The following is a 105,918-nucleotide window of genomic DNA, read 5'->3' on the forward strand; positions in this document are numbered from 1 at the left end:
GGAGCGAGGTTCGTTTAATAGACGGGAGAAGCCACCTCCAGTGATTATTCCCAGTGGTGAAAGGCCCTTGGGAGACTTGTTGATAAAACAAAAATGCAGTATGAAAATGGGAGCAGGCTGGGGAGCGGTGGCTCACGCCTGTAATCCCAGCACTTTGGGAGGCCAAGGTGGGTGGATCACCTGAGGTCAGGAGTTTGAGATCAGCCTGACCAACATGGTGAAATCCCGTCTGTACTAAATCTACAAAAATTAGCCAGGCGTGGTGGTGCACGCCTGTAATCCCAGCTACTCAGGAGGCTGAGGCAGGAGAATCGCTTGAACCCGGGAGGCAGAGGTTGCAGTGAGCAGAGGTCGAACCACTGCACTCCAGCCTGGGTGACAAGAGCGAAACTCTGTCTCAAAAAAAAAAAAGAAAGAAAGAAAAAAGAAAAAGAAAGAAAGAAAGAAAGAAAATGGGAACAAATCTGCCATTAAAAATGATTAATTAGAGCTCTGCTCATCGGTCTATGAGGAACAATACTGTTAATATTCATGACTCTTAAACATTCTCCATGCGCAGCCACTTACTCTTTATTTCTGTACTTGCTACTGTGTGGGCTCACCCCTTACCCTTAAGCTCTCCGAAGCATGAATTCTTCCCCAGAATGATTCCCTCTGGAGGGCACTGGGCCAGAGTTTCTGCCACTCACTTGCCTAAGGACTGTTACCATTGTTTACCCGCTCCCCAGACACCTGCACTGGGCAGCTCAGAAAGTGCTTCCCCTCCCACCCCAGCCAGGTAGCAGGCAGAATGAGCCTTTTTTACGGTGTTATTTTGCAGCTGAACGCCACGGTGGTTTCTGGGAAGAGGGGGACAATGCCTGACCCCACGGGAGAGGGCTTAGCTTTCCCTAATAAGATGGCAGCAAAGAGATGACACAGAGAGAATGAAGGGACCGCTTCAATAGGGCAGCTGAAAGGAAACCATTCACGAGGGAAGGCAGAGTGAGAAGCCCGCAGGGGCAGGCGCCCCAGGAGCCCGTCAGCTCCACCGCAGCTCCAGCTGGGGAACATGCCAACCGCAACCTGGGAAAGCGCCAATTAAAAATATTAACCCCTGTGCAGGGCTCCGGACGCGGGCGCTGGTCATGGCGGAGCAGCCGCTCTGTGCTTTGAGGAAGATGTGTAGGAGAAGCAAGTGCAGAGAACCCAGTCGGGCTCATTGTTTTGCCTGTCCTGGTGGGAGCCAAAATCACTCCCTAGCACTTTGTGCCTGTGGCATCTTTGCTCTCCATCTGCCTCTTAGGAAGGGCCTCCTGTCTGCAGTGCCATCAACCCTTGTGAGGGCTCCATGAGGGTGAAGACCGCGTCCACTTGCTTGCTGGGGCCCAGCACACAGCAGGAGCTCAATAAATGCTCGATGAAGGATAATTTGGTTATTTAGCCCTATTTAATTATAAGCAACACTCAATTGTCTTTAAAAATGATCAGGAGGGGACGAGAACATTCAAACATGTCTATTTGTCTTGGGAGTGGGGTTCTTGGGCTGGTATTTCATAATACATGTGATTACATCAGGTATTTTGCAGGAACTTTCTTCTCCAGGTCTGAGATGTGTTAAATAACTTTTCTTCTTTAAATGTAATTGACATTCACCGGGTGCTGCATATGCACTGGACCTGATCTGAGGGCTTCATCCTCACATGCTCCGGGTTGGAAGTGTAATAGTAGCTGCACTTCCCAGCACTAAGAGCATGACTTAATCAGGTATGTCCCAAATAATAGCCAACCACACATACCACACACACACACACCACACACACCACACACACCACACACACACCACACACCACACACACACCACACACACCACACACACACCACACACCACACACACACCACACACACGCATACCACACACACCACACACCACACCCACACACCACACACACACCACACACACGCATACCACACACACCACACACCACACACACACCACACACACACCCCACACACACCCCACACACACCCCCCACACACACACCACACACACGCATACCACACACACCACACACACCACACACACACCACACACACGCATACCACACACCACACAGACCACACACACACACCACACACACACATACCACACACACCACACACCGCACACACCACACACACACCACACACACCACACACACCACACACACGCGCACACACACACCACACACACGCATACCACACACACACCGCACACACACCACACACACCACACACACGCGCACACACACACCACACACACGCGCGCACACACACCACACACACACCACACACACACCACACACACACACCACGCACACCACACACACACTACGCACACCACACACACACCACACACACGCACAAACACACCACACACACCACACACACACCACACACACCACACACACACCACACACACACACCACGCACACCACACACACACTACGCACACCACACACACGCACAAACACACCACACACACCACACACACACCACACACACCACACACACACCACACACACACCACGCACACCACACACACCACACACACGCACAAACACACACCACACACACACCACACACACCACACACACACCACACACACGCACACACACGCACACACACGCACACCACACACACCACACACACACCACACACACACACCACACACACCACACACGCGCACACACACACCACACACATCACACACATGCACACCACACACACAACCACACACCACACACACACCACACACACGTGCACACACACACCACACACACACCACACACACCACACACACACTACACACACACACCACACACACACCACACACACGCATACCACACACCACACACCACACACCACACCCACACACCACACACACACACCACACACACACCACACACACGCATACCACACACACCACACACCACACACACACCACACACACACACACCACACACGCATACCACACACACCACACACCACACACACACCACACACCGCACACACCACACACACCACACACACACCACACACGCATACCACACACACCACACACCGCACACACCACACACACACCACACACACACACCACACACACCACACGCGCACACACACACCACACACACGCATACCACACACACACCGCACACACACACCACACACACGCACAAACACACCACACACACCACACACACACCACGCACACCACACACACACCACACACACCACACACACTCACACACACGCACACCACACACACCACACACACGCACACACACACCACACACGCCACACACATCACACACACGCACACCACACACACAACCACACACACACCACACACACCACACACACACCACACACATCACACACACGCGCACACACACACCACACACACCACACACACACCACACACATCACACACACGCACACCACACACACAACCACACACACCACACACATCACACACACACACCACACACACCACACACACACACCACACACACCACACACACACGCACACACACGCACACCACACACACCACACACCACACATGCGCACACACACACCACACACATCACACACACGCACACCACACACACAACCACACACACACCACACACATACCACACACACACACCACACACACCACACACGCACACCACACACCACACACGCACACCACATACACACCACACACACACCACACACACACACTACACACACAACACACACACAACACACACACAGAGCTTCATGGCCATGTTTAGTGATTAGCTAATATAAAAAAGTTTGTACAAAGCTGACTTTACCCAGCAGGTACATTCTTTGCCTTGTGATCTTGATGGGGAAACTGAGGCTCAGAGAAGTGAAGCAACTTCCTAGGTTCACACAGCTAGAGACTGGCAGACTATAGGATATGATGTTTGTGTAAATGCAAATGTATTTGAAACCTTTTGATTCTGAGGCCAGAATTTCATTCAAGAGGATCCCGCTATCTTCTGCTGCACATAAACGGGATCTCCCGCTTTGCTCTTACGTGACCGTGACTGGCTTCGACCCCTGTCGTGGAAGCAAGCTGATGCTCCCTGCACCGCCCTTGCCTGGGGCAGCTACAGCTCAGCCTGGCTCGGCACTCCCCTCTTGCCAGATTGCCCCAGTCCCTCTAGACAATCAGGCTGGTCTTCCCCAGCCTCCCAGCTCTGTCTTCAGTGCCCTTTAATTAAACAGCAACTCTCCGCGGAAAGCAATTGAATTATCTAATTATGCCCTCCTAACCCGATTGCCGTCGTTAACACCAGTGACTTGGCAAAGCAGGTGTCTATGGGGCTCAATGGGAACCAGCAGTGACCCCCAAGCCACTCCTCTCTCCCACCCCACGCAACCCCAGACCTTGTCCTAAATAATGAACAGCCCAGAACCTGATGGCTGTGCTGGCCGGGACCTCAGCTGGCAGGAGCTTCAGCTGCCCTTAAATGCTCCTGAGTGGCTGCAAAGGACAGGGAGGGTAGAACATCCATCTGAGAGACCTCCTCCTGCCCTGGCTGGGCCCCTGGACCGCTCTGTGGCATCCAAAGCATCTGGCTCCATATCCACTGGTTTGTTTTGTGTAATCATCCTGCAGCTCCCAAGCGGACATCTCCTGTGTGAGGCTGGGCATCAGAGATGAAGTCTTACTGTCACCTGGCTATAGTCTCAGGACATGGCCTTCACCCTGACTGAAGCTGGGGCTGGCTGACTCACCCCTGCCTTTTCTGGGGCCTCCAGCTCAGAGCCCCTCTTGGAGAAGGATTCAAGGCATATTTGAATAATAACTATTAAGATAAAATTCTAATATTGTGTGCATAATATTCAATGTTCTTCCTACATAGCAAGCACCAGGTTCTTTTAATTTAAACGTAATTCTAACTTTTTTTTTTTTTTTTTTTGAGATGGAGTTTCACTCTTGTTGCCCAGGCTGGAGTGCAATGGCATGATCTTGCCTCATTGCAACCTCCGCCTTCCGGGTTCAAGTGATTCTCCTGCCTCAGCCTCCTGAATAGCTGGGATTACAGGTGCCCACCACCATGCCCAGCTAATTTTTGCGTTTTTAGTAGAGATGGTGTTTCACCATGTTGGCCAGGCTGGTCTCAAACTCATGACCTCAGGTGATTTTCCCACCTCAGCTTCCCAAAGTGCTGGGATTACAGGTGTGAGCCACCATGCCTGGCCTTACTTTGTAATTTGAAAAAATGTCAAACCTATGCAAGTATGGCAAAATTAATTCCTGTGTACCTTTCCCTCGATTCCCAGTTTGTGAGCATCTTGCCACATTGCTGTCTCTCTCCACACATAGTCTATACTGTTTTAGTTTTGTTGACTCCTTCTAGAGTTAGTTGCAGACATCATGCCCCTTCACCACGAATTACTTGCAGCTTGTGTCATCTAAGAACGGGACACTCACAGCCTCAGGACAATGATCAGATTCAGGAAATTTAATACTGATAGCATACTACTGCCCTATGTGGGAGATGGTCCCTGTGAATGTTTTGCTAATTTTCCCAGTACTCCTCTTTTCAGTAATTTTATATTTTCCCTTGACCCAGGGTCCCGTCCAAGACCCCACATTACATTGGGTTGTGCCTCTTTGGCCCCTGTAGTCTAGACCAGCTCCTCAGCCCATATATATATATATATATATATATATATACACACACACACACATACATATATATACATATATGTGTACCATATATATGTGTGTGTGTATATATGTATTTTTTTTTAATTTTGGAAAAATTTTAGATTTACAGAAAATTTCCAAAGATAGAACAGAGAGTTCTCCATAACCCTTCATCCAGTTCCCCCAATGTTATCATCTGACGTAACTACAGTACACCTGTCAAAAGTGAGAAAAGAGCATTGTTACTGCACTACAGACCAAACTCCAGACTTTGGATTTCATTTGTTTTTCCACAAATGTCCTTTTTCTGTTCCAGGATCTCACTTTGCACTCAGCAGCAGCTGTTGATCTTTCAAGGGACTGATGGACGTTAGGTTCTTTCCAAACTTGTGTCATTTTAACTTCCTCAACAACCCTGCAAAGACAGTGTGTTATCGAAGAAACTGAGATGAGAGGAGGTGAAATGACTCACCGAAGGTCACATGGCTAGTAAGTGGAAAAGGCTGACTCAAGCCCTCAGCCTGGCTCCAAAGCTAGCTCTAACTTCATCTGCATCATGAATCTCTTTCTCTGTCTCTCGCTCTTATGCATACATCACACTCACACAGAGGTGCACACACAGCGTTTTACCCGTATTTAGCAATTGGCTAACATAAACAATTTTAACAATGTTTCAAATATTAAAAGAATCCCTCAGTTTATCCAACAGGTATATTCCCAAAAAGTTGACTGTAGTTCTGTAGAAGAGCTCACTAGAAAGTAGCCATGTATCGGCCGGGCATGGTGGCTCACGCCTGTAATCCCAGCACTTTGGGAGGCCGAGGCAGGTGGATTACCTGAGGTCAGGAATTCAAGACCAGCCTGGCCAACATGGTGAAACCCCATCTCAACTAAAAACACAAAAATTAACCGGGCATGGTGGCGCATGCCTGTAGTCCCAGCTACTCCAGAGGCTGAGGCAGGAGAATCACTTGACCCCAGGAGGCGAAGGTTGCAGTGAGCCAAGGTCACACCACTGCACTCCAGCCTGGGCAATAGACGGAGACTCCATCAAAAAAAAAAGAAAAAAAAAATAACCATGTATATCCCTTGCCCGCTATGGGCTCAATGCTTTGCATGTATTTCTTCATTTGATCAGTACACAACTGTTGATGGGCTGTGCTGTCACGCCCATTTTAGAGATATGAAAACGGAGTCACAGACATGAGAACTGACTCATTCTAGGTGGAACGGCCAGTTACTAGCCGAGCGGGGATTAGAACTCAGTTCCCTTTGTCCCCAGTGCCTCGTCCTTAACCACCAGGTTCAACTCACTCCCAGATGAAAGGGTTCCCACTGTCCTTGTGCGTCCTAGTGCAGTGGCAGTGGAGAACGCTGGACAGAATGGCTGGGGAGGCTCTGGGGTAGGCCCGACACCGCTCATGATTCCCAGGGACTCCTGTGCCTTGGGCAGCCGGTGCCACCCTGTCACTCACAGGGACGAGGCTGATCCAAGGGCTGCACTTTAATAACGGGTCCAGCTGGTGCCAGCTTTTATTTTAGCGACGTGTGAATGCTGTTGCCATGGAATGCAGCCTTATACCCAGGGTACAGGAATTACCGAGAGGAGAAGCTGCTCTGGGCTGTGTTTTTCCCTCTATCCAAATTTCATTTCCCTCTGTGGGTTCCACCACTGATTATCTTTTTAGTCTGCACAGAAAACTGGCACACGGAGGACAATTTGAGTCAAGGCGCTCTGTGCTTTATCGTCCCCAGTCCCCATGTGTTTACAAGCCACCACTTCTGAGAAGGGAGGCCTACGAAATTGTTATTTTCCCACTGTGTGTGAAAATAGCATCTGAGTACAGCGTGGGGCAGGATTGGTCCAACATGCCAAACAGCAGCTCTTCCTTCTCAGTAGGACAGCAGTCCCCAAACTGCTCCTCAGACACCCTTCACTCCTGTTAAAACTTGGCTTAAAAAGTCGCTTTTTGAAAAGAGGGGCTTGGGACTCCCAGGAGTCTTTAGCTGGGCATGTACACAAACCAGCTGCCCTCTTGGCTGTGCGGTGTGTGGAGGTTGTGTGAGCCCTGGCTTCCGCGTCAGCAGACCTGGACTTAGCTTCCAATGAGCTGGGTGACCTTGGGCCAGTGACTTAACTACTCTGGCCCTCCTCAATTGCCTCATTTGTTTTTTGTTTTTTTCTTCGAGACGAAGTTTTGCTCTTGTTGCGTAGGCTGGAGTGAAATGGCGTGATCTCAGCTCACTGCAGCCTCCACCTACTGGGTTCAAGTGATTCTCCTGCCTCAGCCTCCCAAGTAGCTGGGATTACAGGCACCCGCCACCACGCCTGACTAATTTTTTGTATTTTTAGTAGAGACAGGATTTCACCATATTGGCCAGGCTGGTCTTGAACTCCTGACCTCAGGTGATCCACCGGCCTCAGCCTCCCAAAGTGCTGGGATTACAGGCGTGAGCACTGTGCCTGGCCAGCTTCCTCATCTGTAAACAAGGGAAACAACTGGTTATAGCTCAGAGCTGGGGGATAAAGAAAAAGGCTGTAAAGCCCAGAGTCCGGCACAAACTAACTGCGCGGTGATGGGAGTTGGCAGTGGTATTGCTTTTTCTTCCCATGACCGTTCCCTACTTCCTTCTTTCCTTCCTTCCCCTCTTCCTGCTTCCTGGACAAAGGGACAGGGCATGAGGTTGGGGAAGTGGTGAAGGGGTGGGTAAAAGGCTAAATGGGTGCTTTTAGCCTAGTAGAGGGCACAACACATATTTCCAAATAGCTGCAATGCCCATGAGACTGTACTCACGGCCCGTGGTCACTGAGCGCAACCTCCACCTCCCACGTTCAAGACCACGCACTTCTGGTACATGTGGCTTTAAGTGCACTTTGTGCATGATCTTTCTTTTCTTTTCTTTCTTTTTTTTTTTTTTTTTTTGAGTCTCACTCTGTTGCCCAGGCTGGAGTTAAGTGGCGCAATCACGGTTCACGGTGGCCTCTATCTCCCCGAGCTCAGGTGATCCTTCCACCTCAGCCTCCTGAGTAACTGGGACCACAGGTGTGCACCACCATGCCTCACTAATTTTTGTATTTTTTTTATAGAGACGGGGTTTCACCATGTTGCCCAGGTTGGTCTCAAACTCCTGGGCTCAAGTGATCCTCCCACCTCGGCCTCCCAAAGTGTTGGATACAGGCGTGAGCCACCTCACCCAGCCTATGATATCTCTTCTAATCCTCAAAACAATCCCATGGGGGAGGGGCTATTCTTATTCCCATTTTGCAGATGGGAAGACTGAGATTCAAAGAGATTCACTAATACATCGAAGTCACACGTCTACGGGAGGGTGGGGGCTGGGGTTTCAAGCTGGTTGTCTGCAGAGTTGTAAGCTTTGTCACTACCACGCCCTTCCCACAAGAGCAGTCCAGGGCCTCAGGGTCAGGGGCTGGCGTTAGCTCTTCCAGGTGGGAGAGCCAGGGACGGCTCCTCAGAGGAGGAGCAGCGGGGTCGGCCCCTGAAGCCCCGCAGGATGTCCTGGAGACCTGTGGCGACTGCAGGCCTGGGTTGGGGGCCAGAATCCATCATTTTCAGTTCCCACTATTTTGTTCCCAAGGAAGAAACGTCCAGGCCAGGAGCTTCGCAGGTGTGTATGGGAAACAGCCTGGACCCCTGGATTGCAGCATGGAAGACAGGAGGGAGGAACACGAAGGGGATGATGGGGGAAGCTGGGCTAGCGTCACTTTAGGGCCACTTGCAAACCTCATTCTCTAGGCAATGAGAAACGGAGGGTGGCCAGGGAATGGAATGAATGGGGGAGAAAGGGTGTGAGGCTCAGAGGATGGCATCGAAGGTACAAGTCAGGAACTGGACTGTCTGCTGAGGGGCGTTCATGATCATCCATTTACTCATCTGTTATGTCCTTGAACTGTTACATTCTTCCCAACTAACATACAAGCTCGCTGAGGTCAAGTGGAGGAGCGTATGTTGTGGGTGCTCAGGGGGCCGTGGGGAGTTTCGGCGATTAGGGGTGGCTCGCTGCTGTCAGCACCGTCTACCCCCTCCCCCCAACCTGGCCCCTTGTCTCCAGTTGCCATGGTTTTTTCTTCTTCTTCCTCCTCTAGGGCAGGTAAAACCCCAAGGAATACCTGGAAGTGGGAGAAGTGGAAAGCGGGTGGTGAGGGGGGCACCCTGCGGGCTGTCCAGTCAGGCAGGGGGTTCTCAGTGCCCCTCCATCCGCTGTGGGAACTCCAGGCGGCTCGGAAGAACTTGGACAGACTGTTTTCATTAGGAGTCATAGCCACTAACCCACACACAGACCTCCACAACTCTCATCTGAACACGGAGAATGTATTTCAGAGCTATGATTGTCTCACTATGTGTGTGAGGGGGAAAGGCTGACAGGTAAGACAATCCTATTCAGGAGACAGACAGAGAGAGAGGAGAGAGAGAGAGGAGTGTGCAATAGCAAGAACTAGAAGGAAATGCACTTTTATTACTATTTTTTTTAAGACAGTCTCGCTCTGTCACCCAGGCTGGAGTGCAATGGTGCAATTATGGCTCACTAGGTAGCCTCGAATCCCTGGGCTCAAGTGATCCTCCCACCTCAGCCTCTTGAGTAGCTGGAACCACAGGCGCATGTCACCATGCCCAGCTAATTTATTTTTATTTTTATTTTTTGTAGAGATGAGGTTTTGCTACATTGCCCAAGGCTGGCTGCAAACTCCTGGCCTCAAGCCATCCTCCCGCCCTGGCCTCCCAAAGTTCTGGGATTACAGGTGCAAGCCACTTTGTCTGGCCAAATTTGATTTTAAATATGCCAATTAGCATCTATGCTGATCCTATTAATCCACTAATTACTTAGCTTTACCTGAGCACACAGGAGTCATTTAATATAAACTGCACATACCCCTCTTCTTACTCATTGCTTGTCGGGTCATTAAGCTAGCACACATGTATTGAGTGTCTACTGTGGGCAAGGCACAGGAGGTCTTCACTGACCTCCTTCACTGAGCCAGCCAGGCAAAGCCTTCCCATGTGCAGCTTGCAGTCTGGTGGAGGTGTGAGGAGGGGGCCCCAGTAACCAGAAAGTCACAGCATGGTGTGGGCAGGGCTCTGTATTAAGGGAAACATCAGATCAGGTGGGAGCTGCAGAGTCCTGGGCGCCCCCAGCATAGGCTCCCTCTGACCCTTTGACTGTCTGCCTCCCGACCCAGCTGGGTTTCAGGAGGGTAGAACTATATCAGTCTTGCTCTCTGTCATTCTTCTGGATAAGGCACGTGGAACAGCCCTTGTGGGTACTTATTAGATGAATAGACATCACTTTTTAACACCTAATCAGGCACAGCCCTTGGCATGACCAGCCTGTTTCATGCTGCATAATTGCTGTCTCTATTTCCTTTTTGTAGATAAGGAGACTTGGAGAGGTGAGATTGCTCGCATCGGGTTATATGGTGACAGAGTGGTAGAGTGGGGATTGGAACTACTTCTTTCCCAAGATCTCATTCCCCCCATTCCCCCCTTTTCCCAAAGCCAGACCTGCTTCCATCAGCACCTGCCACCTTCTCAACAGCCTGCGCCAGGTAGAGATGAGGGAAGGAAGGGCAGGTGGGAAGGAGGGTGGAAGGAGAGGGCAGTCTGGAGTCAGGAATATCCGCGGCGCCCAGTCTCAGAGTCTTGTGATGCTGAAACTCAAGAGCCCCCTGACTCAGCAGGATATTAATAACCCTGGCCGGTCCTGGGAGGGCACTTCTGCCAGGGAGGAGAACAGCATGGCTGTGCGCCCTCTCCGCTGCCGGTGGTTCACACTCCACTGTGCTCACCTTGTCTGGCTCCCCACACAGGGAGCTCCCTGGAAGCTCCTTGGAGCAGATGCTGGTCTGTATCTCCAGACCCTGACACAGAGCTTGGTGCACTGAAGGCACTCAATAAATAACTGTGGAGAGAATGAATGAATGGATGGACGGATACATAAACGAAGCTTCAAATTTCCCAGAAACATCCTTCCCAGTTCCTCTCCCTATGTTATCATCTAGTTGCACATAATATGTGCTCCATGAACACAGGTTGGCCAGGCGCGGTGGCTCATACCTGTAATTCCAGCACTTTGGGAGGCTGAGGTGGGAGGATCACTTGAGCCCAGGAGTTTGAGACCAGCCTGGGCAACACAGTGAGACCCCTGTCTCTACAAAAAATTTAAAAAAAGTTAGCCTGGCATAGTGGCTTACACTTGTAGTCCCAGCTATGTGGAAGGCTGAGGTGGGAGAATTGCCTGAACCTGGGAGGTAGAGGCATGTCCTCACCACTGCACTCTGGCCTGGGCAACAGAGTGAGATCCTGTCTCAAATAGTAATAGTAATAATAATAATAATAATAATACACACAGGTTGCTTGGTTCATGTTTAACATTGCCCTCAATTGAATGCATTTCTCAAGCACTGTGTGTGTCTGGTGTGGCCCTGGGCTGTCTATAGGGTGGGTAGAGACTCATCCTCATCCTCTAGAACAGGGAGAACGTGGAGTCCAATGTGCCTCTCCCCCATCCCAGACAGACATGACAAATCCATCGCCAGTCAGCCATGACTAGTCAATCACAGCACTCTGTCCTGATAACCTGGGGTCCAGCTCAACACAGCCCCGGGTCAACACTGATACTTGCAATTTTCCCCCTCTTCACCCTCTCTGCCTGCTGCACTTCTCCATCTGAGTCTGAGAGACCATAGACAAGGGCAGCCAGAGAAGAGTCCCCTCTTCCAGAAGCAGAAGCTACTCTCCTCTCTGGTTATAAAATGCAGACTGGTGGGTGGGCTTAGCTGGGGGAAGCTTTCTGGGGACAGTAAAGCATAGGCTCTATAGGACCAGAAGTTGCCTTCTTGTTCTGCTGTGGGAGGACCCCAAGATGGCCCAACCCCAGTGACCTGGGCCCTGAGGGGGTTGCTTGGGAGCAGGGTCTTCCTGAAAACACCCTAGGGAATCCCATAGGACAGCAGAGAACCACATCACCCCAAACTCTGGGCTGCGGGCAAGTGCACATGTATGTTTGAGGTCAGCAGTGATTATCAGGATACCCAGCAGGCCATGGGTGCTGCCCAAGGGGACAGGCAGGTACCAGGTGAGCACAGGAGTGCTCTAGGTCCTGCTGCTGTGCCAGGCACTAGTCCAGGTAGCTGCTGGGTTTGGGAGAGGTCTAGCTATCTAGAGGTTTCCAAGGAAGGGTGCTGAGTGGCCTGGGAAGTGGGATGGGGAGACCCTCCAGGGGCCCAGAATAGTGGCTCTTTGCCAACAGTAAATGCATGAAGCATTTCAATGTTTCAACAAGTGGGAGCGGTGGCCCTCGTGCAGACCAGCCGGACAGCAGCAGCCCTGCGTGTGCATGCCTCATGCCAAGAGGTTCTTTCTGGAAACTGCCTGGTCATACCTGGTTAAGAGGTTCCAGCCTCACCCTTGGGCTCCGAAGGCCCTGCAGACACAGAGCGGTTGCTCGGTACATGTTTGGCCATTTAGCTTCAAAAGGAGAGTTTTTCCCAGTGTACCGTAAGGCATTTCTGGAGCTCACATTGACAAAAATTAAAAATCAAAGTGCAGACCAGAAGCTCAGGCCCGTCTACCCGGCCCGCTGCCTCTGCGTTCCCCAGTGGCCGCGCCGCTGGCTGCCCAGGGCATCACCTGTGCTGTGTGTGTGGTGTGTTAATGTCAGGCTTCTAACAATCCTGTTCTTGACACATGTCTCTCCTCTCCTTAGGGAGTTGTCATTGTGTTGATCGTTCAGGGAAACATTTGTACTGGGTGAGCTGAGTCTCCTGTGTCAGGAGAGGACCTGGGAGGCCAGCAGCTTATCTGAAAATGTTAGCACTGGAAGAACCCTCAGGTGCCACCAGCTCAAACTCCTCCCTTGATGGATGAAGATCCTGAAGCCCAGAAATGGAGTCAGGGACTCAGCTACGGTCCCAAAGCTTTCAGGGGACAGAATTTGGGCAAGAAATTCTGAGAAATGTGGGAGGGGGTCAAGGCACTGGCCATGGGGTCATAGGCATGTGTTTGGATCCTGGTATAGGACTCTGATCAAGTTGTTTCACCTTTCAGAGCCTCAGTTTCCCTATCTGCAAGGTGGGGACAAGGAAGAGCCCCCGCTTCCAGGTCTGGCACATGTTCTGTTATGTGGGGCACGAGTAGGGGTTTGGAAGAGAGAGGTGGTGCTTTTGGCTTCACGGTGGATGGATATTGTAAGCTGACCTCAGAGAATGAGTTCATTTGAATAGGAGTTCAGGGATATGTCCCTCTATTTGACAGGAAAGCATATTTTCTTTGCCTTCCAATGTCGCCCTAGTTCACTGTCTTATGAATTCAAAGCCAAAGGTGGCCTTTCCCCCTTTGAGGTGGGGTGAGCACTCCCTGTTGCTAGAGGCCCAAAGGCTGTGCTAGGTAAGGGGAGGCCCTTCTGCTCAGGCTGGGGACACTTTCCAGGGTCAAGGGTTCACCTGCTGCCGGCAGGCTGATCCCCTGCGGGGCTCCTACACCCCTCTGAGCACTCTGCAGTCATGATTGCATTCTTAACTTCTCACGACAACCCTGAGAGGTGGTGCTGCTGTGCCCATTGTACAGATGGAAAACTGAGGTGAGAAGGCGTGCCTAAGGACATAAGTGGCAGCACAGGGACTCTCAGCCTGGGCTGTCAGGTTCTGAGGCCAGGCTCATAAATGTCAGGCTTACCGCAAATGTGGCCAAAGACCATCATACAGGCCACTGGAGGACCATCCTGGGGCCGTCTCAGCGTCCCCAGGTGACCACGCCACACGTGCTTGGCTCAGAGCCCCATAGGCCTCAAGGTGAACTCCAAAAGCAGTGAAAGAAGCTGGGGTCATCAGAGCTACAGAGAGGGGTCCCGGAGGAGCCCCTGGGCAGGGCAGGGAGTGGGCCAGATAACCACAGAACTGCATCGTGCAGCCAAGTGGACTCCAGAACCCGCAGGACCAAGAAGACAGGAAGTCTGGCACAGAACTTTTGTTTTCCCAGATTCAACAGAAAAATCTCATGGGAGTCCTTTTGAATGTGAGAAGCCATGTCCCTCCAACTCCCAGGTGACGCAAAAAGCAAAGCATGTGGCCAAGTGACCCTGGCTTCTTCTCCCTCCCAGCCTGCACGTCTGTGTTTACTCCACCAGTAGAAGAAAAATGAACTCAGTGAAAAAGGAGTGAAGGGTAGGGATGGGAGGCAGAAGAGCCTGCGAGGAATCTCCAGGGGGGACAACTCACCAGGACCCCCAGGAGGGGAAGGAGTCCCACCCCCAGAAATGGGAGCAGCATGGGCTAAGTGTGGACATCCTAGAGGTCGCGGGCAATGGCCAGCCAAGTCCACGGAGCGACAGACCAGTGGCAGCTGGAGCTGTCTCCATCCATGAGGTTGAGTGTCATGAAACAAGAAATCCAAGCTGGTTCCCAAGATCAGAAGTTGACTTTGTGAGCGATGGTACCTGCCACCTTCTAGGGAGCCCTGATCCCAAGGCCTTCCTTTGAATAGAAAAGATCGACCAAGAGTGAGGCAGGATGAGGAAGAGAGAGGGACCCTGTCTCACCGTGTCTTACAGCCTGGACTGCTGGAAAGCACAGACGTGGGGGTGTTTGGGGAAACATCACTGTGTTTCCTTTTGGCAGGATTCAGAACAAGGGACAGGGCCAAGGCCATAGGACTCAGAATTCAGTGCTTTGATGGACCAAGAGTTTGTATGCCAATGGTGACAACTTAAAGAGGAAATGGTTGCACACAACACAGCGGGTGTGAATGTGCACATGAGATCAGGAAGGAGGCAGCCAGGGAATACCCTTCTGCTGATCAGTTTCTCTTGCCGTGGGTCATCTTTCAGAATTTTCAGCTGCCTTTCGTTACAAAGATTGCTGCGCCCAGCTTGCCTACAGCTGTCGTTCATCTGTGCAGGACTTTGCATGGTTGCAAATGGGTGCTTTTGGGGTGGGGCCTACTTGGGGCTCTTTTTGATCTACGACAATGATCGAGGGAGCAGGGGGTGGGGGTGCAGCGCTCTGAAGGCCGCTGCAGGGTTCGTGAGCTCCCCGGGGCAGTGGGAGGCCCAGGTCTGAGGTGCAGAGCAGGTAGTTCTATAAGTGGGTCAATTATTTAGTGATCAGCACATGTCTGAGAGGAAGGCCACATCTGCTTTGCTGTCCTGGAGGCCCAGATCCCCTGCCCAGTAAGGAAGAAAGATGTTCTCCTCTAGGGGAGGAGTCGCCGGGTGGGAGGGGAGGTAGCTTCCTCCTGCTGATAATGCATTTTCCCTTCTGATTGCAGCCTTTCCTCAGCTCCTGCTCTCCTTGCTGGTGCAAACCTCTTCCCAATCACCTCCACACACCCCTGCTGCCCCGAGTGGGAGGCTGTGAGAAGCCTGCACACCTGGCGAGAGGATGAGGCGGACCCAGGAGAAAGATTCCATGACTCGGCCAGCTGTGGCTCCTTCCACAACTTCTCCTGCTCCCCACATTGGGAGTCGGGAGAAACTGTCCCAAAAGCAGGAGAGGAATGGGTGGGGTGAGGATGGAAATTCAGATTCAGATCCAAGGGCGGATTCTGAATTGTTTATGTGTGAAAAGAGACACTGTGGCTGGGAGGAGAGCTGGGGCTGGTGTTCCCATTTATTTCCCAGGCTTGATGGCCAGGTGACACTGGTTAGTCTAACCCCATTGCTCTTCTGACAGTGTTCCCCTGGACTCCGCATCATCATGGAACAGAGGAGAGACTCGGCCAATGAAGACTAATCAGAGCCGACATTTCTTGAGCACCTACTACCTGAAATAATTCCTACGCATTTTCTCAGTGAATCCGTCCAACAGTCCCAGGAGGTAGGTGCCATGACTATCACCACTTGACAGATGAGGAAGCTGAGGCCCAGAGAGGTGGGAGTGGAGGTCTGGGTTCCCACCAAGCCTGGGGATTGCTCTTGGCGCTCCTAGTTTGAGATTTCCTTGTCTCCTATACTGAGAGGTAGGACTGGCCTCCACCATTGACTTTGTGTTGTCTAGTGTTTTTGGCAACACTGCCAGGCCAGAGCGCTCACACTCTGCCTGCATGCACGTGTGTGTGCATAAGCATACACATACCCACTCACACTTCCTCAGACTGCACCGCCTCCCTGGTTTGGCCTGTGTCTGGCACATAGTAGGTGCTTAGACAACCTTTGTGAGGTGCACAGGCAGCCTGGTCCATGCGATGTGAATAATCCCACTAGACTTGCTGCACCCCAAAGGCAGGACCCAGTGGATCTGTCACCATGGGCATCCCCAGGGCTGGGGGGTGCTGGCACACAGTAGGTACTCAGTGGGTAGGCCACAATTGCCCAGAAGATGCCCTCTGAGCTCGAAACTGGCAGGGCTGGGCAGTTACCTGCTCTCACTGAGAAAGGAGTGCCAATGCTCCTTTGCATCCTGTCTCCTGAGCCTGAGGAGTCCTCAGGGACTCCAGAATTTATGGCAGTGAGCAGCGATGGGTCCTGCCCCTGGGGCTTCCAGATGAGAGACCGGTTGCCTGCAAACCCTGGCTCTCTGCTGCTCCATGGAGTGTGGAGGGGGTGGGCTTCCTTCTCACTGCAGCCACCCCTCGCCAGGGAGCTGAGCAGCTTTGCCTGGAGGAGCCTGGGCTCTTCCAGGCTGAGCTTTGCTGCTTTCCTCTCCCTGTCATGCTGCTGGAACTCAGGAAAGAGACATTTCCATGGGAACTCACGGATTGGAGGGATCCCAGCCAGCCTTCTGGTGGAAGAAACTTTGCAGACAAAGGCACAGTGGCTCAGTAGTATTTCCACCCAGTCCACAGGGGCTGTTCTTACCTGCCCAGGGCTCACATGCCATGAGCCCTGGAGAAGGCACCAACTCACTCCCAGCTCTCAGTCCCTGTATCTTTTTTTTTTTTTTTTTTTTTTTTTTGGCTCTGTCACCCAGGCTGGAGTGCAGTGGTGCAATTCAATCTCATGTCACTGCAACCTCCACCTCCCAGGTTCAAGCGATTCTCATGCCTCAGCCTCCCAAGTAGCTGGGATTACAGGCACGCACCACCACGCCTGGCTAATTTTTGTATTTTTAGTAGAGACAGGCTTTCACCACGTTGGCCAGGCTGGTCTCAAGCTCCTGACCTCAAGCGATCCACCTGCCTCAGCCTCCCAACGTGCTGGGATTACAGGCGTGAGCCACCGCGCCCAGCTAGTCCCTGTATCTTTTGCTGGCAAGTGGAGACTGCAATGCCGGTTCCCTCCCAGGGCTGTTGGGAAGAAACAATCTTGGAATGATAAGCTTGGGACTGAGACCATATATCAGCGAGCCCAGCCGTGAGGCCTGGATTCAAATAGGAGCCCTGCCTTCCCGGAATAACCTAGGACACATCCTTCAACCTCGGTATTCTCTGCTGAAGAATGGCCAGGATGAGTCTCTTTCACAGAGTGGTGGTGAAAGCAGAAATTGGAGATCGTCAGTAAACTGCTGTGCTTGGTGCCTGAGTGTGTAATACCAGAGCCACCTTGTGTTAAGCACTTTCTAGAAGCCAAATCGATCTCAAGCATTAGTTCACTAAATCCTTAGACCAAGCCTAGGTATTGGAGACCATTCTAACCTCCATTTTCCAGGTGAAACAACTGGGCCTTGGCAAGGTGAGTCACACAGCCGGGAATGGGACCCCAGGGCTGCTTGACTCTGAAGCCCCAAATTTCAACTGTGACTGTATTAAGTGCTCATTTAAGATCTGGAAGGACCAACAAGGTTCAGCCACCATCCCATTTCACAGCTGAGAAAATTGAGACCCAGAGCAGGGAAGAGCGCGGTCAAGTCACAGAGCTGCTGGTGCTGGAACCAGGCCTAAGTTTCCACAATTGCTGCTCACATTTATCGAGCACTTACTGTATGCCACGTTCGAACTGCTTTCTGTCCATCATTGTATTTGATCTTTACCATAACTCTAGGAAGACGGAGACTATTACAATCCCATTTTTCATTTGGGTAAAGTAAGGCAGAGAGGGAAGTAACTTACTCAAGGTTGCACAGCTAATTAGCAGGAAAGGCACGACTCATACCCAGAGAGTCAGGCTCTAGGGCCCTCATCCAAGCCGCTTTGTGGCACTGCCTCCCAGCCAGGGCAGGCTGGCCTTGCCCGGCAGCCTGGGGCCTAGGTCGACTTGCCTGCCAAGGGGGTGGAGTCTGCACGACTCTTACGGTGTGGCCGCCACCGGGCAAGGCAGGGTGCCGCTGAGCTGCAGTACTCAGGGAGATGGGCACGGAGATGGGACTAGCAAGCTCAGTGTGCTTGAAGGCCATTAGCCCCCTGCGTCTCTGAAGAGAAGTTTATCCAACAAAATGCAGGCAAGCAAAGAACACGTTCCGCTTTATGTGTCTCTTGTTGTAGGCAGTGCACATCTTGGGAGATGTGTGGATGAAAGGCGCCATATAAAATGCAATCAATTATGAATCACCATTACTGAATTAATCACATGTATGATTAATACGGTAATAATAATTAATGGGAGTATGGTCTAGAGATTAGAGCTGACGACTGATAGGGAGGGGTCAGAGTGCTTCCAGTAGCCTCTGCCACTGCCTAGAGGTGTCACCTTGGGGAAGGCGGGTTCCCCCTGCCCCTATCTTGGCAGTAGAAGGGGCCCCAGGATGTCTTGAATACCCCTAGATGGTCCTGGGCACAGGATCTTACCACCTCCTTAACAGCTGCATCTCAACTGCTCAAGGTCAAGGGGACAAAGAGTTTGTCGAAGAATCAAAATCTTGGCCTGGCATAAGTGAACAGAGTGAGCAAGGAGAGGGGTGAGAACTTGGTGGGGGGTGTCCTTTGAGCTTGCACTTGACTTAAATCAGCAATGTGAGCTCATTTCTTCTGTCTGTCAGTCTGCATCAGGACTTGCCTTCTCTTGGAAGTCCCCAGAGGGCCTGGACCTCATCTGTTACCTCTCATTACAAAGCTAATAGATTATTTTTGCTTGTGACTTTATAATTTCCTGTTACTCATCTATACCATGCAAATTTCCTCATTGTAAAGGAGTCAAGCAACCCAGAGAGGGTATCTACAATAAAGCACATCGGTCCTCCCTCATCTCCCCTGTTCATACTTTGGTGTATATCTTCATTGTCCACATATATAATGGATGTGTCCATATATATAGTGGACTTGTATACAATCATATGTATATAATCATATATATGTATGGTTATCTACAAATCCTTTTTGAAAATATAGATAGAATAAAATTAAATGCATTGTTCTGCAGATGCTTTTTGATAGCAAATTCCACATACACAATTCAAATTAAAACTGTGCATTGGAGCCAAAATCCCACCAGTGAAGAGGATGATTAGGCTGCTGGTGAGAGGGGAGCCAGCGGTTATTTTCAGGGAGATTCATTAACACTTTCCTGCCCCTGGTGCTGAGCTTCTTTTCCTTGCCAGAAAAAGGTCATTTGTCAAAAGGTACCTTAATGAAGTTTAAAAATGAACGTCCCTCAACCACCTGGTCCCCGCAAGGCTGAAATCCTATTTGTTCCCTATCTTGGAAAATAAGTGCTTTATGGTTCACTTGAAAGGAACATCGTCTCCTGGAGGCTGCTGTGGAGTGCGGTCAACTCAGGATCATAGCAGAGGGACCACCCTCCTGGACAAATCCCCTCATCGTACAGATGGGGAAACTGAAGCCAAGAGCAGGGAAGGGATCTCCCCCAGCCACACAGTGTGGTAAGGGCTGAGCCAAGAAAAGCCCATTATCCCAACTCTCAGTGCGGTGCTGTTTCCATTATCCTGGGGTCTGGAAATGAGGAGACCAGAAGACAGCTTCTGGCATAGGTCCCTGAAAAAAGTCTGTTGGCATCAGCTTGTTGCAGAGGCAGGGAGTATTGGGGAGGTGGGGGCTGGCGGGGAGGCATGTTAAAAATTGTTTCTAGTGGCACATATCTTTGCATATGGGTCACTGAAACCATCCTGGCAGTGCTAGGGAGGAGGCACCCCTGGTCCCTCCACTGTGTTTAGATGAATTACAAGTGAGAAGCAGCCCCTCCTTCTCTTCGGCCATGCCTGACAGCATCCAGTCCACAGTGATGATGGAGGAGCAGGGCGGTTCCCAGGGATAGATGACCCTGCCCGGGGTGACAGCAGGCTGAGGGCTGACCCTGGTCATCACTCACCCTGTGCAGGAGCCCCACATCCTGCCCTTCACTGCTGCCTGCAGGCTGAATGCTTAAAAATCAACCACTAAGATCTGTTCTCTTCTCCTGAGGAGCTTCCTCCTGCATAGAACAGGTAACCAGGGGCAGGCCCATGTCTGCCTTCCTGGGCTGCTTGGTGAGACAGGCCCATCTCCAGTGGTAGTCTGAGAGCATGTGCAGGTAGAGGCACACAATCGCCCTGTTTTGACCCCTCTTTGAAAAAAGGATTTACCATTCATATCTCACATATGGGGAAACTGAGCCCCAAAGCAATCTGGGCCATGTTCCAAGTTCACCAGCTAGCCAGGCCAGTGACAGAGCATCACCCAGGAACCCAAGAGCCCTGCCTCCCCAGCCACAGTCCTTAGCTATGTGACCTTGGGCAAGTTACTTAACATCTCTAACTTGAGGCTTTGCTACTAGCAGTGAAGTCACCGGGCTTTGGTGAAGATTCAGTGAATAATGCACACAAACTGGTTTGCATGGAGTCTGGCATAAAACAGGTGTTCGATAAATATATTATTATTATTATTACAGCAGATGACAGTCTTTAATTCCGCATCCTCTTCCTGTTTTGTCACAAGATTCCAAATATTATTCAGCAGTATAACTCCCTCTCCAGTTTTCAGGGCAGCCGAGAACAGGGAAGGGTTAAGGTGGAGGTGAAGGGTGGCAGCAGGGCGGGGCACTGAGGTGCCATGTCTTGCTCCATTCCCAACACCCTCTGTGACCTTGGGCTGGTCTCTCTCTCTCTGCCTCTCATTCTGTCTGTCCTCAGGCCCTTTGTTCTTGATGCATCCAAATGACCGTGCTGGCTGCTCAAGGCTGCAGTGAGCCCACCCCAGGAGGCCAGGAGTGTTCGAAAACCACATGTGCTTCTGGAAGATGTGGAAACTCTCCCAGAAGCCCTGGGAGGCAGGCTGGCAGGAAACCTCCCGGGGGTCAGAGAGCCCAGGGCTGCCGGATGTGATGTTGCCAACTCGGGTGGCCTCTGCCCGGGGCTGCTGCTACGGGAGCCCTCCCACACCTGCCTCCCATGCTTGCAGGGGAGGGAGACAGAGAACCCCTCAGCCAGGTCCCTCCTGCCCCACTACTCTGCACTCCCTGCAGAGCTGGCTTGGCTTCGTCAAAAGCAGGGCCCATCAGGGTGGAGGCGGCGATGTGTCAGCTGGTATTCAGGCTCTGGTTGTGCGCTCAGATCGCTCCCCCTCCCCATCTCCCCAAATCCACCCACCCACCCCGGTACCCACTGCTTGGGGCCTTCTGGGTGGCAGCACTTCACAGAGAGAGACCGAGGAGCAGCCCTGAGCCCTTGGCTGTGGGGGGTGGGGGAACTGACTCAATTGGCCCCCCTCCCTCGTGCCGATGGGGCAGCCCCCACACCCATGGGCGCTGGCACCCCGGCAGGCCCCCGGGTTTTGGAAAAGGAAGCTGCAGCCCGGCTGCGCCTGACCGGAGCCGGCTAAGGATGCGCTCTGGGCGCAGGGACCCGCTGGCCCCCGGGCCGGGAGGCGATGTTTAGGCAGCGACCCCCCAGAGGCTGCCGGGGCCACCCTGGCCGCGGGCCCGCCGGGACGCCCCTGCTCGCCGCGCCCCTCCCCGGGCCGTGGCGCGTCCCCCGAGCCGCGCAGTATTTCCTTCCTGCACCTTTAAGAAGACCGTTGCTCCGTGGTGGGATGGTGTGTTAAAGCCACACAGAGGAAGTTACGCAGCCCGGATCAGACCGAGAGATAAAAGCCCCGATGGTGATCGTGAGTGATGGCAAGAGGATTTAGCCTCGGCATTAACTTGGAGCGGAGTGCAGCGGGGCAGTGAAGCGCCCGCCATCTGGCCCACGCCGCGCCGGGGGGATGCCCCGGCTCCCCGACGAGCCGCTGCGAAGCCCACCCGGGCCGGGGGCTGCCCGGCGCCCGAGCGCGGGTCCTCCCCGGGCCGCCCAGGGGGGCCAAAAAGTTTGCACTTGTTAGCGGCGACCTCCCGCTCGGCCCGGGCGGGCGATGCTGGCGGCGCGGGCGGCCCCCTCCCCCGGCCCGCGTCTCCGGGACGGCTGCGGGCGGACCCCCCGGCGGCCGGAGGGCTCCCCGGCCCCGATCTGACGGCGGCGGCGGCGGCGGCCACAGCGGCGGGAGCGGCGCGGGGAAGGAGCAGCGGCTCGCAGCCCTTGGCCCGCGCCCCCACCCAGCGCCAGCCCGAGGGGGGAGGCTCAGCGCCGGAGGGTGGCGGTCCTTGGCCCTCCCGGGTCTCCGCGCCGGGAAGCCGCTCCGAGCCGGGGTAAGGCGGGCGGGGAGAGCCCGGGAGGCGGGCGGGGGGAGAGGCTGCAGCTTGGCCAGGCTGGTTTCATTTTTAAAGGGCTTCGGTGACCATGCAGGCTTGCCCGGGCCCGGGAGCCACTTACAGCGGCCCGGCAAAGGCTTGGATGCAAAAGTTGTTTGGTGGCGGCTGCTACGAGCTGAGGACTGGAGTCGCCCCAGAGGGGTGTGTGAGGGTGCGTTCTTAGCAGCATCTTAAAGGGGTAGCTTGTCTTTCTGGCCGGCTTGCCCCGGGTCCTTTCCGTCGTGTGTGTGAGTGTGTGTGTGTGAGTGTGTGTGTGTGTGTGTGTGTGTGTGTGTGTCGGGGAGGGATGTTGCAAGGATGCTCGGATGTGTCTCGGAAAAGGAAACTAATCCTGCTCCCTCGCCTCTCCCCCACCCCAATTCCACCGCCACCGCTTAGAGCCACCCCCATCCCGTGCCCTCCCATCTCTCTGCAAACTGGGAGCCCGTGAGTTGCACAGAGAAACTCCCGGCCAGCCCGGCCGCGGCTGGAAACTTCTCCCGGCGCCAGGAGGGGGTCAGGAGGTGAGGGGGCCCAGGCACTGGTTTGGGGCCGGCGTGGAGTCGAACCTGGAACTGAGCGGCGCGCAGGTGGGGGGAGCAGAGGCGGCGGGAAGGCGGGAAGAGACGACCGCGGGCTCGCGGGGTCCGCCCTCTCCGGAGTAAGTTGTCCGTCTGGGCTGGGGGCGGCGGCGGCCGGGTCGCCGCAGGCGGCAGCTTCGGGGCAAAGGATCCAACCAGTTTCTGGGCGCCCTGCTCTGTGTCTTTTAATTAAGGGAGGCAGTGCCGAAAAAGGGGGCACCTCAGTCCCGGCCGGGCCTTTATTACAGGCTTAATTATTAATTGCTCCGGTGGCTTGCACGCAACTTTGGGAAGACGAAAAGCAGCTGCGGGGCTGCCGGGTCGTCCGTGTCCCAGGCACCGGGCTCGCAGCAGGCCCAAAGCACTGACTCGACCCTGGCCCCGGCCTCGACCCCGCCCGCCGCCCGCCGGGACCCACCCGGGGCCTGCTGCTCGCGCCCCGCCTCCCGCGCCCAACTTTCCAGGGCTCCCGCGGGCGGGGACCCAGGGGCCGGATAAAGGGCCCGCTCCGGAGCAGGGGGACACCGGGGCCGCCGGAATTAGGACGCCCGCCGAGGCTGCAGTGAGCGCGGGGCGCCCGCTGGACCCCGCCCGGGGCAGAGGACGGGAAGGTGACCCCGCCGGCCAAGCTCCCTTTCCCTCCCGGCAACCCCCACCCTCCCCTGAAAGCAGATTTCACCCCCCTCTGCCGCCCCTGCCGAGGAGGGAGAGGGAACCCCGGGGTGGTCTGAGTCCCCCCTAGCCCCAGGAGCCCCCAGCGCCCTCCCTCCCGTGCCCCCAGGGGCCCCGCGCCTGCCGCGGCAAGTTTCCCACACGGCGAGGGCGCAGCCGGCAACTCCAAGAGGAACCTGCTGGCGAGCCCAGCCAGCTCGGGAGGCGCTAATTCAATAAGACAGAGAAATCTCAGTTCAGAAATCCTGATAAAATCTAATTTTCGGGTTTTAATACCCTGGCTATCAGCCCCCCTCGGTTCCTGAGGACTCTTAAAAGAAAATAAAGCACATTGATTCTATTTGTTTCTGGGAGCTGCAGTTTCTTAATAATATCAGGTGAAGATAAATTTTCCACGGAGAAAACGATCCGCCGGGATGCAGCCTCTTACTCTGAAAATTTCCCTGCCGACTCTTCACTCTCTGCGCTCCTCCTTGTTATCCGGGGACTCCTGCCTCTCTTCCCCCTTCTCTTTTTTCTTTTTGGCAGAACCCGCCTGTAATATTCGTGTGCTAAGCTCATAATTCCCCCTGCGATGCCAGCAACGCCCAATTGATTGACTAGTTGTAAACACATTTTTCCCCTGGCAGATTTTGTTGTTGTTAGGGTTTTTAAAATTTATTTATTTTCCAGGGAATGCGTGGCATTTAAACCAACAGGACTGCAATTAATAGATTTGCGAGTTGCGCCGCGCGCCCCGCTCGCCCCAGCCTCCCGGCCTCCGGGCCTCGCTGCCTCCCCGCGCCCGGCGGCATCCAGCGCCCTGCAAGCCCCGAGCAGCCGCGGGTCCTGCAGCTGAAGGAAGGTTGCAGCTGCGCCCTCCTTGCAAGCCGCAGCCCGGCGTCCTGGTTGTCCCAGCAGCCAGGAGCTCCCTACCTGTTAGTGAACAGTTGGGAGTCGACTGCTGGAAGAATTAATTAGGAACGTGCTGTGCTCTGGGCAGCGCGAGCTCTGGTAGAGGCATCCAAACCTTTGCCGGCCGCGCTATTTTATTTTTACCACATTTTCTCAGGTTGCAAAAATAGACACCGGGCACGTTCTTTCTTAGAGTTTTCTAGCAAGGAGCGCCTTCAAGGCCAGGCAAGCTCTGTAACAGGTTCCCCTTTAAGCAGCCAGAGATGAGACGGGGAAAATGGTCCTGGCTGAGTTCTCATTCATCTCCATCAGCAGCCCTTCACCCAGAGAGAGGGGCAGGGGTCGCCCTAACTCAGATGAATGAGTCCCATGCCTGGAGCCCTGGGGCCCTGGCTGGGGGCTGCTCCCAGCCTGAGGTGCTCAGGGCAGCAAGTGTTCGCCACTTCGGTTTGTCATTTTTGGCAGGAGCGTTTTTCTGTCTGGGTGGAGAATGGAGTTTCATGGAAACACAGTTAACTCTTCAGGGGCCTTGCATGTACAGGAGGTGAAGAGGATATCAGGGGAGAGCCAGGTCCAGAATGGACATTTAGGGCGGTTTGGGAAGTCAAATGCAATCATCAGAGACATATTAACCAGAATAATTAATCATGCAGGCACTTCTGCTGTAACTTATTGCAATAACCTTTGCCCTATTGGCCAATATTTTTGGCCAGAATCCCATGCTGGCTGGACTTGGATTCTCTGGGTGACGTATCCAGTGTCTGGAACACACCACAGTACTGCAGTCGTGTTATTTCCCAATGTAACATTCATGTAACTGGTATCTATTTTGATATAATATATTAATTATATCTATTTTGATTTTAAATAATTAACAGAAGCTTAAAATAGCACAGCAATAATTGTAATAGTAACCCATTTATAGACATACCCGCTAAGAATGATTTGCAAAATGCTGCCCTTGATCAGAAAAATCTGAACTCACAAAGCATTGTCACCTCTTTGGCAGTCTGCAATATCCCTAGTTTCTTATAGTTAAAAAAAAATTAAATTTGCCATTTCAGATTGTGCCTATGATTGGGGAGCTGTTTCTCAGTGCCTGGCTCTTCATGGTTGGCCAGCACGTGGAGCACTCTGTTCATCTGTACATATAGGTATGGGCTCATCTGCACCTATAGTTACATTCTCATCTTTGCCTTTAACAACTTCGACATTCTGACTTGACAGTCATGGTATTTTAAAGCAACCATTAAATCTTGGCTCCTGGGGATGCTTTCGAAAGTCTCTGACTCCCAAGCAGGGGCACTTCTGCTGAACTAACACTCCCATAAATGAGAGAAAAATGCATCACCTTTTAAATAACATGCCCGATCTCCAAATGTGCAACTCTGATATTAATAAAAATAACCCAGTTTTCTCGGGAGACTTTGCTAATGCAGCCTCGTTTTTTGCACATTTTGCCAGAGAGCTTTTGTTCTTATACGTCTCTATTCTCCCCCTCTTTAATTTGTTGCAGGTGTTGTTGCTAATGAGCTCTCTCTCTCCTCCCCTCTTACAATGAAAGACAAGTCAGACCCCAGGTACCTGGATGGATTGAGAGCTGAGATCTCAGAAACTTCATAATAAGTTGCCGATGGCTACCAGCCAAGGTCAGCTGGGCCCCATTAGTGCCGGCCCCCACCAAAGCGGAACCAAACAGCCTTCTCCCCAGTTAACACCTCAGTAGCTTTTTATTCTAGTCCAGTCACACAGCTGTTGCCACCTTAAGCTCATATGAAAGAAATCTCTTTTATTGGTCTGAGAACCCAAGTCCAGTCCCAAAGAGTGAACATGTTTCCAGCTAACATGTCCACCTCCTGATTTTATTTTATCTTTACAACGCAGGCTGGAGGGTTGTTTTGCCATTGTGTTGAGCACGTCACCCGTTAAGAGCCCTTTAAAGACCTGGATTGATTGGAAGGACAAAAATTAAAAGCAATCTGATCTGGCCTCATGCAGGATCCCTGCGGATTTTCTCCTTATCCCATTTCCATCCACTGTCACAATTTGAGAATCTGCCTGATTTGATCAGATTCACCTCCGGGGGAGGTGTGATGCCAAGGTTAGGAGGACGTGAAGTTATGGGCAACTTTCTGATCTGTCCATCAGCAGTCTGAGAAACGCTGGCTCTGAATTTTCCGTGTTGGCCTTTTGGAAACAACAAGTTCCTCGCTGTTTGCAAAGCTTCAGTGCTCGGGTCCCTGAGACACCCCGGCCACCCTCGCCTGGTAGATGTGGCATTTCCATGCTGAGTCCGCGAGTCCCACCTGACCCCGTCGCTGCCTCTCCAGGGCTTCTCTGGGCCGCGCCCCTGCAGACTGTGCAGCCATGCTGCACCTGCTGGCGCTCTTCCTGCACTGCCTCCCTCTGGCCTCTGGGGACTACGACATCTGCAAATCCTGGGTGACCACAGATGAGGGCCCCACCTGGGAGTTCTACGCCTGCCAGCCCAAGGTGATGCGCCTGAAGGACTACGTCAAGGTGAAGGTGGAGCCCTCAGGCATCACGTGTGGAGACCCCCCTGAGAGGTTCTGCTCCCATGTAAGTCCACTTACCGCTCTTTTGTTTGCCCAGGCCAAGTGGGAGGAGGTCTGGAGTAGATCCTTGGGGTGGATGAGCAGAGCCGGGGGGACCGAGATGCAAGGCTAACTTTCTTGCCTCTTGACCAGGTCTTTGTCCCACCTTGGAAATGTGTCAAAACAGAGGACACCCTGAGGACACTGGGGTCATGTGACATTGTTCTCTGGGGTAGGGGCATTCTCGGCCAGCTGGCCACTAGATCAGTTCCCTCGGGAAGCCCATAGTATTCAGCTCCGCAGCCTTGAGGCTAAGCCCCACCTCCTGTGTAGGAAGTCAGCATTCTGGGCGAGTGAGCGAGATGCTACCTGCAACGTGATACTCTAAGCTCCCTCTGTTCATCCTTTCTGCGGTGCAACCTCTTAGCCCACTCAATCCAATCTAACATACGGTACCGTGAAGCTAGAGCGTGCCAAGCACTGAGCTGGCCCTTTGCATGGGGAGGTTTGACGGAGGCTCAGAGGGGATTCACGCAGGATGAAGTTGGGGGTCAGGCTGGGACAGACAGTGCAGCTTGGGTCCCCTTCCAGTTCCATTCATACATGCAATGATGGCAGCCCCTGGGTAAGTCGGGGAAAGGCAGACATTCAAATGTTGTCCTTTTCCTCCCTAGTTAGAGAAGGAGGGGTCCTAGGGGCACGGAGTACTTCATTACTCAAGTAATGTTAACAGCAACAACAACAGCAGAGATGGTTGCATGCGAGCTGCCTGAGTGTGTGGGCCAAGCCTGATGCCATTGTGAGGAGTCCTCCCCTCAGCTAGCCAGGTGGATTCTGTGTTGTATAAAGCAGGAGTGTCAGGGGAGGGCTCTGGCCCAGTGACATCTGTGGGCTTCTATTCTGTCATCTGCAAAATGGGCACACTAAGAGCACACACTCCTAGGGTCATTGTGAGGAGTTTGTGGTTTAATTAATGTAGGTAAAGTGTTCGGAATAGGATCTGGCACAGAGTAAGTGCACGCAGATGTTAGCCGTTGTCATTCCGGTCATACAGGTGGGGTAACTGAGGCAGCCCAGGGGTGACGGGTAAAGGCATCTGGCCAAGGTCACACTCCAGGAGGTGGCGAAGCTGTGATTCCAGCTTAGAGTGGCTCCAATGTCTCTGAGCTAAGCTGCTTCCCACTGGGCAGTGCTCTGGAGGCCGTCCCTGGCAGGGCAGGGCAGGGCAGAGCCAGGTAGGGCAGCCAGGCTGCAGGAGCTCACAGGAGGGGCTCAATGCCATTCCCCAGGCAGCTGGTACCTCTGCGTGTCCTTGGAGGAGCCTCCAGGTCTCTGGGTTTATGGTGGGGCTGACCCGGTGCCCCCACCTCAGAGTCCTGAGGACTTGATCTCATGGGCCGGCTTTGCTCACATCACAGGGCAGTCAGCCTGAGAAGGTAGCTTCTTACTCAGGCTTGTCAGTGGTGATGAGGCTGTCACTGTGGGTGGTGGCTGGGCCAGGGCCAGCTGGGGAGAGAGGGAGGGAGGGAGGGAAGGAGAAGGTGGCACGAAGCCAGGAGCTGGGGCTGGATAGTCTGTGGCCATAACTGCCCCGGGGACCGCAAGGCCGAGCAAGGGGGCTGGGCTCTGGAAGCCAGGAGGAAGGCCAGGATGGGGGCCAGTGCTCAGTCCACATCTCAGAGACAGTGGGAGGGTTCTCCACACACTCCCGGGCACGGTCAACCTCTGTCTCTCGTATTAGAGTCTCGACTGTATTTTTTCTCTTAAATATTAATCACTGCCTTAACGTGCTTGGGGGAGCCGCTAAATCATAATTCTAGGACCAGCTTTGGGTCGAGGGCTTGAGGTGGTGAGATGACCCTCAGAGGCAAGTCCGAGGCCCTCTCCTGGCCAAAGCTGTCTAGGATGTCATTGGCCCTGGACCTCTGCCCTGCCCCCACCCGCAGACAGAGAACCCAGTGCAGTGGGCAGCTGTCCTGGGGAAGTGGTCACCCCTCCCAGTCCCAATGCCGGCAGAGCCTCATCCCAGGCAGCCATCCTCAAGCCCTGAGGTCTAGAAGAGTGCTCTCTCCCATCCCCATCCCCTGCTCCTCTCCTGGGCAGACAGGTGGGGAAGGCAGGGGAGAAAGAACAGTACCTCCACAATCTCCCACATGGGCAGGTCCTCGGCGTCTCGCCACCTGTTTGATGGATTTAAATATTTCATCATGGGCTGCCATCCGGCTCTGCTTTGATTACAAATGTGTGTCCGATGAGGATGGGGAGGCCGCCGTGGCAGGTGGACGGCAGCCTTTTGCAGGGCTGGCTTTTGGAGGGCTGGCTTTGGAGGGCTGGCTTTTGGAGGGGTGGTTTTTGGAGGGGGTGGTTACTTCTAGATAGATCTGGGTTCAAACCCTGATGCCACCGTTTATTGTGGCTTCCCCTGGGAGGGTCCAGGCAGTAGGATGCTCTGAGGTGGGTCCTATTCTAATCTCATTTTAGGGATTAGAAAGTGTTGCCTAAATCCTACCAACGTCACTCCGTTGAGAAGGCAGTCTGGGAACTGCCTGTAACCAAGGCCCATGCCCACCCATCAGGCGGCACAGCCTCCCCTCTCTCAACTTCTGACCTCTCTGAGTTTCACTGTCTTCCTCTGCCCAGTAGAAACCATAATGTAGGAGTGTCACGGTGCTGGCGGGACGGCACAGCCCGGCCATGCTGCCGTGGTACATACAGACACATAGTAGGTACTCAGTGTGCAATACTAGTCACTGGCTTATTACTGTTGTGATTATGGCCTCGGTGATTTTCCTGGCTTCTCTTCTTCCCCAGGGTCCTTTGCCTCTCCCCAGCCTTGGGGACGCCACGCCTTGTATTGCTAGTCTCTGGCAGCAGGTGGAAGATGCAGGCTGGGGGAGCTTCCTCGCCTGCAGCCCCAGCAGCTGTTGTTAACCAGCCACCAGGGGGCGCCCTAAAGGCGGCCAGATGCCCACTGCCCCCTTAGCCTTGCCGTCGCCCATGGGTCCTTGCTCCCCTTCGCCCCTTCTGCGGCAGGTGCTAGGTGTGTCCCAACAGCCAGCCCAAGGGAGCGCAAGCCCGGCTGCACTCCGAGGTTACAAGATGGACCCAGGGGCGGACGCCTTTTCAGATGTGGGGTGCAGACCCTCTCTCTTTCCCAGGCTTCCTGTCCTTCAGCAAGGCCACCTGAGAACTGAATTGTAAATTCCAGCCTTGCAAGGAAGGGGAGGAGGCTGAAAGACAAGATAAATGAATAAATAAAAACCTACTGGCTCTAAATGCACAATGAGAATTAATAGGGATGAGCTCTCAACCGAGGATTCTTGGGCAAGGACAAAATTGCAATGAGGGCTGTGGGAGAAAAGAGGCAGCCCCCATCCAAATTCCCAGGGCCTGCCCCTGAGGTCAGCCCGGCAAGACTGTGGGCTGGGGAGGAGGCAGGAAGGGTGGCGGGCAAAGGCGTCTCAGCCCCTCACAGGGCAACTGCTGCTTGCAGGACCCTTGGAGATGGGGAGGGCATGACTGGCATTGGGAGGTGCCCCTTAGCACTCTGCAAGGCAGGTCTCCCGCCGGCCACCTGTGCTCCCTGTGAGAGGAAGGGGGAAACCCTTCCTTTGTGCCTTGGAGACAAAAGCTAGCCACCCGAGACTCAGGAGTGAGCCGACGAGCAGGAGAGAGAGACGGAGAGAACTACTGCCCAGGCAGCAGGGTGCCAAGGGAATCCTGCCACTCCCACTCAGAGCAATCGCCTCGGTGCAGCAGCGCTAGCCTCACCTTGATAGAGGTGCAGAATCCCAGACCCTGCCCCACACCTGCTGAGCCAGACTCTGCCTTTTAACAGGAAGTCTCTGGAGCGCTGGGGTGGGGTTGGTCCAGGGTGGTGGATGAAGCCTGTCGTTGACGAAGGGGCCAGAGGTCTGTGGGTCCCATGGGGTCTGTGCAGGTTAAGGGGAGAGGCATTGCTGAGGGGAGACAGGAGCCAACAGGAGAGCAGCAGGGGGTCCTGGGAATGGGGGGATGGAGCTGGGAGCCGAGATTCCCAGATGCGGGCCTTGCTTGCCAAGGCAGGGGGTCTGTGCTTCTGAGCAGGAGCCGGTGGAAGGTTCCAGACAGAGGCAGCACTACCTCCTGACAAGAGCTACAGGCCTGGAATCTGGAGCCCTGAGCTCACATCCCAGTGTTGTCACTTGGGGGCTGGGTGGTCTGAGGTGAGTCATTCAAATTCTCCAAGCCTCAGTTTCCCTATCTGTAAAAGGGGTATGATCGTGACTGCCTTGCCCACCTCACTGACTTCCTGGGAGAGGAAATGCCTCTCACAACATAACGGAAGGTGCTTGGCAGAGACTGTAAGTTCTGTTCTAGTGTGAGGCTTGAGTACTATTGTTTATCCAATCTTGATGAGCTTGACGTTTCTACATTGACATGGGTGAACATTCAAATTTCGGCCATGTTGGAGTCTCCAGCATACAGAGGCACCTTGGCTTTGGTGGACAGGAAAGCCAAGGGCAGGCTGTGAACGTGCATCTTTGAACACACATCTTACTCAGTTAGAGCCTGCTTTAGCTTCTCTGTGCCTCAGTTTACCCAGCTGCAGAGCAAATGGTTCTATTCCTCCCCCAGGGGGTCTGCTGGGCTGTTGAATGCAGACGGCAGGCAGGTCCTGGAGTCCTCGAGCCACTCCCCACTGTGACATTGAACACCACACGCAGAATCAAGGTCACAGATGCTCTGCCTCCTGCCAGACCTCGAGGATCATGAAATGTTTTCATCCAACAATGCAGAGCTGACCAGCCCGATGGCTCTGGCCTCCTTCCCTCTCTGTGTTTCTGGCCCCAGCCTCCCTCCTGTCGCCATCACACCCCTCCAGTCGGCAGATGTTTCCAGGTCTGACCTCATGCCAGGCACAGTTGTGACGGGAAAGTGAGAAGACTAGAGATAAATTAAGTGAAAAACAAGAGAAAAACACAACAGACATTGAAGACAATATGCAGCTAACAACAAATGGTGACACCGGGGCCTGATATGATAGGAGCTGGGGAAGGAGGAGGTGCTGGGGAAGGAGGAGGTGCTGTCTCCTCCACCCGAATGCCTGCCCCCTCCTTCCTTTGTTTTCAAGGCTTCCGCTTCTACCTGGATAACCCTGGCTCCTTTTTCAAGGTTCAGGTTGGACCCTACCTCCTCCTCCAGGAGGCCTTCTCTGACTCCTTTGCCCAGTGGGGTGAGGAGGCCCTCATTTGGTCATCATCCTGCTTACTGACTGGCCTATCAGTGAAGAGCTCTGGCCCTAGGAACGGAGAGTTTAGAATCCCGTGCTGTGTGATCTCTGATGTGAGACCTAACCTCTCTGAACCTTAGTTTCTCAATGGGAGCTATTAATAGAACGTGCATAGGAGACTGTCATGAGCACGGTGCTTGGCACATAGTAGGTGCTCACTGCGTGCTGGCTGTTGGGACCAATTCTGTAACTTTAGATGTCTGCTTTCCCCCTGGACTGTGAGCTCCTCAAAGGCAGGGCTGTCTCGCTATCTTTGCGTCCCCAGCACCTCCTTCTGGGCTTGATCTGTGCCCAGTAAGCATTTCCTGAATGGATGGATGCATGCGAGGAAGCATGGTGTGATCCAGGAACGCTTCTCAGAGGAGGTAGGATCAGGGCTGTATTTTTTTTTTTTTTTTTTTTTTAAGTCAGAGTCTCGCTCTGTCGCCCAGGCTAGAGTGCAGTGGCGCAATCTCGGCTCACTGCAAGCTCCGCCTCCTGGGTTCACGCCATTCTCCTGCCTCAGCCTCCCGAGTAGCTGGGACTACAGGCACCTGCCACCACGCCTGGCTAATTTTTTGTATTTTTAGTAGAGACGGGGTTTCACCGTGTTAGCCAGGATGGTTTCGATCTCCTGACCTCGTGATCCACCCGCCTCAGCCTCCCAAAGTGCTGGGATTACAGGCGTGAGCCACCGTGCTCGGCCAGGGCTGTCTTGAAGGAAAAACTGGGGTTTGGGTCAGGACAGAGGAGACCCTGGAAGCCCCTGCTTCTCTCCACTGCAGTCTCTGTTCTGTGGGATTTGCAATTGGATGAAGCCGGGAGGTTTGCACAACTCTGTCCTTAAGTCAGTTGCAAGTGACTTTTGCGCCTGAGCTGCACCAGCCGCTAAAGCCACTCAGTCTCTTGAAATGCCCGAGGCAGGGCCCAGCCTAGGACAAGAATAGTTCCGTGAAATGACATCTTGTTGCACAATGAAGTCTCCCTCCTGGGCAGTAGACAATGAGAAGACCGAGGCCCGGGGCCCACGGAGTGAGATCCTTGCTTCTGACTTCCCTTGAGGGAATGGGGTTGGGTCCAGACACCCCATGGAAGGCAGGCAGCTGTGCGAAAGGGCCCAGACGGGACGTCTTTCCAAAGAATGTCGGAGACTTAGAGACCCCAGACCTTTCCGGTGTGCACATCCCCACCTTCCCGGGCTGTCTTCCTCTATGCTTCCTAACCCGGATGTTTAATCCATTTCCCTTTTTCTCATTTACTGTGGGTATGATGACAAGCTGCCTCTAATCCCACCTGCGATGGGGCAGGCAGTGGACGGACGGACGGACGAATGGACAGACAGGCAGGCCGCACCATGTTGCGGACGAGACGGATGGACAGACAGATGGACAGACAGGCAGGCTGCACCATGCTGTGGACAAGGTGGATGGACGGACAGGCGGACAGACAGGCAGGCTGTACCATGCTGCGGATGAGATGGATGGACGGACGAACAGACAGGCAGGCAGGTGGAAACATGCTGTGGATGAGACGGACAGACGGACAGACGGACGGATGGACGGACAGACAGGCAGGCCGCACCATGCTGTGGATGAGAACTTGGGCTTCTGGGGGAGCAGATGGGGCCCGGGCGCATCCCGCACTTCTGGGATGTGGGACTTGGGATAAGTCCCTGGTGACCCTGAGCCTTGGTTTTCTCATCTGAAGCTGGTCATGGCGCTGGACACAACCTCGAAGGAAGTGTGTACAAATAAGATGAGACCAGGCATGTGATGCCCTCAGCTGGGTGCCAGCACAAAAGGAATGCTCAAAAAAAGGGCCGGGCGTGTGGTGGCTCAAGCCTGTAATCCCAGCACTGTGGGAGGCCGAGGTGGGTGGATCACCTGAGGTCAGGATTTCAAGAACAGCCTGACCAACATGGTGAAACCCTGTCTCTACTAAAAATACAAAAATTAGCCGGGCGTGGTGGTGCATGCCTGTAATCCCAGCTACTTGGGAGGCTGAGGCAAGAGAATCACTTGAACCTGGGAGGTGGGGGTTGTAGTGAACCAAGATCATGCCACTGCATTCCAGCCTGGGCGACAGAGCAAGACTCCGTCTCAAAAAAAAAAAAAAAAAAAAAAGCATATTTTTATTTTTATCCTTTTTAATTCTAGAATTTAGCTTGAGGGACAGAAGAGGACCCCATAGGCCAAACCCACAGCCAGAGGCACAGGCCATGGGCCTTACACGATGGGAAGGGGCAGGAGAGTGAGGATGTGGGCAGAAGGAATGGTTCATGCAGAGACGCAGGGAAGGGGGCCGGGTGATTCGAGGGGAAAGTGCGTGGGTGACAGAGAGGAGACAGTCCACTCCCCCTGCCCACCTCAACCAAGCCCCTGTAGGTCTGTTACTGTGCATCTGACTGGTGAATATTCTGAGACTTCTCAGAGTCCACTGAGCGTAGGGGCTGGGGTTCAGCCTTCCTGTGTCTGGCTCCTGACCACCCGCTAGGGTTAAGAAGGATTAGGCCACGGGCTCTGAAGGAACAAGAGGGCCAAGAGGGCAATTGAGGGGCAATTGAGAGGAACCCAGAACATGGCAGCCCTGCGCCGTGGGGCTGGTCCAGAGCTCACCAGGCTGGACCACATGGATGCTGAGCCGTGGCCGCTGACCGGGGCTGACCTGGCCAGAGTCCCTGTGGCCAGCGCTGATGCAGGGCTCCTTCCTAGAGGGGCCGGGTGATGAGGAACGGGAGAAACGGCAGATGATGCAGGAACCGGTTCTGTTCGGCTTTGGTTTGCAGGATCCGATTTGTTTTTCATCAGCAGCAGATTTGCTTAAATATATGAAAATGTGTTTCTAATTCCCTGAGCACACACCAACTGCTGGCAGGGGAGGGAGTAGTGCACAGGAGCAGAGTGAAAGCCACCGGGAGCCAGAGTTCTAGGCCCTGGCTGCTGAGAGACCGAGGCTACGCCCCCAGCCTCAGTTTCCCCAACTGAGCAGCAGGGGGTTTGGCTGGATTAACCAGTTCATTCAATGTTCCCTGCTGATTGCCAGGTACATTCTGGGAGTTTAGGGAAATCCAGATTGGTCAGAGACAAAACCACACAAAACGGTGGACTCCAGTGCAGACAGAGGGGTCCTAGATGTATACCCCAGCCTCAGCGTAGCAATAAGCATTTTAAAAAAGATTTTAAAACATTTTTTAAACTCAGGTGAAATTCAAATAACATAAAATTAACCAGTTAAACAACGTTTTGGCGGGTGCAGTGGCTCACACCTATAACCCCAGCACTTTGGGAGGCCGAGGCAGGAGGATCACTTGAGGCCAAGAGTTTGAGACCAGCCTGGGCAATGTAGTGAGACCCCATCTCTTAAAAAAAAAAAAAGTCTTATTGTGTCTAACATAAAACTTGCCTTTTAAACTATTTTACAATATGCAATTCAGTACATTCACAATGTTGTGCAACCAGCATCTCTACCTAGTCCCAACACATTTCCATCACCCCAGTAGAAAACCCCGCACCCGTCAGTTACTCCCCATCTCCTTCCCCTGCCCCTGAAAACCACGAGTCTACTTTTTGTCTCCATGAATTTACCTATGCTAGACATTTCATACAAATGGAATCAGACAATATGAGGCTCTTTGTGATGGCCTTCCTTCACTGGCAAAATATTTCCAAGGTCTGTCCACATTGTCGCATGACTCAGTGCTTCATTCCTGTTTATGGCTGCATAATATGCCATCATGTGGACACACCATATTTTGTGTATCCGTTTCCTAACTGATGGACATTTGAGCTGCTTCTGCTTTCTGGCTAGTAGGAGTGATACTGCTGTGGACGTTTGGGTCTCAGTTTTTGCATGTGTGTATGTTTTCATTTCTCTTGGCTGTCTACCTAAAAGTGGAGTTTCTGGGTCACAAGGTAATTCTATGTTTAACTTTTTGGGGAACCACCAAACTGTTTTCTACAGGTGCTGCACCTCTTACGTTCCCAGCAATGTACGAGAGTTCCAGTTTCTCCGAATCCTTGTCAACACTTGTTATTTTCTGGCTTTGTTTTGTATTATTAGGATGAGCCTAGTGGGTGTGGGGCAGTATCTCATTATGGTCTTGATTTGCATTTCCCTGATGGCTAATGATGTCAGTGTGCTTATTAGTCATTTTTTTGTTTTTGTTTTTGTTTTGTGTTGTTTTGAGACAGAGTCTCATTCTGTCACCCAGGCTGGAGTGCAGTGTTGCGATCTTGGCTCACTGCAACCTTCACCTCCCGGGTTCAAATCATTCTCCTGCCTCAGCTCCCAAGTAGCTGGGATTACAGGTACACACCACCACACCCATCCAATTTTTGTGTTTTTAGTAGAGACAGCATTTCACCATGTTGCCCAGGCTGGTCTCGAACTCCTGGCCTCAAACGATCTGCCCGTCTGGGCCTCCCGAAGTGCTGGGACCACAGGCATGAGCCACTGTGCCCAGCCTATTTTAAATTTAATGAACTCCAATGTATGTATTTTTTTCTTTTGTTGCTTGTGCTTTTGGTATCATATCTAAGAAACCATTGCTAAATCCAAGGTCAACAGTATTTATCCCCATATTTTCTTCTAAGACTTTTATAGTTTTAGCTCTTACATCTAGGTCCTTGATCCATTTTGAGTTAATTTTTTTATCTGGTGTAAGAGAAAAGGTCTATCTTTCTTCTTTTGCATGTGGAGATCCAGTTTCCCCAACACTGTTTGTTGAAGAGCCTATTCTTCCCCCACTAAATGTTCTTGGCAACCTCATCAAAAATCAATTGAGCATAATCTATGCACTTACTTCTGGACTCTCAAATCTCTGGGTTTTTTTTTGGTTTTTTTTTTTTTTGGAGTCAGAGTCTTGCTCTGTCACCCAGGCTGGAGTGCAGTGGTGCGCTCTCAGCTCACTGCAACCTCCCCCTCCCGGGTTCAAGCGATTCTCCTGCCTCAGCCTCCCAAGCAGCTGGGATTACAGGCACCAGCCACCAAGCCCAGCTAATTTTTGTATTTTTAGTAGAGACGGGGTTTCACTATTTGGCCAGGCTGATCTCAAACTCCTGGACTCAAGTGATCTGCCCACCTCGGCCTCCCAAAGTGCTGGGATTACAGGCATGAGCCACCGCGCCTGGCCTCAAATCTATTCCTCTGAAGCATCGAGCATTCTATGTGCACTACTTCATGAAACCCTCCTGGATATTCTGCACAGTAGAAACGATTACTCTCCTGTTGTGCCCATCTTATAGATGAGGAAACTGAGACTCCAAAACTGAGTGAAGTCAAGGCTCAATCTCAGATCCCAGTCATTTAATGACTAGGCCACAGTGATGCCTGAGGAGGGGAAAAACCCAAACGGTTATCCTCCCCTCCCTCTCCGCACCCTCATTTTCTTCTCCCTCTTTCAGGCTGGGATGTGCACTTGGATTCTCAGAGCAGGGTCCTTGGAAGGAGATGCTGTAATTTCTCTCTGGCCTCCAAATACCTCCTCAGCCTCCACTCCACCTCCGTCCCTCTCCCACGCAGCCAGGCACTGTTCTGTCCTCTTCTTTGTCCCACAGTCAGTGCTTGCATGTAGTAGGTACTTAATAAATGCTGCAGATAATTATCCAGCATTTCAAATAGAGACACACAACTTAGAAGGCATGCTGGAGATTGTCTAAGGCCAGAAAAACCCCAACGTCAATAAGCATATTACAGTAAAATTGACTGCTCCCGGGAAAGGGGACCCCAGAAGCAAGTGGCTGGTGTCCCCCTGCCCTGCCCCAGGCCGCTGAGTTCCCCAGTCCACCACTAGGAAGTCCTGGGCTCCTGTGAAGACAATATAAAACCACTGATTAGGCCAAGTGTGGTGGCTCACGCCTGTAAATCCTAGCACTCTGGGAGGCCGAGGCGGGTGAATTGTCTGAGCTCAGGAGTTCGAAACCAGCCTGGGTGACATGGTGAAACCCCGTCTCTACTAAAAATACAAAAAAAAAAAAAATTAGCTGGGTGTGGTGGTGCACACCTGTAGTCCCAGCTACTCAGGAGACTGAGGCAGAAGAATTGCTTGAACCTGGGAGGCGGAGGCAGAGGTTGCGGTGAGCCCAGACTGTGCCACTGCACTCCAGCCTGGACGACAGAGAGAGACTCGGTCTCCAAAAAAAAAAACTACTGATGAGGCCCATCCCCTCTCATTTCCTATGAAGGAGAAACTGAGGCCCAGAGGGTTAGAGTGACTTCCTTGAGCCCACCATGAGGAACTTCAGACCCTGGAGGCTCCACCCCAGGCCAAGGGCTCTCCCAGAGGTAGACTGGAGCCATCAGGACAGGGGCCCTCCCCAACCAGGTCTCTGTCCATCTACACATGCCCTGGATCTGACTTCACGTGATGGCATCTGGTGGGGGACACGGGATGCCTGCCTGAATGCCACCTGCAGCCAGTGGGGGCCGGAGCTGCCTCTTCAGGGTCAGTGAGGGTGATACATCCACTTCCAAGCCTGCTTAGGTGAGCTCTCACCTATGTGTCACTACTGGTGACTCTGGCATGGCTCAGAGCCGGATCTTGGGGGCCCTGAGGGGATCAAGAGTGTCCCCTAAGCCCACCTGCCAGCCGTGGTCTTCTCTGTGGTGGCAGCATCACAGAAAGTGGACAGAAAGAGTGCTCTGTGCCAGGAGGGCAAGGCCGGGTAGGATGGTGGCTGGAATGCTGGCCATCGCTGCAATGCCAGCAATCATGGCGCTGGGTTTCAGTGGTGTGCTGGACGCCTGGGAGGCTCATGAGTGAGAGGCTGGGGCACATGTGCTTCCGTAGTGTCATGCACTGGTGGCAATTCAGAGAAAGACGCTGTGCAAAGCACCCCATGTGTGTAGCTTTTTGCCCTCTCGTAACAGGACGGAGCCAGGTCAGAGTGCAGATGAGGAGAGGAAGGTGCAGGGAGGTGGAGACGTTGACCCAAGTTTGCACAGCCAAAACTAGGATCGGTCTCCAGGGCCTCCGTCACTGTCCTGTCCTGCCTTCTGTCAGACAGGAGTCCAAATGGTCGTTCTGAAATTGAGAGCTAGCAGGGCTGGGATCTCACTGGGCAGCCACAGAGGGGTCCCCTGACCTCTTGGGGTCTCGTTGGCAGGAGGGAATTGTATTGGAATATCCAGGTGTGTGGATCCCTATGAATCTAACCCTGGAGTGTTCCAGAACTGCCCACCCTGTGGAAAGGGACTCAGGCCTGTCTTCAAGGACCTGGCATCCTTCTCTCCCAGGGCAGTTTGTCTTGGGTCCCTTGGGGACTGTTTGGGCCTCCTCAGCCCCTCATTCCACCTCCCTCCTGCTGCCCAAGTCATTCGTCCACTTGACTCCAAGAGTCGGCTGGGGAAATAAGAGGAAATGAAACACGACCAGGCATTTTCCCTTGGCCGGAGCAGAAGTCTGCTGTTGGGCAAAAGGTGAAAAAGAGACCAATGAGAAATGAGACCACGGCGCTCCTGCCCTCCGCCAAGGCAGGCCATCCTCTGCTGCCAGCCTGCAGCGGGGGCGGTGTCCTTCTGGGAGGTGTCCCTCCCTCTGGGGGATCAAGAGATGGCCAAAAGCAGGTGGCAGCACGTGGAGAAGCCTGTTATCCAGAGCGTACCTTGTCTCTGCCCCTGTCCCCAGCCAGGCACCATCCAAAACCTTTGCCCACAGTTCTGGGGCTGGCACTGTCCTGGGGCTCAGCTCCTAGGGACGGGGCTACCCCGGGCACTGGCTGCCAGGAGCTGGGTGGCCCCGGGCAAGTCTCTTCCCATTTCGGGGTATAGACTTCCTGCCTGTAAAATGAGGGAGTCTGAAGGTCAACCTCAGAGTCCCACTGTACCCACAGATTCTGCTTCAGGGAGATGGAGAGAGAGAGAGAGAGAAAGATAGAGATGCATCCAGGAAGACCCAGAGGGGAGAAATGCAGGGAACCAACCCAGAAAACCCTGGAGCGGGAGCTTCTCACTTTTAATGGTCGTGGTCCCATGTGAGAATCCACGGTGCTCTTCCCAGAACCACGCGTGTGCACACGTGTGTGCAAACACTGGGCTCATGCACAGGCACACACACACACATAAGGTTGCAAACACTTTCAGGGACTTCCCAGATTACTCTGAGTGCATCCGTGGTCACTTTCGGTCAATCACCTGGCCTGAGCAGGTTCTGTCCTCTGGGGGCTCTTTTACCCTCAGGGAAATCAGGGTTTGGTTTCCTGTAATTGTCTGGTCCAATTGTCTGAGGACTTTCTCTTTTTTTTGAGACAGGGTCTCACTCTGTCACCCAGGCTGGAGTGCAGCGATGCAGTCTTGGCTCACTGTAGCCTCAACCTCCTGGGCTCCAGTGATCCTCCCACCTCAGCCTCCTGAGCACCTGAGATCATAGGCATGCACCACCATGCCTGGCTAATTTTTGTATTTTTGTAGAGATGGGGTTTTGCCATGTTGCCCAGGCTGGTCTTAAACTCCTGGGCTCACTTTCTTTTTTTTTTTTTTTGTTTTCTTTTTCTTTTTCTTTTCTTTTCTTTTCTTTTTTTTTTTTTTTTTTGAGACGGAGTCTTGCTCTGTCACCCAGGCTGGAGTGCAGCGGCATGATCTTGGCTCACTGCAACCTCCACCTCCCAAGTTCAAGCAATCCTCCTTCCTCAGCCTCCCAAGTAGCTGGGATTACAGGCACCTGCCACCATGTCTGGCTAATTTTTGTGTTTTTAGTAGAGACAAAGTTTCACCATGTTGGCCAGGCTGATCTCCTGACCTTAAGTGATCTGCGCACCTCAGCCTCCCAAAGTGTTGGGATTACAGGCGTAAGCCACCATGCCTGGCCATAGCCAGACTTTCTTGATTCTATATCCTTCTCCTCCTCAGAGCAGAAACATTGAACATTTGTTGAGTGCCTCATGTATACCAAGCCCTTAACCTAAGCTATAGCTCATTGAACTCTCACAGAAGACTTAAGGTAGAGCTTGTATTTAGACCTGTTTTGAATATGAGAAATCTCAGGTTCAGAGAAGTTAAGCCACTTGCCCAAGGCCACACAGCTTCTAAGTAGAGGAGCCTGGCACCTCCAGCCTGGGCCGCCCAGCCCGGCATCCAGGTTCCTAAACAGGCTGCTCAGCTGACACGAGTCGCTCTGGATCTCAGAAAGCGCCTGATAGACGGAGGCGGCTGTCATCTGTGTGTGTGTGCGTGCGTGCAGCCATGTGTGCTGGTGAGCATACTGTCCCTGTCAGCCTCTCCTCCCCCAGCACACCCCGGCAGTCCAGAGAAGGGAGGGCCCGGAGGAGTGACGGTGGTGTTCCCCACCCCCTGCCCTTTGAGACACGATGGAGTCTGCTAATCCAGTTACTTGATAATTCACTTATTTCATGTCTATTTGGCAGCGAACGTGCTCCCACGCACCAGCTCTGGGGAAGGCGAGATGGCTTTGCCTGGAGGAACCTGATTGTTTTTCTGGGGAAGGAGTGGGGAAAAAATTGTACCCAACAATGGACAATAATGGGCCTAAAAATAGAGGGTGGAGGGTGCAGGGGGTGGAGGAGTGTGGTGTCTGCCAAGGGAGGGCTCCAGGCCTGTCTGCTTGGCACGGGGCAGCCCTACCCTCCTGCCCAGTTCCCCGCCCCTGCACTGGGTTGGCCGCCTCTCAGCCTAGAGGAGGGACACGGGAAGGAGGAGGCCCAAGCGGGTGGGGGGCTGGGTGGCCTTCCTTGCTGTCTCTGCCCACTCCAAAGTGGAAAACTGTCCCACCCAGGGGGTCCTGGAGGCAGCAGCCACGACCTCGGGTGGACGCTGTGCCTCATCAGCCCTGACTAGCCGTGATGCCCAGGACCCTCCCCCAAGGGGCTCAGGCATCAGCTGAGAACTGCAGCCCTGGGTACGGGGTATGGGTTGTCTCCCAGCAGGAAAGGGAGGTTTCAGGGTTTGTGGCTCTTTTCCATCTCCCAACACTTGGGGCAGTCTTCTCGAAGGCCTCAAGCCCAGTGGGCAGCTATGACCCCACCAGGAGCAGAGCGGGCAGGGACCGGGCTGCCCTCCGAGCCACTTGGATGCCTCTCAGCCGGGGTGCACACTGGACTTGCCTGGGAGCTTTTCATTCCCCCCCTGCCTCAGCTGCCCCGCAGACCAGCTTCAGCAGCCTCTCTGGGCGGCCCAGCAGGAGGAGGCATTAAACCTCCCCAGGTGGTCCCAGTGCACAGCCAAGTTTGAGAAGCACGGATTGAAACCTCTCCTGGGCCTGCCCTGGAGCCCTTCCAGCCTGAAGTATCTTGTCGTCTTAAAACTGAAAGACCAGGAGGAAGAGAATTCCATGGCCTACCTCAGCTCTCTCGGAGCCTCTCTCACATCTGAGCTGCAGGTGCTCCGTCCTCCTTCTGGCTTCCTGGGTGCCAAGGGGTGCCAGCTCTCCAGGCTTGGGAGAGGGCCACCTGAGCCCTCACATTTTGTTCCCAGGCTCTTCACCTGTCTTCCTGGAAGGAGGGGGGCCGGCCAGCATTAGGGCTCTCCCTGGTGCAGCTTAATGTCAAGCTGCCCATCTGGCTCCCAGCCTCCCTTTGGCCTTCTCTCCTGTGCTCCCCACCAAGCTCCTGGCTCAGCAGCGTGCATGCGTTAACCCATTGCTCCCTGCAGTTTTTTGTGTGTCCGGCCTGGCCTTTTGCTCAGTCGACCTAGAGCACCATCCTCCCAGACTAGTCAAGTCTCCCTCCACCTGTCCTGAGTCCGGATGAAATCCCACCTCCCCCAGGAAGCCTTCTGACTGCCCCAGCCCGTCACCTCCAGGGCTTGTCATCTGTGCCACTCATGGGGACCAGGACACAGGTGACTTCTCTGGTGGACACAGCAGAATGGTCGACATTCCCAAAAGGGAGCAAAGTGCCCGAGTCACCAGAAGTGTGACCTTGAGCAAGCGCCTGGCTCGGGGGCCCTTGGCTTCCCCACCTGTAGGTAAAATAATAGGAACAGTGTCATCGTGTGGGTGCCCTTCCCTGGGCCACCTGGACCAGCCTCTCAAACCTGGTCGCACATATGAGTCACCTGCTGAGGGTTTTGGTTAGTTGATTGGTTAATTACTCGATTGGTTAGTTTGTTGGTTTGTTTGTTAGCTTTCAATCTGGAGTAGAATTTCTGACCTTAGGGCCCAGGAATGTTGACACACCCCTCCCGTCCCCAAGTATTGTCATGTTTTCATGGGTGGCCAAATCTAAGAGCTGCTTCTCTGGGGCTACTTGGCGCACGAAGGATGTTCACAAATAGTTGATGAATAAGTGAATGAATAATCAATGAAACTTACCGCCCAGCCTCACTACACGCACCCACCCCCCACCGCCGGCCAGGGTTCATCCACAGAGGGGTGTACCTGTCCAGGTGTCCCCAGGTGTGGGCAGACCCAGTGACTTTACTCTTTCCTCGGCCCCGCTGCCCCTTAACTCCTCAGAGACCAGCAGGAAGAAACCCTCGGAAGTCACAGCTTCTGGCTGTTCTCAGGGGCAGGCCCCGTCCATCGGGTGCTGTGTCTGCTCCTAAGACCTCGTTCTGAGTATGGAACACCTGGAGAGGGAAGGGGTTGAGGAGGGGGAGTCACTCGGCTGTGTCAGGCTCTGCCCCTACCTTCCTGGAGCACACAGTGGGGAAGGGACATACCCGTCATTAACCGAAGAAGCCACTGGGGAAAACTGTGACCCAGCGTTCCCCTGGGACTGGGGGGCAGTGGCCAGGGGTGTTTTCCCTGAGGAAGAGAAATTTAAGCAGACACCTGCAAAAGGCTGGAGGGAGAGCTGCAGACAGAAGGTGGCTCAACCTGAAAGCTCAGGGGGGTGGAGGGGGCGTCCAAAAGGTGGGAGAGACTGGCCAGTAGAAAACGAGGCCAGAAGCCAGACATGGTGGCTCATGCCTGTAATCCCAGCACTTTAGGAGGCCGAGGCGGGTGGATCACCTGAGGTCAGGAGTTCGAGACCAGCCTGACCAACATGGTGAAACCCAGTCTCTACTAAAAATACAAAATTAGCCAGGTGTGGAGGCACATCCGGTAATCCCAGCTACTTGGGAGGCTGAGGCAGCAGAATCACTTGAACCCGGGAGGCAGAGGTTGCAGTGAGCCAAGGTCGTACCAGTGCACTCCAGCCTGGACAACAAGAGCGAAACTCTGTCTCAAAGAAAACAAGGCCGGAAAGACACGAGAGAGAGGCAGAGCTGGTGGCAGAGCCAGGCCCAGGGTTTGGACTTAAGAAGGGGAAGGTGCTGGGGCTCTGAGGAGGAGCAGGAGACAACGTGGATGTTTTATGAAGAGAAGGGCGTCTGGCTGCAGGCTGAGAATGGGCTGGGGGTGGGGAGGCTGGAGGGGTCGGTGGAGGCCCCAACCAAGGTGGGGCAGGGGAGAACAGAGTGAGCCTTTAGGAGAAACCACTGCTGGGGACCAGGCTTCACTCTCAGCCCATCTGGAAACCTCTTTCAGCTGATGCTTCCCCCCGACCCCCTTCCCCAGCCTGGGCCTCTGTTGGAACCTGGCTGAGGCCCTGTTGATCAGCAAGAAAGCCCAGGGCAGCTCTCAGAGAAGAGGAGAGGGGGCCCAGAAAAGGCCCCCAGGATCTGCGGAGGGGATCCGAGGAGAGGCAGCTACCAAGCGCCCCAGCCAGGGGGGCCTGCCCCTCACCCCACCCCAGCACTGAAACCCTCACAGCCACTTTTTTCCTCCCTCCGTGATAAAATATTCATGGCGGCAGAGTGGGCCCTCTTTGGGAAGGCTGCCTGGGTCTAGCTTATGCTTTGCACAAGCTTTTAAAGAGCAGGGCGCTGTTCCTACTCTCTAAGCATTTTCTAAGTCCTGAATCAATAATGCACTTTCCTGGGCTTCTCCGGATGTAGCCCTCTTCTTCCCGGTGCCCTTCCCCCACCCGCCCCCTTATCTTTCTTTCCCTTTTCTTCTCTCCCGTTCTTTCGTCCTTCCATCTCTCCTTTCCTTTTATTTACTTTTTTAAAAAGTATGAAAGTGTTGAGCTGTTTGGGTGGCCAGTGAAGCCCTGACTAGGGAGCGGGTAGGAAGGGAGGCGCCAGATTGAGCCCCTGTGTGTGCAATGAGGAGGAGGAGGAGGAGGGAAAGGAGGAGGAGCAGCAGCGGCTGAGCACTCCCGCTGGCCCTGGTAGGGAAGTGTTTGAGGATCACTGAGCTCCTGGTGTGGGGAAGGAGGAGGGCCTAGCCTCACCCAGCCTCCCTCTCTCCTTTTTCTAATCAATTAGAAAATGTTTACAGCATAGCCAGAGAAAAATAGGGAACCTAGGACGAAGAAAAGATGCAAAGCATCCGCCAAATTTCAGCCCCACACTCCAAGGAGGGAGCAGTGGGGTTTGACCTATCTACCTTCTGTGGTAATAAAACCCCTGTCGCTAGAGGTATGCAAGAGAAGGGGAGCCTTGCCCTGTCTGAGACAGACATGTGTCTGTCCTTGCCCATATGTCTGGTCCATGGGAGCCTTGCCCACGTGTCTGGTCCATTTTGTCAGTCGCCTGTGGGGGGCCCCAGGGATGCATGGGCACTCTTCAGCTGGGATGGAATTTCCTGCCCCAAACATTCCTGGAAATCTGGCTGTGGGAAGAATCCACATATGCCCAGGGCAAAGCAGAATGTGTCCTTTAAAAAAACAATAATACATTTTTAAGTTCCTGGAGAGATTAGCCCTTGTCTAGCCAGAGCCATGGCACCACACTCTGGCAGTTCAGCTGACAGAGGAGATCAGTCATTCAGGGGTCTGCGGTCCTGATGAGCAGTGGGTGCCCACGCCAGGCCTGGCATTTCATCCTTGCTTTCTGACCTTGGCTTCCCAGTAGACCCTCTCCTGGGCAGCTCGCCCATCAGGGCAGCCCAATGCCCTCAGGTCCTCCGAAAGGATTTCAGGGCGTTCTGTGGGGGCAACCCAAATTGGGGTAAGAAGACTAAGCAGTCGTTCTGCTGGAACAGCATCCCCAAAGCGGAGCGAGGCCCGCGGGTGCCCATCGCCTCTCCCCCAGGCAGCGTCCTACCTGCATGGAACTGCCTGGAGCCACTGCAGAAGGTCCTTGCTCGGTTAGGGAATGTTTGTCAAATACCGCTGCGTGCAAACAGCTGTTGGGAGTGTGGCGCAAAGGTGGGCGAGGCCCCTGCTCTCCCAGAGTTCACAGTCACAGAAGGTTCTGGAAGGAGGAACACTGTGGGCAGGGTTGAAAGGCCTAAAGTGTTCCCTTTCCTCCCAAATAATGCGGGGTGAGGGGCGGCGACGAGAGCCACTCTGAGCAACCAAGGAACTGAGATGCATTTTCTGGGTCTGCTTTTGAGCCAAGGCAGGTTTGAGAGGCGGCCAGAGACTCTGGGTTCAAGGTGGACCTGTGCCCAGGTGATGCCTACTGTGGCCCCCCTGGGGGAGGAGCGGGGGCGGTCGCCGTGGCTTCGGGAGGCTCATTGCTGGGACCAGCGAGTCCCTGGGGAGGCAGCGTGTGGAGGCTCGGAGGCTCGCTTGCCTGCCCTTGCCTGAGTAATTGCTTGGAGCTGGGAGGAAAATTGCTCCAACCAGAAAACAAAACAGAAAAGCCGCCTTGGCCAGCTGCAGCTCCAGCCCTAAAATGCCAGGTCAGTTTACGCTGATTCACGAGCGGGGAGGGTGACCTTGCTGTCTGTCGTCCAGGGCCTGTGCACGAAGAGAATCCGGAAAGGGAAGGAGAGAGAAGCCTGAACGCTGGGGAAGGAGTTAGCAGCACAGAGAGCAAGAGGAACAGCGATCAATGAAACCATAGAAGGAGAACGAGAAACACACACACACAGAGCGAGAGGGAGCAAGAGAGAGAGAGACAGAGGGACAGAAAAAGAGAGGGAGGGAGGGAGGGAGAGCTCAGAGAGTTGGAGACCGTCAGGGCCGCTAGGATTAGAATCACCTCTGAACAGAATCTCCGTTTCCACTTTGTTAATAATTTATCCCCTCTGCAACTTTTCTTACCAATAAATAGGAAGTAATCTGTTAAGGAGAATTCCCCCAGCACCCCGGCTTTCTCCATGGAGTCAAAGGAGGAGGATGTGTCTCTGTGCCCTTCCTCCCTAGCAGCACGGGGGCCTGAGGAACACACAGAACTTGAGACTTTAGGATGTCAGGGTCAGAGGCAGACAGCCCACTCCTGCCTGGTCGTTTCGTGAATGGGGAAACCAAGGCACAGACAGGGCAAGGACCCGATCAAGTTCACACATGGTGTTAGGGGCAGTCCCCTGAGTCCTAATTCCATGGCCCCACGGGTCAGGGCACCTATTGATTTATGCACCTGCCCAAGCCATAGGGTTTCCCCCGAGATGGCAGAGGCCACGTCCAAGGAGTAGGGTGGGGCTAGCTCGGCTGCCTTTCCTTGCCTTCCCCCACGATTGCTTCCCTCGTGCTCGAGTCCTGGCCCTCTACCTGGGCACCCACACCCACGGCCTCTTCTGGGCAGCCTCCAGCCTTCCACCTTGGATGCGGCAGCAGCCTCCCGTCCTCGTGAGGCTGAGGGGCTGAGGATGAGAAGGGTTCCGCTGGCAAATCAGCAGACAGGTTCAAAACAATCTGTCAGCTGCTAAACTGTTCCCCAGGCCTGCCCATGCCCCTTGGTGTCAAGAGACATGCCGCCTGCCTCCCCGTGGAACCCGAGTCTGCGGGAGCACAGTGTGGCCCAGGCAGCGGTGTCCTTTCCCTTTTGGGTGAAGGGCACCATTTCCCAATTTGTCTCAGGGCCCTGCTCAGCGGGCCATCCCCTGGCTTCTTGTCCCACCTCAGCTGCTGCCAAGCCACATGACCCTGGGACATTGCTCAGCCTCTCCGAGTCTCAGTTTCCTAAGGATCGCACTCTCCAGGATCCCTGGGAGCGTGGGATGTGGGGTTGACGCACACAGGGCGCCCAGCACAGGGCCGAGGTGGAAGACATGCTCCCTAACGGTGGGGCCTGCTGTTTGCTGAAGCACCAGGCCAGACAGTGGCCATGAATGTTCTCCCAGCATTCATCACCTGTGAGCCGGCACCACCGAGGCACTTGCCATGGTGCACCTAGCATCATTCCTATGACAACCCTGTGAAGCCAGTGCTAGTAACCTCATTGAGCGTTCATTCATTCTCCGAAGATTTCCCGAGTCCCTGAGGAGGGCTGGGGGCTGGGGCTGGAGCGGGACAGGATCAGATGTGGTCGCTGCCCGCATGAAGCCTCCCCTCCAACTGAGAAGCTGAGGCTCTCAGGGAGGAGAAAGATCTCTTCCTCACCCATCCTATGTTAGTGGCTGAGGCCACATCATAAATGACAGATTAACACGACCAAAGCATATGAGTGGATTTAATATAAGTTTTATGTGAAAAAGGCTTTAAGGTTTTCTTTTTTTTTTTTTTTTTTCAGACAGGGTCTCGCTCTGTCACTCAGGCTGGAGTGCAGTTGGCACAGTTATGGCTCACTACAGCGTCGACCTCCTGGGCCCAAGGGATCCTCCTATCTCAGCCACCCAAGTAGCTGGGACCACTGGTGTGTGCCGACATGCCCGGCTAGTTTTATTTTTTGTTTTTTGAGGTTTTTTTCTGTAGAGATGGCATCTCCCTGTGTTGCCTGGCCTCATGGGAGCTTTCATAAGGAATGAAGACCCAACACGTTGGTGAACATCTATTTTGTATGCTAGGTTTAATGGAGAAATAGTCATGGAGAAGTATGATTGGCTTAAAAAAAGTATCATCTCCTGGTGAAAACTGGCAGGAATTTTGCAAGGCCTGTGTGTCCAGGTCCCTCTCTGTGACCCTGCATCTTTGGAGATGAGAATGTTCCTTCCTCTGGGCATTGGGAGGGCACCTCTCAAATGAGCCTCATGTCCTGCTTCAGGGAAGAAGGGAAGGGGAAGGTCAAAGAGTGACCTTCCGCTTCTGTGGTTTTCTCAAATCGCTTCAGCTTAAAAAAAATTTTTTTTTTGAGACGGAGTCTCACTCTGTCACCCAGGCTGGAGTGCAGTGGTGTGATCTCAGCTCACTGCAACCTCTGCCTCCCAGGTTCAAATGATTCTCATGCCTCAGCCTCCTGAGTAGCTGGGACTACAGGCACGAAACGCTATGCCCAACTAATTTTTTATTTTTTATTTTTAATTTTTAGTAGAGACAGGGTTTCACCATGTTGGCCAGACTGGTCTTGAACTCCTGACCTCAGGTGGTTGGCCCGCCTTGGCCTCCCAAAGTGCTGGGATTACAGGCGTGAGCAACTGTGCCCAGCCTAAAATATTTTAAGAAGGTTTTAGCCTGTAATCCCAGCACTTTGGGAGGCTGAGGCGGGCGGATCACGAGGTCAGGAGATCGAGACCATCTGGCTAACACGGTGAAACACCGTCTCTACTAAAAATACAAAAAATTAGCCGGGCATGGTGGCGGGCGCCTGTAGTCCCAGCTACTTGGGAGGCTGAGGCAGGAGAATGGCATGAACCCAGGAGGCAGAGCTTGCAGTGAGCCGAGATAGCACCACTGCACTCCGGCCTGGGCGAAAGAGTGAGACTCCATCTCAAAAAAAAAAAAAAAAAAAAAAAAGAAGGTTTTAGGGTAGCATGTCCTGGGCCTCATTGGGCTCAAGGAAATTGGGGGACTCGCCCAAGCCTGTGGAGCTGGGGAGCGGCTAAGGGAGTGAGCCAATGCATCCCTCCACAAACCACAGAGCCCTGCCTGGGACACCCTGGCGATTTCATCCCAACTGTGAGATTTCATCCCAGCGCAGGCTTGGGTGCAAGGCCAGCTGCATGACGTTGTCTGTTCTTCTTCCTGAGACTTGGTGACCATTCCAGTGACTGCCCCTCCACGGGCTCCTTAGTCAGGGGCCTGGAGGTTCAAATGGCTGGGCTTCCCACGGGCACATTTACCTCCATTCTTGCTAACAGTTCACTTTCCCATTCAATTATGTTTTTTGCCTGCAGCTTGCCTATGATGTTTACAACCTGGCCTCTGACTTTGACTGTACCCTTTGCACAGAAAATAACATAAAAGGAATAGCATTTAAGCGCCCATCACGAGGCTTGAAAAGCATGGCATGAAATGGTTTCTCCATGGAATATTTCATGCCAGGAGCTCAGGCTTGGCATCTGTGTAGGAGGCTCCTCCTCACCCGGTTCTCTGGTGCTATGGGCCTGGCTGGCTGCCTTCCCTTCCCTCTGCCCACCCTCCTTTGACTTCTAGCCACACTGCCTGATCTTTCAGGTGACTTGCCTGTGTGTCCAGAGACATAGGAAAGCTGTAGACATGACGGGCTTGGTTTCCCCAAGATTCCTCAAGGTTGGGTCCCGTGGAGCCCAGAGGATGGGTAAGTGACGTCCGGCCATGGGTACTTAGTGTCTTATCTGAGACGTGGAGCTGACTGTAGCACCTACCTCCCTGGGGGTTGCTGAGAGGGTGCAGGGAGGAGCGGCTGCGAAGTACCCAACCCAGCCCGGGCACAGGGCTGGCACTCACTGAATGTTACAATCATCACACTCTTCTGAGTCAGCCGTTCCCGGGACGGTCCATGCCATGAAGTTCCAGGGTTTCTCATGCACAAGCCTGGTGGTCTCAGCCTCACCCCTTCCTCCTGTGGAAGGTTGCTGGGAGTGGAGTGTCCCTGAGTTAATACGAAGCTGCTGTTTCAAAATAATCGCTCCCGTTTGGAGACATTTCCTAGGGATTCTAGGTAGTGTGAGACACAGACCATCTCACATGGCAATCAATGAGAAAATAGAGACTCAGAGAAGTCAAGTGACTTCGTCAAGGTCACAGAGCCTCAAAGGAGAGAGCTGAGAGGGAACTCAGGGCTTTCAGACTCCAGGGTCCAAAACTGTATGGAAAATGGGTATGTTACTGCATCTTTTTTTCTTTCTTTTTTTTTTAGATGGAGTCTTGCTCTGTTGCCCAGGCTGGAGTGCTGGAGTGCAGTGGCGCGATCTTGGCTCACTGCAAGCTCCACCTCCCAGGTTCACGCCATTCTCCTGCCTCAGCCTCCCGAGTAGCTGGGACTACAGGCGCCCGCCGCTACACCTGGCTAATTTTTTTATTTTTTAGTACAGACGGGGTTTCACTGTGTTAGCCAGGATGGTCTCGATCTCCTGACCTCGTGATCCACCCGCCTTGGCCTCCCAGAGTGCTGGGATTACAGGCGTGAGCCACCGTGCCTGGCCATTACTGCATCTTTCTAGAGAAAATCCCAAGACTGTTCTTAAAAATCAGGGGTATGATTTTTGTTGTTGTTTTAATTTTCATGAAATATTTAAAGAGGCAGCTACTACTTTTGATACTATCAAAGGGCGGCTTTGGAGCCATCCTGAAAGGCTAGAGGTGTGCCTAACAATCTCTCCCTGTATTAGGCCACTTTGTTCTGACTGCTGTTTTTGTGATTAGTTGATCTGCTGTCCTGGAGATGGGTGGAAACGGGCAGACCCGGAGGAGGCTGGCAAACCTTCACCCCCGCTCAGAGGAGACACTCCCAGTCTCAGCCCCGCCCCCACGACATTATCAGCTGTCAGATGCTGACTGGGGACTGGGGTAGGGGGGACTGGGGTAAACTGGGCTTCTAATACCCCAGTGGGTCCCCAGAATTCCCCCAGTGAAGAATAGAAGGTCCAGTGGCTCACGCCTGTAATCCCAGCACTTTGGGATGCTGAGGCGGGCGGATCACCTGAGGTCAGGAGTTCGAGACCAGCCTGGCCAACATGGTGAAACCCTGTCTCTACTAAAAATACAAAAATTAGCCAGGCGGGGTGGCGCACGCCTGTAGTCCCAGCTCCCTGGGAGACTGAGGCAGGAGTATCGCTTGAACCCAGGAAGCGGAGGTTGCAGTGAGCTGAGATTGTGCCGCTGCTCTCCAGCCTGGGCCACGGAGCAAGATTCTGTCTCAAAAAACAAAACAAAACAAAACAAGAATAGAAGGAAAGTGAGGGGAAGCAATACTGTGTTTGTAGAGGAAAAGGAAGGTCAGGTCAGCGCCAACAGTGCCTTTGCTGGGATGCTCCGCACTCCTGACCAGCTCAGTGGAATTCTGAGACCTTGGGGAGAGAACTCAGAGGGGGAAAAGGAGAGAGACAGAAAGAGAAAGAGGGAGAGAGAATTGTGTTGGCCGCGGCTCGAGATTTATTTATTGTACTTGCTGTTGACTGAGCCCGCTCCGCAGCAGGCGAGGGGCCTGTAAACACACAGGCTGATTCATTAGTTTCTGACCATCTGCTTCCCGGCCGGGGCGGGGGCCGGAGGGCCCCATAGGTTGGAGCAGCCAGCTTGGAGCCCCCATCTCCTGCCAGAGCCAGCTGTGTCAGTCTTCCCAGTGACAGACAGGCCGGGTGCACCTGGGGGCTTTGAGGGATACCCTGTCCCCCCCGCAACGCCCCCACCCCATAGAACCCATCAGGGGCCTGGGCAGGGTAGGGCTAAGTAAGGTAGGAAGACGAAGAGACACCAGGGAAAAGGTGAAGTGTGGGTGGCTCAGCAGTTGGGGTTGACAGGAATGCTATCAACACTCAATAGGAGATATGTCAATATCACTGTCATTTTATTAATAGTTTATTAATATGATGATGATAATAATAAGTATAATTGAGTGAGTGGTTACTGAGGTCCAGGCCCAATATGCAGGCCTCACTACACTGTCCCCAATAAGCACATTAACAACTCTATGATGGATGATGAGAGAACTGGGTTCAAAGACTGATTCAAGTCAGGAGGGCCTCCTGGAGGAGGCACATGTGGGAGGGCTCTGAAAACCAGGAGGACAGAGAGTGGCCAAAGGAGCACAAGCTCTGAGGTGGGAGGGGACGAAGTGGCCTGGGAAATGGCACAGCTTCAGTGCTGGGTTGATAAGAGCTTTCTGGGTAGGTGACACAGTCTGACACCGCTTGGTGCCAGCGTACTGAGAAACCAGGCTGGTGGAGGAGACCCCAGAGACAGCCTCTGGGGAAATCATCAAAAACTCCCAATTCGTCTCTACCCCTCTGAGCCATTCCTCCCGGCCTGTTCCCTCTTTGCTCACCTGGCATGAGGCTCGTCTTAGTCAGCTCCGGCCACCATAACAAAGTACCACACGAGACCCAGGTGGCTTAAACAACAAAAATGTCTTTCCTTGTTCTGGAGGCTGAAAGTCCAAGACGAAGTTGTTGGCAGGTTTGGTTTCTGCAGAGGCCTCTCTCCCTGGCTTGGAGCCGGCCGCCTTCTCACTGTGCCTTCAAACGGCCTTTTCTCTGTGCACATGGGCCCCAGCGTCTCATCCGGCAGCCAAACTTCTTCTTCCAAGGCCACCAGTCAGATTGGACTAGGGCCACCCTGAGGGTCCCATTTAACCTCAGTCACCTCTCGAAAGAGAATCTATCTCCAAATACAGTCCCATTCTCACATACTAGGGTTAGGGCTTCAACATAGAAATCTGGGGGACACCATTCAGCCCCTAGGAAGGCCCCAGGGGCAGCAGAAGCAGCACTGGGACTTCGGGAAGGGGGTGATGGCTGGGCTGGGGGAAGGGGGGCACGTGCCTGGGTGCCAGAGCCCAGGTGCAAGCTCTTGGAGCACCTGCCCATCACTCCTCCCGAGCAGCACAGACAGACCTCATTCTGCGTCCAGGCTCAGAGCACCCTTCCCGGCTGCCGGCTCCCTCACGGGTCAAGCCTGCCTCCTCCAGCCCAGCACCTGCTACCCACTCAGGCCATTGGGCCATCCCCGCAGCCTCTCAGCCCCTCGCCATTCCAGGTAACAGCCCAGGACAGGGTGTGTCTTGCCCAGAGTCACCTGGCCAGTGAGTGAGGAAGCTAGGCACCCCCCGCCCCATGTCCCTCTGCTGTCCTGGCACGGTGGGCTTGCCAGTGGTGTGGATATCTCTGATGGTAACAGCAGACTCCTCCTCAGAGGTGCCGTCTGCTCTTGAGAAGGCTGGGTCCAGTCCTGCCCTGAGCCGGGGCCTCAGTCCCCCCATCTGCTTAAGGAGATATTGAACTCTATGGTGAGCTCCTGCCACCCTGAGGTTGCATGGGGGCCTGAAGACAGAGCTATTTGGGTCAAAGAGGGATTTGTGGAACCTGCCTCAATGAACCGAGGGTCAGCCCTGCCACCAAGGAACCCCAGGCAGCCGGGGAACCTGTCCTCCACCCTACAGGATCGAAGCCCACAGGCTAAGGCTGCTGCAGTGGCGCCTGGTGGGGGCCACGGGAGTGTGGCTCAGCCCCTCAGAAGGCGGTAGGCCCCATTTCCCCCATGGGGGACAAACAGCTCATTCGAGAGTGAGAGGTTTTAACTTAGATCCAAGCCATTTTGTCTCTGAGCAAACCAGACGCCTGAAATATTCATCAAAAAGGGCCACAAGTGGTCCGGAGCACTGGGTGGTCGTTAATGACAGTGTTCATTTGTTTGTTTGTTTCTTTCTTTCTTTCTTTAATTAATAGACTTTATATTTTAAAGCAATTTTAGATTTACAGAAAATTGAGCAGATAGTACAGAAAGTACCTAAAATCCCATGCCACTCTCCCCCACCCACCATCTTTCCCTGCCTATTATCCACATCTTGCATTAGTGGGGGATATTTGAGGTTTTGGGGGATTCTTTTTTTTTTTTTTTTTGAGACAAAGTCTCGCTCTGTCACCCAGGCTGGAGTGCAGTGGTGCAATCTCGGCTCACTGCAAGCTCCGCCTCCTGGGTTCACACCATTCTCCCGCCTCAGCCTCCCCAGTGGCTGGGACTACAGGCGCCCGCCACCACGCCCAGCTATTTTTTTTTTTTTTTTTTTTTTTGTATTTTTAGTAGAGATGGGGTTTCACCTTGTTAGCCAGGACGGTCTCGATCTCTTGACCTCGTGATCCACCCGCCTCAGCCTCCCAAAGTGCTGGGATTACAGGCGTGAGCCACCACGCTCGGCCTTTGTTTTGGGGAATTTCTTTAGAGACAGGGTCTCTCTCTGTCATCCAGGCTACAGTGCAGTGGTGCTGCATAGTTCACTGCAGCCTCAAACTCCTGGGCTCAAGCAATCTCCAGCCCCAGCCTCCCAAGTAGCTAGGACCACAGGTGTGCACCACTATGCCCAGCTAATTTTTAAAATTTTTTTGTAGATACAGGGTCTTGCTGTGTTGCCAAGGCTGATCTTAAACTCCTGGCCTCAAGTGATCCTCCCATTTCTGCCCCCTGAGTAGCTGGGACTAGAGGCGCGTGCCACCACACCACACCCAGTTTATTTTTTATTGTTTGTGGAGACATCTCTCTATGTTGCCTGGGCTGGTCTCAAACTCCTGGGCTCAAGTGACCCTCCTGTCTTGGCCTCCCGGAGTGTTGGGATTCCAGGCGTGAGCCACCATTTTAGTCATGTCTGATGAACCATTGTTGATATATTATTATTAACTAAAGTCCATAATTTACATGAGAGTTCACTTACTGTGTTGTGCAGGTCTATGGGTTTTTTTGTTTGTTTTGTTTTGTTTTTGTTTGTTTTTGTTTTTGTTTGATACGGAGTTTCACTCTTGTTGCCCAGGCTGGAGTGCAATGGCACGATCTCGACTCACTGCAACCTACGCCTCCCAGGTTCAAGTGATTCTCTTGCCTCAGCCTCCCCAGTAACTGGGATTACAGGCATGCGCCACCACGCCCGGGTAATTTTTTTGTATTTTTAGTAGAGACAGGGTTTCTCCACGTTGGTCAGGCTGGTCTTGAACTCCTGACCTCAGGTGATCTGCGCGCCCCGGCCTCCCAAAGTGCTGGATTACAGGTGTGAGCCACCGCACCCGGCCCGGGTCTACGGGTTTTGACTCGTGCATAATGGCACGCATCCACCACTGCAGCATTATACGGCATAGCCTCACTGTCCTAAAAATGCCCTGTGCTCGGCCTAGTTATCCCTCTGACCCTGGGGACCACTACGTTAGTGACATTTTCAGATCCCTCTGGCCTGTTTCCATCAATGACACTTCTCACACCAAATGTGTGGGTTTTCCACACCAACAACCTATTCTCTAGCTCTCTGGACACCACTGGGTGTCCAATGATTCTGTTCAATTCTGACACTGCCCAGAGCTGGCGTCAGAACCCTCAGGTGAAGGGCTCGGTCGCACCCTACTGCCCCACCTCTGATGCAATTGCAAGTTCCTGCCTCCCGTACTTCTGTCCGATTGGCTGTAAATTGGGGGTTCCCACGACCCCTCCCTCAGGTTTGATAGTTTGCTAGAATAGCTCACGGAACTTAGAAAGGCATTTTCCCTACATTTACCCGTTTATCAAATTCAGGAACAGCCAGATAGAAGAGACTCACAGAGTAAGGGATCGGGGAGGGACCCAGAGCTTTCAGGCCCTCTTTGAGCACCTCAATGTGTTCACCAATCCTAAGGGTACAGGTAAAAAGGCTCAGGGGCCGGGCGCAGTGGCTCACGTCTGCAATCCCAGCACTTTGGGAGGGCAAGCCGGGTGGATTAACTGAGGTCAGAGTTCGAGACCAGCCTGGCCAACATGGTGAAACCCTGTCTCTACTAAAAATACAAAAATTAGCCGGGAGTGGTGCATGCCTGTAATCCCAGCTACTTGGGAGGTTGAGGCAGGAGAATTGCTGGAACCTGGGAGGTGGAGCTTGCAGTGAGCCAAGATTGCCCCGCTGCACTCCATCCTTGGAAACATAGCAAGACTCCATCACAATTTAAAAAAAAATTAAAATTAAAAAATAAAAGGCTCAGGAAGGTGACTCGGCTTAGGAGATGTTTACAGAGTCGAGAAAGTGAATGGGAATTTTTTAGGCAGACAGAATGGAAGGACACATGAAGGAGACAGAATGCCATCTGCATAGGCTCAGAGGTACAACCAGGCAGGGGCAGGAGGACAGCTGTCCTGGGGAGGCCCAGGCACAGTGTCACCAGGTGTGGGAGGGCAGGTTGGGGTCGGTATATTGCAGAGTCAGGTCTGTGTATTCCAGGCAACGGGGAGCCATGGAGGACTTCAGAGCAGGGGACTAACACCCAGCCTTCTTGGTTGTCTGTATTTAGATCAGGAACAAGTATGCATTTCCTTTGGAAGCCACGGGATTGCACACCTCTGCACGCATTGAGGAAATGGGCACAAATCCCCCAGCTGTGTCTGAGCACCGGAGCACAGGCCCTGTAGCCACAGAGCAGGTGTCTCAGCTCGCAGGCAGGGGCTAGGCCGCGCGGAGGCTTCCCAGGCCGTCCCGAGCATCCAGCACCCACCCTTCCCTTCTCCTCTCCCCGCTGCAGGAGAATCCCTACCTATGCAGCAACGAGTGTGACGCCTCCAACCCGGACCTGGCCCACCCGCCCAGGCTCATGTTCGACAAGGAGGAGGAGGGCCTGGCCACCTACTGGCAGAGCATCACCTGGAGCCGCTACCCCAGCCCGCTGGAAGCCAACATCACCCTTTCGTGGAACAAGACCGTGGAGCTGACCGACGACGTGGTGATGACCTTCGAGTACGGCCGGCCCACGGTCATGGTCCTGGAGAAGTCCCTGGACAACGGGCGCACGTGGCAGCCCTACCAGTTCTACGCGGAGGACTGCATGGAGGCCTTCGGCATGTCCGCCCGCCGGGCCCGCGACATGTCGTCCTCCAGCGCGCACCGCGTGCTCTGCACCGAGGAGTACTCGCGCTGGGCGGGCTCCAAGAAGGAGAAGCACGTGCGCTTCGAGGTGCGGGACCGCTTCGCCATCTTTGCCGGCCCCGACCTGCGCAACATGGACAACCTCTACACGCGGCTGGAGAGCGCCAAGGGTCTCAAGGAGTTCTTCACCCTCACCGACCTGCGCATGCGGCTGCTGCGCCCGGCACTGGGCGGCACCTATGTGCAGCGGGAGAACCTCTACAAGTACTTCTACGCCATCTCCAACATCGAGGTCATTGGCAGGTAAGGCCGGGGGAAGCCCTGGATGTCACCTGCAACCTGGGATGCTATCTGTTACCTGGGACGTTATTGGATAGCTGGGATGTTACCTGGTATGTGGAACATGACTGGGTTCTTGGGATGTTACCTGGTTCCCTGGGCGTTACCTGGTATGTGATACATCGTTACCTGGTTCCCTGGGGGTTACCTGGTATGTGATACATCGTTACCTGGTTCCCTGGGGGTTACCTGGTATGTGACACATCCCCTGGTTCTTGGGATGTTACCTGGTACCTGGGACATGACCTGGTTCTTGAGATGTTACCTGGTACCTGGGACATGACCTGGTTCTTGGGATGTTACCTGGTGCCTGGGACATTATCTAATTCTTGAGATGTTACTTGGTTTCCAGGAGGTTACCTAGCAGCTGGGACGTTACCTGGTTCCCAGGACATTACCTGATATTACATCATAGGGACTGCCTAAGATGGCTGGGGCTGCACAGACCCAATGCCTGAGCTTTTCCGCAGAAGAAGGTGCACGTGTTGGAAGACGGAAGTGCATGTGTTGGAGGTGTGGAGGGCGGGAGTGGAGCCTGTCTGGGCAGAGCTGGGCTCAGTGAATGGGCTCTCACGTTCAGGGGTTTCCGAGACCGCCCTCAGGCTCCATGATTCACTAGAAAATCTCACAGAACTCAGCAAAGCTGCTATATTCACAGTTATGGTTTATTACAATGAAGGATACAGATTAAAATCAGCAACAGGAAAAGGTGCACAGGGCTGGGTCCAGGAGATACCAGGTGCGAGCTTCTCATTGTTCTTTCGCAGTGGGGTTGTGCAGGCAGCACTTGATTCTCCCAGCAGTGACATGGGACAATGCTTGTGAACTATCGCCAGGCAGGGATGCTTACTGAAGCCTCAGTGTCCAGAGTTTTTATTGGGAGTTGATGATATAGGCATTGCTGATGATGTGGCTGGCCTTTGGCTCCAATCCCTCCAGAGGTCGAGCTAATACTACATGGCCCAAGGCCCCCCAATAAATCTCATCATTAGCATAGGCTCTCTGATGTGGCCCAAGACCCGCAGGCAAACATGGACACTTCCTAGACAGGACACTCCAACAGCTTATGGATTAGAGGTCACCTCGCAGAAACCAGGCCAAAGTCAGATCTTTCTTTGGAATGTGCAGGGTGTGGACAACCCAGGCCTGCTGCGGCAGCTCTTTCTTGCCCAGCTCTGGAGGGGAATGTGTTTTGAGGAAACTTTGAGGAAGGCAAAAGACTGTCATAGGAGATGAAAGCAGCCTTTACCTCCCAAAAACTGTTTAGACTGTGGATGATTAAACGGTTCTGTGCTGTCCTGGGTCACTTGTTCTTTTGGCAGATAATATGCCAGTCTGTGGGGGCAATGCCATCTTCCCTGGACCATCTGTAGCATGGGGATGGTAACGAGCATACTTCTCTTGCTGGATTGTGGTGAGGGTTAAATGAGTTAAAGTTGATGAAGCACTCAGAGCAGTGCCTGGCACATAATATGCGCTAAAAAAAAGTGTTTAATAAAAAAATTGGACAAAATAATGGAGTGAGAGGGCTGGGGCGGGCTGAGGGAGGAGAGAGTTGAGACCCAAGGGTGCTGGGGCAGTCCGGGCCAGGAGCCTGGCTTAGGCAGGTGCAGGCAGGGGCTGCACCTGGGGAGCCCAGCTGGGATGATCACTGTGGGCATCTCTCCACTGCAGGCTTTCAATGCCCACCCAAATCTGTAATTCCTGACAAGTGGAAAAAGTGATTTGCCATATGGCAGGTAGAGTATAATCCTGTTTTTGAAAATATATAATATGCCTTGTATATCATTTCTGCGTCTTGAACACACATTGGCTGTAAGTGTGTACGGGACTGGGAAAAAACATCATGGGTTGGGGAGAAAGGCTGGAAGCCCGTTTGCCAGCCATGTGCTGTGGTGATGCCTACGCCGTGAGGCTGGGCAGGCCGCTGTGGTGCTGCTGTTTCCAGCTTGTATTTGCATTTTGTTTCACTTTGACGGTGTGTGTGGATTCCAGGTGGGCAAAGGCAAAGGCAGGTCGTTCATGAAGCTGGAGTCAGCTTCAAGTCTGGCAGATGGGAGTGAAGCAGGTGCAGACAGGGGCCCGTGGTTCTGACACCCGTGATCTCTAACCCACCTCCAATTGGGACAGGATATTCAAAATCAGGAATGTTCTGGAAACCACCCCATATATAGGCACTGTTGTGGAAATGGTGTCCAGACTTTCAGCCTCTGGGCATCTCCGTGACCTCTGCCCTCGGGATGCAATTGTCTGGTTGCTACTAGACACCCGCCAATCCCCGCAGTCCCACTGGGCTTAGCAGCTCAGGGCTGGGAACCAGCTCCCCAGGCCCTGCAGGCTCCTGGCTTGTCTTTTGACCTTGGACTGCTCAGGGAAACCCTCATCTTCAGGCAACTGTTCAAGGACCCTGCCTTACCTTTCATAAGGCGGCTCATGTGGGGCCCTCATGTCTGGGCCAGCTGAAGGGTCCAGACTGGGACTGTGATGCTCAGGGCTTGGTGGTGCCCCTTCAACCCCAGCAGGGTGACCTGGGGTTCAAACCCTGCCCGTCTGCATCCTGCCTCGATTTCCCATCTGTGACAAGAGGCCTGAGGCTGCCTGGAGCCCATGTCTCCCTGGAGGTGGTTCCCCTTGGCACCCAGCCTCTGTGGGCGGCGGGGAGGAGCTGAGGTGGTGGCGAGAGTGTGCAATCAATTCAGAGAGAGTAAACACTCTTCAGGCGGCAGCTTGGCTTGTTGAATTGGGTCGGGTTAGACGGTTCAGCGAAGGACTGAGGTTACCTCCCCTTTTCCCTCTTCAGTTCCCCTGGGAAAGTCCAGCCGTGCTGAGAAGCCAGAGACACAGGACTGGTGGCAAAGGGGGATGTGGGACCCGAAGTTCCTGAGTGGGCACCAGGGACCCCTGGGGGTTCCCAGGCTCTGGGATTTTACACTGAACCTGTTCTGAGGATTCCCTCAGAATTTCATGACCGCCATGTTGCCCAGTGCCTCCGCTGTGGTCCACTAACAAGAACAGCAAATGTTTATCGAGCATTTGCTACGGGCTCATTTGCTATTGAGCGCTGTTATTAATGGCTTCATGGGTATTTTCTTGTTTAATCAATAGCCGTTTAATTCCCCAATGGTTATTGAATGGCTCGGATCCCACAAGCCAAGGACACGGCACTGAGCAAGCCAGACCTGATCCCCGCCCCCTGGAGCTCTCCCTGCAGGGACAGCGCTCTCCTAGCCTCATGTTTTCAGATGAAGAAGCCGAGGACTCTGAGGTCAGGGAATAGAAGGAGATTGCACAGCGCCAGTACGTGGCAGACAGCTAACATCCAGACACAAGCATGTCCGGGCTCAAGACAGACTCAGCCACCAAGCAGTCCCTAGCCCTGGCCCAGTGGCTGCCTCATTTCAGGTCCCAACTCTGACTTGAGCCCACCTGGAGCTCAGGTAGCCTGTATGATGGGGCGATCCCACGGGACTCCCCTTTGAATTGAAGGTTCTTTGATAGGTGGTGGCTCCCTGCTCTGCCACTCAAATCAGCGATTTCCAGCTCCAAGGGGGGACTCCAGTGGCAGGCAGTGATGTAGGCAGGAGGGGGAGGACAGAGGCACCTGGCTGCGGAGGAGGGGCTGGAGCAGCTGCAGCCAGCCCAGGGCCCTGGGAAGGAGGGACTGGTACAAATGGTGAAGGGGACAGAGGTGGGGACAGACTGAGCTGCAGCCCCACAGGGGGCAGGTGGGGTGCCGGTGGCTCTGAGAGAAGCACAAGCACCCGCAAGTCCCAGCCACGCCCCCTCCCTGCCTCCCGCGGAGCCTGCTCCACGTGCCCATTCCTGGAAGGCAGGCAGGGGGTGGGAGCTATTTTCTCCTTCCACACATGGGGAAACTCAGGTGCGGAGCCTGGAGAGTGGCTGGCTTCAGACTGTGCAGCAAATCTGGGGCAGAATCTGGATTTGAGGAGGAATGAGATCATCCCTTTATGGTGCTTGGAGCGGGAGGGGCCTCCGCCCTCACCCTCCATACAACCATTAAGAGAAGGGGGGCCCAAACCTGACCCAGCATCTCACAGGACAGCCATTTAAGACAGGGTTCCCCAGCCCCACCACTGAGAGCTCTGGGACCGGGAGGCTTGGGGTGAGGTCCAGAAGGCTGTGTCTTTGCAAAGCTCCTCAAGTGAGCTGGAGAGGTGGAAGCTGCTGCATCCATGGAGATGGATGACTGTAACCTGTTGGAACCTCAGTTTTCTCATCTGCAAAATGGAGAAATAGTAATGACTTCAGCTGCCTGTTGTGAGGAGTTGATGAAATGCTATATTCAAAGAGATTATCCCAGTGTCTCATTCCTCTGGTTAGACGGTGGGAAAGGGAAGTGGGGGAGGCTTGGGGTCAGGGCTGCCTAGATATGAGGCCATTCCTGCACCTACCCCAGGTACTAGAAGGAGTGTGGAAGTATGCCTCTGGGTTCATAGGGGTTGCAATCCCAAATGTCTGCAGAGGCTGGGAACACAACTTACGTGGAAGCCAGGCATGGTGGTGTGCGCCTGTAGTCCTAGCTACTTGGGAGGCTGAGGCAGAAGGATTACTTGAGCCTGGGAGGTTGAGGCTGCAGTGAGCTATGATGGTGCCACAGCACTCCAGCCTGGGTGACAGAGAGAGATCCTGTCTCTAAAAAAATAATAATAAATTCAAATGAATAATAAAAATAAGAGAAGAAGATAATGTATATGGGTACCTATGGTACCAGCAGAAGCGATAGGGAAGGGTGTGGCCTGGGGAGAAATGGAGACAGCAGGCTCCTCACAAGACAGTGGACCAAACATTCCAGATCTTCTGCGGTTACAAAGGAAGGTGCACAGAAGTATCTATGTAAAGTCTCTTGCTTTCAAAAATATTGGCACCTACTTCAAAAAGTTGTTTAAACTCTGTGCAAGGAAAACAAAATGCCGCTGCAGCCCAGAGCAGCTCACGAGCTGCCAGGGAACACCCCGGCTCTGAAATGCTCAGTGTCCTCCTGCAGCCGTGGTAGCAGCTGCATTCGAAGGGCCCAAGGCAGGGCCAACACACTGGAGCCAGGGCAGGGGCAAGACAGAAAACAACCCAGCCAGCCCTGCCCACTCCAGACCTGGGAGTCAGAGGGAAGGGGGCATCATCCCACACAAGTTCCTCTGCCCGGAAAACCCAGGAAGCTCCGGGGAGGCAGCCTAGCGGGTCCTTTGCCAGCAGGAACAGGAAAGGAGGAATGAGTTCCCCATTCCTGGAGGTATTCAAGCCCAGTGTGTGGTGTTTGTGGGAGATGATGAAGGGAGGTCCTTTGCACCAAATTAAGGTCTTGTGTGCCCATTCTGTTAAACAGGAATAAATGTGGATTAAGGGAACAGGAAAGGCAGGTACCATTTATTGGGAACCTATGGGTTACGTGCCAGGCATTGCATCCTCACCCGCTTTCTGCCCAGGAGGAGGCTGAAGTCCTTGAGCGAGAGGAAACCCGTGAGTTCCAAGAGGCTGAGCTGGGCCTGGATGGGCATATCTGAGCTCCAGACTGGCCAAGCCCAGCTCCTGCAGACCCAGCTTCCCCAGACCCTGCGGGGGTCTAGCTGCTCTATGTCCCTGGGCCTCCCCCAACCTGGTTTTTCCCCCCTTGACACCCTCCCCTCTTTCTTGCCTTCTTGTTTTCTTCCATAAACGTCCTGTCCCTATTGATCGCCCCATAACTGGAGATGGACGGACACTGGACTAGAATAGAAACAGCAGAGGGAAGAAAACCATGGAGGGTGGGCAGGTGGGTGCGGGGAGGGGAGCACAGAGACAGGCGATTTCAGCCACCCTATTCCTGTACCCACCCTCCCTGCATCTCTTTCTCAGCTGCTCGACAGGAAAAACAGGGGCAAGAAGGGAATTCTATGATGTTATTCTGCCTGCACTGACTCCTTGAAATTCTGGGAAGGCAGAGACTCCTCCCTCAGCAATATTAACTGTCATTCACTGAGAATTCCCATAGCCCAGGTAGCATCCTGAGTCCTTTATGTGCATTTCCTCATTAATTCCTATCCTGTGAGGATCATTGTCCCCATGACACAGATGAGGAAACTGAGGCCAGGAGGTTGAGATATAGATGGAAGGGCTGGGTGTGGTGGCTCGTGCCTGTAATTCTAGCACTTTGGGAGGCTGAGGCAGGAGGATCACTTGAGTCCAGGAGCTCAAGACCAGCCTGGGCAATATAGTGAGACCCCCATCTCAATGAAAACAAAATAGGTGGAGGTACCCACGAGGATGGCTATTATTGGAAAAGCAAAAAATAACAAGTGTTGGCAAGGATGTGGAAAAATCGGAACCTTCATGCATTGCTGGTGGGAACAAAAACGGTGCAGTCACAGTGGAGAACAGTATGGTGGCTCCTGAACAACTTAAATATAGATTTAGCAATTCTGCTCCTAGGTATAGACCCAACAGAATTGAAAGAAGGGACTTGAACAGATACTTGTACACCCATGTTTATAGCAGCTTTATTCAGAGTAGTCAAAAGGTAGAAACAACACAACTGTTCATCAACAAATGAAGACACAAAATGTGGCCCATCCATACAATGGAATATGATTCAGCCATAAAAAGGAGGGAGAACCTGACACACGCTGCAACACAGATGAACCCTGAGGACAAGATGCTAAGTGAAATAAACCAGACACAAAAAGACAAGTACCATATGATTCTGCTTACCCTACGTCCCCAGAGTCGTCAAATTCATAGACAGAAAGTAGAGTGATGGCTGCAAGGGGCTGGGGGAAGGCGGAATGGGGGTTAGTATTTAATGGAGACAGCTTCAGTTTGGGATGATTTAAAGTTCTGGAGAGGGATGGTAACGGTGCTTGCACAGCACTGTGGATGTGCTAATGCCACCAGACCGTACACTTAACAATGGTAAGGTGGCCGGGTGCGGTGGCTCATGCCTGTAATCTCAGCACTTTGGGAGGCCGAGGCGGGCGGATCACTTGAGGTCAGGAGCTCAAGACCAGCCTGGCCAACATGGCAAAACCCCGTCTCTACTAAAAATACAAAAATTACCTAGGTGTGGTAGCAGGTGCCTGTAATCCCACCTACTTGGGAAGCTGAGGCAGGAGAATCACTTGAACCAGGGAAGTGGAGGTTGCAGTGAGCTGAGATCGCACCACTGCACTCCAGCCTGGGTGACAGAGAGAGACTCCATATCGAAGGAAAAAAAAATGGTAAGGTGATAAATATATATGTATATTTTAGCACACTAAAAAATGAAGGAAATAGATGGATGGGTGGTCTCCATGTCAGACTGTCCAAGTGCAAATTCTAGATTAGGTGTGACCCTGGGCAAGTTGCCTAACCTGTCTTTGCCTCCTTCCCACCTCCACAAAATGGAGACAATCACCCTGGAGTTTAAGTGAGACCATCCAGGGAAAGGAGCCACGACTGTCAGGGTTACGGAGAAAGAACAGCAGATCACAGAGGGCCTGGAGGTTCTTCTACCGGGGCCTATGGGCTCTTAGGAGTGCAAAGGGTGGGCTTCAATCATCCATGAACTCCCTGAAATATATGCTAAGTGTCGTGTGTATGCAGTCAGTTGGTGAGAGCCCCTAGTTTTTGTTCCATTCTCAAAGGGGGTACATGATCCCAAAATATTTGGAGAGTCCCTGGAAAGGCAGCTTTGTGTTCTGCTTTTCATTTTTTAAACCCAACTTTTGGCCGGGCGTGGTGGCTCACGCCTGTAATCCCAACACTTTGGGAGGCCGAGGCAGGCTGATCACCTGAGGTCAGGAGTTCAAAACCAGCCTGACCAACATGGTGAAACCCTGTCTCTACTAAAAATACAAAATTTATCCAGGCATGGTGGCATGCACCTGTAATCCCAGCTACTCAGGAGGCTGAGGCAGGAGAATCACTTGAACCCAGAAGGCGGAGATTGCAGTGAGCCGAGATCATGCCATTGCACTCCAGCCTGGGTGACAGAGCAAGACTCCGTCTCAAAAAAATAAAAAATAAATAAATAAATAAATAAAATAAACCCAACTCTTTGGGGACACCCAGCTCTTTGGGGACAGACATTTTGTTAAGCACAGTTCACACACCTTCAACTGCATCTCCCAGGCCCCCTGAGCTACTGCTTCCCACCAAAAAGCAGGCATGCACGATTCAAGACCACGTCGGCCTCCACTGAGAAGTGCCGGTGTTGGGAAGGGGCCAGACTGTGCTAAAGAGTTGGGGGGTCCACTGCCAAGGCGGGTGGTTGACCCCTGGGCCTGGGGTCTCCTCTGGTCTTTGGCTCTGCTCCACTGCTGGGTGGGGCAGAGAGGGCAGGAGGGGCATCTTGGCCTTGGCCAGGGTCACAGGAGGCTTGGGGAGCCCTGCAGGTGCTTGGGAGAGAGTCACGCACAGCAACGCCTTCCCAGCGGCACTGGGCAGAATCGGGGTTCCCTCTTCTCTTGCCTGAGAAGGCATTTCCTCTGCGAGCTTTCTCGCCATCATATTAATTCACTTAACAGATGTTTTTTCTCAGACCTTGCAGGTATGAATTAACACATATTTCTAATGGGCACTGCCTTGGTTTCTTGGAGCCTCCATAACAAAGTACCACAAACTGGGTGGAGGTCAGGACTCTGAAATCAGGGTGCAGCTGGGCTCACTGTGGAACCTGCAGTGGGGAACCTGTCCCACACCCTCCGCCCTCCGCTTGCTCCTGGTGGGGCCGGCAGCCTCTGGCGTTCCTGGGCTTGCAGCTGCGTCACTCCAGTCTCTGCCTTGTCTTGCGGCTGTCCGCTCCCTGAGCATCTGTCTTACACGCTGTCTCCCCGTGTCTCTTCCTACAGGGACACCAATCACATCAGATAAGGGCCCACCCTCCTCCAGCATGACCTCAGCTTAACTTACATCCTCATCATATCCACAAAACCCCGTTTCCATGTAAGGTCACACTCATAGGCACCAGGGGTCAGGATGTCAACATATCTTTTTGGGAGACACGATTTGGCCCACAGCAGGCACCTGTGACATGCTGGACACAGCAGGGTGCCAGGGTCCAAGAGCATGGAGGGGCTGATGCTCCCATAGTGGGAGAGCAGGAATCAACAAACCCAGTACCCCCAAGTGCCCACAGGTGCACGGTGAGAAAGAAACCAGGGCAAGGCCAGGCACAGTGGCTCACGCCTGTAACCCTAGCACTTTGGAAGGCTGAGGCTGGCGGATTGCTTGAGCGCAGGAGTTCAAGACCAGCCTGGGCCACATGGTGAAACCCCGTCACTACAAAAAATACAAAAATTAGCCAGGCACGGTGGTGTGCGCCTGTGGTCCCAGCTACTTGGGAGGCTGAGGTGGGAGGATTGCTTGAGCCCAGGAGGTCAAGCCTTCAGTGAGTTATGACTGTGCTACTGCACTCCAGCCTGGGCAACAGAGCGAGACCCTATCTCAAAACCCAGGGCAATATGGGAGTGGAGCTGGGAACCAACCTGAGACCTGGACCCGGGGGTCAGGGAAGGCCCTCCAGGGAGGGGGCTTTAAGAAGAAACCTGAAGGGGGAACGGGGGCAAGGCATTTGTGGCAGGGGTACAGCAGGCGGGACAGGCGCGGTGCCTTCTAAGGACTCAATGTGATGCGGCTGTGGTGGGTGAGTAAGATTCCAAAGAAGAGCAGGCAGGGCCAGATCACGCCAGCCCTGCAGCCGCGGCGGGAGGAAGTTGGTTTTGGTTGAAGTTTGGTGGGAGGGCTACAGGCAGGGGAGAGGTGTGATCTGATTTCCGGTTTTGGAAATCTGAGTTGGGGGTGGTGGTGCTGGAGGCCCGCAGGAGACCAGGCGGGTCCTACCAAGACTGACAGCAGCCTGGCCGGGTTCCGGCAGGGACAGGGGCTGTGATGTGGGCTGCCTGGAGGTGGCCTTTGGTGGCAGTGTTGCTGAGTGGCTGGTGGGAGCAGGCGGTGGGAGGCGTCTGGCTTTGAGACACTGGGTGGATGGAAGTTTTGCCTTGTCAAATGGTGACAGAGGTGAGGGAATTTTCTGGAGGGGAATTTTTTTTTTAATAATTTCTTAATTTTTTATTTTTATATTTTCATACAGCAAAATGGACCTTTTGGGGGTACAGTTCTAGGAATTTTAGCACGTGGATAGAGTCATGCAACCGCCACCACAGCCTGGGTCCACAACAGCCCGTCTCTCCAAAAACTCTCTGTGCTACCCTTTGGAGCCACCCCCTTCCCCCGTCCCGAGACCCCTGGAAGCCCCCAGTCTGGTCCCTGAAAATCTGCTGTAAGTGGAGTCGTGCGGCAGGTGGCTTTTTCAAGGGGTCTCCTTCGTCCTCGCCGTGCCTCTGAGGCTTATGGCGTGGCCGTCTGCGTGGCTCAGGCTCCTCACTCCTGAGTAGGACTGTGCCCTGTGCACGGCACACCACGGTCTGTTTACCCATTCTCCGTGGAAGGACGTTTCGGTGGCTCCCAGTCTGGGGCGATTATGAGTAGAGCTGCTATAAACATTGGTGGAAAGGTTTATGGGTGAACATAAGTTTTCGCTTCTCTTGGGTAAACACCCAGGTGTGGACGGCTGGGTCGTCTGGTGAGCGTGTTTAACTCTATGAGAAACTGCCGGGCCGTCTTCCAGCGCGGCTGTGCACTGGAGGAAGCCTGACTTCTATTTTGGACCTGTTGGTTGTGAGCGTTTTGGAGGCATCCGGAGCATTTGGGCCTCTGAGTGTGAAGCGCAGGCGAGACTGGGCGCGGGGAGTCCTGAGCTCCGCGGTGACGATGACGCCCGCCGTGGGGGCGTGCGAGACTTCCGAGAGGAGAGCCGGGGAGCCGGGCGGGCTGCAGCCCTGAGATCAGAGACAGGGGAAATCTGGCAGGGCGGTGCCCCAAAGCCACGCGGGAGCGGTGCCTCCAGGGCAGCGGCCACCTGTGTCCGTGCTGCCGAGGGTCCAAGTGGAGGAGGCCAGCGTGGGCCCATGGACCTGGAAGATGGAGGTCACAGCAGACGCACCCAGAGCAGAGCCCGGGAGTCCGGGATGAAGGCCCTCGTGGGGTGGTTTCAGGGTGAATGCCAACACTTTTAAAAGAGTGAAATAGGGGTGAAAAAGGGGGGGTGTAGGCAAGCTTTTGAAAATGTTTTGCTCAGAAGGGGAGCAAGGAGATGGGGTGTGAGCTGCTGGGGGAATGGGGAGGGGAGAGGGCTCTTCCTGAAAGGCGGGAGGCGCCTCAGCGTTGGCGTTGGGATGGGAAGAATCCACCAGGACTGAAGATAGCTGTGGGGAGGGCGGGAGGGACGCTCGGGACAGGAGCCGAGGAAATGATCGGGGTGGGCGGAGAGCTGACAGGACAGAGGGCCCACCAGCATGTGTAAGGAGGAAAGGCTGACTGATTTCATATTTAGGTCAGAAACCCTGCTTCTAACACCTTCTAGAGACTCCATGTCCATCCTGACAACCCAGGGTGGCCCACCCTGGTGACTCACAGAAGTCCCTTTGTCCTGATTAAAGAGTGGCACATCACGGTGCCAGCGAGCAGCCTGCCTGAGATTCCAGTTCTTTCCATTTGCTCTTTTCTGGCAAGTTTCTTCCATTTCTCCAGGCCTCAGTTTCCCCACCTGTAAAATGGGATCCCGCTCTTGTAAAGATTGTCTGAGACTTGCCGGCTCAAGTCCCAATACTCAGGAGGTGCCTGAGGAAGGGAAGCCGTTGATCCCTTGAAGGAGTCGGTATTTTGTCACCTGAACACACAGACCATGTTCCTCCGTCACTCGCCTGGGGGCCGAGTGGAATTCCTTGGCTTTATCTCCAGCTCTGTCCTCTGCCCCTTCATCAGTCAACAGTCAAGCAGGAATGAGAAGCTCAGTTCATAGTAGGTGTAGCCAGAGGGACTTCGGAGGAGAGTGCTGCTGCCAACAGCAGACGGGGGACTGAGCCCCACCTAGTTCTGCCTGGGCCACTTCCTCTGGGTCTGTGGCCACGACACCTGGCAGGCTGCTGTCCCCCCCACCCCAGCTCTGTGGCTTGCTGGGTCTCACCAGCTGCAATTGGGCAGGACAGACGGGGCTGGAGAGGGGAAGTTGGGTGGGGAGAGGACAGGCCACATCCAGGCTCATCCTCAGGCCTTGTTCTGCCCCTGGGCTGGGCTGCCTCCCTCCACATCTCAGCAGAGGGAGCGTGGGGTGGGTCATTGTAGAGGATCCCTGGCCCTTCATCCCATGTGAAGCCTGTTTTAGACTCACAGATGCTCCCTTAGATGTACCCGCCAAGTCACACACACACGCAGCCATTCACTCATCTGTAATGTGCCCCTGACTCACACATAAACACACACCTGCCCCACCCACACACATGAATCCACTTCCAGAAGCACCCAGTCATAGACACGTTCACACTCCACACGGCTGCCTTGCACCCCTGCTCACAGACGCGGACCCACAGGGTGAGCGGAGGCCTCTGCAGGAGCCCGGGGTTCACCAGAGGCCTTGGCTTGACTGCCCTGGGCTCGGGGCTTCTCTGTGCTTCTCCCCCATGTTGAGGCACCCACTTCATGCTTGGGTTCCTGAAGGCCTCTTTCCACTCTGTGGGGCAAAGACCCCTCTGGGCTTCTAACCATCCCTCTATCCCACTCTCAGCCTGAACTAGGTCCCAAGGTGGAACCCCTATCAGCAGCCCTGCCCCCTAGAAGAGAGGTGCAGGCTGGCATCAGGATTTGGTTTCGGGACATGACTGCTTCTTCCCTTCAGTCTTGCTCTTTCTGTAGTTTTTTGTCCCTAAATACAAACCCAGTCACTTCTCTGCACAATATCTCTAGTGGTCTTCTACTGACCTTAGACTCAAGTCCGTGCTCTGTGACCACAGACTTTCCCTCTCACCTCCTTCTGCAGCCTGGGCTCTGAGACTCCCAAGATCAGCCACCCCAAAGGTTGGGTCTCTCAGGCTGGCCTAGGGGCTAGTACTTCTGTCTGGAACATGACCTAGCCCTCCCCAGCCTTCCTGTCGGGCAGACTCCTCACCCCTCAGGACTTGGCTCAGAGAGCACCTCTCTGGAGCTCCTGAAGGCTGGAGACCTGTGCAACCAGCCCCTCGGTCCCCTTCTTCTGCCTTGGCGGCTTGCGGCAATCCCACAGCCTTGCCATAGCTACCATAGCTATGCACGTACACGTCTGACACCCGCCCCCATAGGCTCTGAGCTCCAAGGGAGCAGGGATGGGGTCTGGCTTGTTCTCACCTTAGCACCAGCACCCAGAACCAGGTAGGCGTGCTGTATATGTGTGGAATTCATTCATTCAGTCAGTCAGTCATTCATTTATTCATTCATGAACAAATGAACTTACATGAACAAAGAAGTCTTACTATCTGGAACTCTTTCCAGAGAAGAAAGAGACTGGAATATAGGCACTAGGAGGCAGAGAGGCAGGACCAGCTGGGCTTGCTAGCACCCACCCTTGTCGCCTCCCACCCTTCCACCATCACACCCTGCTCCTTCTCCTGTTTTCCTTGTGTGAGAAATGGGCCTCTCTGGGCTACCACCTGGGCCTGGTCCTTCCCTCGGGGGTGTTGGGCCTTCCTACAGGGAAAGAAGCAACCTCGCTGAAGTCAGCTAGGCTGCTCGGGCTGGGGGTGCCTTTGCAGGCCCTGGCCATACCCACCGTGTCACCCCTAAGCCGCACACCCAAACCTCCCAGCACCCGCCCATCAGCCTCTGTGTTGTATACAAGGAAGCTGCCTCTGGCTTTGTAATGGGTAATAGAATTTATCAATAGACTGAGGAGGTGAGGTATGTTAAAGCACTTAATAGAAAAGGGCTTCGCACAGAAGCCCAAATTTGATTTAGCCAATGAACTCAATTGCCGGCCTGATTGCGTTCCAGGAGGCACAGCAGCCAGCATTTGTCCATGTTACCCTGGAAAAGCCAGACTGCGCCAGGCGACCAACCCAGACCGCCCAGACCTCCCCTGTGTCCCCACGGCTCTGTTGTTGGTTCCCCGCTTTCTCAGGGTCTCAGGTTTGAATGGCAGTCCTTTGACCCAAACAGTCCCAAGTTCTCCAGCATCCAACAGCCTCCTTCCCTCTAGTGCCCGAGGCTTCCCCATCCCATGAATTAGCTAGAAGTCCAGTTTGCTACCACGTTCCTTTCACCATGATCCTCAAATCCATTGTGTCCTCTGGTCACTTGTCACCTCTTAATCAAGCTGGCCTCTGCAGGCTTCCCTCCTGACCATTTGTTGCTTCTCCGGCTGCTGCCCGTCTCCCCACACTGCTTGCCCGAGCCAAGGACACATCTCTCCCAACCCCCCAAAGAAGACCAAGATCCCCAGGCCACCGTGTTTCATGACATCTTGACTCAGGCCTGAGCATAGCAGATGGGAATTACCATGTAGAAAAGAAGGACTTGAGGTCAGGCACGGTGGCTCATGCCTGTAACCTCAACACTTTGGGAGGGCAGATCACCTGAGGTCGGGAGCTCGAGACCAGCCTGGACAACATAGTGAAACCCTCGTCTGTACTAAAAATACAAAAATAAAAAAAAAATTTTTAAAAATTAGCCAAGCATAGTGATGTATGCCTGTAATCCTGGAAACTCAAGAGGCTGAGGCAGGAGAATCCCTTGAACTTGGGAGGCGGAGGTTGCAGTGAGCTGAGATCGTGCCACTGTACTCCAGCCTCCAGCCTAGGCGATGACAGAATAAGACTCTGTCTCAAAAAAAAAAAAAAAAAAAAGAAGGACTTGAGAGGATTTCCATTAGCCATCACCAACCTTGAGGCCGTCCATCCGTTGGCCACAGCCACCCACTGGCTGGGGAGGAGAAACCCCTTGGCCATGTAAGCCCCCAGCCCCGTCCCAGGGCGGCATCCTTCCTCACTGCGGTCCAGGCCCCCAACCCCAGCTCTGTGAGTCCTCAGGAAGGGAGCACCTTTGTTGCTTCAGCCTCCTCCTTCATCCTGCAGAACACACCAGCCTCCCTTGCGAGCATCTCCAGGCCAGCGTAAGATCTGGGATTTGCTTTAGGTTATTTTGCCCATAACCCAGAGGCTCATGAAAAATGTTTTTCCCAAAACAAAAGAATACTCTTCACCCAAAGATAAATGCGCTATCTGGCAAGAGAAATTGGAAAACCTTGCTGGTTGCGTTAAAATAGTAGTCTAACTTTAGCCCCCAAGGTACCAGAGCTCTGCGAGGCCAGTCTCAGTATACATGACATGTAATAATGTGGGGACTGGTGGTAACATACCAGGAAAGAAGGACCAGGCAATGTGATTAATGACCAGGAACCTCCATGGTCCTGCAAGGAGGTGCTTTGAGAGAAGTTGGGGACTAGCTCTCCCAGCCCAGCACCTGCCCACCCCAGTTCAGAGCCATGGCCGTGAACACTCTGAAATCCCCATGGGGCTTTGCCTTTGCAGGGAGCCAGCCCTGGGGCCTCCTCCTCCCTGCCCAGCTCCAGCACCGTCCCTGGCTTGCTCACCCAAACTCACCGCTTCCTCCGTCGTTCCCCCCAAGGAGTGGATGACATCACTCTTTCCGGCAGCCAGGAGTTGACCTACATTCCACCCGCCCTCCAGTCTGGGAGACTCTCCAAACCCCCCCATCCCCCGCTCCTCTCTCCCTGGGAGGAGGGAAGGGCACCGCTCACGATTTTTGTGGAGTGACGGTGCCAGGCCCGGGTCCAGATGGTGCCCCCGCAGCAGCTCCAGGAGCTGCCTGCCCCTCCCTGCAGGGCAAGGCATGCTCCTGCCTGGCACGGGCCAGGGCCCCTGTCATCCTTCGTGTGGCTGTCGGGCCCCCAGCTGGGCCTGCAACGTTTCCCAGAGAACTGGTGTTATCTGGGCTGGACTTTCCCCTGGAGGTGAGGCCCGGTGCTGCCTACTAACAGCTGTGGTCTCTGGGGGCTTACTAGGGACTCATCAATTCAAGAAAAAGGGAAACTTAGCTGAGAAGGTGGCTGTGGCTCTGTCCTTGCTGGCAACAGGGCCAGCTTCCAGCAAGCGAGTGAGTGCGCCCCATGTCAGGCCGTGAGAGAAGTCAGGGTCTGAGCAGAGGGGCCAGACAGTCACACGGGTGAGCAGGGTAACAGGTGGGCCTGCCAGATGAAATACAGGATACCCAGTTAAACCTGAATTTCAGATAAACAAGGGAATCATTGTTTTTTAGGGTAAGTATATCCCAAATATTTCATGGAATATACTTGTACTAACAAAATCATTATTTATCTAAAATTCAAAAAAAAATTTTTTTTTTAGAGACAGGGTCTTACTCTGTCACCCAGGCTGAAGGGCAGTAGAGTGGCACAATCACGGCTCACTGCAGCCTCAACCTCCTCGACTCAAGCGATCCTCCTGCCTCAGCCTCCTAAATAGCTAAGACGACAGGTGCTCACCACCATGCCCTGATAAATTTTGTTTTTTTTTTATTTTTTGTAGAGATGAGGGGTCTCACTTTGTTGCCCAGGCTGGTCTCGAACTCCTGTTCTCAGGTAATCCTCCTGCCTGGGCCTCCCAGAGTGCTCAGATTACAAGCATGAGCCGCTGCACCAGGCCTAAAATTCAAATGTAACTCGGTGTCCTGTATTTTTATTTGGGAAATCTGGCAACCATTGTGGCATGGGGCTCTGTGGGGAAATGACTCCAAGAGGCCAGTGGGGGCCGGGTGTGGTGGCTTATACCTGTAATCCCAGCACTTTGGGAGGCCGAGGTGGGCAGATCATTTGAGGTCAGGAGTTCGAGACCAGCCTGGCCAACGTGGTGAAACCCCATCTCTACTAAAATACTAAAATTAGCCGGGTGTGGTGGCGGGTGCCTGTAATCCCAGCTACTCGGGAGGCTGAGGCAGGATAATTGCTTGAACCCAGGAGGTGGAGGTTGAAGTGAGCCAAGATCGAACCACTGCACTCCAGTCTAGATGACAAAGCGAGATTCCATCTCAAAATAAGTAAATAAATAAAGTATAAATATCTGGCAATATATTACTGAATCCTCCAAGAGGCCAGGGGGTGTGTCACCCCTTGTGGGCGGTCCCAGGGGCCTGGAGAATAGGTTGATTATCTCTATTTTGGGGAGCTGCAGGCTCTGAAAGACGCTCTGAGGTGGGTGTTGGACGGGACAGCATGAATAAAGGGCCCTGCCCTTGGGGCCAGGCACCTCAGGGCTGCCAGGTAAGGCCGATCTTGGCACCTGGGAGCCCCTGCACTCTCGTCTCCGTCCCTCCCTCTATCACCTGTTGGCTGTTGACAATAGCAACAATAATAATAGCTGACATTTCCGGAGGGCATGCTCTGTGCCAGACCCAGTGCTGAGCCCTCGAGGGTACCAGCTCAGCTTGCCCTTCCCCGACCCCTGACAGTCCTGCCACATGGAAACAGCCACTTCCTAGGGTTACAGGACACCAACTGATTCCCCAAGGCTGGTCACCTTCCTGCCTTTGCCCAGCTTGAGGGGTCAGAGATTTGAACCCAACTGTCTGGCCACTGCGCAACCTGGTGCTGCAGCCCAGCCGTGACACTCACCGGTCTTTAACCCAGCAGGTGCTCCATGCCGGATGCTGCACACAGAGCTTCCATACATTATCCCCTTCCTCCCTTGCTTCTTTCTGCAAACATTGAGCACCTACTGTGTGCCAGGCAGTGTGTTAGACATTTACCAAAAATTAAACCCAGAGAAGTGACTTGCTCAAGGTCACCTAGCAAATCAGTAGCAAAACCTGGGTAAGAATCTGGCTGCTGACTCAGCCTCTGTGTGTGTGTGTGTGTGTGTGTGTGTGTGTCTGTGTGTGTCTGTGTGTGTCCCATGGAACCTTCCTGCTGCCGTCTGAAGAGCTAAAGCCGTGGGATTCTACAATGGGGCAGGGGTGGAGAGGGAACAGCCCTGGTGGCCTGGGAGGGGTCTGCTGGCCTCATGGGCTGGCCAGCATGCCCTATCTCTATGTTCATTATTAAATCGTCCTTTCTGATGGATGAGCTGAAAAGTGCTGTCGGGGATCAGGTGGCCCAGGTGATGGTTTTCTGGTGAGATTGATGGTTCCTGAGGGTCAAATTCAGAGAGCGATCCCTTGGGAAAATTGATCCTACAGAAGAAGGGGAAATATCTGGGCTGGAGTGCAGCAGGAGCCCAGACTGCTCACCCAGGTCCAGATCCAGGCAGTGGCTGGTACCGGGAGGGCACGTGGCAAAGGGGGCTTCTTTCCTCTTCTCTGGCTGCATTTCCTTGGCCGTGGCTGGGCCATAGGGTTGGTAAGCGGGCCCACGGGCGGCAGGCATGGGGGCATCTGGCTTAGTGGCCCCTTTCCTGGCCTTCTTTGTCCCCATGGAATGGACGCGAAGCCAGCTCCGAGAGAGACGCAGGGGGCAGGTGGCTGTGAGATCCAGCTCTAGTGCCATGAAGCCCCGGATGCCAAGCCTGCTTCTTCCACCCACAGCCCTGGCCCTTGACCCATCTGAGCCTCACATTCTCACCTGTAAAGTGGGAAGGACAGTGCCTTCTGGGTTTTCACCAGGATTTGTTTAATAATGCATGGCGTCTGTCCACGTAGGAGCACTCAGCAAATTATTTCTATGTGCTTGCTTATTTATGTCATTTACTTCATCTCCCGAGGGCCTTCCAGAATAGGGCAGAGAAATCACAGAAGGCCGGCAGCCTGACGCAGGGAGGGGAAGGTTGTGCCTGTGTCTGGGGGAGCTGTGGGGTGGCTGCAGTTCCAGGAGCCTGAGTCTATCCAAGATCCAGCACACTGAGACTCTTCAGGCTCTGCCCACTGCCTGCCCACTTCCTAAAGTGGGGTTCACCAGCTATGTGGCCTTGGGCAAGTTGCTTAACTTCTCTTGCCTCATTTCCTTGTCTGTGAAATAGAGATAGTCGTAGTATACTCTGCATAAGTTTCCTATGAAGAGGTGATAACTTCACTCATTGAAAGCTCTGAGGATCCCTGGCTCTAGGAGCTCCTGAGTATAAGAAATGGAAAACTGGCATGTCCTAGGCACCTGTTTGTCTCACGCAAGAGCTTTATAGACTGTCTCACAGCTGATCCTTCCAACAACTCCATGAGGCAGGTGTTACTGCCGTCCTTATTTTACACATTACAAAACAGGCCAAGTGAAATTCAGCAACTTTCCTGAGGTCACACAGTCGTTGGCAGAACACCCCAGGCCAGTGGGGCCTGGGGGATGGGGCTACCATCTCTCAGTCACCCAGAAAGACAAAAGGAAGGCACACAAACCCCAGTGGGCACCGCTCTGTGCCAGGGCTTTTGTTTCACCCCAACCATGATAAGTGTGGGTGATGTGGCCGCTGCGGTCCATGTCGCTCCTCAGGGCCAGTGTCACTGGTGTGCGTGGCAGCCTGTGGCATACGCAAGATATTGTTTCCCGCTCTTCAGGTGAGAAAAGCGAGACTCAGTTTGGCTAAGAATTTGTGCAGGCCACACAGCTGTGTGCACCATGAGCTGGGCAGAAGCCCTGCCCACCAGCACCATGGGGGCTCCCGGCTCCTGCCACAAGGGCCACCTGGGAGCACAGACACTAAGTGTGGCTCTGAATCGAGCTGCCTGGCTTCAAATCCTGCGTCTGCCCCTTACCAGCTGTGGAACCTCAGGCAGCTCACTTCACCATCCCAAGTCTCAATTTCCCCATCTGCACAACGGAGATAATAATGACACGTCATTCGGAGGATTGCTGTGAAGGGCTGATGTGCTCATTCGGGTGGCACTCTCAGAACAGTTCCTCATGCAAAGTGAGCACTCACACATCAGCTGTCTACCCAGGAGCCTTCCTTTGAGGCACAAGGTGATAGCATTTAGTTTTTTTGTTTTTTTGTTTTTTTTGAGACCAAGTGTTGCTCTTGTCCCCCAGGCTGGAATGCAATGGCACGATCTCGGCCTACTGCAACCTCCACCTCTTGGGTTCAAGCGATCCTCCTGCCTCAGCCTCCCGAGTAGCTGGGATTACAGGTACCTGCCACCACACCCGGCTAATTTTTGTATTTTTAGTAGAGACGGGATTTCACCATGTTGGCCAGGCTGGTCTCGAACTCCTGACCTCAGGTGATCCACCCGCCTTGGCTTCCCAAAGTGCTGGGATTACAGGTGTGAGCCACCACGCCCGGCCACAATGTGATAGGTTTATACAAATAGGAAAACAAATCTCTGAAGATTTTTAGGAGAGATACTGCAAGAAAAGCCTGGAAGCTGTAAGCCCTTCACTGTTTCCACATACCCCATTCATTCATTCACTCACAGCTTTACCCAGATGTGATTCACACGTTGTACAATCCACACATGTAAAGCGTATAATTCAGTCGCTTTTAGGTTATTCACAGAGTTGTGCAACCATCACCACAGCAGATTTTAGAACATTTCCATCACCCTAAAAAGACACTGGCCGGGTGTGGTGGCGCATGCCTGTAATCCCAGCTACGTGGGAGGCTGAGGCAGGAGAATCACTTGAACCCAGGAGGCAGACGTTGCAGTGAGCTGTGATCGTGACACTGCACTCAGCCTGGGTGACAGAGCAAGACTCTGTCTCAAAAAAAAAAAAAAGAAAGAAAAAGTAATCTACCTATCCTAGACATTTTGTGTAAATGAAATTTTACAATATGGCTGGGCACGGTGCTTCATGCCTATAATCCCAGCACTTTGGGAGGCCCAACTTGGGAGGATCACTTGAGGTCAGGGGTTTAAGATCAGCCTGGCCAACATGGCAAAACCCCATCTCTACTAAAAATACAAAAATTAGCTGGATGTGGTGGTGGGCGCCTGTAATCCCAGCTACTTAGGAGGCTGAGGCAGGAGAATCACTTGAACCCAGGAGGTGGAGGTTGCAGTGAGCCAAGATCATATCACTGCACTCCAGCCTGGGTGACAGAGCAAGTCTCCTCCTCAAAAAAAAAAAAAAGAAAAGAAAAGAAAGAAATTATACAATATGTGGTCTTTCATCACTGACTGCTTTCACTTGGCATAATGTTTTCAAGTTTCTTCCATGTGATAGTGTGGATCAGTATTTCATTACTTTTTCTGGCTATATAGTATTCCATTGCCTGCTTATACCACATTTTGTTTTTCTGTTGATGGACATTGGGTTGTTCCCACCTTTTGACTATTATCAGCAATGCTGCTATCAACATTCATGTACACATTTTGTGTGGACACATTTTTGTTTCTCTTGGTTATATACCCAGGTAGAATTACTGGGCAACTCTAAGTTCACCTTTTGCAGAACTTCCAGACCACTCTCCAAAGCAGCTGCACAATTTTACATTCCCATCAGCAGCGTATGAGGGTTCTGATTTCTCTGCATCCTCACCGGCAGGTGATTATCTGTCTTTTTGACTCTGCCTATCCTGGCGAGTGTGAAGTGGTATCTCATTATGGCTTTGGTGTGCATTTCCGTGATGGCTGTGATGTTGAACATCTTTTCATCTGCTTCTTGGCCATTTGTATGCCTTCTTCGGAGAAATGTCTGTGCTGATCCTTTCCTCATTTTAAAAACTGGATTATTTATCATTTTATTATTGACTTTTAAGTGTTCATTAGATGTTCTAGATATAAGTTCCTTTTTAGCTATGTCATGACTTGCAAATTTTTCTCCCATTCTGTGGGTTGTCTTTTCACTTTGCTGACAGTGTCCTCTGAAGTACAAAAATATTTAGTTTTGATGAAGTCTAATTTATCTATTTTTTTTCTTCTGTTGCTTTTGCTTTTGGCATCCTGTCTGAGAAACCATTGCTTAATTCAAGGTCATGGAGATTTGCCGCTATGTTTCCTTCTTTTTTTTTTTTTTTTTTTTGAGACAGAGTCTCATCTGTGCTCAGGCCAAAGTGCAATCTCAGCTCACTGCAACTTCTGCCTCCTGGGTTCAAGTGATTCTCCTGCCTCAAGACCTCCCAGGCAGTTGGGATTACAGGCACCCACCACCACACCTGGCTAATTTTTGTGTTTTTAGTAGAGACGGGGTTTCACTGTGTTGACCAACTTCAACTCCTGACCTCAGGTAACCTGCCTGCCTCAGCCTCCCAAAGTGCTCAGATTATAGGCGTGAGCCACTGCACCTGGCTCCCTACGTTTCCATCTAAGAGTTTTCTAGTTTGCAAGTCTTTGATCCATTTTGAGTTAATTTTTATATGTGATGTGAAGGGTCCAACTTCATTCTTTTTATGTGGGTCTCCCATATTATTGATTTATTTGTTTACCTAATAATTTCTTTAAATTAATATGCTTTAAAAATTTGGCCTCACTGAGGCAGTAGTTCTGTGATCCCAGGTCTTATGAGTTTGACATTTAAAAAAACATACTGTGTATTCAAAAACAAATAATAGCCTGTGGAACTGTTTTACAGTCCATGCGCCCATCTCCCCCAGTCATCTGGTACACCCCACTTTGGGAGCCAGTGCTGATCATGATGAGTTTTATGGGGAGGGAGAGTGTAGCAGGGGCTGATTTGAGGTAGGGGTTGTGAAAGGCCTCCCCAAAGAAGTGGCATTTGGCCTAGAATCTGACACCACCTCTAAATATTAGCTCTAGGAGAACGGGCGGAGCCTGTAGTACATTCCAGGCAGAGGGAACAGCATGTACAAAGGCCCAGAGGAAAGCAAGATCAGAACATCTGCTGGACAGAGACATGGAGAGAGAGACAAAGAGACAGAAGACGGAGACATGGAGAGAGGGGCACCGAGAGAGCCAGAGGCCAAGAGGTCATACACAAACACCATGTCCACACACACAGACACAGAGGCAGTGCCACCCACAGTGACCTGCAAAAGTCAGAGAGACCAGAAGCACCCGCATTGACCAGGTGCCATGTCTGTGCCAGCCTTGCCAGCCTCTCCCCACACAGTGCCAGCTCCTCCCTGCAGCCCCGCTAGACAGGGCAATTCTCTCCTTTGGAAGAGGAGGCACTGTGCTCGTTCTGGGGCTCAGCCAGGGAGTTGAAGAGGCCAGGATACCTTCTCCTGTTCCCGAGGAAGACAGGACTGATAGGAGGGGCTGGCCAGGATGGAGCCTGGGCAGAGCCAGCTGGGGAGGGACGTCTGGATTTGGGTCAGGAGAAACCAACTGTGTGACCTTGGGCGACTTCTCCCCACCTGCACCACCCAGCCTGTCCAGCTGACATCCAGTGGCTACCTATTATCACTGTTACAATATGCTTCTTGGATTTAGCCGGTCTTCTATGCATCTTTACTAAGCCAAGGTCAATGTTATCACCCAAAGTTGATGGCAATCTTTTCTTTCTGTAGCTGATATCTAAAAATATCCCTTCCTCAGGCCAGCAGTGCAGAGCACATCCCTGGTTCCGTACAGCTGAGGTGTTCCTCTCCAGCCAGCTCAGGGGGGTGTTAGACAGGAATTCAGAAGTTGCGAATTAAAACCTCCCCAGGTCAGATTTTGCAGACAAACTCTTGTTAGACAAAGTCAGACAGGTTTCTTCCCTGCAGATCTTGTCAGAGCCTTTAATCTGCTGAGATGTATTATGACCCTCAGTGGAGTGAGGTGGGATCAAGGAGCAGATATCAGGGGATTTGGAGAGCATCATATGCTTGACCAAAAAGGTTTAAGCACAGGAACTTTCTGTGCCAAGGACCATCTCTGGGATCTGGCATCTCCAGAAAGAAGGGACACCCGTACCAATAGGTGCCTGCTGTGCCCCTCTGTGCCTTTCCCAAAGCTAAGCACATAGCAGTCCTGTGGCACGCATGTGGCAGTGGAGGGACGGGAATGCCAGGGAAAGAGTGAACAGGCTTTTTAATGCTCTATTTATTTCAGCTTGGTGTTGCAGTAAAACCTCGGCAGGGTTAGTGTCCAGGCTCTCAGGGGAAGATGGAATTAAAATAACACAGACTTCAGCGGTGGCTAGCACTGCTGGCCAGGGCTCTTGCTCTGCCTCGGAATTCTGTTCCAGAGAATTCCAGAGACGTCCTTCGTCCTGGGAACTGAGCATCACGGCACAGTGGATACATGTAACCTAAAGCGGTGGGTTCCTGAGTGCCCCCTCTCCCACCGCCCACCCAGGGCCTACAGGATTCTCTCCTCCTCCTGGGAGGAAAGGTGTCAGCTCAGAAACCCACTGCCTTCTCCACCCTGGCCTGACCTCATGTTTCTAAATAACATTTCTAAAACCTGGACTTTAGGCCAGGCACGGTGGCTCACACCTGTAATCCCAGCACTTTGGGAGGGTGAGGTGGGCAGATTGCTTGAACTTCGACCAGGAGTTTGAGACCAGCCTGGGCAACACAGGGAGACCCTATCTCCACAAAAAATAAAAATGAAATTAGCCAGGCATGGTGGCACGCGACTGAGGTCCCAGCTACTTGGGAGGCTGAGGAGGGAGGATTGCTTGAGCCCGAGAGGCGCAAGTTGCAGTGAGCCAAGATTGTGCCACGGCACTCCAGCCTGGGTGACAGAGTGAGACTCTGTCTCAAAAAACAAAAAGACTCCATCACCTGGATTTACCATAATTTCCCTAACCATTCTGCAGGATAATTCGAGGACAGAGAGAAGACTCCAAGGAGGAAGGCAGCCCTGGTTACCAAAGCTGGCAGATGGGGGTTAGCTGGAAGCCCCAGGGCTGGTGGACGCAGGGGCCACTGTTTCCCCACCCAGATCCTTGCTCTGGAAGGCGGCCCCCAGGGGACCCTTCATTCCCAGTCAGACGGGGACAGAGGCGGGGCAGAGCTGAGGGAGGAGGGCTCAGATGAAGCGCCTGGCAGGACTGATATATGAGGGAGGCCAGACTCGAGGAGGGAGCTCTGCAGCCTGTGGTGTCCGGGAGGATTTGGGGAGTGTGAGGTGAGAAAACAAAAAGCCTCACCCCTCCCAGTGGAAGGGGAGCATGAAGAGAGAAGAAAATGCCAGTTACACATCCTCAAAACAATCTCTGAATGGATGAGAGCCAGTCAGGGGGAAACGGAAGTTGCAGTGAGCCAAGATTGTGCCACGGCACTCCAGCCTGGGTGATAGAGTGAGACTGTCTCAAAAAACAAAAAGATGCCGCACACCCCAGGCGGGATGGGTGGGCCCAGGTGCCCTGCCCTGGTCCAGGCCTCTATTCGCAGGGTCTCACTGGTCTCTCCCTGCCCAGGCTTTTGTCTCCCAGACAAACCAGTCTCCATGAAGCAGCCACAGCGATATAAAATATGGCCCAGAGCAGGACACGCCTAACCAGTCAAAGGCTTGCAGAGTAAAATCCCGCCTCCGTCTCCTGATCTGGCCTCCCCCACCCCCAGGCTCATTGCAGACCTCAGGGGTGGAACTCCTTTCAGCCCCAGGGCTTTCCTCATGCTCTTGCCTCTTTCTAGAAGGTTCTCCCCTTCTGGCCCGGCAACTCTTGATCCTCCTTCAGGTCTTAGTTTAAAACTGTTCTTCCTGGAAACCCTGGACTCCCGTGATGGCTTCTTCTTTGCACAACCCGTGGGCTCTTTTAACAGTTGAACACTGGAAGAGGTGTGTGATTCTTATTTTTATAATGAATAGACTTTATTTTTAGAGCAGTTTTAAGTTTACAGAAAATTGAGCAGATAGTACAGAAAGTTCCCATTTCCCCACCACCCCTGCACAGTTTCCCCTATTTTAGAGTATATTTGTTACAATGATGAGCTAACACTGATACAGTGTCATTCACTAGAGCCTGTTGTTTACATTAGGACTCACTCTGTGTTGGACACTTCAGTGGGTTTTGCCATATGCATAATGCCACGTAGCTACCATTGTGGCATCACAAAGAATGGTTTCACCACCCTAAAAATCCCTGTGTGCCACCTATTTATCCTCCCTCCCTGTCCCCTCCAATCACTGATTTTGTTCATTGTCTCCCTGCTAGACCCGAAGCACCATCAGGGCAGGGAGCCATCTGCTTTGTTGACATTATACTCACTGTTCCCAGCTCAGAGCCCCTGCCACATAACAGGTGCCTGATAAATATTTTTCTTTGCATATTTTAATAAAAATAGGATTCTACCAAACCCATTGTTCTGCAATTTGCTTTTTCCAAATATTGATAATATATCTTGGAAATCTTCCCATATCAGAATATAGAGCACACTGTCTTTCACTTTTTATTATGGAGAATTTCCAACACAAAAGAAGACGGAGTCTGCTATGATGAACCTCTGTGTACCTCTCACCCGACTGCAGTTACCAACTAGTGAGCCTTCTTGTTTCATCTGTACCTCTGCCCATCAGATAATTTCATCTGTAAATATTTCTGTGTGTATCTCTCTCTGCTTTTTTTTTTTTTTCTTTTGAGATGTAGTCTCGCTCTGTCTCCTAGGCTGGAGTGCAGTGGTGCAATGGCTCACTGCAACCTCTGCCTTCTGGGTTCAAGCGATTCTCCTGCCTCAGCCTCCCCAGTAGCTGGGATTACCAGATGCACCACCACACTTGGCTAATTTTGTATTTTTAGTAGAGACAGGGTTTCACCATGTTAGACAGGCTGGTCTTGAACTCCTGACCTAAAGTGATCTGCCTGCCTTGGCCTCCCAAAGTGCTAGGAATACAGGCATAAACTACCACACCTGGCCCTTTTTTTTTTCGGAGACAGAGTCTTGCTCTGTCTCCCAAAAGCTGGAGTGCGGTGGTGCAAACATGGCTTGCTACAGCCTCGAACTCCTGGGCTCCAGGGATCCTCCCGCCCTAGCCTCTTGAGTAGCTAGGACTGCAGGCATGTGCCAACACACTGGCTAATTTTTTTATCTTTTGTAGAAACAGGATCTCACTATGTTACCCAGGCTGGCCTCAAATTCCTGGGCTCAGTTGATCCTCCTGCCTCAGCCTCCTAAAGTGCTGGGATTGTAGGTGTGTACCACTACGCCTGGCCTGTGTGGTTCTCTAAAAGATAAGGACTTTAAAAAACATAACCACAATATCATCATCACACCTAGTAAACATTAATATCATCTAATATAGGCAATGTCCAAATTTCCAGTTGTCTCATAAATATATATTCCATTTGTTTGTGTGTTCGATTTTACAGGAAGTTTGAACCAAGGGCCAGAGGAGCTTCACGTCTGCCATTAATTGGTATGCTTTTGAGGTTTCTCTTGCTCTAGGTCCATCCTTTATCCATATCAATTTTTTCTCCATGCAACTCATCCGTTGGAAAAACTGGGTCATTACTGCCGGAGTTTCCTCCAGTCCGGATCTTGCGGATGGCGTCCCCTGGTGTTGTTCAGGGTGATGCTCTGTCCTCTGTCCTTCCTGTGTGCTCACAGCTGGGTCTAGAGGCTTGATCTGATTCAGGTTCAATTGCTTTGGCTTCGGATGGGGGTGTGTTCTTCTAGAGACGCTCACTGTCTGCTGGCCTCTCAGTGGGAAGTTCTGGGCTAGTGTGGCTCAGTGCCTGGAGCCATTCATTCATCAGGGACTGTGAATTCTCTCGTGAAATGCTTCTATAAAAAGAAGGTTCCCCTCATCAACTTTCGGTTACCCCGAGGTACAGTTTATATAGGACAGGCAGGATAAATGCTTGATTCTTTCCCTTTATTTACCAGTTTTCAGAATAATGAATCGCCTATAAATATTTGAATGAATGGATGCATAATACACGTGTGAATGAACTGACAGGGGTGTGGGAGTTGGGGGTTCTATCTGTTGCCCTCAAGGTCGTGGCCATGGACCACAAGCTGACAGCAGGGGTCCAGCCTGAAGCCAGGTGCCTTTCTACACAATGAGGTGCAGCCCATGGCCAGGTCCCTGTCTACACCAGGTGCTGGCAGCAGCCTCTGTCACCCATCAACCCACCTCAGTCAAAAGCTAGGGTGATCAGAAGCTGTATTACTAAGAATCTAGCATCTGGGACAAGGCAGTATCATCACTTTCCCCAACTGAGATGTGAGGAATCCTTGAAACCAGCATCGGAGCAGAGAGGAGAGCCGCGCAGTGAGTGCAGATGTGGCCTTCGGAACACGGCGTTGATCTCTCTGCAGGAAGGGGAATCAAGGAGTTTCTGTCCTAAAGGTTGGGCTGGTGGCCTCCAGGGTTTCTTCCTGGGCAGCCCAACACCCTCCTGGGCCCCTCCTGGGAGGCGCTCCTTTCCCCAGAGGCCAGGCCAGGCTGCCCGCAAGCTCTCTGACATCTCTACCCTCTCGGTGTCTCCCCAGGTGCAAGTGCAACCTGCACGCCAACCTGTGCTCCATGCGCGAGGGCAGCCTGCAGTGCGAGTGCGAGCACAACACCACCGGCCCCGACTGCGGCAAGTGCAAGAAGAATTTCCGCACCCGGTCCTGGCGGGCCGGCTCCTACCTGCCGCTGCCCCACGGCTCTCCCAACGCCTGTACGTGCCATGCCCCGGGGCCACGAGCCCACGTGGCTATAGTCTTCCCCGCCCGTCAATCCCAGGAGCTGTGGATCATACACACGCACACATACCTGCACACAGGCACATAGGTGTGCACATGCATGCAAACGTGCACACAGAAACATACGAGCATGCATGCACAGGCATGGGCACACATATAAATGCACAAACATGTGCATGCACAGAAACACACGTGCATGCATGCCGCCACACACACACACCTTGTTCTACAGCTCCCAAACGCCAGGTCTTATAACAAGTCCCTGTAGCATACCTGCATCCTGCCGAATGCTAAGCTGCCCTTCCAGCCCTGGTCCGCAGGGAAACCCGAGATGAGCTGCTCAGCAGCATTTCTGCAACCCTTCCCCTTCTTGACCCTGAAGGCTGGCAGGCGGCTCCCGTGGGATGGCAGGGAATGATGGGGTGGGACCCCCACTTCAGGTGAGGGGATCAGTAGCATCATCCCTGATCATGAGCATCCCTGGGGTGTTTGGAACGAGCCACCAAGGCCAAGTGCTGCGTGTTCAGCACTCACCTCCATCCTCAGAGCAACCCCTGGGAGCTGAGCTTCTGTTATCCCTTTTTACAGATGTGTCCTCTATGGCCTGCACCAGAGTCCCCCCGCACGTGCTCTCTGCCCACCCCTCTCCTGTCCTCGCCCAGCCATGCCAGGGAACCATCCTCAGGGCCTGCCCACTCACATCTGCATCATAGACCCCCTTCAGAGGACCACCCACTCAGGGGGGCCCCAGCGTAGTCCACGCTGTCTCCGTGAAATCAGAATGCCAGGAAGCCCCTGGGCTACAAGTGGAGAAGACCACAGACTGCCCCTGGGGTGGGCTCTCCCTGACCCCCACCATTGCCACTTTACGGATGCCGGCCGTTCTCAAGTGTGTGGTTGGTGCCCGAGGCCCTCCTAGGCACTTTGTGCATCTTGCTTCACCCTCACGCAGCCCTGCAGGGTGGAGTCCTTATTACGGTCCATTTTCCAGATGAGCAGACCGAGGCCCAGCAAACCTCAGGGCCCTCCCAGGTTTCACAGTGAGTTGCATGCCGACGCCAGGGCTTAGGGCAGCTACTGGATCTGATGCCCACACCAGGCCTGGGCAGTGGGCTCCTGCACCCCATCTAGGCATCCTCCCTCGACGGGTGAAAGATTTATGTGACTTTAGGCTGATCAAAGCTGAGAGCCATGTGCAGAGGCCATGACAGGCATGTCACGCATGTGCTGCAGCAGGCAGTGAGACAGGCCTTTGAAGGGGTGACTTGGCAGGCACCCAATAGCACTCTCGGGTCTTCAAAGGCACAAAGAACACTCCGGGGGCTGACAGCCCACTCCGGCCGCTGCCTCCTCCCAGCTTCCTGTCCCCATCTGTTTGTGGTCCAAACCCTTGCCTGAGGTCTCTCTTTAGTGGCCGTCACTCTCTCTGACTCACAAATTTGCTGCCCCTTTGTCTGTCCTGAGGGCCTCTCTCTCTTCCCTCCTCTCTGCCTCTGTTCTCTCCATCATCACGCCTCCTTTTTTTTTTTTTTTCTTTTTCTTAGAGATAGGTCTCTCACTCTGTCGCCCAGGCTGGAGTGCGGTGACACAGTCATGGCTCACTGTAACCTCAACCTCCTGGGCTTAAGCGATCCTCCCACTTCAGCCTCCCAAGTAGCTGGGACCGCACGTGCACGCCACCAGGCCCAGCTAATTTTTGTGTTTTTTGCAGGGAAAAGGTTTTGCCATGTTGCCCAGGCTGATCTCGAGCTCCTGAGCTCTAGTAACCCTCCTGCCTTGGCCTCCCAAAGTGCTGGGATTACAGGCATGAGCCACCACGTCTGGCCATGTCTGGCTTTTTTCTTCCACTTGCCCCCTGCGCCTGGAGTGTTCTGCCCATCTCTGGCCACCTGAGACTCTTACCTGCAAGTCACACCTAGGAGGATCGACTGTCCCCACCCTCACCCCCAGTCACCACCTCCAGTCTAGCCAGCGATGGATAGACAGGCCTATAGGGGCTGGGCAGCTGGGGCTTCCTTATTTAGGGGAGACTCCTGAGCTGGCCCCACCTCCTGCTTCCCTGGGAGTCCCCAGGAATTGCCTTTGAGGCCCCCAAGCCCCAGGAAGGAGGGGTTTCTTCTGGCATTTGCAGGTGAGGCTGGAGGCGCCGCTGTCCTCAGCACCCGAGTCTCCTGCCTTCTCTGGGGTGCCAGCAGGAAACAGCCCAAGGAGACACAGAGGCTAATTTTGCCCTCACCCTGCCCCTACCGTGACCCCTCCTCAGTAAGTGGCATCAACACCCACGGGGCAAGTCTGGGGGTCGCCTTGACTGGAGACCCTCCTCCCGCCGTGTTCTTTGAACTTCCCTCCATCCCCCCCAAGTCTCTCCCAGTGCCATCCTCAGCCCTGCAGCAGCCCTCACTCCCGATGTCTTCCCACCTCCTCACCACTCTGCCCCCACCTGGCCAGCCCATCACCCTCCAGGGCCCAACTTGGAGCCCCCAGGACCTCCCTGTGCCCTGCCTGATGTCCCACCTGTCTCCACAGAGCCTCACTTGGTCACCACCCAGTCCTGGCCCTTGCTTACTGTGGCTGCACCCCGAGGTGTCCTCAAGGTCTAGCAGGTGCCTGCCCAGACACGGAGGTGGAGGAAGGAGTGGGTGGGGATGGGCTTGTCCTCCCAGGCCTCCCTGCCTGTCCTGCTGGCCACGGCCTTGGCTTGCCCAGGAGAAGCCCATGGGCCACACATCCCACTGGCAATCCCACAGCGTCCTATCTTGGGAACACCGTGGGGAAAGCTGTGGCACCAGGTCCTTCCTTTTGCAACTGTGATGAATCTTACCCCGGGATTTCAAGGCCCCTGGTCACACCAGGATCATAGGCCTCCCCCATCCCCTGGACACGCAGAGACACACCTGGATTCAGGTCAGGCCTCGCCCACTCCCAGCTATATTTCTCCCCAAGCCGTGTGTCTTCAGCTGTACAATCAGGACCGTAAGGAAATTCCCTCATAGGGTTCTTGTGAGGACGGCACGGTTCATGTAGGGGATGCTGACGCCGTGCCTGGCACGTGGGACGCACTCCACCCGCGGTGGCCGCTCCCATGGCTTCTCAGCGAGTTTTCCAGCCACGCTGCACTTCTTAGACAGGAACACTCCATACAATGTCCTTGTCCCACACTGGAGGGCCCAAAAATCTAAAATAAGAGGAGGAGTGCGTGTGAAGCTCCCAGTGGAGGGTTTGGTACCTGTCAACATGTCCCCAAGGGCAAGTCACGGCTCTGAGATTCAGTGTCTCCATCTGCAAAATGGACCAATAGTGGTTCCTCCCTCCCAGGGCTGCAGTGAGGATGAAACGGGATAATCCACCCCCGTCCCCACACCCTGCAGATCATTATCACTGCTAGCAGTTGTGTGGTGGAGAGGGTGCTCTTGAGGGAGGGACACCTCCAGGTGCTACCCTGCCCTGCTGGCCCCTCTGCAGGGAGGTGACAGCCAGGCCCCTTCCCCTGGGGCAGCCAGCTCACGCCCCTCTCTCTCCCGCAGGTGCTGCTGCAGGTTCCTTTGGCAGTAAGTACACGCCCGGGGAGGGTGGCCAGGGCCCCCACTGCACGAGCCTCTTTGCATGTCCTGGAAAAAGCAGGAGAGAAAAAAGGGGCTTCAGTGGCCCCTCTGGGACTTGGGCCTATTCACTCCCTCCTCTAATTACACCCCATCTGCTTCTCCACCTCTCCCCCTCCACCTCTCCCCACCTCCAACCCCCTCCACATCATATGCCATGTGTCATGTGTCATTTTGCTGTGGCCTGCAGCCCAGCAACTCTCAGGCTCTCCCAGGAGCTCCATCAGTGCTGCTTTGGAAAACGGGACAGGACTTTTTGCAGGTCCCTTGGCCCCTGGGTGGGCTCCCTGCTCCTCCTGCCACCCACGCCTCTTCTCTCACCTGGATCTGGGAGAGCAGTCTCTCCTGCCAGGCAAGAGTGGGGTGAGCTTCCCCTACCAGGGGCAGAATCCTCCCCCTAGCCTAACCGTGGGGACAGCCTCTGGGAAGCCTCTGCAGCCAGCTTGGCCCAGGGCTCTGCTCGTCCAGGTCAGCTCAGGTCCCAGGGGAGTCGGACCAGGGAGGGGCATCTGCAGGAGGTGGGGGTCCTGAGAGTTCCCCAGGAGGGTGAGGGCAACATGGTGCCCACAGGTTATCAGTAAATGTCATCGAGACTGTCCCCACTCACAGGGCGCCAGGCACAGTCTCTCATTTCAGCCTTGCAAACCCCTTCCCCTGGAAGGTCACCATCTGCTCTGAGAGGCAGCAGGAAAGGACTGGCCAATGTCAAAGAGCCAGCCAGGAGCAGACCCCAAATCTCAGAAATGCTTCTGGGGTGCACCATCACCCTCCACCAGGGCTCTGTGGGGCCCCACATCCCACCCAAGTTGTCCCTTCCGGACCCAGAGGGCCCCTGGCTGGGAAGCCAGTGAGCTGAGAGGGCGCCAGAAAGAAGCCTGACCCTGCAGGGACGCCGGTCTGCACAGCCGTCGTAAGTTGCTTCTCTGTGGTGTCCCCACCCCGGCAACCCCCCAACCCTCTTTTGCTTTTCCCGTCTCTCACCAGGCATCAGCAGGTCCCAGAAAGACCCTGACCCCAAAGGCCCTGTGGCCACTGCGGCCACCACAGCCATGACAGGGGCCCCCACTGCTCCTGTCCCCTCCACGTCCACTGCCTGGGCCCCCACGACTCCCAGCACCCCACAGCCCACAGGTGGGTGCCAGGGTACAGTGACCCCTGTCATCCCACCCTCTCCTGCTTCTAGCCTGGGTCCCTGCCTCTCTTGGGGTGGGAGAGTCAGCAGCCCTGGGCAGAGAGCAGGGGCTTGGCTCTTAGAATAGAGACACTAGAACCCTAGAGCTGGGAGGCCACAGGCCAAAGGGGCTTCCAGGTCACCTGGGTCAACCTGTTCCTGAGCCCAGCCAGGGGACTCAAGGGTCAGTTCAGCTTCCAAAATCGTCTTCCTCCTGCCCTTCAAGCCACTGCTTGGAAGGGCTCCCAGACCAGTGTGGCCAGATGGCTGCAGGAACTGGGAGGAAAGGTGCTGGGGGCAGCGAGGCCATCCTGACAGCCAAAGACCGGCCTTGTCTCCCAGTGGTGCTTCTGCCTCGATGGTCCCTAGAGCCCCGCCCACACCCTGTCCCCACCTGGCCCCCAGGGCCTCTCTGTCCTTAACCCCTCAGCAGCACACCAGTGGGACGGATGGAGCGGGGTTAGCCCAGAAAGCAAATGTCTCTGATCAACAGGGCAGAGGGAGCCTCTGGAGCTGGGTTTGGACACCGTGGGCTACTGGGAATGTGGGGGCTGTGTGTGTAGCGCAAGGCCAGGCCAGGGCCAGACGTCCTGCCCCTTCAGGGGTCTGCCACAGACAAGCATGGAAACCTGATTCTCACTTCCCTCCAAAGGAGGGATTCGTGTATATTCAAGGCTGGGGGTGCTGGGGTGGGCCTCTGCTCTCGCCTGGACTCACCTGGGGAGTGTCCCTGGACTCTGTGCACTGCAGGGGCCAGGGGTCTGAAAGGATTTATCCTTCCCAGAGGGCACCAGGAAGACGATGACCAAGGGGAATTCTTCCTGGTCCCAGCCAGGGAGGGGTGCTCCAATAGCCTGCCACACCCTGTGCCCCACCACCCTGCAGGGAGGACCTGGTGGGGACTCCTGGCCCCTTGGGTAGTGCCCTGGCCCTCCATCTCTCTGATCCAAGGAGACCTGCCCCACTGATCCTTCCCCCTGGAGGGGTGGCATTTCTAAAGGGCAGAGTCCCCTCCATCAGCTCCTGCCTCGGCCTGTTGCTGGGTGGACACTCAGGCTCCCCAGACAGGGGCAAATGCTGAGAGGAAGACCACCTCCTTCCTAGGCCGTCCAGAGCGGCTCCCCTGGGGGCAGCACACCCCGCCTCTTTCTACATCCTTCCTTTTCTGCGGGAGGCATTTATAGGAGGCAGGGGCTAGCCAAAAGATTGGAGGATTTCGGGGAAGCCTCCTGGCCCAGGAATCCTCTTTGGGGTGGAAGACATGGGTCACTCTGAGAATTCTGGACTTCAGACATAGGTTGGCCCAGCCACAAGGGACTTGTGCTTTGCTGCTGAGCCTGTGGTGGGCAGACAGAAGCAAAAACAGTGGTGGTGGGTGCTGTGCCTGTCTCCAAACAGTGGTCTGGCTGGGAGGCCAGATACTCTCCATATCACATGTGCAAGTGCACACATGCACACACATGCATGCACACGCACACGTACACACACACACACACACACACACACAGAGGAACCTTGAATCCATTTGCGGAGCTGCTTCTGACTTGGTGCCAGGGCACGTGTGGGAGGCTGGGCAGATTGTGCAAAGTTGGGAATTAAAGAGGAAATGTCAGAGGCCGGAGTGGTAAATATGGGGGAGGTGAGGGCCCCCAGGACCCCCTCAGTGAGCAGAAGGCACACCCTCCCTCTCGGCAAGACAGTGCTGCTCTGCACCCTCAGCCCTGTGTCAAGAAGCGGGACATTAGGGGAGGAGGTGGCTCCAATGTGACAGGCAGTGGCCCCCACAGCCCACATCTAGGTGTTCCTCCCTCCTCTTCAGCAACTGAAGCCCCTGTCCAGAGCCCCCATTAATAAAAACGATCATTGCAGTAGCTGAGGGTGAGTTCTCCTGGGCTGTGCTCGTATCATCGTATCATCATATCATTGTATTCTGGGCTCACAGCTCCGTGAGATGGAGGCCGTTATTTGCCTAGTCCCACAGGTGAGGGGATCGAGGCTTAGGAAGAAGCAGCTGGATTTTATGATATGTAAATTACACCTCAGTCAAGCTGTTTCAGAAGAGAAAAGAGGCAGCTGCTCAAGGTCCCAGGATTATGGAGAGGCACAGGCAGGATTTGAACTCAGGGCGCGCCAACTCAGCCACCCAAAGCTATTGCCCTGAGGCCTCCAGGGGCTATGAGGTAGAGCTATCTTTTTTTTTTTTTTTTTTTTTTTTTTTTTTTTTTTTTTTTTTGAGACGGAGTTTTGTTCTTGTCACCGAGGCTGGAGTGCAATGGAGCAATCTCAGCTCACTGCAACCTCCGCCCCCCAGGTTCACGCGATTCTTCTGCCTCAGCCTCCCAAGTAGCTGGGATTACAGGCATCCGTTACCATGTCCAGCTAATTTTTGTCTTTTTAGTAGAGACGGGGTTTCACCATGTTGGTCAGGCTGGTGTCCAACTCCTGACCTCAAGTGATCCACCTGCCTCAGCCTCCCAAAGTGCTGGGATTCCAGGCGTGAGCCACCGCGCCTGGCCAGGTAGTGCTGTCTCTAAGGCCTGGCTTGCAGAGCTTCCCAGTTCCAAAGGAGCAGACCAGGCTTCCATGGGGCCTTGGCACAGCACACAGGCCATGGCGAGAACTTGCTTCCCACACACCTGAGTGCCTCCCTGGGCAGCCCAGCCAGGACTCTCTCCCTCCCCAAGACCCTGGTCCCTGAAAGATCCTGAATATCCCCGGGTGCCTCCCAACAGGTGCTTCGGGCTCTTTGACCGGAGTCCAGCTGGGCCTCTGAACTCCTGGGCCAGATGTTTCTCCTACCTGCCAGTGTCAAGCTGTCTGGAGGACAGCGCTGCGGGCAGAAAACGCCGCTGGAGACACTAATCCTTTCCTGGGCTGGGCCACGGGGGCTGGAGGAAGACAGGCTCCGAAGCAAATGCCTTCAGGGCTGGCTTTCTCGTGGCTCTAATTAAGCCCTTGCCAATTTGGGCCTGGCGGCCTCATCTTCCCACTGAACATCATATTAAAGTCAATTGATGACCGAAGCTCCCCGCTCCCAGCTGGAAAGTCTTCCGCACTTGTTAGCTGGTAGCTTTTCCTTTTACTTTCCCCACAGCCACCGTTGTGTATAATCCCTTCAAGAAGCGGAAAACAGCAGTGCTCCCCTGTCCCTCTGGGTTTGTCCTTTGAAATTTGGGCACAGGGCAGTTCTTTGTCAGCCCTGCCTGCCTTCCTGGCTGTGTGTCCCATTAGTCTAGGGGCTGAGTGTTGTGGCATTGGTTCATGCTGGGGTCCCTGGTGAAAATGGGCCCAGGCCAGGGGTCAGGACAGTAGAAGGGCAGTGATCAGGGAAGTGGGTCAGATGCTGGGGGAGGCTCTGGTCCCTGAATGGGGCTGGACAGGAAGGAGGCCTTCCAGGACACTTCTGGACACATCTAAGATCTTGGCTGGAACACATGTCCCACTTCGCAGCCATTAGCCAGAGACATCAGCTCAGAGAGGTCTGGGCCCAGAGGCGGGACCTGGTCTAGCTTTGTCCTTCAGTCAGAACGGGGACCACACAGGGAGTGTAGAAGGGTCTCGCTGAAGAATATGCAGATTCTCAGGCATGGGGCCACCTCTCATCTATCTGGCTTTAAGTCTGCATGTGCCCTCCACAGGCTGCAATAGTGTAGATGCTGCCTCTGTAGTAGATTTGGACCCAGTTCCTTTGGCCAGTGTAGACAGAGCCTCTCCTTATAGTGCTGCTGCTTCTAAGGGGCCTGTGGGGTGCGAGGCTGTGATGCCTCAGTATGTACCCAGCTTCCCTCAGCACCACCCCCTCACATAACTTGGTTTCTTCTCTTCTTTCCCCTAAGAGTGGACCAGGCCATCTACAGCTGCCCCTCTCTCGAGCAGGTGGTCCCAGGTGGCCGCCCGTGCAGAAGGTATGGGGGGCAAGGCCTGTGATGGGCCTGAGACCCCGGGGAAGTGCCCTCTTAGACTCATAGGCCCCTCCCTCTGTAGTGGAAGTAGCAGGTGTGTATGGTGGGGACCTGAGGTTGGAGGGGGGCCGCAGGAACCAACCGAGGGCACGGGTGTAGAATGTCGGTGCCTGGGGAGCTCTAGGGCACAGTGGTGAGGGAGCGGCCTGGTAGAGCAGGTCTACCGGCTCTGTCCCCAAAACTCACCTGCTTAGATTCCATGTGGCACCCCCATGCCAAGCCCTTCCACCAGCACTCCCTCCGAGGGCTTCGGAGTCTGGTAGAGACCCTGCCTCCCACGACAGGAACCCCCCTCTCCAGCCGCCCTTGCTCACAGGACACCTGGGCAGTTGCTGGATCAGAGAGAGTCAGAGGGGGCTTCCTGCAGGAGCTGGGGCCATGAGACCTCGGAGGGTGGACCGTGGCGGGTGAAGGGAGAAGGCGGCACATTCCAGGCCGCAGGGCTGGGGCAAAGGCTTGGCAGTGGGATGGCGGGGAGCCTGACAAAGTGGAAAATGTGTGGGTTAAAGGAGGGAGGGCGGGGTCCCAGAAGACGCTGACATCCTCCTGCTACATGGGAGGAGACACAGAGCTCATCTGTAGCCATACACAGACATGCCAAGGAAACGCGCAGGCCTGCCCGACTCTCCAGAAGGGAAATTGTCCCTGGCCCCAGCTCACCAAGCCTGGGTGGGGAATTAGGGCCTGAGGTCTAGGGAACAGGTGAGCTGTTTCTTCCAGCTCACATGTTCAAATTTCCTCCAGCCCCGTCTCTGAGCAGCGAGCAGGGCTTTGTGCGCCCTCTACTGGCAGGAAGCTCTGGCGCTGGACGCATATTTAGAGAGGGTCTGAGGTTCAGTTCCTAGAAACCTGGAGGACCTGGGCCTGGTGTCCTCTGTGGTGATGGAGACAGAGCTGGCGGGAGCCATTGCTTCCCTACCCTAGGCCAACCACGGCACCACAGACCCCCAGAGGGAAGCCAAGGCAGTGACGATCCCGGGACAATGGCCTGCTCACCCACAGATAGGGCGCTGGGGTCCCAGTGGGATTCTGGGCAGTGGAAGGCAGGTGCCGTCCATGTTCCTGGCTTGACAGCACTTGCGAGTGGGACTCCAGGGACAGCGAAGGATTCACTTTGGCTGGAACAGGAAGATTGTTTCAGAAAGGAAGGGAGATGCCGAAGTCCTTAAATGCCAGGTTTAGTCTCTGGGTTTGATGCTCCAGGAAGTTTGGAGAGGAGGTGGGGACAGCAAGAGACGGGTGTGATGTGCAACGCGATGTCAATCCATCTAAAAACAGTTTGGCTTCCAAGAAGGCCTTAGCAGGGCACGGGGGGTGTCAGGGGTTACAGAAGTCATTTGGAGGATTAATCCAGCTAGATGTGTCCCTGGTCTCAGAGAGCGGACCAAGGGCAGGGCTGATTTTCGAGCTCAGGATGTGCTGTGTTTCCTTCAGGAAGGGGCCCCACCTCCCTGGGCTCTTCGAGGAGAGGGGCTGTGTGATTTGAGAACAGAGGGGCCTCTCCCTCCCTCACATCTTAGCAGGCGACAAGGCTGCCTGCCCTAGAGCTGGCCCAGGGTGGCTTGGAAGCCTTTGCTGGGCTCTTCCCTGGGCAGCGGGACCATGACAGACAAAAGAACCTGTTTCTCATCTCTCCAAGCTGTGGGCACCCCTGCCGCTGCCCCTGCCCCTGCCCCTGCCAAGGGCTACAAACTTTTCCAGCTCAAGCCCAAATCTCCTCAAGTGATGCCTATTGAAGAATTCCAAGGTAAGAGGATGGACCTGGGGCCCCATCAGCCCTCCCCGACACCTGTTCCCCAACCGCCACTGAAAAAAGACAGTGCAGGACAGAGGACCAATGCCTGGCTCAGAAAACCCTCCCGGAGTAGCTGGGTCAAGGTTAAACTGAGTCTCTCTTCCCTACAGGCCTCTCTCCCCAAGGGAGCTGGGAGCAGGTATGAGTCAGAAGCCAACCTGGGCACAGTGGGCAGGCCACACAGCAGGCAGAGCAGATGCCAGAAATAGCCTGTCCCGGCTTCCCTGGGAGGTGTGGCCCAGGGGCTCATCTTGGTTGAAGCAGAATCTGGGACACACGGGTCACCGATGCTGCTCTTTGGGACACTTAGAGGATGCCTCACCTCCTCATTGTCTCTGGAGGGACAAAGTGAAGGGGGCAGGACCAGGTGGCCCACAGGTGGGAATGCCCACCGTCTCTCCTGGGCACAGGCTGTTTCTCCAGGGTCTCCCATGCCCTTGACCACTGGGTCAGTCCCTCCTTATCCCATCACAAAAGGGAAGCTGGGTCCTCTAGAGATAACACAGATGGTGTTTCAAAAGGGTGGCCGGTGTCCTTCCTTGTTCAGGGGCAGCCACATTGGCTTTCTTGCTGGAGGGTGGGTGGGTGGGTGAGTACTGTGTCCCTTCGTAGGAACATCTAGGGATGCCCCCCCATTATTAGGGATGGTGACCTTCCTCACCAAATCCTCCACTGACAATGTGGGGTTCACCTCCAATCCCTGAGAGTCTTGCCCCAGGCAGTCACATGCTTGTCTGGTCCTCGGAGCGGAGCTGATTAGGCAGGGGTCAGCCTGAGGACCACGTAGGGGTGGGGTGCAGGAGGTGGCACGACATGGTGGTGGTGGTCCTTGGTATGAAACCATGTGCTTCCAGGAGCAGCGAGTCAGAAGCTGGGCCAGGACCAGGGGGAGGCATGCAGTTTCCCAGGGCTCCTGCTTTAAAGTAGCACTCACTCTTAGCATCCTGCAAAACAACCAAACTTTGCAGAAAGCTCAGGCTAATAAGAAAGGGTCTGGCAGGTGGGCGTTTTCCTCCCAACCATCTTCCAAAGCAGCATGGGCAGGAGCTCCTGGCCCATTGCTTCTTGTCCAGCGTCCATCCATGCATTCATCCACCCGAGGATACCACGGTGAGCGCCACGAACCCAGGTGCCGCTCTCTCCCCCAGTGCACAGCCAAGTGGCATGACCCTGCCCTCCTTGCATGAATCACTTTCTAATCACCCCGGCACGCGGGCATCCTTCAGCGAGCGCTTGGCCCTGGTGCCCAGCCAGGCGTTAGCAGGTGCTGCCCACTGGTCCTCCCTGGTTCCCTGCCCACAGGGCCAGGTGGGAATCCCTGGGCTCAGCCTACTCAGGTTCTCCTCCGGGCTCAAAGCAGGGAGGCCTGTCTCTCCCTGAATCCAATAGAAGGGTCGGAGGCCTAGGGCACCTTCCGGTACCTTTTCCAAAGATGACTTCCTCCCTCCCTGCATGACCTGGGGTGAGTCCTTCCTCACCCTGTGCCTCAGTTTCCCTGAATGCTCGCTGACCATTGGTATTTCTCCCACTTGGCCGGCCCAGACTGCGAATGCTATGGTCACTCCAACCGCTGCAGCTACATTGACTTCCTGAACGTGGTGACCTGCGTCAGCTGCAAGCACAACACGCGAGGTCAGCACTGCCAGCACTGCCGGCTGGGCTACTACCGCAACGGCTCGGCAGAGCTGGACGATGAAAACGTCTGCATTGGTGAGAGGGAGCGGACACGGCACAGGGAACTTGCCGGAATGCGTGCAGGGTGCACTGCACTGCGAGGTGGCCTCTGGGGCCCCCTGCATCAGAATCCCCTGGGGGAGGCTGTGGGAATTCTCACTCCAGCTCCAGAAGCTGCTCTGTTAGTAACCTCCCCTTGTGGTTCTCTGGCAGGCAGTGGAGTTGCAAAAGTTCCCAGTGGCCTTTCCCTCTCTGGGCAACTGGAGGGGACACTGACCCTTCCTGGCTCCAAAGAGCTGTGACTCTGGCAGGTGGCAGAGGCCACTGAGCATCTGTCTGGGGCTGGTGGGGTGGTGGGGGTGGTCCCCCTCCACAGCTCCTTTCCAGAAAGGTGGAGAAGCAGCCTATCCCTCCTCCTGGGGGGGCCCAGTTGGGGGCCAAAAGATGGCCTTGCTGCATGCATTTGGGCAAGTCCCTTCCCGTTCCTGGGCCTCAGCTTCCTCATTCATCAAATCGGGAGGTGGATCAGATCAAAGGTTTTCAGCTCTTTTTTGTGGCTGAAGCTTTTCTTCAAACGCTTTACTAGCCCAGGTCCAGCTATAAAGCTGCTCTTCACCCCTGGTGGGCACCCGGTCTGCTTTCTTCCAAGTTCTACTCCAGGACTGGCTTTGGGGTAGAGAAGGAAGTCCATCAGGGCCCTGGGCCTGGGCAAAGACCAAAGCCATGGCCACCAACCAAAACGCACCAGCCTGGAATGGTTGCCCCTGTCATCAGTAGAGGCCAGGTCTTGGCCCCAGGGGCTGTCCCCCAACCCTGCCCAGCCAGGCTCCTTGGGACACCATCGCCCATCCCCTACCCAGCAGGAAGCCCTGGCTGCACAGAGGAGGGGCTCCTGCAAAGCTGGAGCTGTCGGTCTGAATTATGGCGGCAGCTTTCAGATAATTCCATCAACTCTAAGTGATCAAAGCCGCTGACGTCACAGGGGGCCAGCTGCAGGGACAGGGCAGGGCCTTTGGATCCAATTAGAGGTGCCCCCACCCTGGCACCCTCCTCCTCTCCCTGCCTCTCCCTGCCTCCACCCCCAGACCCAGCACTGAGCTGCAAGGTTTCTTAGGGTGGAGGATATTCACCCTCTCCCACAGAGACCCAAGGCAACCAACTGGGCCCACCCCGGGAGCAGGAATAGGCTGTTCCTCCACTCCCCTGGAAAGGAGCTATGGAGGGGGGCCACCCCCACAACACAGCAGCCCCAGACATGCTCAGTGGCCTCTGCTGAGCTTCTGCCACCTGTCGGAGTCATAGCTCTTTGGAGATGGGAAGGGTCAGCGACCTCTCTAGTTGCCCAGAGAGGGGAAGGGGCTGACCCAGGCCACACCATTGCCAGGGAGGGGAAGGTGGGGATGGGACACGTTTGATCCCAAGGAAGGAAGCCGGAGTCTTCTCTCCAGGCCTGGACACCCTGGGCAGTCCCCACCCGCCGTCCAGCCGCGGGCTCACGTGGACCCAGTGTGGGGAGCATCCTCTGGGGAGTGTGGAGATGCTCCCTGCGAGGCCGGGAGAGTGGGGGTCCGAGCAGACGGCGCCCACAGGTAGCCCTGACCGCGCGCCCGTGCCCGTGTCCCTCCAGAGTGTAACTGCAACCAGATAGGCTCCGTGCACGACCGGTGCAACGAGACCGGCTTCTGCGAGTGCCGCGAGGGCGCGGCGGGCCCCAAGTGCGACGACTGCCTCCCCACGCACTACTGGCGCCAGGGCTGCTACCGTGAGTGCGCGCCGGTCCCACGTGGGCGGGGCCTGCGGAAAGGAGGCGGGGCAGGACCGAGGCAGTGGGCGGGGCCTAGTGGGACGGGGCAGGGGCGGTGGACTGGGCCTAGCAAGACGGGGCAGGGCCGGGGAAGTGGGCGGGGCCTAGTGGGAAGGGGAAGTGGCGGTGGGCGGGGCCTCGCGAGACGGGGCAGGGCCGGGGCAGTGGGTGGGGCCTAGTGAGAGCAGGGTAGGGTTGGGGAAGTTGGCAGGGGCCTCGTGAGATGGGGCCGACCCGGGGGCGGTGGACGGGGCCTAGCGAGACGGAGCTGGCAGGTGGGCGGGGACAGGATGCTGCTGGGGTCCGGGGTCGGGCCGAGGGGCGGGTCCAAGAGCTCGGGGCGGGGCCTGATGCGACCCGGGGCACGGTGGTGCCTGGTGGGAACTACGAGAAAGACCGAGCTGGGGTTGGTTGGAAAGGTATTTGCGGGGATAGAGGGAGGGAGGCTGTCCGAGTCGGCCTTAGCTGCGGGCACAGGGTGAAAGGAGGCTCCAGGCGCATGGAACAGCACGTGCACAGCTCTGGAGACTGCAGGCGCTTCTGAAGAACCGCACCGAGGCCAGTGGGGCGGGGAGAGAGGGGCAGCGGTGGCAGGCAGCCGGAGGCTAGATCTCGCCCGGGCGCCGTCACCCTCCGAGCGGGGACGTTTCGCACTCAGCGCGCCCGGAGCCTCCTACACCCCCGGCCCAGACGGCGCCCCCGGGAGCTCGCAGACCCTGATTCGCAAGAGCTCGGAGGTGCGGGGGGGGGGGGACCGGGCCACGCCCCGTGCTGACCGCCCACTCCGCCCGCAGCCAACGTGTGCGACGACGACCAGCTGCTGTGCCAGAACGGAGGCACCTGCCTGCAGAACCAGCGCTGCGCCTGCCCGCGCGGCTACACCGGCGTGCGCTGCGAGCAGCCCCGCTGCGACCCCGCCGACGATGACGGCGGTCTGGACTGCGACCGCGCGCCCGGGGCCGCCCCGCGCCCCGCCACCCTGCTCGGCTGCCTGCTGCTGCTGGGGCTGGCGGCCCGCCTGGGCCGCTGAGCCCCGCCCGGGGGACGCTCCCTGCACCCGGAGGCCGGGGGTCCCGGGGTCCCGGGGCGGGGGCGGCGTCCGAGGCCGGGCGGCGAGAAGGGTGCGGCCCGAGCTGCTCCCAGGTGCTACTCAGCAGGGCCCCCCGCCCGGCCCGCGCTCCCGCCCGCACTGCCCTCCCCCCGCAGCAGGGGCGCCTTGGGACTCCGGTCCCCGCGCCTGCGATTTGGTTTCGTTTTTCTTTTGTATTATCCGCCGCCCAGTTCCTTTTTTGTCTTCTCTCTTTTTTTTTTTTTTCTGGCGGTGAGCCAGAGGGTCGGGAGAAACGCTGCTGGCCCCACACCCCGTCCTGCCTCCCACCACACTTGCACACACGGGACTGTGGCCGACGGCCCCTGGCCTGTGCCAGGCTCACGGGGGGCGGCGGACCCCGACCTCCAGTTGCCTACAATTCCAGTCGCTGACTTGGTCCTGTTTTCTATTGTTTATTTTTCCTGCAACCCACCAGACCCCAGGCCTCACCGGAGGCCCGGTGGCCACGGAACTCACCGTCTGGGGGAGGAGGAGAGAAGGAAGGGGTGGGGGGCCTGGAAACTTCGTTCTGTAGAGAACTATTTTTGTTTGTATTCACTGTCCCCTGTAGCGGGGACGGGGCGGGAGCGCTGGTCACCGCGGGGGCCGATGGTGGAGAATCCGAGGAGTAAAGAGTTTGCTCACTGCTGCCTCCACGGCCTGTTTTCTTTCTGTGTTGGGGACGCTGGGCAGGTGTGGGGCTTAGAGAGGAATCCACAACAGAGCCTTAAAGAAACGGTTTCCCTATTGGGGCCACCATTTCCCTGGGCCTTTCTGTGGATTCCAGCAGGCAGTCCCCCCTCCCCGCAGGCTTGGCTGGCAGAGTTCTCCACCCCGCGGCCAGGCTGCAGGTGCCCCACCTGTTAGGAGCCTCCCCACACTGAGAGGCTGCCTCCCTCCTTTCCCAAAAAAGAAATCCGGAGTGTATTGGCCCTTTTCTACAGAAGTCCAAGGGAAATGACTCAGGGAGGATCCTAGCAGAGGTTGAATCCAATGCTCTGATTTATACTCTGTCTCGGTGGCCACCTCCGATGGATGTATCATCTCAGACCTGTTGCAGCCGGAGCCTCAAGTCCAATATCAGGTGAAGCTGAACCCACAATTCAGCCACAGCCTCCTTCCAGAGCTTCAGATGGCCAGGTGGGCAGAGGCGGGCAGTGCAGAGACCCCAGGCGTGCTGGCCCTGTCCTCCCTACCTTCTCAATATTAGGGAGGGGTGCTAGAGGGGACAGGGGCAGCTTGGGAGTGGTGAGAGGAAGCTCCTAGATTCGGGGCTCATCCCCTGAGGCCTCTGCTTCGGGGGATCCAGCAGTTCTCCCAGCCCTGCTTGGTGTCTCCAGCCCTGGGGCCACACTTCCCCCTCAGTCCAGCCTCCTGTCCACCTATGTGTATTTCAGAGCAGTGCCGGGGGTCTGGTCCCGGTTGCTAACTTCTCCCACTGCTCCACCTGCAGGTGCTCCCAGCACTGGCTTCTGCCACCACACCTGTTCTTTCCCGGCTGCAAGGTTTAGACCTGGGTCCTTCCCTTGAGTCCCCAAAGCTAAGCTAAGACCAAGTGGAACAAACTTGGCCTTGGGGACAGCAGGAGATTACAACACAGAAAAGGAGATTACAGCGGGACACTGCATAGGACTCACAGGGTCCCGAGCCCACACACCAGCCCCTCCTGGCCTCCTCTCTCTGCTGCCACCACCAGCACCCTGCTGACCTGGAAGTGCCTTCCTCCAGGCCCTGCATTCTCCTGCAGCTGGCCCATCTCTACCCTCACATTCTTCCTTACGCACAGAACCCCACTGCCTGGGACCCAAAGTGCCCAGATAAAATCAAACACCTCTCTGGGGCTTCTTGTGGATAGGAGTGGCTAGGGGATACAGCTCTGGGTAGTGAGATGTAAGCAGGAGTGATGGGTGGGCTTCCAGAACGTTCTTAAAAGTCATCCCTTCCTCCACGCCCCACAAAGCCTCAGTTGTCCAAGTTTGTGGCTCTGGTTTTTCTCTCTCATTCCTCCCTCTGCTCTTCAGTCAGCAGGATGGGGAAGGAGCCTTCTTGAGACACTGAGCATAAGAGTGTCACCCTCAGGACAGTGAAGCGGGTGGAAGTTGCAGAGCCTGGGACACCAGCCTTGGCTGCAACCTCTGCACTGCTTTTATTTATCTACTTATTTTTATAGAGTTGAGGTCTCACTATGTTGCCCAGGCTGGTCTTAAACTCCTAGGCTTAAGTGATCCTCCGGCCTTGGCCTCCCAAAGTGCTGAGATTACAGGCGTGAGCCACCGCACCGCCTGCCTGTCTTACTGTGTGAGAAAAAAAATAAACGTTGATGTGATTAAAATACTAGAATTTGGGTTTTCTGTTCCATGCACACTTTCCAAGTTCTTGGCCCTCCCTGATTGGCATCCAGGCCCCCTGAGTCCTCTAAGGCCAGAGAGAGACTGAAACCCACCCTTCCTTGGCCACAGCCCCCTGTGGTGACCCTCAAGTCACCAGGAAGAGGACTGTCCATGAGTCAGGCCGAGGAGTCCACCTCTGTCCAGAACAGGACTGCCCCTGCCTTCCAGTGAGCACAGGGCAGCCGAGCAGAACTCACCCCAGAGAAACAGCAGCGCTGGCTGCAGTCGGTAAACAGTAGGCACTTCCTCCTAGTCATCAAGATGATAAAATGTCACCTAGAAGCAGAACTAGAGGCAGAACTTGAGACAGGGACAGCAGGGCCCAGCCCCAATGGCCAGCCCTGGCCAGATCCACGAGGCTGGGGGCCCTGGAGCATCAATGACATCCCAGCGCTGTTCTTGTCTGGAGGCAAGTGGGCCACCCTCTGTCAGGCACCAGTGCCAGGCTGGCATGCGGGCTGCAGTAGAAGCCCCTGGTGCAGAAGGTGGGCAGCTGGCGGCTGTGAAGAGGCCCACACGGTGGTGCAGAGGGCATGCCTCTTTATGTCACCCTGGGTGTGTCCCCAAACACCCTCGAGGGGTCTGGGAGGTGGGGGGCCTCTGTGGGCAGTCACTCTGTCCTCCTTGACCTCCGTCAGCTGGGCCCACACTGCGTCAGCTTTTCTGGCACCGGCCTGTGCATCCAGGGCCGGGGAGGAGGAGCTCGCTGTAAATCAGAATAGCAGCCCCAGTTCCCGGGGATGCACTCCGGCCCTGACCTCCCCGGAGGGTGGAGGGAATGTTGCCAGTGGCCATTTGGAAAAACTCTGACATCTTCCAGGCAGCAGGAAAAGGAGAAAGCAAGGTCAGTGGAGCCAAAAGTCCTAGACCATCCTCTTTTCAAATGGCACACCCTTGTCCCCAGAGCTCATATTTTGACACCTCGTTCTGGGAGGTGAGGAGGAAAAGGCTCCCATTGTGCCGCTTGGATCATCATCACCGCATCCCTAGGCGCCGTGCTTACATTACTGCATTCACCTTCACCTGCACCCTAGGGCAAGGTTTTCAGCCTCGGCACCATTGACCTTGAGGGCTGGGTAATTCTCCATGGCAGGGGGTGGGGGCTGCCCTGTGCACGTGGGATGTGCAGCAGCATCACTGGCTTCCGTGTGGCACTTCAATGTGCCGTGTCCCCAGTTGTTGCAACTCAAAGTGCCTCCAGTAATTGCCAAATTGGGGCAAAATCGTCCTAGATTGAGACT

At 54.3% G+C, this 105,918-nt stretch overlaps 1 protein-coding gene across 10 annotated transcripts; it reads left to right on the forward strand.

Annotated features, from left to right (window-relative positions):
- Positions 1-22,133: 22,133 nt before the first annotated feature.
- NTNG2 (netrin G2) lies at positions 22,134-104,619 on the forward strand. 10 transcript variants are annotated; one of them, XM_063649972.1, is made up of 15 exons: positions 22,134-23,132; positions 23,230-23,346; positions 23,574-23,698; positions 26,386-26,475; positions 26,838-26,970; positions 27,206-27,901; positions 58,278-58,921; positions 86,995-87,167; positions 90,717-90,740; positions 91,776-91,922; positions 95,799-95,867; positions 97,564-97,671; positions 99,262-99,429; positions 101,021-101,155; positions 101,992-104,556. In XM_063649972.1, exons 6-15 carry the CDS (start codon positions 27,689-27,691, stop codon positions 102,225-102,227), a joined length of 1,917 nt encoding a protein of 638 aa, XP_063506042.1. In that variant the 5' UTR covers positions 22,134-23,132; positions 23,230-23,346; positions 23,574-23,698; positions 26,386-26,475; positions 26,838-26,970; positions 27,206-27,688; the 3' UTR covers positions 102,228-104,556. The 10 variants fall into 10 exon arrangements, 9 of the variants coding, with proteins under 9 accessions (XP_063506042.1, XP_063506041.1, XP_063506044.1 ...); XM_063649971.1 differs by lacking the exons at positions 23,230-23,346; positions 23,574-23,698; XM_063649973.1 differs by lacking the exons at positions 22,134-23,132; positions 23,230-23,346 and having other exon boundaries at positions 23,409-23,698.
- The last annotated feature ends 1,299 nt before the right edge of the window (positions 104,620-105,918 follow it).

Source organism: Pongo pygmaeus, chromosome 13 (assembly GCF_028885625.2).
Source record: "Pongo pygmaeus isolate AG05252 chromosome 13, NHGRI_mPonPyg2-v2.0_pri, whole genome shotgun sequence".
NCBI classification, from domain to species: domain Eukaryota; kingdom Metazoa; phylum Chordata; class Mammalia; order Primates; family Hominidae; genus Pongo; species Pongo pygmaeus.

Bases quoted from the DNA above. Each gene is read 5' to 3' on its own strand.
- NTNG2 (XM_063649972.1), top strand. From the start codon at position 27,689: ATGCTGCACCTGCTGGCGCTCTTCCTGCACTGCCTCCCTCTGGCCTCT. The intron at 95,868-97,563 runs GTATGGGGGGCA...CATCTCTCCAAG, and splicing joins GGTGGCCGCCCGTGCAGAAG to CTGTGGGCACCCCTGCCGCT. The intron at 101,156-101,991 runs GTGAGTGCGCGC...CTCCGCCCGCAG, and splicing joins CTGGCGCCAGGGCTGCTACC to CCAACGTGTGCGACGACGAC.